The sequence below is a fragment of the Diplotaxodon limnothrissa genome, linkage group LG19 (assembly GCF_057381915.1).
Source record: "Diplotaxodon limnothrissa isolate DT_005_m linkage group LG19, D_limnothrissa_male_GT1.1, whole genome shotgun sequence".
Taxonomy (NCBI): Eukaryota; Metazoa; Chordata; class Actinopteri; order Cichliformes; family Cichlidae; genus Diplotaxodon; species Diplotaxodon limnothrissa.
The window spans coordinates 28047826-28186285 of record NC_140614.1 but is presented as its reverse complement, the minus strand read 5'-3'; the positions used below and the strand labels follow the sequence as shown (position 1 = coordinate 28186285).

Below are 138460 nucleotides of genomic sequence, written 5' to 3'. Positions count from 1 at the left end.
GTTTATGAGGCTGGAACACTTCAAGGTTGAAGAAATAAAAGTTTGTGGCTGCACAAAAAAAAAAGCATTTTCTGTCATGGGTTGTGAAGTGAAGGACCCAAATACAGAAATTAAGCCCAAAAATGTGTTTATTGGATTGTAAGTCAAGGCTAAGTCCACATTGGAAAAAAGCGCAGAACTCAAAATCCATGAGAACTTACACGGATAATATAACAAAGTCTTGGACTATCTGTTCAGTACACCTTGGGGAAACACCTCAGGGAATCAGACACAGTTGTAGGCAATTAAGACAAAGCAAGACACACACACAAAAAAAAAAAAAAACATACCGCCGATAATTACTAAGCACATCTCTGTTCAGAAAAGCGCAGTCTCAGGAACGGCAAAGATACTGCGCAAGACCCTCAAGCTCCCAGGCCTCCGGTAGGACCCGAGGTTGAAGGATACAGACCGCCCGCAGGGACGAGAGAGGGGATACAGTCCTAAAAACCTATAGATAGGCTACCTTAGCATTTTTGCAATATGCGCAGTTTTTATTTCGCATACTGCAATCGATGTACCCCAGAGAAGTCAACAGGTTAGGTTTATGTCCACTTTGAATTTGTGGAATAGTAAAAAGCTCACTACTAATGCCCAAAACAGGTCACAAATGTATGTGACCAAGTGGTCGGCGGGGTTATGAACAAAATAAATAAACTTGACAACGCCACCTAGGGGAATTACACCCCCAGGAAATATATTTAAGAAAAATAAATAAAAGGAATAAAAGAAGACCGCACAGATTCAAGGATGCACACTGAGGCAGGTTGGCTTCCAATATTAAAACAGTTTTATTTATAGAAATAAATAAAATATTATAAATAATATTTTATAAATAAAATATTAAAAGTCAAGATGTAGCGTCATTATTGACAGTGTCCTACAGTAAAAATAAACAATCGTGGAACTTGGACTTACCAGCAGCCGTGGAACCAAAAGAAAATCACACCAAAAGAATCACTGCAGACCACCCAGTGCTGTACAAAAGAAAGTGTGAAAACGACCCACCACCTGAGGTCCCAGGGCCACTGGCTCGTCCTCCTTCACTGAAATAAAACACAGAAAAGTATGTTAAAAGAATAAAAGGACACTGAGCGTCAGGCTCGCTACAAATCATAAAAAGACTAAAACACACTTTAATAACTTTAATAAAAGAAATCACACACACACACACACACACGGGAAAGGCTTATTCCCCACGGGTCAAACTACCACTCGTGCTGGTAATAATTATTCTCAGGCGTAGGCCGGTCTGGCTCCCCACCGGCTGAGACCGGCCACCCAGGCGATTTAGAGTCCCAGCACGACACTCGGGCAGAGAATCACTTCAGCCCGATCACAGAAGTGTGGGTACGAGCAACAGTCCAGGGTAAAATAGAACACCAGGCGAACCCAAAAAAAAGGTAAGCCTACTTAATAAAAACAAGATAAGACAAAACAAGACAAGACAGCAGACTCCACCAAGGAGGAGTTCACAACAGCAACTGAGAAGGCAGTCCACTCTTCCAATTTAGGTTGGACAATTTACCATGGAGAGGTGAGTACAGCAGTGAACCCTGAAACAGATAAGTGTAACCTTAAACTCTTATAGCTATGAATGCTAATAAAAGTAGTTCTAACAGCTTACCCCAGGACCGGAGGCACTATACTCTCATTGGTGGAGATACCACGAACACCTCTCTCCGCAATGGCAGAATTAAACAGACTGCTGCGCTACAACAGGCCGGAAAAGGATATTAACACCAATTCCAGTATTCGGAGGGAATCCAAGGTTAAGCGAGAGCATACCTGTAGCTGTCGTATAATCGGCTCTTGCTGATCAGTCCGTCGCAGTACGCCAGCATTTACTGCTGTATCGTACCAGAAGCTCGGGAGGAATTAATCCAACAAGACATCGGCTTAGCTTTATACAGGCTAGCGCCACCCTGCAATCAATGTGCAGGTGGGTTCCCAATTAACCCGATCACCTGATACAAGGAGCGAGTGCAGTGGAAAGAGAGCGAGGGTGGTAGAGCGAGCGAGAGAGAGAGAGAATGAGAGAAGAAAAACAACGGAAGGCGAGTAGCCCATCTGGCTACATCTACCCCCCTTTTTTTGTATTGGCGCCCCGACAATAACTCAAGGAACCTAACACCATGGCCTGAATATGGCAAGCTGAGCATTAGCAACTGACGCAGATTCAACAGGACGTGGCAAGTGATAAACATTTGAGTGATGACCAGCTGTTGAACGTGCTGTTCTCCGCAAATGTGGCCCACTCACCTCAGACTGTTCAACAGAGCCTGAGGAAGAACCTGGGGGAGCAGAGGTCGAGGGTGCTACAATCACACTGGGAGTAGACCTGAGCTCCACCGATGGAACTCTAGAGGCATCGGGAAGTGACACCACAGGTGCGACAGGGTGTGAGGGTACCTCAGGGACAAGGAGCCACAACTCGTCGTCACTCAGAGAGGTCTGCTCTGAGTCAGCGGGTACAGGTGGGGGTGGAACCGGTGGACCAGGTGTAGGTGGCCCTAGGCTGACCTGTGCCTTTAACATGTCACGATGGACATGTCGAACCTTCTCCAAGTCTCCCACGGGGGCAATGGTATAAACAGCCCCGTTCTCTTGGGGTGCCCTCAACACCTGATAGACCACAGAGCTCCAAAGGTCCTGGATCTTGTGCCGGCCCCGGGTGCTATGATCTCGAAGATACACCAGCTGACCGACCTTTAAAGGAACAGGGTGGACTCTCTGGTCATGCCGTTCCTTACGGCGGTCAGCGGCCAGCGACAACCGTGCCCGAGCTCCCTCAAAAGCCACCATTAACCTGGCTTGGTGCTCGGCCACCCAGTCCTGTACCTCTCCAGGCACTGGGTCCTGAACGCGGCCTAGAAGGAAATCAATAGGCAGCCTAGGATCCCTGCCAAACATCAAGAGAAACGGTGACTCTCCGGTGCCCTGATGTGGCGTGCTATTATAGCAAAAGAGCACATGCGGTAAGCATGCAGCCCAGTCGCGTTTCTGAGATGATGGCAGAGTCCGGAGGAGGTTATGGAGGGTTCGGTTAAACCGTTCGCACTGCCCATTACCCGCTGGGTGGTAAGGGGTTGTACGGGACTTGGCTACCCGATACAATTCGCATAACTGTTGCATCACCAAACTCTCAAAATTTCTACCCTGGTCAGAGTGGAGGCGGCTTGGAATGCCAAACTTAAAAAACCACTCTGTTAACAGGGCCTGGGCCACAGTAGAGGCCCGCTGGTCCCGGGTAGGGACTGCAACAGTGTATTTGCTAAAAACGTCAGTCATAACCAAGACGTTTTCAACTCCACTACGGGAAGGTTCCAACACCGTGAAGTCTATGGCCAGGATTTCATTTGGCCTAGACGCCAACAGGTGACCCATATAACTATGAGGCCCCAACCCTGAGTCCTTTGCGACCTGACAGCGTTCACAACGCTGAACCCATTGCTTGATGTCAGAGGACATCCCGGGCCAATAGCAACGCTGCCTGACCAGTTCAGTGGTGCGCTCAATACCTTGGTGCCCATGGTCCTGGTGCAGCTGCCTCAAGGTCTCAGGCTTCAGAGCCTCTGGGAGAACAAGTTGGAGGGCTTCCTCACCTCCACCTGGACGCAAAATACGGCGATAAAGGATGCCATCCTTCTCCACCAGACGATCCCACTGACGCAGCAGAACCATGACTGGTTTGGGGAGCTGATTCCTTTCCTCCGAAGAGGGCAGGGTGTGCCTCCTCCAGTGTACCAAGAAATCCTTGAGGAGGGGGTCAGCCTCCTGCAAAGCACGAATATCCTCCAGGGAGTGAGATGGAAAGGCCCCAATCTCCAACTGAGTAACGGAGGGCAAAACGGCTGGACACTGAGCCTGCCGAAGTGAAGTCGGGACACAAGTCCCAGGCAACACACCCTCGGCCAAGCTGGAGCTCGTCTCATACTGTCGAGAGAGAGCATCAGCATTCCTATTACTGCGGCCTGAGCGATACTTGATCTCAAAATCGAATGCCGCCAGCTGGGAGGCCCACCTCTGCTCGGTGGCACCCAGCTTAGCTGAAGAGAGGTAACTGAGTGGATTGTTATCGGTGTAAACCACACACTTCTGCCCCAGCAGGTACTCCCGGAACTTCTCGGCCATGGCCCACTTGAGTGCAAGAAACTCCAGCTTCATGGAGCTGTAATTGTCCATATTGCGCTCATGTGGCCGAAGACCTCGACTAGCATAAGCCACTGGCCTAACGACACCTTCTACATCTTGGGAGAGAACTGCACCTAAACCACTGTGGCTGGCGTCAATCTCCAAGATAAATGGGCGCGTAAAGTCAGCATATGCTAGCACAGGTGCAGACACAAGCTTTGCTTTCAGGGCCTCAAAGCTCTCCTCACACTGAGGGGTCCAAATAGCACTCAAACTCTGTCCCGAGCCCTTCTTTGTCTTTGTGCCAGCCGATTTAGCCACCACTTGATGCAGGGGAGCCGCCAATGCGGCAAACCCCTCCACAAAGCGCCGGTAATAGCTGGCGAAACCCAAAAAGGATCGCAACTCTGACACGGAACGAGGACACTGCCATTTGGCTACTGCGTCAACCTTGGCTGGATCGGTCGAGACACCCTCACAGGAGATTACATGGCCCAAGTAGTTAACCTTCTGCTGGAAAAAGGCACACTTTTCTAACTTAGCCTTGAGCCCCTGTTGCTGCAGCCTTGCCATCACCATCTCTAGCCGTTGCAGGTGCTGAGAGACAGACGAGGAGAACACAATGATGTCGTCTAGGTACAGCAGTAATGACTGGCACTGCTGATCCCCGAACATCCTCTGCATTAGGCGCTGAAAGGTACCAGGAGCATTGCACAGCCCGAATGGCATACGATTCCACTCGAACAGGCCAAACGGCGTGCAAAAAGCGGTCTTGGGCTTATCCTGCTCAGAAACTGGCACCTGGTTGTACCCGCTGGCCAGGTCGATGGTAGAAAACCAGCGTGCGCCAGCTAGGGCATCCAGACTTTCCTCGATGCGAGGTAAGGGGAAGGCGTCCTTCCTTGTTTTGCTATTCAGCAAACGATAGTCAACGCACAGCCGGAGGCTTCCATCCTTCTTGCGGACCAACACGATGGGAGAGGCATAAGGGCTGCTACTTTCCCTAATTACCTGGGCCTCCAGTAGCTGGTTGATATGAGCCCTGACAGCCTCATAATCAGAAGGAGGAATTCGCCTGTACCTCTGCCGGACAGGTGCGTCATCGAGTAGCGGTATGTCGTGCGAAATGAGGTTTGTGCAGCCCAAGTCTCCCTCATAAGTGGAGAAAACAGAGCGGTACTTCCGCAAAAGTAACCGTACCTCGTGTTGCTCTGACTCAGCGAGAGCAGACAGGTCAATCGTATCCACCATCTCTTGAGCAGGGCTGCTGGTTGTATGGGAGGAAACGGTAACGGGAAAAGAGTGTTCCTCGCTAACACCGGCAGGGAGGCTAACAACAGTAGCTTTGCTTATCACTCCCAAACGGGTCCGCGGGTGGAGAACAGCTTCCGCTGTCCCTACATTGGTGACTGGGATGTAGGCAACGCCCTTATCCACCTGAACCAAACATGGAGAGGCCAGCAACCCAACTGGCAACCCGGACTCAGAAGGTTCAAAAAGCACAGCCTGACCTGACAACTGCTGAGAACAAGTAGTGGCCACCAGCTGCATAACACCACCAGGTATCCGCACGGCCCACGGGCCCTGTACCTTAACGGTACCGACAGGGTCCTCTGGGGCTTGGGCTGCAGACTGGTGACACTGATGTAAGGCCTCCAAAACTGGTCTCGGTGCCTGTGACACGGAAGGAGAATTAAACAAGGAGCCACCGAAAGCCCCAAACAGTTCTTGATAACAGCGGCGGATTACGTTCATTCCTAAGATGCCAGGGACAGAGGGCGTAGCCCCAGGAGGGTCCTTCACTATAAGGATTCCACAAGAGGGCATTTCCTTGCCACACAGGAGTACACTGAGCTCCAAATAGCCAATGTAAGGGATGGAAAGCCCATTGGCAGCCCGAAGCTGTAGCCAATGACATGACTGAAGGCGTTCTTGTCCCCAAGGGGCAAAATGTGCCAAAAAGAAACTTTCTGTGATGGTGGAAACCATGGACCCAGTATCCACCAAACAAGGGACAGTTACCCCACTAATAAGCACATCCATCTTTGGACACGATGAAATTAGCCTGCCAATCCTATCTTTCTGTGAGCCAGTGAACTCCCCACCTGAACTGTGACTCTGCAGCACAGATGGCGTTAGTTTTCCGACTGGGTAGCGGGAAGATGATTGCCAACTGCGGCATAAGGAGGGCCTGAATCAGAACCTGCTCTAGGGCGGCGTGAAGCCCGCTCCCCAGTGCACTCCCTAGCAAAGTGTCCTGGCTGCTGACACCGGCGACAAATCACCGAGCCAGCCCGTGAAGGCCGAACACTTCTTCGGGGGTTCTGTAAAGAAGCCACTGTCTCAGTGAGCCGATTTAACTGCTCTTGTTGGCGCTTTAGGAGTTCCTTTAGCTCACGCCACTCGGACTCGGGTGTACCAACAGGAGCGAACCTAGGGCTAGTGTGCACTCCACACTGAAAACCATATGCCGATGGTTGAGAATAGCCACGGTCGCGAACACCGCCTGAAAACCCTTCTCTTTCCCATCTAATTGCTTCCCCGCGCACCTCTAACAAGGTGGCAGTGGGCACACGGCGAACGTATTGTTTAAGCTCTCTGCGGAGACCACTATCAACAACATGTTCTACAAATTGGTCTCGGAGCAGCACCTCTGCGTTACGCATACCATCAGGTGCACTTTGTTTTACTTGCTCCATCAGAGCCATTAGCGCTAAGGAAAACTCCTGCAAAGTCTCTTCCTCCCGTTGTCTCCTCGAAAAGAAAGCCTGCTGCAGAGTGACATAGGACTGCGCATTGCCATACAGTTCCTTTAAAATGGTCAATACCCGAGCAGGATCCCCTCGCTCTAAATTAGGGCGAAATTTGATCTCCTCCCTTGCTTCTCCCTCTAAATGGTCAAAAATAAAGAAAGCTTGATCAGCAACAGACAGGTGCCGGGCACGCATGCATGCTTGAACCTCTTCGACCCATTCAGCTATATTGATGCCTGTTCTACCATTGAACATGGGACATTTACGGTCCCTAGGCACCACCACCAGACGCTCTGTAACGGCGGCCTGGCTACCAACATTTGGTATGCAACCAGCTGGTACGAAAGAGGACGACGCGGCCCCGCCACCAGACTCGAGCACAGCGCCCCCATCCCGGCGCAATTGCTCATTATCTGCCCTTAACTGCGCTACCAAGTCTCTAAGTTGCTGCAATTCTTCCTCCATAATAAATTTTGACCCAAAAAAAAGAGAAAATTAAATCAGCAAGGTGCTAAAATCCTATTACTCTTCCTTCTACCTGGATACTGCTGTCTTGTCTATAATCACACTCTAAAACAAATAGAGCCTTCAAACAGGTGAACTAGACTCGTTGCAAAAAAATAAAACAATTTACAAAACCAAACATCTACCTCAAACGTGCATCCTGTCGACAACGCCAAGTATGTGACCAAGTGGTCGGCGGGGTTATGAACAAAATAAATAAACTTGACAACGCCACCTAGGGGAATTACACCCCCAGGAAATATATTTAAGAAAAATAAATAAAAGGAATAAAAGAAGACCGCACAGATTCAAGGATGCACACTGAGGCAGGTTGGCTTCCAATATTAAAACAGTTTTATTTATAGAAATAAATAAAATATTATAAATAATATTTTATAAATAAAATATTAAAAGTCAAGATGTAGCGTCATTATTGACAGTGTCCTACAGTAAAAATAAACAATCGTGGAACTTGGACTTACCAGCAGCCGTGGAACCAAAAGAAAATCACACCAAAAGAATCACTGCAGACCACCCAGTGCTGTACAAAAGAAAGTGTGAAAACGACCCACCACCTGAGGACGAGCCAGTGGCCCTGGGACCTCAGGTGGTGGGTCGTTTTCACACTTTCTTTTGTACAGCACTGGGTGGTCTGCAGTGATTCTTTTGGTGTGATTTTCTTTTGGTTCCACGGCTGCTGGTAAGTCCAAGTTCCACGATTGTTTATTTTTACTGTAGGACACTGTCAATAATGACGCTACATCTTGACTTTTAATATTTTATTTATAAAATATTATTTATAATATTTTATTTATTTCTATAAATAAAACTGTTTTAATATTGGAAGCCAACCTGCCTCAGTGTGCATCCTTGAATCTGTGCGGTCTTCTTTTATTCCTTTTATTTATTTTTCTTAAATATATTTCCTGGGGGTGTAATTCCCCTAGGTGGCGTTGTCAAGTTTATTTATTTTGTTCATAACCCCGCCGACCACTTGGTCACATGTAGTTTAAAGCATAATTCAAAAACTGTTGTTTCAAGAGCTACACACACAAAGAGCTCATTAATAAGTCAGACAAACAAAACTTTTTCTCTTGAATTTCTCCTTGAGCTATAAAATTTTTTTATTTTGGCATTAAAAAATGTGTAGATGTCTAAAGCCAGCACCACAGAGCTGTAACATCCACCCAAAAACCAGTCATGGGAGAACTGGAGACTATTGCCTATGACAAAAGTTTAAAGGTGGAGTACAACCAGAATAGGTCACAGATCCACAGGCCGAACTATAACAGCAACATAACATTTCTCTATAAAGATAAATATCTTAATGACTCCAAGCACTCTGATCAGTAGTAATTAATATGTAATTGATGTAGTGATAGTTTTTATGTTATTGTTGTGGTTTATATTTGTTAATATTTTTTTAGTAATACACATGCTCAGGCATATTCAAATAGACACAGGCACTAGGGATATTTCTCATGCTGCCATGTGTCTCTTTTAATCTCCCTTCTGAGGAACTCAGCAAAATTTCTGTTCCTTGCAGTTTTGTGAATCTCCTGTTCTAACACATCCCTAACCGACTGACTTGAGTAGATGCACAGTAGCATCAAAAGGGATCTTTGTACCTAAAAGTGTAACCGAAAGTCCCCTACGAACATCAATTAACAGCACACAGAAAGAGGAATGTAATTTTTTGGCCCCCCATCATTCTCACTCACAGGGGATCAGAAACACATTTCTGTGTTGGATGCTATTGATGGATGCTCAATCATCCAGGTAAGGAAATCCCAGAAAGTTGATTCTGGAGTCCGAGGAATGAGAAATAATATTTGATCTGATATTTCTTGCATGCTGGAGCTCATTTTCATGTTCTCATATATAAAATAAAGGAAAAACTTGAACTATTGAGTGGATCTAGTGGCTCTGTTATGCTGTGGTGGAAATTTTTGCTGTAATGGTTTGTATCCACTTGTCCCCACAGTGGAAAGGTTCCCTAGAAATGATTCCAAACTTGATTTGAGTGATCACTTCTATCCTGTTACAAAGCATTTCAATTCTAATCAGAGTAATCTTTTCCAGGATGTCAATATCCCCGTTCGAAAAAGCTAAATGATGTAAATAGTCTTAACCCAATGAATTGAAAATGTAAGATTGTGCTACGACCACTGTGTCCAATCAGCTTTACTTCATGTTATACAACACATTTTCCAGTCTGCTTGGTTAGTTCAAGATTTAATAGAAATTTGTTATCACTAAATATTGCAGTTACCTTGGTAACTAAGAATACATCGTATCTCTTCTACATCCTTATCAACAGTTGTTCTTTTGCCTCTCTTCACTACCACAGCAGATTTTAAATCAAACAACAATGTTATAGCAGACTTCTGAACAAGGGGTTTTTGTTTGTTAAATTTAGCATTAAATATATAGAAATGGCAGCCATTTTTATCCATCTTCTTCAATTTTTTTTTTAATTAACTGACAAGTTGTTTCATAGGCAAATCGATTCCCCTATTATTTCATGACAAACAAAGCAGACATAATAACTGTAGTTTATTCAAAGTGTTGAATTTGTACTTTATAGCTTACATGTGAGATAAAAAAAAAAAGAAGAAGAAAAAATGATTTACATAGAAGAAATGCACTGGCCAGTTTCACAACAACAAAGTCCTGAAAAACCATATGTCCTGAAAAACACAAGTGATGATGACAGTTATTTCAATGGTTGAGAAAAGCCGCTTCTTCTACATCATCAACATCTAACCAACTAAAGAGTATTCTCATGGCACGTAACTATGTATACTACAACTTTTGATCCTTGTCCTCATTTTGACAGTGGAATGAGATGATTGTGGACAAGGTAGTAGTTTGAGGCTTTCAAGTGAATCTGCAGAAATGTAACATAATACTTGAGTATAAAAAGCAGAAGACTGTGAAACAGATTAGTGAGAAAGATGAGTGTTTCTATCACTGACTGTTGTTTTCAGTGAACTTTCAGTTAAATCCCTTTAATATGCAGCACCCCTCCTCTGAACTGTCAGTTACTGTAAACATCTCATAACATCTCCACTTCCTTTGACATACTTATTCAGCTCGGCTTCATTACACGAACTCACTCATCAGTGATGATTTGAAGCAGTTATTTTAGACACTGCTGCAAATAGCCAAATATGGTGTTACGTAAGTAACCCAGAAAAAAGCATGAAAGGGTAAAAAATAAATAAATAAATGAATAAAAGCAGTCAAAGAGATGTAGTATTATTCTTTTTTTATGGTTAAAATTAACAGTTTCAATGAAAGGCCTTCTCAGATAGCAGCGCTAATGTGGCCATTATATTTTGATTTGATTGAAATTGGATTTGCCTTCCAGCTATGCAAAGCAACAGCATACAGTCAAATACTTTTTAGCATAATTACTTTATTATGAATGTTAGATTTATAACGCAGTTACATTTCATGCTACAACGACTGATCTGGCATATGGCAAAAAAAATAATCTCTTAACATTTCGGGCCACTGAACATCTTGTCTTCTACACTTAAGCCAAGGATTTATCACCAGCACAACCAAGGACACGAGGGATGGGTTCTTATGTAAACACACAACCAAAATCCAAAATACATTCATATTCATCCTTGACATTTTAGATGTTAGAGGTGGAGACATGGATCCCCCCTAACAACCATCAAACACCAGCTCATTAATTCATAGCTTCTTTTATCTAAATTAATTCTAATCCTTTCTTTAAAAAAAAATGTTTCTCTACTGAGAAACAGATGAAATCTTTTTAGGTTTATTTCTGTAATGCCTGTTTAAAAGTTCACAATAGGAAGTGAGTGAGTTTTACAGAGGAAGACATGCATTATTTTTAGAAGTGCTGAAAATGTACATGAAAATTGATGTCTGCCCGTGAAATAAGATGTATTGGAGTTAGTTTAACACAGCATAAGGTGAAAAGAGGAAGACAAAAATGCTCGACTGAACTATTTCACATCTTACATCTCAGTTTTTACAGAAAGCCACAGTGTTAAAATGAGTCAAAGTGCTGTGAAAAAAGTATTTCCTGCTTTCTTTTTTTTTCTTTGTATATTTCTCACGCTTACATGTTTCTGAACATCGGATACATTTTTACAAATCTGAATATTAGTCAAAGATAACCTAAATACAAAATGCAGTCTTTAAAACATAATATCGTGTATTAGGGTAAATGAATGGTCTTTGTCTAATGTCAACATTTCTTTGATGATCTTGTGAGTGTGAGGGGACAACGAGTTTTTAACAGCTCTATACATGCTCTAAAAAAAGGTATATACAGTATTGATGTAATGTTATAAGCTAACCAGATGCTTTCTTGTCAGTAATACAGAATCCAGTATGAATTTTTCATGTGAGATCATACTTGAAGAGATGGAATAAGTTCTAACTAGTGCCAAAGTATTAAATTAATGGCATAAAATAGGACTGATTTCTGCTAATAACACCCACTGTATGGACTGATAACATCTGACGCGGGTCTTAGTGATGACTGTTTGTGCAACCATTTTTGACTTAGTATTTTGGAGTTACATTTAGTGAGTCAAATGACTTTAAACTCTAGCAGTAAACAAGTACCCATAATGAGAGCACTTGATGCAAAATGAAAAACATCCTGTTTTACAGTTAAACATCCACACATGTGGATTTTTTTTATCACCGCAAACAAAACCATTGACTCGTTCAATGTAAAAGCAAAATCGTGGCTCAAAGAAAGGTAAATCAGAGACCACCGGAGCAGGTCTTTTGTTGTTCTCAGCTGCTGTTCTTAGACGTTTGCATCTATTCGTGTTAGTCCCCGTGGAACCGAGAGCGGTTAAGAAAAGGCAGCAACATTTAGTTTGATGACATCACTTTAATAAATTGTGTATTTCAGCATCGGCCCTTTTTACACACCTCAGAATTCTAAAAAGTCACGAAAACAGTTTTATGCACATTAGCCTTAAAAATGACCTTTGTCCACTAAACCGAAATGCCTAAGATAAATCTCTAATTAATTCCCCCCTTTTTGCTCACCCCTCAGTTACCTAGTAACAAAAATCCGGGGATTAAATGTAACCACCGTCGTCAGAATGGAAGGATGATAATGAAGTATGTTTTGAGTTTCCACTGGGTCACAGAGATCATTGATAAGGTTGGTAAGCTTCACTTAATCCAGGAAATTGCTAGGAAAATGTGTGGGCTATATAATGGGATGGATTAGACTAGAAGTTCTCACTACAAGTAAGTTCTGTACAGAGGCACAGTGAAGGGGACACTTTCTCTCAACATGGTAATACTCTGTCTCTATACTTATGCTTTAACTTTATAGTTCTTTATTTGCATTTACCACTTTCTCTGTATTTGTTTCTATATTTTTAGATAATTGCTACAACCGCCATGGGCTCACTGAAGTCACCTGGACTGTCCCTTCTGCTGTTGTCTTTTCTTCTTTACATAGCTGATTCCTATCCCAACATTGACTTATCAAACAGTAAGAATTGTTTATGATGTAAATACTATTTTAAGTTCATCCAGTGTTTTATAATTGGACTTGAAATTAAATGTAAATGATCTGAGTCTTATGAAAGTCACAATGTTCTGTTCTAAATTTCTTATCACAGAGATTGTGTTTTTAATCTCAGTGTTCAAATGCTGGCACAATATTGCAAACCGTGCAGTTTGGGTTTTTTAGCAATGGTTCCCTTTTCTAAACCACCCTCTCTAGTGGGCTGTGAAGAATGCACGTTGAGAAAGAACAATCTTTTCTCAAGGGAACGTCCGGTTTACCAGTGCATGGGCTGCTGCTTCTCCAGAGCGTACCCGACACCTCTCAGAGCCATGAAGACAATGAATATCCCAAAAAACATCACCTCAGAGGCGACGTGCTGCGTCGCAAGGCACAGCCACGAGGTAGAGGCACAAACACATGACAATGTCAGGCAGCTATTTAACTTTTCTATGAATTTGTGACTTTTTAGCCTAATTTATGTTGGTGTCAGTAAGATTTTAGCAAAACAAATCTTGGAGTTGGATGCTATCGAATAGTTAGGATGTGTATTACATGTAAGCACTTTTTCTGAGTGAATGATTGTGTTATTCATTTCTTTTTATTTTAGGGGATCTTATATAACTTTTAAAGGGTTATTATTATTATTATTATTATTGGAAAAAAATGCACATAAGCTTCTCATATGGTTTTTATTTCAGTTTAAAACACTACTACAGACTATAGAGCAAAATACCATGACAGAACGGTTTAGTGTTATGCCATTTTTGTGTTAATGTTCACCCTTTTCCCCCCTCCTTAATCATCTGTTCCTTTTGCAGATCCCGATAGCTGGCATTTCGGTGAGAAACCACACAGACTGCCATTGCAGCACCTGTTACTTTCATAAGATATGACAGATGGGGACTGGGGACCACTCTGCATCCTTCGGCTTGGCAAACATGTTGTGTTTCTTTTAATATGCACACGCTTTACTCTGTTTTAAAATGCATGTGTTTGTGTTTCCAGAATATATTTCACAGTAATTCTGTGGCTGTGATGTTTCTTTAACCTACTTTTTTTTTTTTTTTTTGCCTTATTTGTATTTGAAAAATTGTGGATTTGAAAAACGATTAAAATGTGCAACAAGAGCTTGGATTAAGGAATGAGTCTTATTTTTAAATCCATGCAGAATGATTTGTTACAAGGAGGTTTTCATGAGTGTTTCTTTGGAGAAAGGTGCATTCTTACACAAACTGCACCTCACTAAAAAGTGAGAACTGACTTTCTGGCTGAGACACTCTAATGTCAGTAAGGCGACAGAATAGAACATTTTCAGGAACTAACAGCCAAAATGTGCTTTAATGGCAAATAAATTATAGAAATATAGCTGAATTTTAAGTCAGCGTAGGAAAGATAGAAGTCATTAGAGTGATGATTTAACCACTTCAGTTTGATGACACTTGGATGAGCTCAGACACCTAATAAAGATCTCATTTTTAATACTAAACGTTCATTTAAAGAGAGCTATTAGGATGGGTGGTGATGTACCGTAACTTCGACTTTAACGTTTGTGTTAGGATGCCTGGGTCGTCGACCCAGGGTTTTTGAGTTTTTGATATTATTTATACTTCCTAGTTTTTGGTTTCTTTGAGTTCTGTCTTATGGCTTATGTCTCTGTCTTCTTTAGTTGCTCTGTCTCCCCTATCACCTGCATCCCCTTGTCTAGTTCGCGTCTATGTGTATCCTAAGTTCCTATATCCCCGTGTTCAGTCAGTGTTTGTGTCTGCCCTGTTCCCACGTCTCTGTTCCCTTTGTAGTGCCTGCATATGAGTCTGTGTCTTTGTTCAGTCTGTGTTATGTGTTTCCTGTTTTACTTTAACATCAGACATGGACTTTCAATGTGTCTGGTTTTGCTTCCTCTTGTCTCGTTAGGCCTGATTTGCCCCAGCTGTGTTTCCCTCCTGTTACCCATTCCCTGATTGCTCCCTCTGTGTATTTAAGCCCAGTGTTTCTCTGTGTCTGTGTCGCGATCTACTGTTTTCTTAGCTGTGTGTTCTGTCATTTCTCTAGTTTAAGTTTGTGTTGAGTTTTTTTAGTTTTGTTATATTTTGAGTATTAAATTAAAGCCTTTTTTGAGTTCACGTCTGTCTCCGGAGTCTGCACCTTGGGTCCTATTCCTGCCTGCACACAGCCACACCTAACAGTTTGTTGAGAGAAATGAAAAACCTTTAATGTGAAGGGTTTTCTAACATATCAACCTATCTGATATATTTTTTCAAATGTTTTATGGCATTATGATAAAACACAAACATAATGAAAACACTTCATTCTTTGCTTAGGGTAACATGTTACAGTTACATCAGTGGTTTTTGTATTTTTCTTTTCTGGCTTGCCCCTCATTCAAAGCCCCTCATCCCACACCCAACACCTTTTCACCAATAAAAAAAGAATTCATGCTGAATTTCCCAGAAATAAAGGTGTGTATCATCTGCTCAGTAGCATCAGAAATCTCATTCTTCTTTATTTATTATAAAAGAAAAAAAAACATACGCATCCACTTTAGCTTCTCTTCATCTTGCTCTCCTAGTTGGCTGAACTGGCTCCAGCTTGATAACCACTGAGTAACATGTTTCCTGCTGGTCCAGGTAACAAACTAGAGCACCGAGTCTGTTCGTTAATGTTAGAAAGGTTTATTCTGATGTGCTGCTCTGAGCACGGGTGCAGGTAGAAGAGTTCAATTTGAATTCAAATGCTCATTTGGTGTAACATGAATTGTAGATTTATGAAATATACCCTGGTATCCTTTTTTCCCTCGGGCTGCACAGATGTACCTCGAGTATTAATCTGATTTACCTCTAACATCTGGCCTGCTGGAGTGACTCTTAGCATGCGACACTGAATCAGGCCTTTTTCTGCAGCAGACCCAGGGGCACATTCTCAGGATTCATACCTGGAAGATACATAAGGTTTGCGTGGGGACACTGGGAGTAGACTAAAATCATTTTGCACACAGATTTGTGTTATTTTAGGAGATGGCTGGTTCACGCCTCGATGTCACAGCCTGCCTGCGGTATCTTTTTATGTCTTGTACCCTACTATGCAGTGTTGATGGTAACCCACATCAATCACTCTGAGGTTACCGCGTCAGCATATATGTGACCCACAGCTCGTGTGCACAGTGTGATTTTATGCGTAAGGTTGTGGATGCTTTGTTGACATCGGGGTTATGTTGAGCTTATAACAGTACACGCTCCCCTCCCCCTGCGTGCGCGTGCGTGTGCAAGTCTGTCAGCGTAACATCTGTGCGTACGCGGTCGTGATTGTTGTGAAGATGGCGGAGGGGGAGACAGAGAAGGAATATGATACACGGAAAGCTATCGAGGAGCTCCGAGAGCGGTTCCAAGCGTTGACCACAGCTTTGAAAGAAAGTTCTCAGCCCCCGTTGGAAGCCTCCTTGCATTTCTGCCAGGAGTTTTGCCAGGTTAGCTCGTTATCCTGCTGCTCATCCCGGGCTGCCTGCAGCCCCTCTGGTTTCTTGGCCGAGGATGCGCGTCTACGTTTGCTATAACAATGTAGCTAAGGGGTTAGCAGCCTAGCTAGCTCCCTGGCATTTCAAGATGGGGAAAAAACCTCCTCAGTGTTTTCCCCCAGGTTTACCAGTGATGTTCGTATGCGGCATGCACTTATTTGCAAAGTCTGACCATCCACGCGGCGAGAAGCCACGCCATCGCGTGCCCGCGCTGCATTAATTACACGTATTTTCCAGGCCAGATAGCTAATAGCAAATGAATGTTGCTAGCTGGTATGCAGGGTCCCCCTGTCTGTGCAGTGGTCATGCTGTGCAAAAACGGATAGCTGTGTTAGCGAGATTTTCCTGAGCGGTTGCATTCATGTGCACCGCTATTTATACTTGTTAAAGGTAATAAAAAAAACACAGTGTAAGCGCTGCAAGACTGCACCCATGCTTGTGGGGATTTTAGCTTGGTGTGTATTTAGGTTACTTTTTGTGAAGCTGTTTTTTTTTTTTTTTTTTTTGTACGGAAAGGGCAGTGATTTTCCCCCCAGTGTGCTAGCCCGGGCCTTTTGCACTAATTAATCCAGCTAACCACATCAGCGCATATGTTTATTACAACGCTTTTATCTATGCCAGCACGAGATGTTCAACTGATGTCATTGTAAAAGCAACCGATTAGCCTGCAGCTGGCTGAGCAGTGATTTGAAGGAGAAAGTGTTCTAGTGGTCACCGACTCCAGTATCCGTCTCATTAATTAGCCATGACCACATAGATGCACATTATGCGATTTCTCCATTTTCCTGCGACACAACGTAGATTATTTTCATGGCACCAAATTGGTGTGAGATTTTAAATTTGACCCAGTGCATCTCTAACCGGCTCTGAAGAATTCATTCAACTTAAAAGTTATGTGAGAGGGAAAAAAAGGGAGAGTCTGGGACTGAATGCACTTTTAGTCGGGGCAGGAATGTATTTAAAAGCGTGTAGCTGCAGGGATAATACACTCACTGAGCATGATAAGCGTTTTTATGCGAGCAGTGTGTTAAAGAAATAAAGTTTTATGGATTAAATTTAGGTTTTAGATTTGCTGAATTTGTATAAAAAAGGATAAAAAAAATACTTTTTTTTGCACACACTAGATTATTTTTAATGGCTTAGGATACTACTCCTTAACTTAAATGTGTAATAAGTATGTCATGGTATTAAACATAACATTTAATATTAATTATCCTGATGGCATGGCTTTTTGGCTTATTAAAGGTAGCTGTCTCTTAAATGTAAGCGATAATCAGAAATCTGTAGCTTAATTTACACTGATAGCAGCAAGTTTTACATCATTGAAAGCGGTTCCCGTAAAGAGGAATGAGCAAATTTTGTCTCAACGTTCTTACTGGGTTCCCAACATATTTCTTTACCAGTAAAGCCACATTTCTCTGGCTTTTTCATCTTTATTAGATAGTCTTTCAGTGAAGAGGAGTCACAAAAGCAGGAAGTTAAAAATTGTTACTGTGGTTATTATATCCATCACCCCGAGAGTTTCAGATTGACATAAAAATGTAGAAAAGCAGAAAATCTTGAAAGTCGAGAAGCCTAAAACAGATAATATTCCGCACAACTTTTTGACTATTTGTGCACAGAAGCTTGTAAGTTGTCATTCAGTGCCCTATTTTAACTGAAGTCTTTGTTTTCTTTTCTAAGGTCTTGGTGGAACATGCCAGTCGTTGGAAAACGGATGAAGATCCACTGCCCTTGCTGGAGGTTTACACCGTGGCCATCCTCTGCTTTGCTAAGGCTGCCTCCTGTCTCTCCTCCGAATGTGAAAATGTGCCACTCCTACTTGAAAAGTTGTCACTGTGAGTAGAAAATGAATTCAGTGTCAGTGCAAATGTGTGATAGATATTAATAACATAAACACAAGAGTGCATTAAGTCCAAAGATTAAAGTGGTGATGAGTAGTTCTAGTTCTACTGGTTTGTTTTAAGAGAGAATTTAATCCCTTTGGGCATTTGGAAAGAGGAATAATATGTGACAGTAAAAATAAACAAAACACACCCAAATCTCAGAGGAAACTTACATGAAAAGTTTTCAAATACTCTATAAACAGTCTACAGGAGCCACTTAGCTATTTGCAGGGTGTGCTCTTATGAAAACAAAGTCCTTGAGGCTGTAATGCAGAGTGGAAGTGGAGGGGATCTCTCAGGGAGCCACAGATTTGGGATGATTTACAGAGGAGGATGCAACGTGTACGCAAAATGAAGTCAGAGACAATAGTTATCAACACCAAGAATGTACATTAGTTCTTAGTCATAAGATGTATTTGAATAATCCAGAACACATCATTATGCCTCTGGAGTGAACAGACGTACCGATGTGTCGAAATCACGCTACCGATTTACGATGATCAAGCAGCAAGACAAAGCCTCCCTTTCAACTTGTGTCTAAAGTTTGGATTTCAAACTATACACCAGTTTTTAATCCTAACAGTACAGCTTTACAGGATTTTATTGACAGTCTGATGCATATAAGTCCCACACCATAAAAATAGATTGAAGCCAGCAAAATAACCATGCCTATGTCGTCTATGTTGTGAACACATCTTACTATGAGTAGCACAGAAGCTTTTTAGATATTCTATGATGTGGTAATGATACCATTAAAGTACGTAAAATAATAAATATAAAAGAAAAGATATTCTGAATCACATTTAGTGTTATATTTTCATCATCTCAATAGCTATTTGGGATATAGGCCTGCAATGGCTGTTGCAGGCAAGCAGCAAAGGGTTGAGGTTAGGACATATCGTGACTTAGACCTCGATTTTGCTCACAGCTAAACTCAACTGCACTGATGAATTTGCACAGGGATCAGGACATTCAGCAGTATACTATAAAGGCCTATTACCACCTTTATTGTAATTGTAAATGCTTTTTGACCACAAAGTGGGCGGCCACTAACTCACTTGACAGTGACCCGATTAGTCATGTTTCTCAAGTAATGATCAGTGCCTAATTATTGGTAATAGGCAGTTGTGGGATATGCATTTTACCTGTGTGGAAAGGTGCAGAAAAAGTATTCCATTCACAGGATGGTTGGATATACTGATGTTTTATCATGCATTCACTGAATCTGTCTTGGTCCTACCTTATTTTAGGTGAATTAGTATATAATTCACCCTAAAGTGATCTCCAACTACTCTCACAATAAGAGATAATACATTTTGGTTTCTCTAAACAACAATGATTTCACAATTACCCTTCCAACAAACCCAAAAGTGACTAGACACCAGTGTTTACAAGTGGCATCTCAAATAAGATGGGATAATACTGTATGACAGCAGGAAACATCTAGATAACTGAAATGTTAGCAAATAAAAACAAACACTGGTATCAGAATGGAAATATATCAAAATTGGACCATATATTATGCCCATAAAGGACATTACAAAAATGCAATTCACTACTGTCTCTAATAATGAAAGAAATAGTTTGAGTTGATGATATGGAGCTAAACAAAAAAATGAACTGCAGCAAATGTTTTAAAACTCAATATATACACCCGTGAGTCAAATGAGTTTATATAAATTGTACCGCAATTTAACTCTTTAAGACCTACCATAGAACCAAGTCCGCCAGAGCTTATCTTTACACGTTTACATGTTGTAGTGCCATTTTTGGGAGCATTTCAAGTTGCTATACATCAATACAACCATTATAGCCCAAATTGTAATAATATGTATGCATTAAGTGCATAGTAACTACATAAATTTCAAAAAAGTGCAATAAACTACAACAAAAATGTTTGGTTTTTTTTACATATATTTCTAGTTAGAGAAATTTCAGAGGTTTATCCCTCAAAACTGTAAATACAAAAAAGTTCCAGAAAATAGTTTCCAACAACAGGAAATTTATTTTGAGTGTCTTCATAGTTTTATTTTTGAGATACACCAATTTCTATATACTGCAGCAAAAATAAATATTATAATCCAAATTTGCAAAAACAAACCAGCATGTGCATCAAAAAAAACCTATTTCCAGCAGTGCAATTTGAGTTCTAAGCATCTCAGAAACTATTCAGAAAAGCATAAAGTCAAACATAACTTTTAAAAACACCAGTATAGGCTTATACAGCCCCGAAGGTAAAAAAAACAAAAAACAAAAAAACCCCTACATTTTCCATGAAAATGACGTCACTTACAGTTTCGGGCAAGTAATGGTGGACATGCGATAGTTCGTGCTGAGAGTCTATTCCAATGTAGGAAGTGTTTTGAACAGGTAATCGGATCGGCAAAGCGTGTTTCTGGAATATTATGTTTTTGATGCTGCAAGTGCTTTTTATGCAATTTTTGCAAAGCTATATGTGGAAGGAAACCATGACCTAGGGCAAGCTGGTGGCATAAGATGTAAGTACAACGCCTCCGGTTTGATATGCAAAAAAAATTATCGTGCTAGCTTACGTGGTTCCAGTTCTACAGGGATTTAAAAATAGTTACGCAAAACGGAGCGTGCCTGCTCCGACCAGTTTTAAAAGGTTAAGAGAGAGGAGAAATCAGCCAGATTAATTTGCATTCTGTCGCTGATTTTGTATCATGCATGATGCAGTAGGGAAGTAAAATAACAAAAATAACACCACGCGTGCACACGCAGATATATATATTCTAGATGTTAAGCAGAGCAATGCACTCTCTACCCATCTTATATGCTCTTTCCAGAGCTACTTCTCATCTGGTCACCGTCTTTGCACTCCAAGGTTTAAATACAACTACCACAGGAACTCCTTTGTTCCTTTAGTTGCAACATTTTGTTAATATGAACAACATGAGTGTATGAATGGTATTAATGTGTTTCTTTGGACAAGCAGCTGCGCAGTAAAATTAAAAATGTTCCTCAGCTTTATATTTGCAAAATGCCAAACTGACTTTACACTCACACTAGGGCTGGGCGATATGACCCAAAATTCATATCTCGATATTTTTTAGCTGGATGGCGATATAAGATATATATCTCGATATTTTTTTTAAAGCCATAAGTTGAGAACAAAAAGAGAGTTCTTAGTCACACTGTGTCCCAGATGTCACACGGGCACTTTTATTTACATACAGCGTAGATGTACATGAAGAAATTACTTAAAAATAAATTATCAGCATTTATTAAATAATCATGGTCCATAAATAAAAGAAAACAATGTTGTTTTTGTGCATAACAAAAAGCTCACAATTGTGCAGTCAAAATGTAAACTAATAGACGCTGAGCATAATAACAAAGAGACAGATTTCACAGCTGCACCACGTCTCTGAACAGGTGCCATTTGTGGTCCTTATACACACACAGTACGTATCACTCCGCGAGGCTCCTCCCCGGTAGCCGTAATCCTCTGACAATCCATCAAGCGGTGCAGCTCCGTAGCTTAGCAAAGTCATATTAGAACATTTTTGACAGATTGCTGAGCGCTGTGTTCCACATAAAATCGGTTCGCGGTCAGTAAGAACAACCAGAATTCATACATAAGGCGCACTGACGATTTTTGAGAAAATGAAAGGATTTTAGGCCGTGCAGCCCCTCCGGGCTGCATGTCGTTAGCGCGGTTAGCTCGCTAACACGTTGACGCCGTCCAGCCCCACGCACGGTAACTCGCTAACGGAGATTTTCCGCTTTCATCTTGTCATTGCCTGCAGGTGAAGCTATGAGGGAGGCGGAGTTGTGTTCAGTGAATGAGAGGCGAGGCAGAGTAACATTGCGTAGAGACAAAAGTGGACGAAAGAGAGGCAAACCTGCGGCTCCACAAGTATAATTATAACATAACATAGACTATATCGATATAAACGATATTGTCACATCTTATATCTCGTATGAAAATATATCGATATTTTTTAAAAACTCGATATATCGCCCAGCCCTAACTCACACCCTGCAAAAAGCTATTCTTGTATGGTTATCCCCATTTTATGGATTGTGTGCACATCCTTGACCTACATCTGGCTTTAACAAATTGCTGTGTTGGATTCACAGGAGCTGTGCAGAGCTGCTGCTCTTATTGCCCCAGCATGTCCCTGGTGCCTTATGGGAGGAGTTCCAGTCCTCCATGAAGGTCAGTATCTGCAGAGCTACTTGTAGATACTTTTCTTATCATTTTTTCTTATCATTTCAGTGATAAGCAATGAGAAGTTACTTAGTTATTAGAAAACATTTGGTTTAGTTTACTTAAAGGATATGTAAAATGATATGTGGTAAAATACTGCACTGAGGATTTATTATGTGTAAAGAATACATATATCACTTCAATAATTGACTATCGTAACATCGCCATAGCAAATATTTCAGGCATGAGTGAAATGAAAAATGAAATTTCAAAGCACGACTGACTGAAGTTTTAGCAATGTAATCATTACATAGTTGTGCGTCTTCTGTTACAGTTGGCACACGGCCTTTTGCAAGAAAGTGGGAGCACACAGCTCTGCCTGCTCTCAGTACTGGCACAGCAGGACGGCGTCTGGGCCAACACCACATTAAGCAGCATCCTGTCCAATCAAATTCCTCAAACTGAGCAAGGTTAGTCTTCTTTTTTTATACGTCTAGGCTTGCCAACGCACCGCACTGACTTTTACAGCTGTAATTCTAGGAAATAACTCTCGCTGTGTATAATAGTAAACTTTCTGACTGAATTCTCTCTCATGACCAGTTTCTCAACTTTCTTCTTTCTCCTCCTCAGTCCATGAATTTCTTGAGCTCGAAGGTCCCACGCTTCTCAACATGCGGATAAAACATCTTATCAAAGTGGACAGTATTAATAAAGCAGCTGTCCTTGCAAAGATGTGCTCAGAGTATCCGGGATATGAAGGAAAAGGGAACTTCAAACAGACCTATTTGCTTTGCATTTGTATGACAAAAAGTCAGGAACAGCTAATGGAAGAGGTATGAAAACATTATTTTAAACATTATTTTAAAATAAACTATTTTACTTGATTAAAAATAATATTTCAGCAGGGTTTGTGGCCACTTAAATGTTTTAGAGCCCTCGTAATATGGTATTGTTATTAAAACCACATTTGTTGTTAGATGCTTTTTTGAAACGGACAAACGGACTGTGCCTTTCTTAAACTGTACTGAAGTTGAATCAATCAAATTGACCCTTTGTTTGTTTAGAAGTTTCCTGATATCTGAAATTGACTGATACTGCAACTGGATTTCATTTGAACTGATTTTTTATTTGATCTGTTTTCTCTAATAGATTGCATCAATAGACTGTAAGGATGCCCTTGAAATGATCTGCAACCTGGAGTCTGAGGGAGATGAGAAAGGCGCTCTCTGCATGTGTACTTCCTTTCTCAAAAGACAGCTTCTCCAAGGAGATGTTTACTGTGCCTGGTAAGAGTTGCTATATGTTTCAGACATTTGCAAAGAACAAAAGAGTTGCACAGTCATGGAACAGCAGTAGGCTAAACATGCATGCTTTATATCGTAAGTGCAATTCTTTTTATCGTTAATCATTATTATAGATGCAGCTTATAGATTGGCCAAATGTGAATAAATGAAGGATGCTACAAAGTATAAATTCAACATATTGGTTCCATCAGTGCAGACACAGCCTAATTTGTGTAAAAGTTTACGCACTCTTTCAGTTCAAAACCTTGAACAGTTCCGTTTGTGAACTTTTTCAGGGAACTGACTTTGTTCTGGAGTAAACTGCTCATGCGATTAGAGTCGTCTGCTGATTCCTTTCTGAGCCGCAGCAAAGAGATGGCTCTTCTCTGTAGAAGTGTCTGTCACATTCTGTTTCTCATCAAAGTAATCCAAAACGAGGTAAGGAAAATAGTCTTATGCGTTTACCGTTAATGCAAGAACAGACATAGACATATAAGGCTTTAAAATAAAATCGTTGGCCTTTATGTCTTTCTATTTTCATAGGTTGGGGAGGTGGGGCTTCCAGTGTGCGTAGAAATGTGCATTCAAGCTCTGAAAATGACCTCCAGTGACCATAAAGATAGCAAGTCTACCATCTGCAAGACTATTTCCTGCCTCTTGCCAACTGATCTAGAAGTTAAGCGTGCATGCCAGCTCACAGAGTTCCTACTCCAGCCTACGGTTGACTCATATTATGCTGTGGAATCACTGTACAATGAACCTGACCAAAAACCTGAGGAGGACGGGAGTCTACCAGTGCCCAATTCTTTACGCTGCGAGTTACTGCTGGCCTTGAAGACACAGTGGCCTTTTGATCCGGAGTTCTGGGACTGGAAAACATTGAAACGCAACTGCTTGGCACTGATGGGCGAGGAGGCAGCTATTGTCTCTTCTATTGACACACTCAATGACACAGATGAACAAGAGGTGGAAAGTGCACTTGGCAAACTCCCTGAATACAAAGACCTGGAGGATTTCCTGCTAACCACTACAAATGAACTCAATGAAATCACAGATGAAAGAGAAAAAAATAGAGAGGCTAAAAAACTGCGGGAGCAGGGTTTTGTGTCTGCCCGATTCAGAAATTGGCGAGCTTACATGCAGTATTGTGTTTTGTGTGACAAGGAGTTCTTAGGTCACAGAATTGTTCGTCACGCTCAGAAGCATTTCAAAGACGGAATGTATCTTTGTCCAATATGCGCTGACAGTTTTGAAACTAGGGAGATTTTAGAACCACACGTAGCAACACATGTAAAGCAGTCTTGCAAAGAGAGATTAGCTGCAATGAAAGCTGCAAGAAAAGTAACCAAACCACCTCAGTCCCCTAAAAGTCCATCAAAAATTTCAAAAGTTGCTGCCAAGACAAACACTAGTCCTGTTAAAATTGAATCTCAAATTGGACAACAGCTGGGACCCTCTGTTAAGATAGAACAAACTACATCTGACACACAGATAAGCCAAGACTGTTTCTGCCCTGTGAAAAACTGCACTAAAGCTTTCAAGTTTTTCCGTAACCTCATGGCTCATGTCAGATCTCACAAGAACGACGAAGAGGCCATGAGGTTTTTAGAAATACAAAAGCAGAAAGTGGTTTGCCAGTACTGCAGGAGGCAGTTTGTTAATGTCAGACACCTCAATGATCACCTGCAGATGCACTGTGGCACCCGACCATATATATGCATACAGCTGAATTGCAAGGCCAGCTTTAATTCGAATTCGGAGCTCCTCATGCATAGAAAAATACACCCAGAATTTAAGGCCCAGTGCATGTTTCCTAACTGTGGCGAAGTTTTCAGCGAGGCCTACCTGCTGTATGATCATGAGGCTCAGCATTACCTTACCTACACCTGCCAAACGGACAACTGTGGAAAAATCTTCTACTCACAGTCTCAGTTCTTGTCCCACCAAGAGAATCACAACAATGATGCAGCGAACAGTTTTAACATCGCAAATCAGCTCCCCCCATCCGATGCAAAAGTGCAGCCACCACCACCACAAGAGAGCACCCCAACCCAACAAGACACATGTTCTGCTGCTGTATGCTTTGAAGGGATTAATACAGATATACATATGAAGGAAGCATCAGATGCCAGTGCATCACCATGCACATCGCCAGCCCCCGGTCCCCTGAAAGTGAAACACTCAGTCGAAAATATGCTGAATTCAATTGGACATCCTGAGATAAAAGAACCAGAGAAATGCTACACTCCACTGACCAATCCCACTCCAGCACCAGTTGATGCCACTCAACCACCACAAGCTCCACATGCCCACCAAAATGTGGCTGTGCAAGGTACTGTTCCTCCAGTGTATCCTGTCCCAAGTAATACAGATCCTTTGCCAGGTCAACAGGAAGTAACTGTCAGTGGGACTAATAATGTACCAGGCAATGAGTTTCAGAAAGCAACTCCACAAATAATTTCTCCTGCTCAAATCAAGACAGAAATTCCTTCTTCGCTTCAAGGATATCCTACTAGCACACCTGCAGCTACTGCTGGAAGTGAAGAGAACCTGCATTGCTGCCCATTTAATGATTGCACAAGGGCATACAGTACAAACAAAAGTTTGTCTAGGCATGTGAAGAAGCAACACCCTGAGATATTCGAAGATTGGAAATTGGCGAAAAAATATAACAAAGTGGCCAAAATTACTGCAAAAAAGACACCCAGTGGACCAGCGTCACAAAGTCAACCTCAGAACCCAGGTGCCAAGCCTCCAAACCAGCCAGGAATACTATGCAACAAACCTGGGATGCAGCAGATGGATTACCTAATGGGATGCTCAAGCTCTCCCGCCCAGTGTTACCCTGGATCGATGGAGCCTGTGCCTATCACTCCAATGATAAACCCCACGGTGTACTCATCCTGGGGAAGCCCAAACAATTCCAGCGGAATGATGCAGTCAGACATGTCTCAGTCTTGGTCTTCACCTCCTATGAATAACTGCTATCCAGATGCCTTTAACATGAACGAGTACCCACCCCGCAACTATCCTCACTGGCAGGCAGACCCCTATCAAGCCACATCGTCTCTCCCATCTGATAGAGATCACTCAGTAGCAGCTATGCACGCTCCCACTATGTCAAACGCTCCTTCAGATTCAAGTTTAATGTCTCAGTATGTGTCCAGTTCTCTGATGCTTGACAATGGAGGCCAAATGCATAACGGAGGACATCAGTATGGACTCATGCATCCTGAGGGTGCAGGAGACAATGTAGATGTGAGAAAAAGCAGTGCAAGTATGACAGGACAGCTGGATAATGGAAACAGTATCTCAACTATTGACAGCCTCCCTGACGGAAGCTACCACACACCATATGCTCAGAATGAAAACTCTTGTCTCACTCAATGCTCATCAGTTGATATTCCAATGAAATGTTTAACCCCAGAGGCTCCAGCGCCAATAAAATCTACAAGTGAAATAACTGAACCGGAGAGTATGGCACCTCACGGTTATGATCAGATAGACAACTCAGTGGATGGCATGCTCAGCCCACACAACGTGATTCACACTGATTTCCCTTACGATGAGGACTGTGCCAATGCCGACTGTGAGACAAACCCCTCAGATGAAAAGGCAAGTGACCCAGATGTGCAGAAAGGAAAACGCAGCAGGCTGAGCAAGCGTACCAAATGGCCCGCAATCATCAAGGATGGCAAGGTCATCTGCAGGAGATGTTTTAGAGAGTTTACAAGCACCAAATCTCTTGGTGGTCACCTGTCTAAACGCTCACAGTGCAGACCTTTAGATGAAATCGACCTGACAGCTGATCTCCCAACATCATTTCTTGATTTCCTCAATGATCCTCATGTCCCTGACACTAATGGAGCAATATATAACATGCCAAATGGTGACTTCTCACAGGAATCTTGTAGCTTGACCACTTTGACCTCGTCCGTGGTGTTGAAACAGGAGCCCCAGAATACAAATATCATGGACTATCCAAACTCCTTCTCAGTTTCCACTGAAATCCAGCAAGAGAAGGCAGTAGATTTGGCTAATCCAGCTCTTGATGTACCTTATCAGGAGGATCACCTGATGGAAATGTCACATGCCTTTCAAAGGTTGGATTTGATCGAGGCTGCTCAACAGAAGATGCGGAGTGCAATGTCCACAGAGCAAAGTGTTAGTCATTGTGATCCAGCCCCTGTTATTGAAAAGAACAAAACACTGAGTAAAAGTGACGACAAGCCCACTGAAAAGATACCTAAACCTTTCAAATGTGACCAGGAGGATTGTGAGTACTCGTTCATGACAAAGGAAGCATTATTCAAACACTTGAGTAAAATGCACGATTATACTAATGAGATGATAGATGAACTAAAAAGAACGCCATCCAAACTGTCACCATATCCTTGTCAGATCTGTCCAAAAACATTTACAAGAACGACAGGGTTGAGAATTCACTATGAAAAAGTCCATCGCTTGTCAAAGGCAGAAATGCAGAAGCTTAGAATTAGTGCTAGAAATAGACGTGCATTTAGACTTAACAAAGCTGATGCAGTTATTAAACGTCCAAACACCGATTTCAGTAGCGGCCAGATAGCAAAGTCTGCACCTGTAACTCCTGCTATAAAACAGGAACCACTTGATGTTGCAATTGCACCTCAACAAGACGCTGACAACAATCTAGACGTTCCTCAGGTCACTCCAGAAGACGTGTCAAAGCAAAGCGTGACCTCTGAGGTATTGACTGTTACACGACTACCATCACCTCAAAACTACTTGACTGACAGGCCATTTGAGGAAGTGGCACAACCTGCTCCTGAAAAAGCTCCAGAGGAACCTAAAGTGGCTGTTATTAACAACAGTCCAGAAATGACACTGAAATCCAGTTTGAAAGAGAAGCTCAGTCCCGTTGGCAAAGCAAAAATGCCACAAGGAAAATTAGCCGTGAGCCCGAGCAAAGTGAAACAGCTAAAGTCTCCGCCTTCATCTCCTTCATCGTCTCCAGAAAAACCCAGCAGCTCCAAAAGCACACCAACAAAGGAGGAGAAAAAGGAGAAACTTCAGAAGAGGTTAAGCCTCAAAATGTTTGACGCAGACAATGCCTACAGTCCGTACAGACCTTATCGCTGTGTTCATGAGGGATGCACTGCAGCATTCACCATCCAGCACAATTTGATACTCCATTACAAGGCCATGCATCAGGCATCCCTGCCCCCTAACAAAACTGAAGGTGAAACTGAAGCTGAAAAGACTAGTGTTAACACCGGACAGGAGAGCGATCAGACCATAGAAAAAGATAATGAAGTCAGGTGTCAAGTGAAAAATTGCTCAAGGGTGTTCATGGGAATCACACGGCTGGTGCAACATTACCTCTTACTACACAAGTTCACCCGTGACAAAGCCACCGCCATGATGGCCAGTATGAGCATAGGAACTTTTAACTGTGACCGGCCAGAGTGTGCTCTCCCCTTCAGCTCTGTGGAAAAGTACATTGAGCACATTAAGAATTACCACAAGGAAATTGCCATTTCTGAGAGCGGCTCGGTTGATCCAACTTACCGGTGCGAGTACGATGGATGTGACCGAGTGTACACTACAAAGTCAAACCTGCTCCGTCACCTCATCAAAAAGCACGACTATGTTTATGACCCCAAAATAAGTGATGGAAGAAGGACTAAATCGGTAGGGCTCTTCCCAGGGGTTAGCAATGGGAAAGAGAACGTAGAAAGTAAATTCAGAGTGAAAAAGAAAAACACTAAAAAGAAAGATGGAAAGTCCATTGAACACTGGACTAGTTTTGGAAAGCCTACACTAAAATCTCATGAAGAAGCATCTGCCATGTGCACCAAGAAGTCCTCGCTGCAGTACCCATGCATGATCATAGGTTGCGATGCAGTGGAGTCTGCTGAAAGAAATATATTTAAGCATTACACCACACATGGCCTCACAGAGAGATACATTGAAGATCAGAGGAGCCAGTTCATTTTCTGCAAAAAATACTCACGCGCCAGATGCAAAGATGCAAACAAAGCAGAGGGCACGTCAGCTTCATCTTCTGAGGACATGGAGCCAGAAGAAGTTGAAAAGCCCAGTGACCAGAAAATAGATGAATCGGTAGAAAAAATAGTCCAAGAGGACAGCAAGCTGTCCAACGACGATAGTGCAGAATCTCAAGCTTCCACTGGGACAGAAGGAGGAATTAAAAGAGGCCGTCCCAGAAAACCTGCACATCCCACACCAGCTTGTCCGGAGAGGATACAAACCCTTAGGAACCGCACAACTGTTAACAGTTCAAGAGAGAACTCAAATCCTGGTACCCCTGCAGCCCAAGAACAACGTGATGATGGGGTTATGTCAGCGTCTTTCAAGCCGTTAGGACTTGAGGACTCCTTTCTTAAGTTCTTGGAAACCTCAGAGTCGACCAACTCTTCCAAACGCAAATTAAATGATAAATCTAGTGCTGAACTGCCTTCCAAAAGACAACACACTAACAAACAGAAATCTGCAACCAAAAGTAAAGCAGCTGATGAATTGAAAGGTTGTGAGAGTCTTGTAGACTTCAGAAACCCCCTCAATCTCCAATCAGTGAGTAATGTTAAGATAGTCATGGATAAAACATTATCAGATGGCGCTGATCTTTTGCTAAAGCAGCTACAAGACATGCGGCCCATAGTCATAATAAAAAAATGGATTTATAGCGGATCATAACCCGATATTTTTTGTTTTCAGCTCAGTCTTACTCAGGATTTGAGAAGTTATGCTGCAGAATGGTTTGTTAATGCATCAAATTTCCAACTGTTAACAGTCATGGTCACACTTAATGAAAAAAAGGCCTATTTTGTACCTAATGAAATAACGTCTTGGATGATTTTAAGTATGTATGTTAGTTATAATAACCAGGTAATCTATAGGGCATAGATTTTAGAAACATGTTTGTATTTATGCTTAGTACTGAAGATGTTTTTTTTTTCTTTTGCTAAATGGAGACTTTTAAAGAAAACTGTTTTTATATATCCCTATGGGATTTCAAGTTCTGTTTGTATTTATTTCATCCTTTTACAACACTAGTAGACCTATCTGTAATATTTACATGTCTTCCACAAAGTGTTCAATAAAATGTTACTGGTTCTTTTTATAACATACTGACTGCACACTTTCTATTGTTCTAACTTATATAGTTTACAGTAGCTTCGTTTACGCGCAATCCCAGCTGTGAAATGATGCACATGATTTGGTTTTAAATGAGCTATGGAAACTTGGAATATGGTGGGACAAGGTTGTTGTTAGCAACTGAATAGATGTGGAAACTTCATATTTGTGGACGGAAAGCTTCCCAAAGGAGCCTGGAAAATGTACAGTTTTTAAAACTTTTTCCATGAAGGGAATGCCAGCAATCTAATGTCAGTTTAAAACACCTTAAATTGGGCATACTGACATGAAAAATACCAATAGTATAAATAAATCAGTGCATTAAAACACATTTACATATTAAACATATTATGGAAGCTTGTTTCTTTCTCTCAGTGTTTCCCCCATTCGGACTTCAAAATTCCAACTTGCTCAGAAACTCCAAATTTTGAAACGATACGATGAAAATTAACTTGGCCTGCTTTTTTTCTCCTTTTTTAATTGCAGAAATAAGCCTCCATAGTTCATGGAAAAGTACTTTTAACATCAACAAAAATATATATTGAGCTTATTTGTACAATTAAACATACTGTTCACTTTTTTTTGTGCATACATTTTTGGCTTGTTTTTACATATTTTAGCTTAAGGTTATGTAAAACTTTAATTTATTGCAACATATTTCCTCCACACAATACACAATGGGAATTAACTCGGCTAAAGAAAAACTATATATATATATATATATATATATATATATATATGAAGAAGTAGGTGTATATATGCACTGATTTGAGACTTTAATGCCTTTTATAGAGCTTTATGATGGTTATTGCGTCATTATTTTAAGAGTTGCCAGCTGTAACGCAAAATGGACCTGAAGGACTAACGGGACACCGGAGATGCTGTTGGGGAACGTTCAAGATCAGCAATGTTAGAAAGCGTTCACAGCAGTGATCTAACGGGAAAAAAAACTTTCGTTCCTTCTTTTAAATTATTTATCTGGTGTATTTTATGTTAGTTTAGAAAAATGGGTTGTGGTTGGATAACTTAAAACAACTTGACAAAAGTATGAACGCACTCACGCTTGAAGCTGTTTATCAGCTGAACACAACCTTTTCCGTATACGTCACTTTGGCGGGAAGTAGATACCCAGCAAGGCTACAGGCATCCGTCATTTTAAATGCACATAGAACCTCCAGCTCAGGGTACAGGCCGGGCTGTTCACTGCGGACCCGTGTAGCGAAAGATGGCTACTTCATCCGTGTCAAAGGTAAAGTCTTATATATGTTGCGCTTCATGCATATTTGATTAAAACTTATTAATTTACTGGCAGTCGTCATACAATGTGAAATGAGACTATTTGTCAACGTTTTTAGGGCTGCTTTGTTTTCAAGCCCAGCGCTAAGAAAAAGAAGAAGACGCTCAGTCTGGGTGAGATACGCGAGTGTTTATACAACATTTGTCTTCCCGAGCTGTCGGTGGATTTAGTGGTATTAAGTTGCTGATGTCATTTTTCGCCACAGAGAGTTACTTCGTTCAGGGCTGCGAGGATGCTGAGAGCAGTGAAACACGATTCAGGTTATGTCAGGAACTGTGGGACAAAATCAAAACAGACACAGAGGTGAGGACAGATGTTCAGCAGGAAGACCAGACAGTAGACTGTAGAAAATATGTGCTCATAGTTGATTGAACTGAGAAAACAGTTAATTGCCTCTAATTTGTAATGTATGCAAGCATATACATGCATACATTAAAAATATACCATACATGGCTTTATTGTTGTATATGCAAGCATGCTTTTATTGTGTTTTAAATTTGAATATATAGTGACAAAAACAGGAGATGCTTCAGGAGTACTGTATTAATGTGATTTTTTTTTTTAAGTCGTTAATTTAGCCATGTTAGTTTGATTTTTACTGAGCAGACCCCCTTTTTTTTTCTTCTACATAATACAATACAATAATACAAATACATTTTACATACATATGTACTTTTTGCTTCTTAGGTTTTACAAGATGAACTCAACAGGAAAATCTTGGACAGTTTGCTGGACTTTACGAGGAAATGCTCCTCCACACGTCAAAACAGCGACTGGGCATCACAGATGAGGGCCAGTGAAATCCCCACAGCAGCTCTAATGCTCGGTATGTTGGTTATAAGGCAGTAATATCTGATGTTTGAGTTAAAAAAAACATATGTGGCTCTCACAGCTATGTATAATCTAGTAGAAATAATCAATTTACATTACATACTGTCATCTCTACCTAATCTCAACTTCCTTTGATGTCCACTCTAGGTGTGAACATCCCAGATCACGACATGACCTTTCAGAGTCTGTCTGACATGCTAAAGCAGTCTGTCAGCCCTCACGTGGCCTCTGTGCAGGCCAAAGAGTGTGGAGGTAATGGGTTAAGACATCAGTCAGAAATCCTTTTGTGTTCCCCTCATAGGCTTTGCTTTAAATGGTATGTGTTTCGTTTATGATTTCAGCACTGAAGCATTTGATGAAGAAGGTGCTCGAGCGGTTGATGGATACAGTTGTGGTTGTGGATGATGAAGATGAGGAGGAGAATGTGGAGACGAGCCCTCGGGTCCACAGGAGCGTGCACTGCTCTCTCGGGATACTTTGTGATTGGTACGCTGCAAGAACAAAGGTGGGTGCACAAACCACTGTTGGCGTGCATACAGAGACTTGGATTGTAAGTGATATGTATCATATATGTTTTTATTTTGTTTTTGTGTTTTTCAGAAATCTGCCACTGGTACTCCAGGGAAAAAACGTAGCTCCCAAGTCAGAGATGAGCAGCAGCAGCCTCCTGTTGTAATCATTTTCAAAGATTTGGAGGCTTTTAACCCAAGAGTCCTTCAGGACTTCATCCTCATCTGCAGGTAAATGAAGACTCTTGAGTTGAATCGCTTTCTTATTTTTACGGCTGCACATAATACACAAATAATTGCTAATGCATTTTGGATTTGCAAGCTGGGCAAGTCTCTGCTAAACAAACTCTGCTCCACAGTCAGTACATTGACCGCCTTCCACTGACATTCATCTTTGGGATCGCTACATCACCCAGTACCATCCAGCACATGCTTCCCCACTCTGTGTCCTCCCTGCTCTGTATCGAGCTCTTCCAGTCGCTGTCATGCACGCAACACCTGGCTACAGTCATTGACAAGGTAAGTTCAACCTGACCAAAGAATAAAAAAAACATAAAAACACTGATCTGTGCAAGCCTCCAGATGGGAAAACCTTCCTGATATCTATGAGTCCATGTGTACATTTAGCTTTCCAATCTGAAGACTGTTGCATGCTTAAACATATCTAACATCTTCTTTTTGAAAGCGATTTCCTGAGTGTAAGTTACATTTTAAACCTCCTGACACCACCAGGTTGCAGACGAGCAGGCTCTGGTTAGAGGCATGTTTTCCAGGAATTAGATGGTACATTTATTATAAATTGTCCTACATTTATAACATTAGTTTCTGTTTTCCATTTCAGTGCCTCAAAAAGGATGCATTTGTTTTTGAGCGAGCCATAGCTGTCACACTAACCCTAACTGCAGATGATCAGTGGCCTGGAGGATGTAAAGAAATTAAATAAAAGTAGTTAAATGTTCTTTCTTTTATTATTTCAGTTGATCCTGACATCACACATTGCTTTTAAACTCAACGGGAAAGTGATGCAGGTCCTCATCGGCGTCTTCCTCTACCATGATTTCTCAGTGAGAAACTTCATTAAGGGACTGCAGGTATGGAGCATCCTCTAACAGTCTCCTCAAGTCTGTCATCCTCCTCTTTTCTGTGTAATTCAAATACAGAAATATGTGAGTTTAAAGTTTCTGTTTGGTCTTTGTGCAGCTGGCTCTGCTCGAGCACTTTCACTCTCAGCCTCTCAGTGTTCTGTGTTGCAAGAAAAAGAAGGCTCTGTTCAACGTCACACAGCTCAGCAAACCCAACTTGGACAGGATAAGACAGCTGCCGTCGTTCAAAAGGTACTCAAACTTGTTTCTTTCTCCAATCATCCCACCCGTGTGAGTCAAAAATGCAAATGCAGCACTTATTTAGCTGCAAAAAGTGATGGTAGGTGACTTGGCATGTTATTAATTTGTGTATTTGTGTTTACCTTTTTTCAAATGTGAAAGCAAGACTTTGAATTGTTTTAATGTGTGTGTTTCGCTAGATATGTAGAGAAGCAGGAAGCACAGGAACAGGTCAATCTGATGACCGATGACTCTCACTTAAAGGTACATTCTCATCATCTGAAATGCTGAACGCGCACGTTTTCAGATCCTGTAATGTCTGAGGTTTTTGAACAAGACCTGCTTGGTCGGTTTTTAGGAGGTGTGTCAACAACTGATAAAGGATCTCCACAAATACCACAAGAACTATTATCCCATCCTGAGGTGTCTCCACACTCTGACCTCATCGTTACCTCGATATCCTCTCGGAAAACAGGCAAGAGTTCACAGTTTTAATGCCTAAGCATCCCACTATTTCTGACCTCCTGTAGGTCTAAGCTATATCTTCTTTATTACCAAAGTACTGCTGTTTAATCTGCCATGACATAACAGTGGATTAATTTGCATTACAGATCAGGGAGCTCCATTTAATATGTCTGGCGAACAATGTATGGGAGAATGAGGACTACCAGTCAGCCATGAAGCTTGTAAAGTAAGCGTGATTTGCTGGCACATAGTAAAAAGTTGGTAACATGAACAGTCTGCTAAAAACTGACTTAAATTTTAGGCACACCTAGTATTTTAAGATGGATTATTTGTACTAATCGACAGTAAATAATTAAAAACACTACTTGAGCAGATGAGATTGGAATATTTCACCACCAGATGGCAGCATATTCATGGTTGATCAGAAGGTTATTGTGCCTCCTGGTGGCCAAATTACTATTCATAGACAACAAACGAATGCTGTGCCTTTGTTGGATGTCTTTTTTTTTGTTTTGTTTTTTTTCTCTTTGACCCTAAAATAACCACTTGAGGTGCTAACGTGTTTTCCTTTTAGGATGCTGGCAAAAGGCGAGTTGGTTTCTTTGCTACAGAAGTGTGTGGAGATACTGCAGCTCAGCAAGTCAAAGAAGATGAAGAATGCTCTCGTCCAGCTGGAGGAACTACTTGCCAGATTCAAGCAGCTGGACAGTAAGTTGAAGATATGATTTTGTGTGATCTCGATTCAAGAAGAGATCGCTAGCAGATGGTATAACAGAGAAGGCGGTGGAGTTTTAAACCAGACTGTTTAACATAATCTCGGCGATTGAGAGGAAGCCTCAGGAATGGAGGAGAAATGTACTGGTAGCAACTTTCAATAACAAGGGTGATGAGCAGAGGGATAAACTTGATGAGTCATTCCGTGAAGCTAGAGGAAAGAGTTTTTGAAACTAGGCTAGGGTTAGAGGTGATGATCAGCAGAGCAGCAGTGTGGCTGGATGCCAAGAAAGAGCACTACAGATGGAATTGAGTGTTGATGGAAAAGTATTGAGAAAAGGAGGTTCGTGAATGCAGTGAAGGCGGACAAGCAGAGGGCTGGTGTGACAGAGGAGGATGCTAGGCTCATGATCCACTGTGGTGACCCCATAAAAGGAGCAAGAAAATGAGTCCAGTCCCTTCTTTCCAAATGTACAAGTTTTTATCTTGTATTTCAGCTGCTACTGAAATGACTACAACTGTGGAAGCCTCTATCGCCTCTCCAATAAAAAATCTTCGGAAGAAAACAGATCTGTTCCAGCTGCAGAAGGTAACTGACCACTTAAATTGTAGTTTTTGTCTTTTGTTTCTCCAGAGGGGTTCTCCGCCTCTTTAAAACTGCTGTTTTGCTGTTGCTTAAACTCTATCGTTTTCACAGACGCTGCTGGAGATGAACGAGTCTCGGAGAGCCAAGCGACTGAGTCCATTTGAAAACCTCAGGAACGAAGCGCTCGAGTTTATCGACAATTTAGTAAAGTAAGACAAATGAGACTCTGGTTCCCCCAAATACAACTCGCATCACTGCAAACACTCTGCAGCTAATGATTTTATTCCACCCAGGAGCCATCTGTCCCCCCCAGAGTCACAGCCTCTTTATGAGGTCTGCTACTACAGTTCATCTGCCACAGTGAGACGCCACCTCAATGCCACACCTCGTACCTCCATTCAGGCTGCGCTCAGCAATCCTTACCACTATCTTCAGGTACACCTGCTTCAGCTTGTTACCTCCCTTATAAGCAGGAGGAAGTGAAAGTGAAGAAAGTTCTTCTTTTGGTGTACAACCACTAATGTGCAGCGACGTTCTAAAAACACGTGACAACTTCGACTTTCTTTTAGAACGACAGCCTGAAGAGCGAGGATGGGACGGTGTCCAACGCTGCTCCCGACATCTGTATCGCTTACAAGCTCCACTTGGAGTGCGGAAGGCTGATCAACCTCTACGACTGGCTGGAAGTGAGTTTATAAACTAAGACATTTAATAGTGAACTCATTACCTGTAATGGACCAAGGTTAAACTTCCACAGCTTCCCACTTTGCTTCATAAACTTTCTTTAGCTGGAAGCTTTTGTTTTTCTCAGTGTAAGAGAGGCTTTATTGATCCCGAGGGGCCCACGTGTCACATTATCAGTCTGAGGATTAATTATTGGCCCAGAATGACTCGGACGGTGACATGAATGAAAACATTTATTTTCAGGCGTACTCCACCGTGGTTTTGGCTGCTGAGGGTAACGATCCGGATTCTGAACATTTTGGGAAAGTGGATGAAGTCAAACAGTATCCTTCCAGGAAAAAAAAGTATTTCTCACAGATCATTTTGTGCTGCTGCTGTTTGTGTTTTGCTCAGTGAGTGAAAATGAGTAATGAGACAACAGTAAAGCAGCTACTCCTCAGTTATGTCTTTGTTTGAGTGTCATGATTGGATAAGACAGTTGAGGTAATTCTAGTTTTGTAAGCAACCCAAATACTTGGGGAGTTATAATGAAAGTTAAGAGCTGAAGAACACAAACACGACTGCTGAAATATGCCATTTACTTTTAACTTGAGTAAAGACTTTTTGTTCCTTAACTCGTCCTTTAGCGCTCGTTTCATCCGCGCTGTATCAGAGCTCGAATTTCTGGGCTTCATCAAGTCTACCAAGCAGAAGACCGACCATGTGGCTCGACTCACCTGGGGAGGCTGCTAACCACAATTGTGATGAGAAACATTTTTTTTTTAACATCTGTAGAAATTAATTTCAGATTTGTATTTTTCACTCTAATAAAAGACGTGCAAATTACACCTGCTTCTTTAAATAATAGACCGATGTCAGGTGCTGTAGGTCTTTTCTGCAATGACTGGTACACCTGGGCCAATATGCTGTTACACTGAAGCACAACTCAAACTAATTAAGACATTATAATATACTGAGGTTTCTCACACATTACTTGAAATTTGACCATGATGTCAGGCATGATACAACAGCTTGTTGCTAGGGAAAAATATGCATTGTCCATTTAGTTGGCAGTGGTTCATGGAGGCTGCTGACTCTCGCTGAGAGAAATGTCTTGTAAAGTTGTACCAAAAACCTCCAAGTGATTTTTTTTTTTCTTTTCAAACAGTTACGGTTGCCTGTGGAGGTTTTGTTTGTCTGCAAACACCTGCTAACGAGCAGCGGTAAAAAAAAAAAACTCACGGTGGAGAAGGCAGGCTAGCCCTGAAAATCATCCTTTATCTTCATGTTTAACTCTGATCTGGACCATTTTCATTCAAATGAAAATGATGTACTAAATAAAGTCTTGAAAGCAGCATTATAGTTTTACAGATAGGAATAGCATCCCTCAGCTCACTCTATGCAGTTCTATATAATCCAACTTACTACTGTAATCAAAGCAGTCACCCCTTACTGGACGTGAGAAAGATTGCAGGTTTAAGGCACTTCCATATTCCATCTTTCACTTACAGTTTGAGAGTAATTTAAGCACTAAATTGACAGCAGTCCCAATGCTGTTTATCACAGCACTCGATCACATAAGTTTACTTGTATTTATTAAGCTATTCCTGATATAGTTTGACGCATCAAACCAGTTTTCAACTCTTAAAAGATGTTTATTGTTTTTAATAAGTACATTGGTTTCAAAGTGATACCAGCAGAACAAAACTCAATAAATAAAACACTGGTGGTGGGAGGGGGTGGGAGCAAATTAGCCCACTTTATGCTCAGTTTAAAAAGCAGTGAACAAACAGCAAACATACTCTTTCTGTTTAAACTTGCGTTTCTTCCACATTCTTTCAGACCGACCTGCCAACCTTGTGTAAAACTCAATGCCTGCTTTATTGTATTTACATGTAACAAAACAGAAACAAGTGACAAAGCCTGGAATGCTGGGAATCAATACAAAAGTGAGATAACTGTAGATGCACGTACAGCTGGAGGAACGTAGGCCACTGGTAGAAATAGGGTCCATTTACATGAGGAAGCACCTAGTTGCTTACAACAGAGTGGTAACAACTGACAACAGCTTCATATAAACCTTTGCCCAAAGACGGATATATGGCACAGTAAGAAAAGTTTCCTTTAAACTAGCTAAACTTAATCTCTTACAATGATGAGTTTTTTTTCGCTTCTCTTCCTCGAGATATCACGTGATAGCTTGCAGCGTGGGAAGGCCGTCTTGCAAAAATTCTGTGCCACACTCAGGAAACATCTGGAGAGAAGGGAGGTGAAATATAAATAAAGTAACCAGAAGTGCCAGTTTAAATTTAAAATCGTAGAGTTCGAAGTGAAAGCCGAGGCTTTGTCCTTTACATCGAATGTGGAAATAAGGTGGGATTAAAAATAAAAAGGAACTCACAGCTTGCAGGTTGCTCCCCAAATCGTCGCATTAACTGATCATGTGTGAACTTCACAAAGGTGTCATATTGTTCTGAAATCAAAGTCAACCAGTTAAAACATTTTACTTCACAACTATTGTTTGCTAGTTGGGGAAAATATGTGGCTAACATTTGCTGGTTCAGTTTTTTTAAACACATTAGCATTGGGTACCAACCGGCCAACTTCGAAGTCATGGTCTCCTCGTATTCCTCCCGAACCTTCTCTTCCCTTTCTTTCAGCAGGCGTTCGCAGATCATTCCAACTTGTCTGAGGGTGAATAATGGCTGTTCTTTTCTAGATGGAGAGACGCCTCCAGAGGATGTTCCTGTATAAATAAATAACAATCAAACCTTAAAACCGCACTGTAGAATGGGCTTTATGATTATTTGAGCTTAACCTTGCGCCTTTGCCCACCTGCCATGCTGGAAGCATTCATAGTAGACGACTGGGGTGGGGATTCTGGCGAATAGCAGCACTCTGACTGTTGGTAGCCTCCATCTAGATGCTTTCTCTTTTGAATGCGTTTGTACTCCTGTTTGATGCTGTTGAGGATTTGTTCTAGTGGGGTAAACAGACAAGCAGGGCGTCCATTAGTAACAGCTGTCATGTTTTCACCTTTGGGGCGACCGTGGCTCAGGGGGTTGGGAAGCGGGCTCTCTGTCCTGGTCGTTGTGTCCTTGGGCAAGACACTTTACCCTACTTGCCTACTGGTGTTGGCCAGAGGGGCCGATGGCGCGATATGGCAGCCTCGCTTCTGTCAGTCTGCCCCAGGGCAGCTGTGGCTACAACCGTAGCTTGCCTCCACCAGTGTGTGAATGTGAGAGTGAATGAATAGTAGCATTGTAAAGCGCTTTGGGTGCCTTGAAAAGCGCTATATAAATCCAATCCATTATTTGACACAGAGTGACTCAACATGTTGTTGTTGCCCCCCTCCAGATAGTAAACAAGCAGGCCAACTTAGCCAGCATTACCTGCACTAAGTCTTGATGAAGACTCCCCGAATGGCGAAGGCTCCATGCTGAGATATTTCCTAGGGGATGAGGATGACGGGGACACGGGGATGCATCTTCGTCTTTTGGGGGATGTAGGACTCATGAGCGGATCGAAATCCATGGTCCTCTTCAAAGTGGCTCCACACGCCATGACTTCAGTTTGTTAAAAGGGAGAGATTGCACGTAAAAACACCGAAACAAGGCAATAACGAGGAGATGACATCAACTATTTTGGACAGCTGCTAACCGAGCCTAATTTTTTACACAACTAGCTAATTGTTAGGTTCAAATCAGTTTCCTTTGTCGATGGATAAAACTACGAGCATACTGCGCAGCTCCGGCTTTAAATGTCTGCTAGCGAACTAGCGTTAGCTACTCCTGCTAGCCAATAATAAAAATAAAAAAACAAAGCTAACGTTAGCTGTGGCTGCCGCTGGCGTGAGCGTGTGTCCTGGTTAACGTTTGTATAAAGCTGTTTTTATGTTACCTTCTGGGGAGGGGGGAAGTTGGCCTGCAGCACCGCGCTCACCAGCTCGTGTTGTTAAAGTTGTTTCTCAAAAGTTGAAGTGACGATCAGCCAGCTGCAGGCCAACTGTCTGCTGTTAGATAGGGGGGCTAGCTAGCACAACTTAGCTGCCTGTTTTTGATGCGATGTTGTCGCTGTCGGCTTCTCTGGTTAGTGACGTCACGTCTAAACCCCCCCCAACAATCTCAAAACGCGTTGAATTCTGGATTATGTAGTGAACCATGACGCGTAAACCAATGACAAAACATGACAGCGCATCAAAAGTCAAAAAGTATGGGTCATAAACCCCGTTTAATTTAATTGATAATTGGTTTAATTTTAGCTTTGAGGAATAAACTTCACATTTGACAGTTTGTTGTGATTCTTTTCTCTCCGCATCCTGTATTTCTACTCTTAATACACTCGTTTGTTTTAATATTGGAGTAAATATTGGAGTAACTGATGAAAACAATGCAGAGGCTCAGCTATTATAGCCTATTATGAAACCTGCAGCTGTTTTAGTGACAACGCTGAAGGCAAAATGTCAAACCATTACATACAGAGCCTCTGTGCTTTGCCCGAGGATGATGGACATTCCTTCTAACATCATATTACTAATTTCCGTGTGGAGTTTTTCATGTTCTCCTCGTGTCTGCGTGCGTTCTCACCGGCTTTCTCCCACAGTCCGAAGACTTACTGTTAGTGGGGTTAGGTTAGCTGGTGATTCTAAATTGGCCATCAGTGTGAATGTGAATACGAATGAGTCTCTCTGTGTCTGTCTGATTCTCTCTGTGTTAGCCCTGCGACAGACTGGTGATCTGTTCAGCATGCACCCTGTCTCTTGCCCGGAGGTAGGTGGGACAGGCTTCAGCCCCCCGCAAGCAGAAGAGAATGGATGGAACATTTTTTTTAGCTTAAAAAAGGAATAAAATACAGCAGGTATTATTACAAAGCAATAAAAGGCCCTTTTTTAAAAAATGGGATAAAAACATGAAGGATATTACAGGGGGGCATGAGTGCCTAAATGAATTAAAGAAATACATAATTAAATAATTAATTACATTTGTCATTAATAAATTAAAATGAGAAAGAATTAATAATCAAACATATAAATAATTAATTACACAAGTTCATTTCATTAAATTATTTAATCAATTATTTATTTGAAATTTCAATTAAAATCACATCTAAACGATTATTTAATGATCTTATTATTGAATTTTTTTCAATTCATTTTGGCCCTTGTGGCGCTCCGCATAAAGCTTTCTTCTTCAGCGTGTAGAGATGGCTTCACTCAGCTGATGTGTACAGCTCTAAGCATGCCTCTAAAGGCAACAGATATTAGTAATTCCATTCTTAAAATGCTGATACAGATATCTATAATTGGATTTCAGCATGTTGACTTGGGATTATCAGTAGTGGAAATGTCATTTCCCAATTCAGCTATCAACTAATGCATTTCACACTTCTCAGCAAATCATTTTGGGACATGTTTGCCTAATTAGCTAATTTTTAGATTACGTGATTACGTGTATATGTGTTGCTTAAATGATTGACAATGTCTGACTAATGTGCATTTGTTTTTTATTGCCATATGTAATTGCGACAGATACCATTATCCGATGATCTAAAAATCTGATATTCCATAGCTTATTTTTTTACTCTTTCAAACACACACAAAATCAGAATTACCAACCATGTGTTTGTGAGGTTCCAAACACTTGTTCCCAACAGGGAAGTTGCAGAGTACCATCTGGTGGACAAACTATGCAACGTCAGCACTTAAGAATTTGTTGGTTGCTGTTTCTCAACTTTTTAAAATTTACAAATTGCATCTGTAATATGGGATTGCCACTAGTGAGAATTTAACTGTTGATGTCAGCAAATTCTGATGAACTGAGCTGTAAATATCATTATTTACAACTGGAACTTGTCAGCATTGCATCACGAATGTGGCGACTTGGAATTAGAAAAAGTCTAAGTTGAACTGACATTTTTCTATCAGTATTTTTTGTTTGACTAGGTGTCAAACAGCAAAAGTTGAAAAAGTAGTAATTTAAGTTACTGACATCAATGGACATTTCAACTAGTGATAAATAAATACGAATGTTAAAAGGAAGAACAGTCAAAAAGCATCAAATATAGTTCAAATGTGAAGATAATTATCACCACATGAGGGCAGTGTTACACAAAAAGACACATAGGAGTTTATTCTTCTACTAACTCCTAAAAAGTACCAAGGGGTCACAAGGCGAAAGGTTAAAGAAAGGAAAGATGACACTTTCATGACTCTGAAATATTTACATTAATAGCTTTTGTCTTGTTTCTGAAAAAGTAAAATATCTTACTTTAAGGCCAATCACACTCAAAACTCACCTTTACTTGTAGAACATGTGACACTCCAATACCCCAGATAGTGACATACATTTTTGACTTTGAAAAGGAAAGAAAAAAAACCGTATTGTGCGTGTGTGCGCAGTAAGTTTAGGTACCGATAAGCTGATTTTCACCATTTTATTGAAAAAGATACCAGGCATGTTGACAAAGTTATGATAAAAATAGACAAATTTCACATTTTCGAGCACATTCTTCCATTTACACACAGGAATGAGACACAGTGGCACAAAGTATGCTTCACAGGAATATGACAGTGTAGATTTGTACAAAAGATGCTCTTTTTTTTGTAAGCCGGTGTGAAAAAAAGCAGCTAAGCAACACTCCCAAAACACCACAGGCTATAGTTTTGATCTGATCAAAAGGCCATTCATAGTTCAACACTTTGCTTTTCAAAATAAATAAATAAGGTACTGACAAACTTCACAATATCATGGACTTACAAAATCATCAATAGTCACTTGAAAATTATTAATGAAATGCTTTTACTTACAGCAATGTTCTGTTATTCCAAACTGCTATTTTGTATGAGGATGGACACATTTTCACCTTGCATGACTGCCACAATGTTGCCGTATAATGTAATGTGAAAATCTTCAAATGCAGTTTGTCTTTACTGCTAAATCTGTAAAAAAAAATCAGACAACAGCAAAGATAACAAAGCATAGCATTTGCTTTGTAACAATGGAGAGAAATGCCCTTTTTTCTTATACACCTATAATATTTATTGAATTATTCTTCATAAAATTGCCATTGTCAGTCAGACAACTCATTTTTCGCAAAAATGAGAACATAATGAAATAAGTACAGCCCTCATTAGACTAATCACACTCCACTCTACAGGGATCCAGTTTTATAACATTACAGATTAAAAAACAACAACAAAAACTTGCTTTCAGTTCTGTTTGTCAGTCATTTTGGCACATTTCACAGTCACAGAAGAGTGCACTAGGAGGATGGGGGCTATTCTACACTATCCTGACTTCACAGTTGTCTTGAGCAGATTGGACCGTCTTTTATTAGACCGGCTCTGCAGCAGAAGTGTCAGTCCCTCCAGAAACTGTAACCTGGGCTACTTTAATTCGAGTCTTTGCACAGTTTCCTCCATCTATCCCCGCCCTGCCTGCTGTGGCTCTCACGCTCTTGATGTTCCAGTCACTCTCAGCGCTGCTGTCCAGAGTCTGCGTTGCTCCCCGGCACATATGGCAAATGTTGAGGAAGGCCCTGCGCAGGTCCTTGCTCCTCATGGCGTAGATCACAGGGTTCACGGTGGAGTTGAGCAGGCAGAGCATGCTGCAAAAGGCAAAAATGGTCTTGATGAAGTCGTTCACCTTCCCAAAGAGGTCGTAAACCATGATGGCTAGGAGTGGACCCCAGCAGATGATGAGGGCCACCAGGATCAAGACCAGGGTTTTAGCCAGACGGAGGTCCATACGGGCTTGGTCAGGCCTTACCGTCTGCACTTTAGCCCCCTCTGCGGTGTAGACAATCACGCTTCTCTGAGAGGTGCGGCTTAGCATGCGGACTGCGTGGTGATGAGACTTCCAGAGGATGAACATATAGGCGTAGATGATGAATAAGAGCAAAATGCTCGTCATCCCAATCCAAAACATCAGGTACTTTTGGTCAATTAGAGGGAAAATGTCAGAGCAGACTGACCCGAGACGCTTGCAGTTCCAGCCCAGCAGCGGCAGCAGTGAGATGATGATGGAGATGGTCCACATCATGCTGAATGCAATGACAGCTTTAGTCTTTGTGATGATTCGCTTGTACGCCATAGGCCTGTGGATGGAGACGTAGCGGTCTATTGCAGTGAGAAACAAGCTGCCCACAGAGGCAGTGAAGGAGGCAATAACCCCAGCCAGCTTGAAGAGGAAAATATTAGGGCTGTCCTTTCGGTGGAGGACATGGAAGTCCAAGAAGCTGTAAACAAAGATGATGCTTCCTATTAGATCAGCCACAGCCAAGCTGCCAATGAAGTGGTATGAAGGGCGGGATCGAAGGGTCTGGGAGTGCAGGATCACGCACAGCACCACGAGGTTCTCCAGCACAGTAAATGTACCCAGAGTGAGTGCCAAGATGGCAACCGCGAGCTGCTGGCCGGGAGTGAGGATCATAAAACACTCCATATTGTCTGCTAAGTTCTCAGCGCACTGTGGCGCTCCTCCACTCTCCACAGCGGTAGCATTACCCAGCAGCAAGTCTGAGACATTGGTGGGAAAAATGGGAGAAAGGGCGCTGAAAATGACCTCCTTGCTTCCAGAGACAATCCCGGGAAAGGAGCTGCTGATGGGAGCAGAGTGAGTTTTCTCATAGTGGAATCCATTCTTGATCAGCCTCAAGTCTGCTGAGGGGTCGTCGTAGATGGCATCATTGGAGCCGAAATACTGGACACCTGTTGTTAAGGTGCTCACCGTGGTGCCTGCTATCCTGTGCAAAGCCAGCTTCATGGTTTTTGAGGCTGTAGAGATGCTCAGTGGAGAGGTATGTGAGGTATTAGGAGTGTAGAAGAGCACATCTATGAAGAAAAATGCAATTATTTATTAGAACACAAGAAAGTACCTCTTGTTACATCACATTAAAACATATTCAATACAGGAGATAGTGCCAGCTCTTATTTAAAGATTAATATAGTGGAAGATGAATTTGTTACTAGGAGTTATTCTGTGTATCGACCAGCTGACTCCACAACAGATGCATCCCAGACAATAGTGGGAAACTGAACAGTTGATGACAAACCTGTGCAGCCTCGGGGGAAATCACTGCATTAAGAATGTAGGACATAGAGGGATTTCTTATTAATTAAAGAAGGTCATTAAGCATTACGATATTTTGCAGCAATCACTGGACTAATTAGACATCAAGGGAGGGACACGATGAAGAGCGACTGTATCTGTCCGATGGATCATTTACATTGTAATGTCGGTAATGATGGTATTAATTATTAACAGTTTTTCAAAAGGCGAGAGCGCGATAGTAGTATGGAAGCTACCAGCAGCACTCACAAGAACAAATAAAGAAAAACAAAACTGCGAAAAACGCTTACCTTGATTTTCTCGCTACAAGTACCCAGCACGGATCCATTACGCGAAAAAAATAAATAAATAAAAAATCGAAATAAAAACAATTCAGTTACACTGGGAGTAAACCGGTCTGCTGTTTCTGCCTTCACTCCTGACCAACATTTAAAGTAACTGAAAACCCAAAAACTGGAAGCGAGAATAAAAATCTGTTGGTTGTTGTTCTTGCTTTGGTGGTTTAATAATCACGAGCTGACTCCTCGGATACTGCTAGTGTCAAACATACAGTAAAGCCAAGCAGGCAGCCGGTGGGGTGTGTGGGTTTGCCGGAGCAGGCGGTTATAAAGGCTGCGCTTTGTGCGCCTGCTAGTCACGTGATCTGAGGTGTTGGAGCGCAGTGGGAAGCGCATCATCCACGACCAGCATCATCCAATACCTTGGTTATTTACACAGCGATGGAACCCAGCTGTGTTACTGTTGAGTTATTTCATCACATAGCAAGGAATTTCAACTACACACCAAAAACAACTAAAAAAAATGCGCAGTTTTAGCTCTTTTATTGTCACTTTTTCATGTTTCAGATCAAATTTTAGTATTAGATAAAATATTACAAACAAAAAGACGCAGTTCTTAAATGATGATGTCATTTATTAAGAGAAAAGGGTTCGCCGAACCTAAAAAACTTTTTCTCATCTCTGGAGAAATTTTTGCCCACTGTTCTTTTAAGGATTGTTTTAAATCAGTCACATTGGAGGGATTTTGAGCATGAATGGCAAAATCAAAGTCCAGACTTGAGGAGGGCAGACTCTTTTTCTTTTCCATTCATTGATAGACTTGTTGGTTTGTTTTGGATCATTGTCCTGCTGCATAACCCCAAGTGTTCTTGAGTTTCGGGGCAGGACATGATGGGTGGATATTCTCCTTCAGGATTTTCTGGTAGAGAGCAGAATTCATTGCTCAGTCGATACAGCAAGTCGTCCAGGTCCCGACGCAGCAAAGCAGCCCGAAGCCATCACAAGCTGTTACCTTGTACCCCAGTGTAGAACAAACAGATACTTCATACCATCATTACTTTGGCTGTATTCACTTTGTTTTCTTCCTTGAACTTATTTCTTGTTATTCTGTGCCTTGACATGCAACACTGATTGTGATTCTTGTTTAAAAGCTGTAGGTTGTGTCAGTTTGTGAGTAGCATGTGTGGTTAAGCAGCAAACAGTTTGCCATTTTGGGGGATTAATAAAGTAACCTGAACCAGAATCTAAAATGTGAGATGGGCCTCTGTGTTCTTTTAGGTCAGCAGTGATTTTTCCTCATGGATGCCTCTTTAATCATGAGACAAGTGAGGACTGCAGTTCTTTAGATGTTGTTCTGGGTTCTTTTGTGACCCCCTGGATGAGCCATTCATGCGCTTTTGGAGTATTTTTGATAGACTGCTCCTGGGAAGGTTCACCGCTGCTTTCCCAGTATGTGTCCCAAAAGCTCATAAAATACATTTTTTGCAACCCTTTTCAGAGGATCTCTCGGCTGTTTCTTTAGATCATGACGCAATATGTTGCTTTCTGACGTCTCTTAGCCAAGCAAATGTGTCAAATACATCAAGAGAGAAGTCCGGAGGACATTCTAGGAAGTTCTCTTCTCCATGAGCATTTCCCCTCTCCTTTTCTTATGAAAAGGAAAGCTGTGAACACAACACTTCTTCTCATCTTACAATTGGAAATCAATTACAGTGTTGCATGTGATTTTAATGGTGTGTAAGTGAGGGCATTTATGGGATTTATGGCCTGCAGTAGAAGTATTTGTGGTTCTTTTTAAACTTTAATGCTTTTCTTTATGTACTTGTTGCTGATATGTGTGAAATGTAGTTTCACGACCCTCTCATTGTTGTGTTTTAGCTGAAGTTTTTATGCTGACGTTCACTTTCATGTGAACATTTTTTTCTTTGTGGTGGCTTGTGATTACAATCATCTCAAGCTAATTTAAAAAAATGGACCATGATGTGTATTTTTAGTGCAGTGTTCAAGCTACTAAATCTATTCTGAACACTATTCATTTATTTATTTACTGTAGACGGGAGTCACATTCACACCATTAGGAGTCCTTTTCCTGTCCTGCACAGCTGCGCAATTATTTCCACTATGCACTCCCAGTAGAGCCATCTCCCAAATTACATGTATCTTGTTGTGGAAAATACATGACATTTGGCGATTCAACATTATGGGAGAACAATAAAAGACACTGCGCGCGATGCCAGTGCCTCCAGATTTGGCAGAACAAAAGAGGCTGAGGAGTCATCCAAGTAATTGCTCAACGCTTGCTAAGCTGAGATTGATTCAGATTCTAGCAGCCGCTGATCACTCGCGGCGGGACAGTATATCCAAGACAGACAGTGTAAGCGAAACATCAACGAGTAATAAATGGCGTTTGTGGAATTCATCTGTAGTTGTGACTTCCATTCAGACTGCTTGTTCGTTCATGTTTGGAACAAAGTTTTAACGTGGCGTCAATCCACTCCCAAAGCAGTGGGCAGACACTTGCGACACACATCAATCATAATAATTATCATGGTTATTTCAGTCACCGAGGGCGGGATTTTAAAGACAGACTTGTCTGTGAAGACAAAAGGCCTCTTTATGACTCTATCATCAACTTGTAGAAGCTCATTTTTTTCTAAATCCTCTGCACTGGAAGGCTGCTGCCATTGTCACATCCATCTGGCTTCGTGGATGAACATTGCAAAGTGATTTAGAGCGATTGATTTTATAAGGAGTCCGCGTTAAAGCATCATAATGCACCCCCCCCCCTCAGCCAATATTGATCCTTCTCCAGTTACAGCCAATTGTCATCTGAGCAGTTGCCTACATTTTGGAGTCATTGTTTTCAGTCCACGCCGAGCAAAAGTCTCTCAAAACAGACGCAGAATAACATGCGAAGTAAGATTTGTTTCATTTATTGCACATCAAGAGACTCGTTCCCATTTTTGTGAAATCAGAGAGAGCAAGACGGATTTGGAGACTGAAAATATAGTGATTACACACACAGCATGTTAGCAGACGAGTCTCCAAAGCAGGCTGTCTGTCTCTGATGTGTTTGTTTCGATGGGAGCGTGCGAAGAGGCACGAGAAAGCAGGGAGGAAGGGCGGGGGAGCAGGAAAAGATGCATAAATAGAGACCCGCTCAGCACTAACGGTTCTTAACTGTTTCCTAATCTGCCACTTCTATACTCTGTTCCTCCCCAGCTGGAGACACTTCATGCCATAGTCGACGCAGCGCTGCAAAATAAATTGAATTTACATCAAATTAGTTCAACTGGCAGAAGAAGTAAAAAAAAAAATCCCAAATTTAATGTTTACTAAATCGACTCGAGGAGTTCTTTACTTGTTTTTCCAGCTCAGCGTCAGGCGCATCCTCATTATTCACTTCATCAAGCAATTACACGTAGCAACCTGACTTCATTAGGCAAATCAAAGGTGCTTGTTGATCAGTTTCCCAAAGACTTGTGATTGAACAGCCAGCTCCACACTCTGAAAGTAATATCAGAGAAATAAACAGGCAGGATCAAAGTCTGCGAGCTCACTCTCGCAGGGAACAACACAGCACAACAGAAAGTCTCCAAAAGTTGTGAGTTTATGCCTTCTGTGAGTCAGTTTCCTCTTCTTGGATAGAGACCAGGACACAAAAATAAGAGGACGTGTGATACATGTGTTTAATAAAGAATAAATACATAAAATTAGAGATATTATTTTCTTTCATTTATCTGAAGAAGTTTAAGTCAGTCACTGTTAACACTGCATCACATACCACTGCAGAGATGGGAGGGTTTTTTTGGTGCAGTGGAGAGGCAAGCAGCGTATGGTCAGTGGGTAGAATCTCCTTCATGCACCATTTAGTCATGTAAAGACCTTTTTTTTTCTAATCTCTGCAGAGCAGAGTGGTAATCAGAAGACTTAGCAGGTGGTTCAGTGAATGCTCACTTGCGCAAACACTATGCAAATGAATGCTACAGGCACAGATGAATTACACAGTCAGCAGTGCGAAGCTCCAACTCACAGCCCAGTCAAGCTCTTGGTGTTATCCTTCATGGATTTGAAAAACAACAGCGATACAAGATTGTCCTTCTTCTGCAACAAAAGAGGTTTTTGGAGCGAGACTCGCTCACCCAACAATCTTTTGAACTCTATAACAGAACCTAATCTGGAGCATCCTCATAGTGCAACTGGGTGATTCGCAGCCAGATAATCATTTATTTTCCATGGGCCCAGCTGCAGAGCTTCACCCAAAGACGAAAAACACCCCCACACAAATGGGCCTGACTGCCATGACACCAGCAGTCAGTTTACCTACAATCACACGACCCTTTTCTGTCAAGAAGAAGAGGAGTTGTGAAATTGGATTTTTATTTTTAACTCGTCACCAGTCCCCATTTCTGATCCAGATTTTTGAGTCATTTTGTGCAGGGAGAAAAAAAAAGATATTTAAAGCTCATTTTGTGGATGTGTGGGGGCTTCGAACACAAGTCACAAATACAAGTTAAGTTTAGGAAGCAGTTGCGTTTTTGTCACTGAGCAGATAAAGAGCAGCTTTAGAAATCATCATGCTTGTGGGATGGAGTCCAATTTTCACTTTATTTTTAGATCTAATTTATGGTTCCTTAAGCTGCTAAATAAAATAACATGTTTATGTTATTTTAAATTTATACCACGTTAACTACCTGAATTCTGTATAGCTGATTTAAGCACTTCGTGTATTGCCAATGCTGGAAAAATGCAATATTATGATAAGGCGTATAGACATAAACAATAAATTAGCACTAAGTGCAGCACTTCAGGGAATATATGTTGTCCTTAAAGGAATCGCACTGCGAGCTCGATTCCAGCTGTTCCATGAAAACATTTCTAACCCACCGCACTACTTATCTATTCTCATTCTGCTCACTCCATCTTGTTTATTCACCCATTACTGGCAAACGCATCCAGCGAGCAATTTCAGAGTGCTCTCACATCCCGGAAGAGCTCTTTCATCACACACAGACTTTGTGTAATGGCTTTTAGCGTCATCACAAAAGACAAGACAACAGCACAAGTGAATAAGCTGACATTAAAGAACAAGCAGTTTAAATTTGGTTCAGGATCTGTTTTTATTTGGTTCCTGGACAGCGCTGTGGGAGAGGCAGGACTTCTGGAACAAGTCCATATAAGAGATTATTTAACTTTTTTGAAATTCCACACTGCAGTCTTGACATCAAGGCTGGTTTACAGCACAAAGGGTTAAAATGTGGAATAAAACATGCTCGTGCATCTGCTTGAATATGTATGGAAAAATGGAAACCTTCAAGTCTAAACCACACCATCAATACAAATGCATTTGCAGTAAGCAGTAAAAAGTCATGTGACATCAGTTGTACATGAAGCATTAGTACTGACAGTTGGTGAAAAGTAATTTTCATGTGAAATCAAAACAAAATGTTCAACGAAAGGAGAATTCAAGCCTCAGCTTCACACTGACTTTCTATTACTTTGTTTCCATTTGTATCCTTGAACCTGAGTCTGGAAAGCAATTTGAGATTCTTACGTACAATCATTTGTGAGACAATAAATATATTTCACTCGAGCACAGTCCTATAGGCAGTATAGCAAGCCACAGGAGAGTTTGTGGCACTGCTGTGATGTTATTGAAGCTCAGAGTTTTTTTTTATTGTGACCTTAGTCACAGTTTGTCTGTATTCTTCAGTGGAGTGTTTCTTACTCTATAGATTAGACCAGGAGAGTGGGCTGACCAGTCAAGCACAATAATAACATGGTCAGCAAACCATTTGATAGCAATTCTGGCAATATGAGCTTGTCAGCAGATGGAAGAATGAAGTGCTCTAAAATCTCCTCTAGACGACTGTGTTGACTTTGGACTTGATAAAAACACAGTGGCTCAACTGCCACCAACACCCGCAGATGACATGGCACCCCAAATCATCACAGACTGAGGAAAATTCAGACTGGATTTCAAACACCTTGGATTTACTGCCTCTCCGCCCTTCCTCCAGAGTCCAGGACCCTGATTTTCAAATAAAATGCAAAACTTACTTTCATTTAAAAAGACTACGTTGGACCACTACTTCTTCTCCTTATCCTAGGTAAGATGCTCCTGATGATTTCTCAGGTTCAGGAGGGCTTGATAGTAAGAACGCAACAGCTGTAGCCTCAATGTCATGAAAACGTATGTCTGCGGCTGCTGATCCGCTGATACCAGACTTAAAGTGGACATGAAACACTACCTCACTACCCTGCTCTTAGAAACAGACATAGATTTAACACTCTCTGTGACGCTAAATATAAGAAATAAGCTCTTAAAGCTAAAGTTAGAACATGTTCAGCGCCATCTTGTGCCAGTACAGAATGTGATGTCACCAGGTTGGTTGGTTGGCTGATAAGGCTAACAGACTAGCAACACTGATAACTCACTGGAAAACAGGGGGACTAAAACTATACACAAGTCTAAGGGGGTCACTTTTGTACAGCCCCTGCCTGCAATAATGAGAAACCAAGGATATGCTGTCCACTTCCACTCTGTGTCTCTTAAGCAGTAAGTGGTTCTTCATTGTTTGGCTAGCTGCACTGAAATGAGAAAACCCACCTGTTAGCTGTGATGTTCAGGTTTGTTAAGCACTTTATAAATGATGACTGTGTGGACTTGAAAATGCAGTCATCCCCGGCTGGGTTGCTGTTTATTATAACTGTTTTATTTATTATAACACTAAAAGGAAATGTATTAAATCTGACAGATTATATTGACCAAATAATGCATGAGCAAAATGTAAGTGGAGGAGCACGTTATGAAAAACGATGGCGCATAAAGACAGATTTCATTGTAATCCTTGTCAGGTAGCTCATATCTCTCTCTCCTAAAGCAATCACAGCCATCTGGGCTGTAAAATAGATCGACCGCTACAGAGAATAAACAACCGTGCTGGCAGACAGCCACCAGCCAAACACAGATGATTCCTTCACATCACCCGAGCCCCCCCACCCATCCACCCCCGACTACTTTTATAACACTTCACAGCTTGTGGCCTAATTGACTTCAGGCTTACACGTATGTGGACCAAACTTTGAATCATCTGTGAGTTATCACACTGCGACAGCAGTGTATTATAGAGTCAGTAGCAGTACATGAAGGAAAGGAAATGATCACTGATGAGTTTTCCTATTTTAGCACCTTTTGGCTTTTTCATGTTTATAGTTCTGATAATGAATATTCAGCTCGGTTTGCTCTCCGTTTATACCTGTTTTTCCTCATTCATTGCCGCAGCTATTCATTTCTTATTAAATTCAGGAGTAATACCAGCCGAGGACCACAGGAAATTTGTTTTGTGTTTAGTCAAAGACAATTATCTGACAGAAAAGATTTTAAAAGCTGCACTGTACCTTTGTGAGATTTTCAGGTGCATCACCATGGAGACTCTGCTTCACCACAACCGCTCAAGGTCACCTGGCCTGCAGCAATGTTGTATTGTGTGTGTGTGTGTTTTTGTGCTGTCTGTGCAAGGGCGATTCTTTGGTATGAACGTTTGTATCTCTGCAGTGATGCAACCAGAGCGATTCATTTAAAAAAAAAAACTGCAGATAACCAAGTTTTGCTCCATTATTACTTGGGGACTTTAATCAGATCCAGATTTTGGGATTTGTTTTCAAGTGATTTGTTGTATTCCTTTTGTAATGCACTGTCACATGCTTACCAGTTAGCTACGTAAACCTTAGGATACACTCTCACACACTGAAACATGTCCCTAACCTGATGAAGACACAAATACATCTTTCTTTTGGTATTTAAGTATGAAAACTCAACCAAAGGAGAATTCAAAGAAGTCACATGTACAGGTAGAAATGCAAGCCGCAGTGCTGCAAGTCTGGCTGCCCATCGCTGCCTTTGTTACATGCTGAAGGTCAGGCTGTGGCTGCTGTGCAGGGGTTGGGATACACACAGCTTTAGCATCGCTATTGTTAAAGCTGTGTGTATTAGCACAAGGTCTGTGCAGATGCTTGCAAAGAGGAGATGTTAGCAGTGTAGTGCAATAATTCCTGTCCTGTCCTGGACACAGTTTGTGCTATATAAAGTAATGTTCATATCTCCACCCAACACTGATTTGCAGCATTACTAATGAAATTACCTTACATGCCTGGCTTTACATTTTTCTGTGAATTTTGACAAGCTCACACTTTTCATTGTATCACTCGTGTGTAATATGTTGTAGTATTTCAGTCAGCGGCTCATCTTTGGAGCTCGTGTGGCTTTAAACCATCTCCAGGAGATTCTGAAAGATACATAAAAGTGGCATATTCATGCTTGTCATTTCATGAGACACTATGGGTTCTTCAAAAGGTCTTTACCCAAGGTCACAGCGACTCGTTGCTTTAATAATTCACAAAAAAATGTTCAAATACTGCAAATTCTTTGTTTCTGTGAGTGTTATGCACTGAGAGCTGGAAAAAAAAGCAAATTAATTGCCCACATGCTGTGATTATTGCATTTATTGGCTTGGATGTGCAAACTCATCCCCAAGCTTTTATTTTTTGCCAATAATCTTAATATTAGACATAAATACGCACTGCTTACACCACACGTTCACCATGTAAAGCTTGCACACATATAACGATGATATGCCAGTGTTTTTTATTTGTATCTTATTTCTTTGGACTCAGCACGCCGATAAATCTGTCAATGTAGGTTTGAAGAAGGATAAATAATTTTCTAAAAATAAGCCCTGTGGCTTCTGGTGACAGATGCTGGAGTAAACAGTCCAATTAGCCGGGCTGGAGATTTAAGGAAGCTGACTGGTGTATCTGGGACTGAATATGAAATAACAGAGCCATGTTCATTATGACAAAGGAATAAATCAATGAGGGAGCAGAATATGGATCAGACTGTGGATGAACAGACACTAGTTAGTTGGATTTATTGTTTTCATGCTGGTTTTAACTGAATTTGTCGCATAAATATAATAAAAAACATGTAAAGCGTCGCCCATTTGCTTGCCCTTTCGTCATTTGAGCAATGTGTCTCATTGGAGAAACATCATATCAGTTTTGGCTCATTGGTTTAACCCATTTTTGGCTAAACGCAGGTTCGACCCTCATAAATCATTCTAAAAATACAGGTTCGTGGCTGAGGTCAAAGGTCATGACCAGCAGTGCTGGGAGATCATTGTTAAGTTCTGATTGATTGATGATGTGTCACGCAGCGGCACCTGTTTCCACAATGAAATCAACATATTATCTGCTCCGTTCCCTGATCATTTTCATTTCAGATACGCTGAGTACGAGGTGTCACCATTACCCCTGACTACACCACGAAAATCTCAGTTTGCTTTGCCAAGAGTGAGAGTGTTTGTTAATGTGTTAATGCGTAAGAGAGTCAGCGTGTGAAGGTCTCTGGCATCAGAGAAGGTGTCGAAATTATTTCTTTGATGTATGAGCTCTGGGAGCTTGAGGCAGACAGCCTGATATTACATTATCAAAGCCAGTTCTTGACCACAGCCATTAGAAAATGGAATTTATGTGAAATCGTACATGTGCTTTAAACATATTAGCAACGATTTGTTTTCCATTTCATCTTCTGAGCCATCTGCTTCTTTTATTTGCGTAAAATATCAAAGGCATGATCCTTTAATCTGTAAAATAGGCTTCATTTTCAGCTGGAGCCAATGGAAATAATTTTTTATTGTTTTTTTAAGGATACTGCCACTGAGGTATACATCTGCTTTCTGGTGCGTGGGGTTGGACTGAGATAGGACTGTGCAGTCAGCCACACGATCACAGCCGTGATCAAACAAGAATGATATATTTCTTTGTAATAAATAAATGTGTATGTGCTGAAACCACACACGCACGTGTAGCCGGTCTGGCCTTAAACTCTTATTGCCGTTAGTTCTCTGCGTTGTGTTGTGCGAATGACCAGAGGAGTCAGCTCTCACTTTGCCAGCTGGGTGGATTTATTCTCCCAGAACTGTTTAAAATAAAAACAAAACAGTACAGCAACTTCACTTTACTGGACTTCTGCATGAACACCTCTCCTCAGCGGGGCCTCTAGGCGACTGAGGTGCAACATTACAACAAATCCAATTACCAAATAATACTGCTAAAATGTATTTATATTCATATATAACAAACAAAAATGCACTGCATCGTGAACATATAGTGACAATTACCTCATCAACAAAATTATACTTTAGGGAGACTTCATTTACCAGTGGCAATTTTACATATTTACAGTAAGTTGAAACAGTGAACATGAATCACAAACAAACAGAAGATATAACCAGTTCACATGACACAAAAATAAAAGAGGGAGCTCACATACCTGTTTAAAATAAAAACAAAACAGTACAGCAACTTCACTTTACTGGACTTCTGCATGAACACCTTCAAGGGAGAGAGAAGGATAGCGGACCACATGAGAAGCCACGTGCATGCTCCTATGCTCTCATCTGAGACATGCTAACTAGCATGTTACAATAAAGTGCTGTACTCGACAGAGAAACAATAATTCACACTAAAATATCTAACAGAACTATGAGACAAAATGCACAAAGGGAACGAGCAGTGTTTGAATTACTTTTAGTTACTTTAACTGTGTTTATTTGCTCTGTAACTGAGAACACTAGCGTACGCTCACCTCTCCTCAGCGGGGCCTCTAGGCGACTGAGGAAAATAGCGCGCAGCTACAGGAAGTGACTTCATGGGAAGTCAAAGGTCACACAAACAAAATAAAAGCTCCCAAAATATAAATACAGAAAATAAACATATATAAATAAACACATATACATAACCAATACTGACAAAGCGAGATAACACTGCAGGATGGATCTTTGGTGAAATATAAATTATTTTTTAATACACCCGTTACATCCTCCCCTCCTAGATTTCACCAAAATCCAGAACAGTCAGGTGAACAATCTAATTGGAACACAGGGACAAATCTACAGAATTTATGGCTCCTGGGCACGGGTTTAAACCTCCGAGCTATAAGCTCTAGTATCAGCTGTATAAGCCACCTACCAGATAGGTTCAGAAAGAGCATGAGGGTGATCAGGCCTCAGCCTTTCTTAGATCAGTGTGATGCCATTTACACCACACACATTCCCAGCCATCCACACACATCAATACCTTAAAAACACACTATGTATTTAATTGTGCCATAATGATACTGTCCCCTAGAATCAAAATACAGAAAGATCTCTAGACACCTGGGTTTACTTAAAACAGCGTAAGAAGAGACTGAGACCTTCTGCTAACTGAATTTGCCAAACGCTTAAAGCCAAAAGGCTTTTGAACCATGGACTCAATGAGTCGATTAACTCTTTTACTAACTCGGCCGGCTCGCGTCATGACAACATTGTCCGGGCCTGCCCGTGGCTGTCCTTGTGGACCCACATCATGACATACATCCGTTGGAGGCATCTGCGTGTCGGCGACATGCACAGGGACTACTGATAGGGGCTTGGTGTGTGCATCACGATCTGTGTCTGATGGATGTGAGTGAGTGAGTGCAGTTTCTGAAAGTGTGTCTAACACAGACGGGAGGTCCAAGTCAGGTTCTGCTACCAAACTGTCCAAGTCTGTGTCTCTGTCTGGGTAGTCCTCTCCTACCAGGGAACACTGGGTTGAATCCCCTGCAACCACCTCTGGAGCTTGTTGACTTGTCTTGCCCAATCCCGAGAGTCCCTCACTCAGGATCTCCTGACTCTCATCATCATCTGAGTTGATCCAAGCACTGGTCCTGTCCTCTGCAGTCTCCTCATCCAAGAAATCTAACTGGTCTGACGCACATGACCCTCCCTCTGATCCAGTGTCACACAGTTCAGCGGTCACTACTGGCAGGAAGCTGATATTTAAAACCAGGTTGCGATGTACCACCTTTATGTTGCCTCTGTCATCTTCCAACTTGTATGTGTGAGTCTGCAGATTTCTGTCTCTGACTGTGTACACTGTTGCATCCCACTTGTCAGCAAGTTTCTTCTTTCCTCTTTCACCCTTATTGGCAATGAGTACTCTGTCTCCTATGTTCAGATACGTGCCCTTTACTTTTCTGTTATATCCTTTTGCCTGTTTGTCTTGTTCCTTGATGGCATGAGTCTGGGCAATCTTAGCTGCCTCATGAAGATGTGACATGAGTGTTTTCACATAATTTTTTTGATCCACAACTACAGGATCACAGAGCACCTGTTTAAACATCACATCAACGGGGAGCCTCGGGATGCGGCCAAACATGAGCTGAAATGGGGCAAAACCTGTGGTCTCATGTACAGTTGCATTATATGCAAATGTCAGACTCTGTATTTGTTGAGGCCACTTGTTCTTTTCTCTGAGGGGCAAGGACCTAAGCATGTTGCCAAGTGTCCTATTGAACCTCTCAGTCCCTCCATTGCCCATGGGATGGTATGCCGTAGTATGGGATTTGGAGACCCCTGAAAACTTGAGCAGTTCTGCCAAGAGCTCACTTTCAAAATTTGCCCCCTGATCGGAGTGAATCCGCTCAGGAAACCCATACACACAGAAAACATGGTCCCATAGTTTCTTAGCCACCTGCTTTGCAGTCTGGTTTGTGCAAGGGAAGGCATGGGCTAGCTTAGTGAAATGATCTGTAAGGACAAGAACATCTACTGAGCGTTGCTTACTATCCTCCGCACTCCAAAAATCCAAACACACCAGCTCCATAGGGGCGGAGGTTCTGATGCTCTCAAGTGGGGCTCGAGCAGAGGGTTCTGGTGTTTTGGCCAGGATGCATCTTTGACAGCATTTGACATACTCTTTTATATCAGACTCCATCTTCGGCCAAAAGAACCGTTGTCTTGCCAGATATAAAGTCTTCGCTTGCCCCTGATGTCCTGCAATATCATGGACACCATTCAGTGCCTTTGCTCTGAGACTGTCAGGCAAAACAAACTGATGTCTCCTTTGTTTACTCAGGGGGTCCTTTGTGATCCGATAGAGGACTCCATTTTGGACCCTAAGCCTTTCCCACTGTTTAAATAACACCATGGCTTTCACATCAAATCCTGCCCTTTCACACCTGGAAGGTCGCCTTCTCCTTGTGACAAATGGTAAGATCTTTGAAATACTGGGATCAAGTTCCTGGCTATGCTGGAGTTCCTCTAGTGTGGACACAGGAAATGACTCCTGTCCTGGCCACACTAGGTCCTGAACAGACTGGAACAGTTCCACAGCCCTTGTTTCAGCAGCCAGATCCCACTCACTGTGAAAATCCAGGATTGCCTTAACATCCATAGCATCACACCCAGGCTGAGACGAGGGCGTCTGCAGTCCTGTGGTGTGGAAAGGTGGTGTGTCCACGTGTTGACCTTGGACCTTCAGCCGGAATGCATTTTGTATTCCCTCAGAACTGACACTCTCAGATTCAGCAAGGAGGTGACTGTACTGCTCTGTGATCAGCCTATGGTTGACTGTTGTTGCAAAGGGGTCTCTGCTGAGAGCATCAGCTACGACATTCTTGGTACTAGGTATGTGCTTCAGATCAAATGTGTAAGGAGCAAGCTTGGACACCCAACGCTGCTCACAAGCATCAAGCCTTGGTTTTGTCATGATGTAGGTGAGAGGGTTGTTATCTGTCCACACTGTAAACGGATGACCTCTTAGCCAGTGACTGAACTTCTCACACACACTCCATTTCAATGCCAAAAACTCTAGCCTGTGGGCTGGGTACTTTTTCTGTGAATTGCTCAGGGTCTTACTTGCAAAAGCAATTGGACGAGCTTTCTGCTGTCCAGCTGGTATTTGTGACAATACAGCACCGAGCCCATCTAATGAAGCATCAATGGACAATATCAAAGGCAAAGAAAAGTCTGGATGTGTAAGGACTACACAATTCAACAGCTTCTCTTTCAGATTAGACAGAGCTGCGTCACATTCATCTGTCCAGTCAGAGGGCTTCAGTTTTCTGTATACACCAGCATTGGTGCCTGTTTTAACTCTCCCTCTCCTCTTCTGTCCAGCAGTGAGGGCAAACAAAGGCTTGGCCATAGTGGAGCAGCTAGGGATGAAATGCTGATAGTAGAATATCATCCCCAGGAATGACTTAATCCTCTTAACTGACGGGGTGCAGCCATCATCCTCCATCAATTCAGCCTTTGTCATCTTTGCTATGACCTCAACCTTTGCTGGGTCCACAGCCACTCCATTGCCATCTATAATGTGGCCTAAAAACTTGACTGATGACCTCATTAAGTGGCATTTCTTAGGACTTAGTTTGAGGTTATGGATGCGCAAGCGCTGAAACACAGTCTCTAGCCGCTCCAAGGCCTCCTCTTCTGTCCGAGCAAATACAAGCAGATCGTCGAGATAGCACAGCAGACTACTGAAGTTCAGATCCCCAAAAATACTGAGCATCATTCGCATGAATGAGGCAGGGCTGTTACAGAGTCCTTGGGGCATTCTGTTGTACTCGAACAATCCCATTGGGGTTGTAAATGCTGTGTATTTCTTGTCTTCCTCTGCCATAGGGATGTTATAAAATCCCGAGGTCAGATCCATGGTGCTGAAGTAGGTATTTCCACCCAATGCAGCAAGGCAGTCAGACTGGTGTGGCAGTGGGTGTGCATCTTTGAGGGTCCTTGCATTCAGCCATCTGAAATCAGTGCAGATTCTCAAACTACCATCCTTTTTCCACACTAACACCAGTGGAGAGGCATACTCGCTCACGGACCTTCTGATGATTTCCTGTTCTTCCATTTCAGACAAAACTTGTCGCAGCTTTTGATAATGTGCTGGAGGGACTCGGCGGTAAGGAAGGCGGAATGGCCTCTCATCAGTGAGCCTGATGCGGTGTACAAAGCCTTCGGCCTTGCCACAGTCATGTGCATGCTTGGAGAAAATGTCATTGTACTTCTCAAGCATTTTAACCAGTTTCTCCTTCCCCCCTTGACCAACATGGCACAGGTCAATATCAATTTCGCTGAGCCCAACCTGTTTTAGTCTCTGTTTAAGATCAGTGAGGTGGGCATCATCCTTCTCTTCCTCCTGCACAGATTTCTGGGGTCGACAGGTGCCCTGGAAAACTTCAAAATCCTCAACAGCAACACAAGGGGACACGTCAGCCAACTTACTGTTTCTTTTCAGGGTGACTGGTTTATCCAACAGGTTAGTGACCTTCATGGGAACCCACCTATCACCCCACAATGGCGTTATGATGCGGCCAACCATGATGTTACGTGGCATGGACTTTGATGAAGTGGCTTCAACAATCACTGTGCTCCCTGGTGACATAGAAACATTACTCGGCAGCTTGCCCCAGACTAGATGCTCTTGTCTTGCTAACAAGGTGACTGACTGCTGAAGCTTGACTGTGCCGATCTTGTCTGGGAGTTCTTCACCTCTCCATCGGGATGAATTAGCCATGAGGTCAAGAAACTGCTCACACTCTGGGGGACAACCGCCACCTGACACGAGGCGCCAATAGTCATTGGTTATTTTCAACTGGTGCATGAGAAACCGGATGACATTTGTGCCAATGATTATATCATCACGTTGACCTGGCACTACAAGGATGGGAACAATACAGGTCTCTCCATACAGTTTCATTTCAACTTCATACATGCACTTGGGCTTGGTAAGTGTGCCACCACAGCCTACTAGCACTATTTCTTGAGGCAGGGGAGTGGGTTCTGGCAGTGTATTCTCACTCAGCATACTCTGTTCTGCTTGCTCACTGAGTGTGCACGCCATGGAACCAGAGTCAAGCATACCCTGCATGTGGTGTCTGTTATTAATGCTGACGGGAGTGTAAAACAGTTTGTCAAACGGGCCAACTCTCTGTGTGTTTTGTACTACCACCTTAACACCATCTGGTGCGGCTGCACATGCTTTAATGTAATGCTTTTCAACATCATCACTGCCAAGGGTTTCAACATCTGTGCCCACACATCCCCTCACCAAATGCGGGCCAGCTAGTTTAAAGGCTGGGTGTCATTAGGTTGGGAGGCAGGGCGCCTTTGAATCGGTGAGCGACGAGGGCAGTTTCTCTTAATATGGTTTGGCTCAAAGCATGCAAGGCATAGGTGTTTCTGCCTACAATGCACAAGGGTAGAATGTTCAGGGGACTGGCATACTCTACAACATCTGGGTCGGGCCTGACCTGGAGGAAGCTGCTTGTCTGCAACCTGGTTATTCTGCGATAAAGCATGGTCAAAAAGGCTGATTAGTAATTTCAGGCAACTGTCATTACAAGGGGACTTTACTGTCTCATTTGATCCCGCCTGCACCTGTGTTTCTCCCGGGTGCATTGATGTCGCTAGACCATCAGCTGCAGGGGTCTGGATGTTAGCTTTAACTGGTGTGAGACACTTAGACCTGGGGAGCATACGCTCTTTCATCTCAAGCTGGTACCGATTCACCTGCTCCTGAATCTCACTGGCTGTCCACTTATCTGGTGCCTTGAACTTGAAAACAGCAGCAAGGGTGGGATCAGGGCAGTACTTCACAAACATCATGGCTGCCTCCTGGCAGGGATCCTCCATGTGCCGTCCGAGTCTCTTCAGGCTTTCCTCTGCTGCATCAACCGCCTTATTCAGTCTGACCCAATATTCTACAGGAGTTTCTCCTGGCACTGGAACTGTGCTGTAGAAATCGGCCATAGGCATACACGAATATGTCATGTCACTGAAATGTTGCCTCAGTATGTCATATATAACATTTGGATTCTCACAAGGTTTTAACGATGGGGTGCTTCTCAGAGTTATTCTTACAATGTCCTTAGCTTTGCCCATCAACTTGAACATTATTTCTTGGTACTGTTCCTGAAGGGGTATTGCTCGCTTCTTGACATACATTCTCATCAGCTCCTCCCACTCACAGATTGTATGTTTATCCGACCCATCTCCTCTGAAGACTGGAGGCTCTCTCACATCTGACTGCAGGACTAGCTTTGCCCCAGTCAGGTTAAGGTAAGTGGGCTCGCTGGGTGGCTGGCTTACACTGCTCTGAGCTTGTGCGGCCCCGTCATCCCTTTCCCCACATTCCTTTTTCAACTGATCCCTAATGGTCTGCCCCACCTGTTGAGCTATATGTGTTATCAGGTCATTTAATGCTGGGTCTGCTGTAGCTGAAGGGTCTGAGAATGAGTTACCTTTACCACTACTGGAAGATGTGCAACCAAGTATGCGAGTGGAACAGAAAGCTGGGGAGCCTGCACTACAAACAGGTGTACTAGGCAACCCCTCAATTACCCTCCCTCTTCCCATGGCAAAGCTGAACCCGTCACTTGAAACTTTTTCATCATCCATTGTTATAACATATGTACAATGCAAACAGCAGAATTAAATTTACCTTGTAAACAACAGTCCAAAAAAAAGGTGCAAGTGTTTCCTCGAACGCTTGGGATTTGTGTTCAGAGCTTACATTAAATTGTCCATTACAGCAACCTCTGGTGACCAAACTGATGTTGATCGCGTCTCCACGAACCACGATGAGCAAGTCTGAAGTGGTGTGGATCCGGGTCACGGCACCACTGTAGCCGGTCTGGCCTTAAACTCTTATTGCCGTTAGTTCTCTGCGTTGTGTTGTGCGAATGACCAGAGGAGTCAGCTCTCACTTTGCCAGCTGGGTGGATTTATTCTCCCAGAACTGTTTAAAATAAAAACAAAACAGTACAGCAACTTCACTTTACTGGACTTCTGCATGAACACCTCTCCTCAGCGGGGCCTCTAGGCGACTGAGGTGCAACATTACAACAAATCCAATTACCAAATAATACTGCTAAAATGTATTTATATTCATATATAACAAACAAAAATGCACTGCATCGTGAACATATAGTGACAATTACCTCATCAACAAAATTATACTTTAGGGAGACTTCATTTACCAGTGGCAATTTTACATATTTACAGTAAGTTGAAACAGTGAACATGAATCACAAACAAACAGAAGATATAACCAGTTCACATGACACAAAAATAAAAGAGGGAGCTCACATACCTGTTTAAAATAAAAACAAAACAGTACAGCAACTTCACTTTACTGGACTTCTGCATGAACACCTTCAAGGGAGAGAGAAGGATAGCGGACCACATGAGAAGCCACGTGCATGCTCCTATGCTCTCATCTGAGACATGCTAACTAGCATGTTACAATAAAGTGCTGTACTCGACAGAGAAACAATAATTCACACTAAAATATCTAACAGAACTATGAGACAAAATGCACAAAGGGAACGAGCAGTGTTTGAATTACTTTTAGTTACTTTAACTGTGTTTATTTGCTCTGTAACTGAGAACACTAGCGTACGCTCACCTCTCCTCAGCGGGGCCTCTAGGCGACTGAGGAAAATAGCGCGCAGCTACAGGAAGTGACTTCATGGGAAGTCAAAGGTCACACAAACAAAATAAAAGCTCCCAAAATATAAATACAGAAAATAAACATATATAAATAAACACATATACATAACCAATACTGACAAAGCGAGATAACACTGCAGGATGGATCTTTGGTGAAATATAAATTATTTTTTAATACACGCGTTACACACGCACACAGATACAACCCAATCAGGCACAGTGTTGAAAAAAGATAAATATGCGGGAGTATGGGCTGGATGAAAGGCAGAATTTGAAAGCTTCACATTTTTCTTTTTCTTGTCTCTTTTATTTTTTTAATTATTTTACCTTGAGGTTGAAGAAATAAAGGAGGACTGCAGGCTGTAACAAATGAGGCTAGACTGTTGCATCATCTAGCCATTCATTTTTTTAACTGCTTATCTAACTTGGCAGCTGACATAAATACAGGGTGCACTCTGGACAGGTTGCATGTCCATCACAGGGCTAACACAGAGAGACAGACAGTCACACACTCTCACAGTGACACCTACAGCCTATTTTGAATCACCAATTAACCTAACAAGCATGTCTTTGCACTGTGGGAGGAAACTACACCACCTGGAGGAAACACATGCAGGGCGAGGGAGAAGATGTGAGGCAACGGTGCTTATCACTGCATCATTAAGATCAAAAGAATTACTCTCCTCCTTTGTGAGGTTGAGGTTAATGTAAAGCAAATAGCACATGTAATAATTAAAAAAGAAATGTTGATTCAGTGGAAGGTGTTTGATAAATGGGAATCTTCTTATTCTACACTTACCATTCACTTTGTTAAGAATGCCTGAATTCTTCACAGATTCATCAACCTGCTCATGTTCCTGTTTTTAGGATGAGTGGCACTCTGTGTGGTCTTCTGCTGCTGTGGCCAATCTGTTTTCAAGGTTCTTAGTACTAGGCATTCAGAGATGCTCTTCTGCATATCTTGGTCGCGATCAACAGCTTCTGAAATACTCAGACCCATACCATTTAAATCAGCTTTCTTCCTCATTCTGATTGAGTTTCTGCCATGTACCTGGCTGATTAGATTTTTTTTTTGCATTAACAAGCAGCTGGAAAGGATATACCAAATAAAGTGTGTATGTGGTATGTCCTTTGTGGTAAAAATGGAAACATTTTCCCTGATGACTGCACTAGAATAGAAGTTTTATAACCAAAATTATGACTCAAAGTTACATTTTGAAGCCTCAACTATATTTGCCGAGGACCTGGGGGAGTAGTCAGCTAATGCTAGTCCTAGCGAGCTAGCTCATTTAGCAATGCACATCTATATTTTAACATTCACTAGCAAAAACCCAAACCTACAACAACATGTACTAGAAAATTTAAGACCCAACTGCTTAGGGGGAGATTACTAGGTTGTGGATGCAGATACAGGATGAGTATAAGGTTTATCTCTGATTTAAAGCTGAGGCTTTTTAACATGAGCTCCTATAGCAGCGGTCCCCAACCTTTTTTGCAACATGGACCGCTTTATGTCCGACAATATTTTCACAGACCTACCTTTGATAATTACAACAAAAGGAAAACAGTACTGGCACAAAAAAAAAAGAAGATGTATTCATAACAAACGGGAAAAGACAAGGGGAAACTGAGTTAATGATAAAAACGATTAAAAAAACCCCAATAAAAAACCTGAAAACCACAAATTTCACACCCAAGTCTCAACTCAAACGACTCACAGTCCGTGGCCCGGGGGCTGGGGGCCGCTGGCCTATAGTGACTGGTTTTATTTTGAAGCCAGCCTTGGATAACCACTGAATAAATTCAGTACATTTTTTCAGCAAGTGGCCTGTTGATCTGTATGCAACCTGTCTGCATTAGACAACCATTTGGAAGGAAACTCAATACTGTCTAGATTACATTTTAATGTTGTTGATAACATAATGGATTTGACAATGTGCATACAATTCTTGTGGGAAATGTAAGCCTAACCAAAAATGTTTAGAGATGCAAGCAACAGCAAACCACCTTTGTTTAAGGAGAAATCTGACATGTAAGTTTGAGAAATTAGTCAAATATCTTGTTTGATTTTCTTTGAACGCTACACATCATGTTCACATGATGTCAAATTCACATGAATCATGTTGTCTAATTCACATGACTCAAACATGATTCATGTGAACATGAGCTGTTGAAAACACTACCAAATGTAACAGTGCATCTTTGCAATACATAGAATGAAATGCACTTCGATTGCAAATAGAAAACGATTATTTTTAAACAAAAAATGATGATGGTTTATATACCAATTTTTTACACACACACACGCAAACACATGCATCATATAAAAAGGTGTATATTTATTTATTGCCAATGTTACACACTTTCATCCTTACCAGAGTAAAAATACTCACTGTAATAACAACAAAGTAGCTATAAATGCAGATGGAAAGGAGGTAAATTTTAAATACTGTTTTGTGAAAAAGAGATGGCCACACATCTGTTGGTGAAAAACAGACACAAAGCAGAAACATTTTGGCCCATTTTGTATACTGGCGTTTCTTCCACTTCTTCTCTTTGCACCGAGCTATTATTTAGCTTTTTTTTTTCCAGAGGGCTAATCAATGATTACCCAAAAGGCAGGAAACATGTTTTACAATTGGCTCCACAACTGCTGCTTCCCATTTGAATAAGGCTGTAAACAACGTCCTGTGGTGTATAATCATCTCTTCACATCCTGTAGGATGATTGTCTGGCTCTTTAGACTCAAATGATTGAGTGAGCCTCTGGGAAACTGTAAACTTGTAGTTATTTAGTTATTTGATTCCTCTTTATTATTTATCTCTTATTAATTGACTGAATTAAACATATCTAACAACCTATACTTACACAATCATGCTGTCCCAGTAGCTACAGGATTTTAAATCATTATATTTTGTTAACCTTTTGTATTCTTCCGGCAGGCATTTAAGCTGACATCCATCAGTCTAATAAACATGTTTGACTCATATCATCTAAATAGTCTGAATAACAAGCTCCTAGAAATAATTATTCAATTAATTTCTCAGCTGAAAAACCATGACACACTAGGGTGTGTATAATCTCCCCCAAACATGATAATATCTCTCATTAACTCACTTCAGCTATGTTATTTATGCATGCAGAGATTTCATATTTCACTTTCAAAATAAGAAGCCTGTAGGCAACACTGTAGAAGCAGGGAAGGTTACACTGTGTTATGAGTTCAGCTAAAACCTTTGCTGGGTGAAATGTGCCAAATTTTTCAGCCTTTATTAGCATTAGATGAAAGTCTGCTGCTACAATGGGTTCATTCTCATCAATCCCGACCTTTACATTGTCATTATTAAGACGATCACCGTGATGAGCTAATTTGGAGCTGTAGTTTGACATTTTGGGAAATACCCAGATTGGCTTTCTTGTCAAGAGCTACATGAAGAGACTGCCTCTCTGCTTAATTTACCAGACTTAGAGAGACAAAGAGGGCTATCAGTTAGCCAGCATGTCTCAAAGTGTTAGGCTAGGCTAGCTAGCCTCATAAATTATCCCTGAGGATTTCCTGACATCATTAACACTCTGCAAGTGTCAGAGGAATTTATTACAAAGGCGGTTTCATGTCCCGCAACACAGCAACAATTACAAAAAAACATACCACCGTATCTTTTATAGTACAATAAATCCAGCTGTGTCAGCTGGGGTTTCTTTTTTGAAGTCTTAAGTGTTATTTATGCACAACAGATCACACGCCTCTGAAAGGAATATTAAGCATCTTCATTAATCGCGAGTAGCTATGAATCTGGGAGAACCGTGGCAATCACATTAGTTCATAAACACTGAAGACAAGAAAGACGCCTACAAGTTCCCGTGGGAGAGCTCCCAATTAACACGCGAGCTTTCTCCCCGACGTGTCGGCTGGTTCAAGTATGTGAAGCGATGGAAAGACGGGGAAAGAGAGAGAGAGTGTACTCAAATGTATCCAAGAAGGATGTGCATTATTTTCTAATAGGGAAATTAATGCAGCAAGGACACTGAATGGAGGCTTTTCTTTAGAATAACAATAACTTTGTTGGGCACCGTAGACTGTAACAGTACTGCAAAAGTCTTCAGTCAGCTTCCATTTTAATATTTTACTTCTAAGGAGCCAGGCTTAATTAAGTAATTATTTAAAAAAAATAGTCATGAGCAAACTTTTTCTTGGGACATTGGCTGCTTTTTCACTAATTTATGTGCTGTGTATAAATTGAAATACAGTATATAAGGCACAAAGTTTATACAATTCTAAAGAGTTTGAAAGCCAGTATTTCATATGACCATCTTTATTCTTCAATACAGCCTGGACTCTCTTAGGCAAGCTTTGTTGGGATTTCTTATAGTCTTCAGGAATAGTTCTCCAGGCTTCTTGAAGGACATTTGAAGCTCTACTTTGGATTTTTGCTGCTTTTTCTTTTGTTCCCTTTTAAGATGTTCACATGCTGCTTCAGTAATGTGGAGGTCTGTCCACTGTGCAATTTTCTATCCAGGTATCGATGAAGACATGCACGGTCCCCAGATGACTCAGCGATCATCTCTTTTGTGCCACCAGTGAAATCTCTCATCAACAACTCAGTGAGTGTCAGCATAACTAGAATGCTAAACGCAATAGTTGTACCTACCAATCAAATATCAACATTGTAGCAATGCTGGACCTACATGCGGGTTTGTTATAGTGTGGCTAATGTATGCTGAAGACATCCAGAAGCAGGTTTTTCATACTGAACATGAGTAAATCTAATTAGTGGTAGCTTGTGAGTGTTAAAGCAACGAGCCAGAAGTGGAGGAGGTGATACATCACTATCTGTTACTCTGTCACAACTGCAAATGCACGCAATTACTGCAACATTATTTTAGATTAGAGTATTCTATTCAAGTCTATTCAAAAGCTAAAAATCTTTATTTTACTAGTAATGCTGATTATTTGGTATGCAACATCGACTGATGTGTTTGATAAGGAAAAAAGAGGGGCTGATCAAAGTGTTTAGTCTTGTTTGTCTAGTGAAAAGCAGCCCATTGTCTTTTCTTCATTTGCCTGTATCTCGTCAACAGCAGCTCTGCTTCTGTTTTGCTTCACAAAGACTGTCAAACCTAACTATAGGCAGATCCAGTCTGATGCAGCAGTTTCCCTCCAGCCTCCTTGAAATGTTCAGGAGGCTGGCATTTCTTTTGTGTTATCTCAGGCGGGGGTTTTTCTCCTTTTATTATAACAGAGGAAAACTGATCCCAGCTTGATCTCTCTGTTGTCCCCGCAGACATTTAGACTTCCTTAGCATGTCTGTGGTCTATATTTTATTTAAGCAGCGAAGGCTCCTCTAAAGGGGAAGAGGTGTTTGTTCCCTCCTTGGAGCAGAAAACTGAAATTAATCCTGCCCCTCAGGAGCTTACTTACTGAATTAGGAGGACTGCAAATTAAGCTTGCTGTGTACCGAGGAGAGTATCAGTCTTTCAAATGTAATAGACATGGGCTGCATGAAACTCTGCGACGTGGTCTATTTTATACAGTTTTTTTATTCACTGAAGAAACCCTGTTTATTAAACAATCAGATTAAATATGAGAATTAAAGAACTGGTTCATTACTGTTCCAAAGCATTTCTACGATCACACACAAGATTATTTGCTGTTGCTAGAAAAGATCCCCCAGCACAACAACTGAGTAAGATTTTGCACTTGAGCTCCACTTGTCACTCACCTTGGTGATTGTGGCTCCTCAGTGGTTTGAGGGACTACTTGTACTCCCACTGTTCAACACTCTGCTCACAATGGGTGACGTTATTGGAGCAGACAACAGCCTTTTCAGCGCTGTCAAACAAAGAAAGGGCACCGCTACTGTGGGGTTGCCTCTGAAGCAGCGAGGGCAGCTGCGTGGACTTCTGGGGAAAAGCAGACTACAAAATAAAACTGCACCCCAAGACAAAGACAAGCAACAGATAAAAGACTTGCTCACATAGCAGTGTAGCTTTCCTTTGCTTGCAGTTGTTTGCAATATATATACACTGCTCCAGGTAGATAAATTTTCCAGTCTTTCTGAAGATTTGCACATCAAAAACTGCTTATAATAATTAGTCTGTTGCCTACAAACAAATTATTTGTCTGCTGAAATTTGAGATGTCAGAAATGTGGAACTCTACTGATTAGTTTTCCCAGCACGTTATATGTTAAAGCGTTTATCGACTAGAAATGAGCTGAGACGGTAAATAACTGTGTAATTTCAATCAGTGATCCAGAATAACAGAGCAAACATTCATTTATATGAAAATGTGGATTACGCCTTTGAAGAAGTCGCTGTTTAATAGAATTTACACGCATGGATCCAAAACGGAGTGAAAAATAGTCATAGTTAATTGTTTTTGTTGCTTTGCATGCCTTGGAGACCAGGATGAAGTTGTCGCTCAGTCGTAAACTATCAAGCATCATAACAAAAACACGAACAAATGTTCGCACAGTGTAATCCCACCCCCACTCCACCTTCTGAAGATCCAGGACGACTCGACAAGCCGAGGTGCTAATGTATTCCAGTTTGAAGCACGCACAGGCACATTGTGTGCGCTGATGTGACATTAATGACGGAAACAGAACTGTCGAGTTGCACCCACACACGCATTTCTGAGGCCCTCTGGGATATTTTGTAACTACCGAGTGTCTTGCTGTGGTGAGTAAAGTGCTGCAGGCTGGATTTCCAAGGGACCCCTCAAAGGGCTCATTTTGTTTAGAAAGTGATGCTGACAGGGCAGAGCGAGCACGACTGACATATTGTCAGTTTCCTTCAGTCAGATGGAACCTCATGTTTATAATCAGACGCATCAACAGCTTGTGAGGATTTGTGCTTGGAAAACTGGAGGGACAAAATGAAGTTAATGGGTTTATATGTCAATTTTAAAAAAAAGAGAAAATAACGTCAGTTTTAAAAATATTCAAAATGCCACAGTAAATAGGTTTTGAAACAGAAAAGTCATTTTAAAACTAAAAAAACGTTAAAGACATTAAAGTGACACAAATATGCAGATACATAAAAAGCAAAAGGAATACAAATAAAATCAGTCAAAGATTGGGGCGGGCAGCTAGCAGGGCAACAAAGGGATGGTAACCAGAAGGTAAAAGCCTCATAATACATTCAAAAGCAAGTCTACAGGAGTTAGCTTTTTAAAAGTGATTTAGAGGATGTCACTGACTCTGCAAGCCCGAACGACTCAGGCGGGTCATTTCAAAGCTGAGGGGCCCTGGTGGCAAAAGCACGGTCACCTTTCTATTTAAATCTCAACTTTGAAACAGCCAAAAGGGCCCCACTTTAAAGGCTGCGAGCAGACTCACATGGGGACAATAGTTCTGTTATGTAGCTTAGGGCCAGACCCAGGCGAGCTTTAAAAGAGATTAAAATCTTCAATTCTAAAACGTTCAGGACGCCAGTGGAAAGAAACTTGCACATGGGTGAGGTAATGATGTCTGCTAAAAGCACAAAGAAGACAAGCTGCTGAGGTTTTGTTTTAGACATGGTACTGATTTACTGTTGGCAAAACCGGGTATCTTTTTTTTGTTAATATGTAATGTAAATAATGATCTATTGATTAACTTTACATATTTTGGTCTGCTGTTAGTTCATTAGTTAAAATACTAGCATCTAAAAATGAGACATTTTGAAGAAAATGCTACTTTGTATCAAACAGAGCCAGGCCAGAGCTCACTCGGATATTGATTTGTGTTTATCAATGTTCAGATCAATCTGGGGAGAGTGCACATTTATTCCAGTCTGAAGAGACCATGGATTTAAAATGACGGGCAAACACAGGGAGCAACAGAATTTCTGACCTTTTTAGTCGCAAGTTTATTGCTCATCAGTAGGATCCCATTAAAATATGAAGCACCTTCACTGTAGGAACTTCATGAACCTGAAATAATCTAAGAAGGTGCTATCAAGTGAAACATTTTTCCTTTATTATGACTTTTTATACTGGCAGATATGAGTTTTCTAATGAAGGCACTGCCATATTAATGTGTGCCGCACTCATGCAGTGGACTATAAAAACAAAGACCCACCCAAGTATTGTTTATTTCATGTCTCGTTTCAGAGGCATGCTGTCATCAGGAGCACATCCATTCAATTGTAGCTGTAGCCAGCCTTCCTTTGGGGCATCCCACTGTTGCGATGCCTGCATGGATATATCATAACTCATGCATCGCTTCAGTTTTGGTAGCTCAACCTGAAACATGCTTGAAATTTGATTCAAGCAACACATCCTCTGTTCATCTGAGGCCAGATTATGTCATCTACAGCCTGCGCTCCTTTGTTTGAACTGATGAGGATCATCGGTGGTATAAGTCCAAAAGCAAATCTTAACCAAATGTTTAATTCCTGGATGCACAGGGCAAGATTTGAGGCCAAACACATGTGTAATCATGTGAAATCAAACACATGCTCGTAGGGCAAATCCCTAAATAAGACAGCGGACTGACACATGGGTCCGTCCCTCACTTAACTGATGCACAATGGAGAGTGTCAGCATCACTGGCGGGGCGTAAAGTAAGCTGACAGACAGGTCACATCAGGAGGCAGTCGTGGTGTCAGCTCGCTGAGTGCTGTTCAACATGTCTCCTCCTGTGACTGACAACTGCCCCCAATTAACCTCCAACTCAAATACAGACAGAAACCACATATATGTACACCTGCTCTCCTTCTCATTCACTCGCTGCCTCACACATATCCATACACACACCGACGTAGCGCGCAGTCTCTAGGCGTGTGTCAGCTGTGGAGCTTCGTCTTTATTCATACGGCACTAATTGACCTTGTTTTCAGGGGCAGATACGCAGCTCATCCTCTGCAAACAAAAGCAGTGTTTTCTTGCTGCACAGTCATCTAAATTACTGCAGGGCAATAAATGAACAAACAAATAAATCGACCCCCTGAGGCTCATCCGTGTTTGCTTTTTCGATAAATGTTCAGTTCACTAAATTATTCAAGTTAACCCACGAAGAGCAGAACATTGATTTATTTTATTTTTTACTTTCACTAAGCGGAAGCAAAAGGAGTCTCCTACCAAACGTCGCTCTGGGTCCCTCTAGTGTGGCAACAGAGTGAGTAGAAAAGCCTGTGGAGTGTCTTCTCTCATCTAATCAGTTCAAACCGAACTGAGACCTCGTAACTGATTGGTATCGCTGAGTAATCGCAATTTCCATTACAAGCAAAAAAGGCAGTTTGGTTTATTGACATTATATTGTGAGAATTTTTTAACATTGTGGAATTACAGTTCACTTGTATCACGTAAAATATGAATATTCTGAATAATTTTAGATCTCCACCGATAATTTTGATTGATAAAAGCTATTAAGAGGAACATCCTTGGCACTAAATGGGAATTTATGCTCATATTAGACTCATTACAATTATATAGAGCATTTTTAAAATTCTGGTTCACTATTTTTTCACTATATTATATCTACACCTGTAAAGGTGCTTTGAAGATGAGTGGAACAAATTCAGAAATTCATCATGACATAAAAGTAGTCATCAGTACTTTTCAAACCAAGTATATCACTGTGACATTTTGAGTCATTTTGAAGCCTCAGCATTAACGTCTTAATGCTGACATAAAAAAAATAAATGGCCTGTATTTGTATAGCGCTTTACTAGTCCCCTAAGGACCCCAAAGCGCTTTACACATCCAGTCATCCACACACACATTCACACACGTCTTTTTTTGTTGGAGCCAGATGTTGTGTTTACATACACTGCTAAGATGGTGAAGGGTTGCTTACAAGGGGGACTGAATATGAACATATACTCAGTTACCAGTAGGGGGCTCTGTGACTAAGGATGATGGAAGGAGAGAAGAAGTGAAGTGTATGGTGAGATGTAAAATGGCGAACTACTGCTGAATATATACGTTCCATTACAAACCAAGCCGTCTCCGTTCTGTCGAAACACCACACCAGAGTGAACCATAATTGCACAAGAGGGCATTGCAAGTAATGTGCTAACACTAGCAAGTTTTGGTAGCAAAGTCCACCCATAAACTGTATATTGGTGTTTCCAGCCTCTTGGGGCCCTAGGCAAAATTCACAGGATTCCCCTCCAGCCACTATCACCACCAACAACATTCCTATTAAAGGAGAAGTAAAACACCACTCTTGTTGTCCTTGGGTGTTTTTTTTTTTTTTTAAAGAACAGAATCATGGACACCACTGGGGACAGGATTAAGTGGATTAAGTGGGGTCAGCTCTAGTCTGTTCATGCTGGGCCTGCCCACTGCAAATTTTGCACAATGACACTGGTGTAGTTTAAATTTTGTTTTAAAACTGTGTTGCAGACTGGACGGTCTGTTAAAGTATTTTAAAGGATAGATGCTCCAAAGTCATCAGCATCACAAACACAGCGAGAGGTCAGGTTTTGTGAGTCGGGTGAAAGCTCTGTCTGCCTGTTTCAGCATGTGTCAGTCAATATAGCTATGACACTAGCTAACACTGTAATTAAGTTTAAATTGATAAAAAAAAAGAGACTATTATGTTCTTTTTCTTGCTGTAGAGTTGGGCGTTTTAACATAGGAGTTAATGGGACCACGTGGCCATTTGAGGGACTGCAGTTTCAAGCACTTAACCTGTTTGCGTTCATTTATTTAGGACATGTGAAGCCACAGCGGACGGCGCGTCCCTCTGGGTGATCCAATCTACCACCAGCCGAGAGCAAATTCATTTTAAATGTAGGCTACACGGCCTTTGATCCCACAAAGCGGATGGATAGACGAGTTGATGGACACAGATCCGACTGCTAAGGGGACAATCTCCACGCTATATACACATATTCAGAATGTGGCTTCCCCCTCCCTGGACAATGTAAGACGGAAATGGGAGGAAGAATTGGGGCTGGACATTTCAGAGGTTGACTGGGGGGGGGGGGCTGTAGATCTAGTACACTCTGCTTCTATATGTGTGAGACACGGATTGATACAGTTCAAGGTGTTGCACAGACTGCATTTGTCAAGGGAGAAACTGGCAAGAATGTACCAGGGGGCCGATCCGACCTGCCCCAGATGTAAACAGGTACCAGCCAACTTATGCCACATGTTCTGGTCTTGTTCCAGGCTGAAAGACTTTTGGGCTAACATCTTTAGAACATTCTCATTCATTTCTAATAAGGATATGGAACCAATGCCTCTGACAGCCATCTTTGGTGTGGCACCGAGGGAAACTCAACTAACAGCCTCTCAGAGGAAGGCAATAGCATTCGCCTCATTGCTGGCTAGGAGATTGATTCTACTTAACTGGATAAAGGCAACACCGCCATCCCATAAACGCTGGGTGGAGGAGGTGATGGCACACCTCAAATTAGAACATCTCAGATTTACTATACAGGGCAACACCAAGAAATTCTTTAAGGTCTGGCAGCCTTTCATTTCCTATTTTGAAGATGAGTTTCCTTCCACTCCATAACTGGCAACTCCCCCCCCCCCTTTTTTTTTTCCCCCTTTTCTTTTCTTCCTCTGTCTGGGTATAGTTTTGTCTTACACTGTGCGGTAGGACTTGAGTTCGAGCTTTTCTGTATGAATGATATGCTTTCTGAAAACTCAATAAAAACACTTTGATTATTATTACACGGCCTTTGATCAGCCAGCAGAGGGAAGCACATCAATGCTTCACTGGGATACATTTCCTGTGTTTTTAGGAGTCCAGCTCTAACGCCTGCATGCTGTCGGGCGATATGGAGAAACGACAGCAGATGAAGGACGACCTGCAGCGGTGCATAGACGCACACAAAGGCGAGCTGCACAGTCTGAGTAGAGACATTTGGAGCAATCCTGAAGTCGCCGGTAACGAGAAACATGCGCACGACCGGCTTGTCCGCTTCTTTTCTCAGGACCAGACATGGACGGTCCAAAGTCACTACAAACTTCCGACCGCGTTCAGGGCCAGCTGGGGTCCAGTTGGTGGAGGGGTGGGAGACCCAGTGTTGAACGTGGGGTTCCTGTGCGAGTATGACGCCCTCCCAGGTATCGGCCACGCGTGCGGGCACAACCTGATAGCAGAGGTGGGCGCTGCGGCCGCTGTGGGGCTGAAGGCTGCTTTAGAGAACCAGACCGAGCTCCCGGTGCCTGTGAAGGTAACTGTCGCCGGGTTTAACGGACTTAAACAAGTCACACCATGAAAACCGAGTGCGACACACTGTGAAGCTGAAAAAAATCCCAAGCACTCCTTTAAATCCCCAGCTCTGTTTGCTGTGACTCAACAAGTGCAACAAATGTAATATGATGTGAATAATTAGTCTCATTTTTTATTTTTTCAATAATAGGAAATAAACTTCTATCTTTAGAATATGTTATGATTAAATGTCTTAAAGTGGTCTCGTGTAGGGGGGTGGATTTGTTACTCCAGTCTTTATTTAAAAGCGTTTCTGTTTTGATGAAAACTCACATCTACTAAAAAAGAAACTAACATTCCAGTGAGCAGACCTGACATTAAAATATTATTTTACTCTTTATTATAGATAACTGTTCTGGGAACTCCTGCCGAGGAGGCGTTAGGAGGAAAGATTGAGCTAATCAATGCCGGGGCCTTTGCTGATATTGATCTTGTCTTCATGGCTCATCCAGCTCAGCAGGATGCTTCGTTTCACCCTTGCATCATAATCGAAGAGTGAGTTCTTCTTCACTGCTTCATTTCAAATTCTTTTACTTCTCTCTTAATCTCTCACAACGAACACCTAACCTTCACATTTCTTCGGGAACTCTTAACCGACCGTGCTGATGTTACACAGGATGTTAGTGAAGTACTATGGGAAGGCGTCTCATGCAGCTGCATACCCTTGGGAGGGAGTGAATGCCCTGGATGCGGCCGTCCTGGCCTATAACAACATCTCTGTACTCAGACAGCAGCTCAAACCAGACTGGAGGATTCATGGTGAGGAAAAGCTGTGGTAGGGTCACTTAAAGCTTCAGACTTTAGTGTCGACCTTGGAGAAAACGAGCATCTCATCTTTGATCCATCCTAGGAGGAGACACAAATCCCGGAAGGAAAATAAAACCCTCCTCTTTTCAGTGCCGTCAGGTGCCTCCTTATCCTTTACTTCCTCATAGTTTATTAGTTCATCTAGCCGATAGCTAGCTCATCATTATCTGTCTGTCCATTCACATTCACAGGAACTGGTATGCCTCCTTCAGTAGGGGTCAGAACTTTCATACAATGATCACCTGATAGGTCTTCAACTAAATTTTGTTTGTTGTTTGTTTGTCGTTTTAAAGGTGTTTTTCCATTTTCATACGATAACCTCCATGCACACTGCTTATAATTTCACCAAGTTCTCCTAGAATCATTAATATGGTTTATACTATCACATGCTGATGTGTTCACATGCATTATATTGACTATATGCATATTATATCATGCATAGTACTAAGTTACATATACTTTACAGCTGCAGGAGGTTCTCTGCTGTAGAAACACATGCCATGAAGCTCCCAGCATACAGTTTTTGTACTGATCTTAATGCCAGAAGAGGTTTGCACCCTGCTGTGTAGCTCTATGTGGTCTAACACTTCATGGCTCAGCTGCTGTGGTTTCTGCACGTTTCCACTTTGCAATAATACTTCTTAAATTTGATTGTGACATATCTAAGAGGGAAAAAACTTCACAGACTGACTTGGTGCATCCTGTTACAGCACAATACCCAAATTCAGTGGGGTCTTTGGAACAAACCATTCTAAAACAATTGTTGGTCTTTGACGTGCCAGTGGATTTTAATACTCATTAGTTTGTGCAGTGCAGTCCCCCAAAGACAAGGCAACTTATGATTTTCTTTCTGTATCACACACTTCACAGTATCCTGTGAAGTGTGATTGATCATGAGCCGGGTGAGCTGCTGAATTATTGACGTTCTGATTTTGTCTTTGCTACAGGCATCATCAAACACGGAGGAGAGAAGCCCAACATTATCCCGGCATACACTGAATTAGAGTTTTATTTGCGCGTCCCGTTGCTCAAAGACCTATGTGACCTGAAGGCTAAAGCTGAAGCTTGCTTCAGGGCAGCTGCCGGAGCAACCGGTTGCCAAGTATGTTTATGTAAAAGCGTCTTCAGTTTGCTTTCCTGTATGTTGGAGACATGTAGAAGCAGTCTATGTTGATACAGCAGTGCTAGAGAGTACTGCTGTTATATAACAATCCCCCTTTTTACCACATCTCTATAATTACTGTCCAAGTGCTGAACTTGTGTTACATAATTCATGATTATCTTCAGGCTCCTTTTCTCCTTCGTCTGCATGTGCTTCAGGCAGTTTACATTACTATGCATGCATGGCCTTATGTGCTGTTAAACATGACAGGCCAAATGTGCTATGGTCTTACATTTACTTGCATTTAGGTGGAGATCACCTTCCCAACCCCTACCTACTATAACATTCTACCTAATGCCACACTGGCAAGCATGTATGAAAGCAATGGAAAAGCTTTGGGAATTCACTTTCCAGAGCAGACAGCCAGCTTCTGCGGTAAGCATAAATGACAATATTATAAATCACTTCTGTCCCTGCTCTGTGCAAAAGAACTGTATATGACAAAATGTCTAACAGCAGAACTGTGATTTAGTGTTTTTTCAGCATTGTTGTTCACTGAATCGACACTGAACCACTATCACAGTGAATTCTAATCACCTGGCAGGTTCTACAGACTTTGGCAACGTGTCATTCATAGTCCCTGGTATTCATCCGTTTTTCTACATCTGCACTGATGCATTAAATCATACGGAGGAATACACCGAAGCAGCAGGTATTTTGGCACGTGGCTTTTGTGAACTGATGTTTTATAATTAAACCGAATCAGACTGTGATAAGGGAAATTTAGCCATCATCTCTTTCATGTTTACTCTGTGCTTTATATTTCTTACTCTGCCAGGAGCTGAAAAGGCCCAGTTGTACACCCTGAGGACAGCCAAGGCCCTGTCTATGACAGCTGTGGATGTAGTGTGCTGTCCTGATCTGCTTAAGAAAGTGAGAGACGACTTTAGACTGGCCAAACTGAAACAGAAGTGACTGGAAGGCAGTGATTGTCATGGTCCTGGGTCCTTTTGACCCAGCGTTTTGTGTTTTCTATTAGTGTGATTGTTGGTTCTGTTCTTCCTCTGTTTAGTGTTTACTCTGTCCTGCCCGTGTGTTCCTGTATTAAGTCCGCGTTTCTTAGTCTGTGTCCTTGCATGTGTAAGTTCCTGTTTTATTGTGAAGGTCTGCGTCTTATGTGAGTATTTTCAGTTCGCCTCCCTAGTCTCGTCACGTTAATCACTCCCAGCTGTGTCCCTCACCTGTGTGTAATCTCCCTGTGTTCTCTGAGTGTTTTTAAGTCGTGTCTTCTGTCTTAGTCGTTGCTGGTTCGTCTGTGTTGTTCCCCTCCATGTTCTCGTGTATTCTCCCTGCATCTCTGTTTCTCGACTCAAGGTTTCAGGTTTGTTTTTGCGTAGCTTTTCCCAGTTTAGTTCATTCTTAGGTTTTGGTTTTCTTCCTCCTTGTCCCTGTTTGTTTCACCCTTTTGTTAATAAAGCTCGCTCACAACTTAAGCAGTCTGCATCTTGGGTCCGTTTTATATTCTCACACGGCCTGCCTCGGCACCCCGTGACAGTGATAGAACTCCCTCGTGACACTGAAATTAGAAATACATCTAGGAGAAATTATAAGGTTTAAATAACAACAAGTAGGCACTTTATATTTTTTTGCTAAAGATCCTTGAGCGTAAGAGAAAAACCCCACAACAATCAGATGGTCCCCTATGTCCAGGCACTTGGTGACAGTGAGAAGGAGAAACTCCGTTTTAACAGGAAGAAACCTCCAGAAGACTCAATATCAGGGAGGAGCAGAATCAAAACTGGGAGAGAGAAAAGAGACCAAACTGAAAGCAAACGATAGAAAGAAAAAAGAAATGTAATCGCATGCTGTAGTGCATCATTGGAACTCCTCCAGCAGCTTCGGTTCCACAGAAGAGAGGCCTGAAAGCTGAAGACTCTGCCTCCCATTCTACATTTAAAACTCTATGAACCACAAGTCTCTGGTAGGACAATATGGTACTATGACTTCTTTAAGATATGAAGGACTTTGCATGTGAGGAGAGGGATTTTAAATTCAATCGTGAGTTTAACAGGGAACACATGAAGGCATCTAATATCTTTCTAGTCTGTGGTAATGGACAACATGAATTTACTGATGATGAGTTTGGCATACACTCACAGTTTTACACCACAAACCTCTAAATAAATCAACCCTAAATGTATTACTCTATCCACGGGTAGCCCTATTGTACTTGATTGCATGATCATACTACCTCTCTCTCAGTCATTGAGATTTCTAGGCGTACTTTCATCAGCTACACAGCTTGATAAAAAATCTTGGCTCTTAAGAGTGGGCCCAGATGTGGTGGAAAATCAGGTTATGGACATCTTTTTGATGCTTTATCCTTTTCTGCCAGCTTTGATGTGGTGATGCCTTTGTTCGCATTTTCTTTCACTAGATTAGAAGATGGTGCACAAAGTTTAAATTGACACCTTCGGGATGTTGCTTGGATCAAAAAAAACAACAAAAACATGCTTCAGCATATCCCACTCTCTCACTTTTCTGTGAGGAAAGCCTTAATGTAATTGTATATGTATATATCCTTTTACACACATGTGAGTGGTTAATGGCATTACATAATACGCAGTGTATATGATTTGTTTTAAATGCTCATCAGCACTCAGACATGTGCCAGAGCGAGAAGAAAGACCTTGGAGCTGTGAGCAACCCAGTGACTAATAACAGTAAAGACTTATCCTCCAGGACTGTTTAAATATACTGTGTAAGTGAGCAGAAAAATGTGATTAAAATAAAGGGATCAACTGTGTTCAAATGATCCAAAGTGTTATGTTTTAGGTTTTAAGCAGCTCTCTGTTTCTACGATGTTCAGCACTCAAGCTCCGATTTTCAGAAACCAAAACATTTATTAAACATCTTCCCATACATGACAGTTTTAAATACCTGTAATATTTTTTTAAAATATCTTTTGCCTAACAAAGTATAAAGTTGTTTTTAAGCTGAAAAAGACGTTAAAACTAGCAACTAACAGGTCACAGCGAACCTCAAAGCCTCACAACACCAAACAGAGGAGATGAGCTTCAGTTGTATTTAAAAAATAAAAAGAAGAAACATTAAAAAATAAAAAGAGTTAATATCATAGTCGGTGCATGGGACTTCTAAACATACATTTTTACATTTGTTGTTTTAATAGACTGCATTACTTTGCGTTTTTTACTCAACGTTGTCAAGTCACACAAACGGAGCGCAGTAGCTTGACATCAAAATAACTGCATTGATACAAATTTCACAAGAAAATTGAAGCTAAACTGAATCATATTAACATGCTGCAAAGAAAACGTGGAACTTCAAGAATAAGCTCTGAATTTGCCTTTTTTTAAAAATAAAAACATTTACTTTCATTCAGATGTTTATTTGCTTTCGTGCAGAGTTGGGAGAGTGTGGTGATATCACTTTCATGTCTGCAGTAAATATGAAGGTCTAGCCAGGAGACGGCTGAGCTGAGCACACAAGACTGGGGAAAAGGGGGAAGCAGCTGGGCGAAATTTGCCAACTACCACCTCAAAGGCTGACTAATTAACAAGATGTAATCTGTTTTTTTAATCTTTATAGAAATTGACATTCTGTTGGGAATTTAATTGCCAGACTCTTTCTTGCCTCTGAGCGTTAGCTAGGCAGTCATACCGTTAGAAAAATAGTAGGACTTCTGAGTATTAGCTAAGCATTTATACCGGTAGAGAAATAGTAGCACTAATCCCCCTATAAAACCAGGCTTTTATGGTTGTTTCTGTATGGATTCAGTCAAAATATATAACTTGCTGTAGTTATTATAGAAATGCTGGACGGAAACAAGTACCTTGGCTGTTTAACCTGGTTAGGGTTTTTATGCTAAGCTAACTGGCTATTACTGGATTTAGCCATATATTTAATTACAAGTATGAGAGTGGTATCAAGTTTCTCGCCGCTATATAACAAACAAACATATTTCTCAACATGTTAAATTAAACCTTTAAATATTTTTAGTCTCTTATTGATTGTCAGGTGTAGCTCATAAGAAGAGGAAAAAGGATCCGTCTATTTGCTGGCAATGCTAGCCAATGTCAGTATGTTTTCAGTTCACACTTTCGGTGTTGAAAGTGTGCTTGGAGTCACTGCATCTAGAACTAGAAGTAGTTAGCCTGAAGAGTGACATTAGTCCATGTACGTGCATCTCTGCGTCCTCAGGCGACAACAGCATTCAGACATCTTTCTGTCACCAGAACTATAGATACAGCAGAAACCAGAGAACTGATGAAGTGACTATCGATGACTGTCCTGTTAGTTGGTCGCTCATATTTCTTTTTTAATCATCGGTGTTAAGTGGCTGGGTCAAGAAGGCAATGGTCACCAATCTGTTAGTGGTCCCCATGCATCTCATGCGCAGTTTCTCTGTCCCAAACACTTCAAGTGCAGCATCATCTTTCCTGAGCTGAGCTCCTGCTGTCCCAGCATGCACAAAACAGCATTTCATGCATCATAGGTTACAAGTAGATGGACCAGTAGATGATGTTAAAAAGGATGTAGGCTCCAGGAAAGACGACCCTTGAGTACTTGTCTATGGCATGGGTGTCTATCCAGATGTTCACGTAGCCTCTAGATGCCTTCACCTGGCCTGTGATCTGTGGGTCGTTCAGTGCCACTTGGGCCAAAATTCGTTCCTGGCGGCCCCCGTTTTCTGGCAACCCATAATTTCCTGTGATGTTGACATCTGTGGACCCATATCCAGTGACCTGGGGGTCGATCATCATTTCATCAGGGTTGCCAATGCCGCATGTACATGGAAGCTAGCGAAAAACACACGAAGAGTTATGAATTACAGTAGACTTTCTATCATTATAAATAAGTGAATTCCTCCTATATGTATGATTGTCTGTACACTCATGGCCTTTAAATAACTTTGGTAGGAAACATTTATGGAAGGATGTTTGTGCTGGAAATCTTCCTCGGGGTACGTGGGCAATTTGGCTCCATATGCTGCAGCAGTTGGCAGATGAAGAATACCAATATAGTTAAAGAGCTGTAGTCCCAGAAATAATTTCCCATAGCCTTGAGAGCAGCTTAAAGTAAGCCAGTTAAGAAAATATATCTGTTTATTGGAAATGCATATAAATTATTAAATCATGTTTTCATCAGTTTATAATTATTTTAATATGGAAAATATTTCAGTATAAAATTCAGGTCAGCCTAATCAGAGTCGACTTAGACGAAACTATTATTACGTCTCGTAAATGTTTCCATCCTTGGTTTTATTAACTGTATTATTTGCAATAACCATGTACCAATAACAAGATTCAAATTAAGAAAAGTAGAGCATTTTCACAGATTTGTAGTACAATTAAAATTGAGATATATTAGGTATATAAACATATACACAAAGTGCATCTGTTGAAGGTTGTTACTTGTGCGGCTCTGTAACATTTCCAGCTGCTACTTTTGACACTAATCACTAGTCTGCAGTGCACGTTCAATGTCCATCAGTGTGTCAAAACAGAAACCCTTCATCTTGAATTTCAATTAGCATCTTGTGGAAGAGGAGGAAGTCTCAAGGAGCACTTTCTCCAGCAATGTCAATTGAAAAGTTGCGCACACTTATCTTTGGGCTTGAACATTATAGACTCTTCCTCTGAAAACAGCTGCTTGGTCTCTCAGACCCAGCTGTCATCGATATGATCCTCTAAGTGAAAGTCTGTTCATTTTGACACTGATGTTGTTCACATTTCGTGCCAGTTTAAGGTTCGTGGTGAAATTGCAAACTTGTGTCTGTATAATTTGTCAGAACAGACTTTTGCGAGTGATCTAAAAACAACTATGCTGGAAACAGCTTTGCTCTTTAAGGTATGATTGGCCAAATGTAAATAATTTTTTTGTATGAGCAGAGCATTTTGATCACTTCTTGTAAGCAATGACATATTAGATTCCCTTATTTATGGTCATGATGATAATGTTTTGAAATGCTCAGTTAATAAAGTAATTCCAGTACAATGCGAGGTAATATACAAACCTGAGATTTACGACATGGCCAAAAGCTTCAAATGAAAATTTTAGAACTACAAAGGGAAAAAATGTACTGTACCAAAAATATGACGTACTGTGGAAATTCGAAAATTAGAAATTAGAATGAATATCAAACAGGTAAGCAGTTACAGCGCCTAACCTGTCATAAAACAAGAAAACACATATTTTAGAATTCTGTAAAAAACTTGTTTAAAACTAAAAATTGTATTATTATTTATCAGTTAAGTAACAAATGTTTTATTCCCAAATCTGAGCCAGCACACAAGACTTTAATCAAGTATAATATTTTTTAAAACTAATAGTTCTGTTCAGGAAATGCAAGCAAAATAAGTAATTTGAGATTCTAATTAAAAAAATAATAGTGTGCTTTATTACTCTAAATTTGAAAATGAATGGATGACTAAAATAATTATATTTTAGCATTAACCACTAAATACATAAAAAAAATAAACCTTACATCGGGCAGTGGACAAACAAATTTAAGTACTGTTTTAGGTTGTAGCTTTCACAGCTTATCCAAAAAAAGAAAAGAAAAATCAGATATTTGCATCCTTACACTACTTCTAAAACTAAAAAAATGTGTCAGAATAAAACATGCTGCTGCATAAGTCATTACATAGATGTGGTGAAGATAAAGTATCTGTGTAAAATTTGTCAGTGTGAGCCATTAAAAAAAAAATCAAAAATTAAGTCTGTTCTTAACCAGAGGCAAAGTCAGAGGAGGAAAAAAAACATGAAAGGAACACTTACTCTCTCCCTCAGCTTCCTCTCTTTCCTCTCCTGTACGGTGGAGAGGTAGTTCACCGCTGCGTACTCTATCACCGAAAGGAAGACAAAGACAAAACTGACCCAGAGGTAAATGTCCACAGCTTTGATGTAGGAGACCCGAGGCATCGAAGCATTGACCCCGGTGATGATGGTGGACATGGTCAGCACGGTGGTGATGCCTGAAGGGAATCGAACAAAGTTTAGTCACAGCTGTGTTGCTATTTAGTCTCCCACAGACTAAATAGCTCAGAAATGGCTACATTTGGGGTGTAATAAATCAGAATCTTTATGTTCACTATAGACTTTGGTGAGATTCCACTAATAGCTTCCACCTACTCACTGTGAAAGCTGATGGGAAACTGGGGGTCTGGACCCCCTGAAAGGATTTGAGATGATTAGTGATGAGGGTAAGGAAAAAATGCACTAAATGTCTTCCCTAAAATTTTTCCACTAGTAAGATTATTAGACAATTATTGCATAATACTGTGAAATGTACGATGATTCATGCTTTTCCTAGGCTGAATTCTAATAACCCAGCTCGTGTCAGTCTTTTCTGCTAGCACCACTTGGCTTAAATTGGGGGTTTTGAATCAAACGACTGTCGGATGGATTGCCAAGTCAGCGCTAAACTCCCTGTATAACTTCACTATCAGCTAAAGATTCAGAGTCTTTAGTTTCTTAATAAATTCTTCTTGTGTTGGTAGCTGGTTAGCTAGCCTTACCATGCTAACACGCATAGTGATAATGATACGCAGTGTTTAGCCTAGTGTTTTCTAGCATAGCTGATAACTCTTTGCTTCAAGAATGAAATGGAAATTTTACTTATGTGGTACATTTGCCACTCTCACTGTGCTTTAGATAGAAAGAAGTACCCACATATAGTTTAGAACCTAGCATGCAGATGTAGATGATGGAGCGAGATGGAGGCAGATGACCTGCTGTGGCAAGCCCTAATGGGAACAGCTGAAAGAAGAGGAATGATCCTAACATGCATGGCTTTGGATTGTGGGAAGAAACTGGAAAGCACCAGTAGAAAACCCACTAGGAGACGGGGAGCATGGGGAACACGCGAGCTTCACAAGCCCCAGCCAAGAGGTTCAAACAAAGACGCTTCTTCTATTATTTAACAGTGCCAACCACAGCATATACAGTACTATGCAAAAGTTTGGCTCATTGATTATTTTGCTAGGAAAATGAGAAATAGATACAGTAATTCATTGAAATATGCAAACATACATGGGAACATGGCTGCAGACACTTATTGTTCTACCTCTTTCCTGATCTCTGTACACTGACAAAGATTTGATCCAAAAAAATGTAAATTTAGATTCATCACCACATAAGACCTGTTGCCACTGATTTTTAGTCCACTTTTAATCCACTTTAGTCCGTTGTGTAATTTGCTATACCTCAGCATTTTCTCATTGTTTACCTTCCTTAAGAATTTTTGACAGAAACTCTTCCACTGAGATTATTTCTCATTAAGCTTTAGCAATAGTTCACGTGTCACATCTTTGCAGGATATTTCTTCTGTATTTCCATATTTCTTTCCCATATTTCTTTTCTGTTGACTTTCAGATAGTGTTCATCTGCTGTAGATTAGTGGTGTGCGGATTGATACTGAAATATCGATTCTTCCGATACCAGCAATTTATGTTCTAGAATCGATTCTCATATTATAATATCGATATTTTAGTACTCTGGGGTAAATTTGTAGTTTTTCTATTCAAATGAACGCAGTGGAAAGAAACTATACAATTCGGATCGTCTAATTTGGAAGGAACTACTTCCTCTTACGCCTTTTATAGTCATATGCGAAATACGGCTGTATAAATGTGTCGCAGCCCCTGGCGTGCACACTCACAACAATGGCTGAGCGCAAACAGAGTCCTGTGTGGACACGTTGTTGTGGCAACACCACTGACCTCGTCAAACACCTCGGAGTAAATCACATCACAGAATATGATAAGCTTATGTTGAGGCGAACTGAAGAGGAGGACAGGGACAGGTGCTGCTAGGGCGAGACAGACATCTCTCGCAGAGTCCTTTAGTGCTGCAGGCAGGCAACATGTTCAAATGGCGCACAACGTCAGTTTTTTTTATTTCTATATGATTATTCTGCATTATTAAGCAATAAAAACAAGTTGTCTGATGTCCTCTAATCATTATGAAGCAATATGGTTATGTTATTATTACAATTACATAATACAATTATATATTGTATTATGAAATGCAATGAAACATTAAGTTTTTGTACAGAGTATCGGTATCGGATCAGTATCGCTGATACCACCCTGAATTTTACTTGGTATCGGATCGGAAAGGAAATCAGTGGTATCGCACATCACTACTGTAGATAGCTTTTTCGGCCTTTCACGTCTTCTTTTCTGTCCTCACATTTTTTAAGGACACACTGCACATAATGCCAAGGTCAGCCAAGTTTCCACCAGTTAGCTCTTTGGGAAAGACTTGGTTGGTGCAAAAGATACTATTCAATGCATGTCAAGCTGTCTTATCTTATGGAGATTTTTCAAAGGCTCGGTTAAATAAATGGGAACAAATGTGTTTTTGCTGCTAGTAACAACGTGCCTGAAGATATAAAACTGGTCATTGTAAAGCAGCTCAACAAACAACAAAACATTCCTCTGAAAATGTTCAAACACAAGGAATTTAAAAAAAATGTCCCAAGTGCTCAAGAGAGTTACGAGAAAGTCTGACTCGTTTGAAGCAAAAAATAAAGAAAGGAAAGGTGGCTCAAGTCTTTTGCACAGCACTATAAACATGAAAAAAAAAACCCAAAACAACCCCACATATTGATTTACTTCATCGTTCATTTTTGAGCTTTATCTCACTCGGTGGTAATATGGCAAGAAATGAAGATAATTTCATTGGATTTCTGGAATGATCTAAATTACTGTATTAATATATAATCTAGTGTGTTCATTTGTATTTTGCAGTTTATTAGGTGCTGTTCATTGTTCTTTATTTTATGTCAGTTTAAATAATCAGTTTCATAAATGTGGGATAGATCTCAGTATTTTTCATGTCTAATTAAAATAAAAGTAAGGTAAAATAATAGTTGATTTAAGTAGCACGGCGTACCTAGCGGTACCCTGGCGGGGACAGCCCTTCGGTCAATCCAGAACGACACCCAGGAGAGCATAACCATGAGAGTAGCAGGGAAGTAAGTCTGCAGCAGGAAGAAGAATATGTGGCGCCGCAGGGTGAAGTGGATGTACAAACGATTGTACCAGCCTAGGAAAAAGAAATATCACCATTATTCACACATTGTCATACGCTGGCTGGCATATATACCATATCAGCACTTTAAGCAGAGGTTCTCAGCTATTCTGGCAAAGAATGATAGGACACCAAATCCCTTTTATGCTTCAGGTTGCTCTGAAAAGTGACATATGATAATCAAAAGGCTGCCAGGCTCTCAGTGTGGCTTTCTAGCAGCATACAAGTAGTTGGCAGGAGTCTGATTCATTTTGTTTCGCAGTAAGGATAAAATATTAGTGTAGTCGTTTTGGTTTATAATTCAACGGACACCGTTTTCTTGTATGGAAGATTTGATCCTTTAGCTGAAAAAGACTTACAAAGGGAAATTAGAATTATTGAAGTTTTAATTCAATTGTGATTTAGTTTTGCATGCATTACGCGCGCGTTTGTCGCATTTACATAATCGGTTGGATTTCGGTGTCTGACTTAGAAGTAGGCGGGTTGTGGATTACGGTACCTGTGCTGCTGTAGAAAGCCAGCTTGGTGGTGGTGTGAAATTTCTGGATGAGGAACTGGGACAGAGATATTCTGTCGTCTGTGTTCAGGGATTCGTTTCCTTTCTTCCAGTAAAGCATCAGGTCGTCATCTGTGTACGCATCTGCAGAGGAAATGTGAACAAGCCAAATCAGGACAGATAACGTAGGTCCGAAGAAAAAAACAGAAGAAACACGACAAAGGTGCCGAATCCAAAGCCCCAGTAGCTTCTCGTAGATGCTGAGAGTTTCAATTACAATCCTAGGACTTTCCCAGACTTAGGACTGGTGAAGTTATGGGAAAAGAATTAGAAAATGAAGAGAAAAGATTCCCAGAGAAAATAAGAGGTGTGTCTGACAAACATGTTTGGCCAGATTCTGTTCAATTCACTCACAGCTCTCAATCTCCAGCGAGCAGGTTTGGGTGTCCAGGGGAAAGCGGCTGAGATCCATGTTGCACATAGCAGTGACTGTGACTCTGCAGGGAAAACAGGCAGGACACATCAGAGGAGCAGGAATGTCAGCTTCAAAAATCTCCTTATGCAGGTTTCTAAAGTTCAAACTCAGGCTGGTTCTTTTGTGCATCATAATGAGACTCTGACTTGACGTGTCCCTTTTATATAGCCGTTTTTGAAAGAGCATTATTAAAGATGGTTTTTTTTCCAGGTCCCTTCTTATACAGCAGGGGTGTCAAACTCAAATACACAAATACAAAGTTGCGGGCTAACGTTAATATTTATTGAAATATATTTATTCCTCCAGATATAAGAATGAATCTTTTCTTATGGACTCAAACACGTTTTGCTGGAAAGCTGAATATGGAACAAGCAAAGCTTAATACTAAACAATATATATATTACCTGTATAACACCAGTAGGCCAGCTCTAATAGTAATTTGGTATGGCTTCGCAGGCCAAATGTAATTAGGCTGCGGGCCAAATTTGGACACCTATGTTATACAGTCTCCCACTGGAGGGTTGTTTGAGTTCTATCCACTCTCACACTTGTTTTCTCCAATTTTAATCAAGTGTCCTTATGCCACAGCGTCACTGGAACACAAACGGGTTTAGAAATGACTTTCCTGATTGAATAGAGGTTAAAAAATGACTTGACTTCTCCCCTCCACTCTGCCACGCTAATTAGAATAATCAAATGCTGTTCCACGAAATGCTGATGGACCTGCTGTGATGTTCCACACAGGAAATCAAAGGCGACCTTTTTAGAGATTTTTGTATGGTTGTGTGTTTTAAGGTTGTTTTGTTTCTCTCTTTTTGGAATGAAACCTTTTTATATTGTGGTGGTTTTCATAATTTTCATTAAGCCTTCCTTTCACTGTGCCTATTAAATATAAAGTGCTTGCGAAAAGCACTTTCAGGGTTAAAAGCTCTCAGAGTGAGCGAGTCTTTCTTTGCCATGTTAAGACACGCAGTGCGGTTTACCTGAGACTGTAGAGCACATTGCCGTCAGGATAAACCCTCAGCATGACGTTGTCGGTGGTGGTGTCGTGGATGAAAGAGCGCTTAGAGTGAACAAAGAACATGTCAGGAACCCAAATTTTCTTCACCAGGCGACTGTCGAAGGTCATGCTCTGGTTGTTGGTGCTTGGAAAGGAAAGCCGCTCGTCCTTCCAGTAATGACGCAGGTACAGCGTCATGGTAAAGTCCTGCAAGGGAGAAAGAAACGAGAGTGTTATAAAGTATTCGGATCTTCACTTTATTATAAACTATATGTCGTGCTTTGCAAAAAAAAGTCTAGCATTCGCATTCAATCTTGTGTCCCCTGGGAAAAGGTAAGTTATGATGCTGTTTGACTGATAATAATGACGATCAGTGTGTTGGTCACTACTTTATGGACAGTTTACGTGGTTTAGTCCAATGTTTCCCAACATAAAGGTCACAAAATAAATCCATGGACTCTTGAGTTAAAATGAAAAAGTGAGTATTCATTTAATTTGTGCCTACTTTTATCATCTCACCTGCCTTCATCAAACTCAGTAAAACTTCCTTAAACGGAGTTAAGAAATGGCAAGTTCTAATACTGCAGTAATTAAGGTGTAATTAAGGCTTATGTTCATATGTTTGAGTAGAAAACAATTCTAAAGAAGAGGAGAGAATTGTAGAGGGTTTAGATATGAGAATGGCACAATGTAATGGTATGCTTTTAATGTTATTCTAAAGGAACAGCAATATTCACACTCATGAGGTTGATGAGGTGTTGCTAGTGTTCCTCATCGCCATCTATGACAAAAGAGAAGTGCTAAAGCTGCTCAAACACTGGCTCAGAAGTTGTGATGAGAGTCATTAACGCTCACGTCACCCAGGAAATACTCAGCCGTGGCATAGACTGCTATTCTTTTTTAAACTCCTGACGAGACTAGCGTGTGAAAAATAGGACGTGTTAACAAGATTAAAAGTTTTAAATAACAGCACTGCAATATTTCTCCTTGAAATTATGCTGCCAAGAAACAGAAAGCAGCAAAAATAATAATAATAATGGATTGCATTTATATAGCGCTTTTTGAGACCCTCCAAGCGCTTTACAATTCCACTATTCAGTCACTCTCACATTCACACACTGGTGGAGGCGAGCTACAGTTGTAGCCACAGCTGCCCTGGGGCAGACTGACAGAAGCGAGGCTGCCATATCGCGCCATCGACCCCTCTGGCCAACACCAGTAGGCGGTAGGTGAAGTGTCTTGCCCAAGGACACAACAACCAAGACAGACAGAGCTGGGGAACGAACCGGCAGCCTTTCAGTTACAAGATGAGCTTCCCAACCCCCTGAACCATGGCCATGAATAAAAATAAGTCTGCTCTTATGGAAGACGAACAGTAGTTGTTTTCCTCTGCAAAGACAGGGGCCAAAGTGCACCTACCTTAAAACTGCACTCGGTATAACAGCTGACCACTGCATTGTGCAGCATCACACTTACCATGTCCACCTCTGAGATGGTATCCAGACTTTCAACCTGAACATCTACACCAACAGGAATTGGAGGACCTGAAGGAAAATGGGATCATATAAGAAATGCATTAGTGCTGACATTATTTTTCAGCAAGCAAAAAGTAAAGATGACTTACTACAAGCAAAAAGTCCTAAAGAAAAATGAATGCACTAATCGAAATAGGCAAAGACATGGTTTGTTTTTTCTGCCTGCTTATGGATGTGACAGCACCCACCACCATTTTTTTTTATTGCAGAAACGCAGCTTCTGACAGGAACCGTGATCTCACACACACAGAGCAGCCGCTCATGACATGATGGTTACAGTTTGGCTCCGATTTCTTCTTTTGACCTATTTCAGCCTTTGTACTCTGCATCACCACGATCATCCTCCACCAGCGCACAGATACAATCAGGTCATAATAACGGCTCAAAGCGGATCCGGCGGTGAGTAAAATACAGCGCTAGCTTTCCCTTCTAGATGTACCTGCTGGTTAAACTCGGACACCGCCAAAAAGGATTCAGCGAGGGGTCATCTGGTGTTGTTTTCAGCAGCAGCAGATTGTTGTGTGATTAAAAGCGGTCTGACAAAAAAAACAGCACGTGGCTTCCTTCTTCTTTTTTAAATTTATTTACTTTTTTGGTTAAATAGGGCACTCTCATATTATCTCGACAGACAGATGCATAAAGAGAGCTAAAAAATACATAAAAACATTACTACTTAGTGTATTTTCTGAAACAAAAGCCTGTGTGCCTTTATTTCAACATAATCCTAAAGAAAGCTGACATCAAATCCCTCTAACACGCAGGGAAGCGAAAGGAAATGTGTTAACACTCTGGTGTTGTGAAGCACTGAACTGGAAAAGGAAACTCTCGCACAACTTGAAAGGAGGTTGTCAGTCAAGAGCTTAACGCTCACAAGGAAGCCGCACAGATCGTATTCAGCTGCACTTGATCCACAAGGATGCTAATGTTATCTCTTTTTCTTTCCTAATTAATTAAGAGCTTCTGACCTCCAAACGCTGGCCTCATGGTGAAATCGTGATCGTCTATTCTCAGGAGCTGCTCGGATTTTGTCATCAGAGATTTTGTCATGTCTGGGCTTCGCTTGTAAATTGGGCTGGAAAAAATAATAAATGCACAATAAACATGTTGTTACACAGATTTGAATGCTGAATATAACCCAGAAAAGACTTGTACAACTTACCTTCCAGTTTTGTGACCTCCTCCGCCATCCATCCAGGCGTCTCTTCGCAACCTGTTCCATTAAAATAGATATGCAAATGAGACCACCTTACAACGCAGCAGAGCTTTAATCAAAGATATTGTGATGCTTTCTTTTGTTTTACCTTAGAAATTCAACCTTTTCCTTTTTTTGTTGGTTGTAAATTCACATATTTATTTGAATACACTGAGGAATGCTTCGTGGCGTTTCTGTAGGTTACTTTCGAATACTATTTTTTATTCAGAGTCTGGGATGATCAAAGGCCAAATACAGCAGAAACTGTGTTTGAATATTGAATACCAAGAGGCAGACAAGCAGAAAAGCACCCTGGGTATATTTTTCTAGATTTGCTTTTTAATCGTGTGGAGATTTTTTAAGGTTTGTCTGTTGTAAATAACTGCTTTTAAATATGGGTGACAAAGAAAAGCAAAACATTTCGCCTTGGTGTCTGTAAAAATGAATTTCGGCTCACTTTTTTTTTTTACAGATTAAAAAAAAATAATGAGCCAATAATGAAAACCATCTGTCCCTGCACCCCACCCCCAGCCTAAATCTATGCTGCTCTCACGTGTTGTTTTGAACATTCTCCATTCCTAAGGAGATGTAGTACATCCGGTTACGTCAGGCACATTTCATCCACAAATCACATGAGGGCAAATAATGCCCATCACATCCAATTTAGAGCAATCCAGCTCTTTTCTGGTGTCACTTTTCAAGAGGGCTGCCTCTGTATAAATGTCTTTCAGGCAGCATATTCAGTCCGCACAAACACACACACACAGCGAGAGAATGATAAACTCCAAAAAAGCATAAAATGGATTAATAGAGTAGAGCATGCTGTGACAGACAGAGAGCCAAATCCCTGTGACAACTACAGACGTGCATTAAGGAAATACCACAGAGGAAGAGAGAGAGAGATGGAGGAGAAACACAAAGCAGAGAGAGCACAAGAGCAAAATGAAACAGTGAGAAGAGGGTTTCCATCGCTGCTGGCTCCAGCGCTTTCATGGGCAACGGGTGCTGGGCCCTCCTCGTGTGCGTCTATCCAGCAGCTGGTTCCTAATCCTCTTGGCAGAAATGCCTCTCCAATCCTTTCTCTGCTCTATGGCCCCACATTGTTTGCTTTTTCAAATGTTTTTCTTTTTATGTTTTCTGCCGCCGCGGGCTCGTGTACGCACGTCACTGCAGAGTCTGCATGAGGGTTAATGGGCCATATTTGCGTGGCGGTTGATCTGGACACATTTATGTATGCCGGTCCACGAGGGCAGAAAGCAGAACGAAACATTAAAGTAAAGAAGAGGGCGTTCAAAGTTTATAGAACGATTCGTTCATTTACATTTGAAAAAAGCTTCACAACAACTACTGAACATTTGCTGCTAACGTCACAGAAATGAACCGCTTTACTCTTGGCTAATAGGCTAATTTGCTAACAGTTATGCACGTATAAGCTGAATTTCTAGAATATTAAAACATTTTTAAAAAAGCCCAACCAGTCAGCTTTAACCAAGCATGTAGCAACTAAATTTTGTCTTTGTGCGGCAAGGAGTGATTCTTTTTTCTCATTAAATTTTTTTCTTTCCAAGGAATCATCAGAGCGACCATTAAAATTTATCCTTTAAACCTCATGAAGGTTTTTCCTCAGATCTTTTCTTGACTCAGCTGTCCTACACAAATCCTCTCCCCAACCCGCAGCTCATCCTCCTCAAGGCGGCGAGTGAAGAAAGTAAAACAGTTAACACTCCCCCACAGCCCACGCCAGCAGCGCACAGACGCTTCTGCGATTTCACACTCAAGAGAAGAGGAGTGGAGTGATGAGAAACACAGGGAGAAAGGGTTTGATTTCTAAATACGCATATGTGATCCCCCTCCCTGCACCCCCCCCCCCCCCCCCTTCCCATGCTAGAAGAGAAATGAGAGATTTACATTTGATTTGTATTCACAGGCTGTGCATGTCAGAGCAGAGAGAGGACTGATGCGAGAGGACTTTTAACAAGTTCGGGAAGAAAACAACAAACAGCGAAACACAGATGTGATAAAGAAGACGACACTGGCATTTAAAGATTATGCAGCGGCTTTGAGCCAGTTGTGCTTCCTGTCTTTTTCCAGATTTTCCACAGACGATTACGATTGTGCTCCTCTTGTGCTTAATGATCTTCTTAATCATCTCGGGGCTCAGAGGATCACTTTAAATGACTGGAATTTCATCGTGGCTTGTTTACATCTAAAGAGGCAGCAGACACTGCCTCCAATAGCATCACACACGCTCGCTTACTATCCTTTAAACCTAAGGACTACTAGGTGTATCAAAGACCAGCAGATACATCACGTCAAGCTTGTTTATTTCACTCAGTTTTAATGGAGAGCCGATTGCTGTTTGGCATCAGCTCTGATCTATAAATATCACCAGTTATAGCATGAAAAATTGATACTGTATCTAAAGGCTGGGGGATTATGGTTTGATAGGCTTTGTTGAAAATATTAAGTGGATGCAAATCATTCAACGCTGATAGCGTACAGTTTTGCACTTTGCCGCTTGGTTAAATCTTATCTTTACCAGAGATTAAAGCAAATACAGTTTCTCAGCTGGGGCAGCTCTAGGCTAAAGTTGAATTATTTGCATATATTCTACAAGAAAAGCATTTATTTGTAAAAGCTACACTGGAACAGGCCAATCTCCACTGGTTATTTATGGGGAAAAGTGCATTTATTTGCAAAAATGTCAGGGTTGTGCGCTGATCAGAGTCTTGCTTTCATTGGGTTTTAACACCATCTGAAAGTGTGCAAATAATCTTGTAGTAGAGCTGATAGAATGACTTAATCAACCGATATCATAATTTCAATAATTATTAATATTCTAGCCATTATTTACAAAAGGTCTTTAACATATTCAGCTTCAAAATGTGTTACGAAATCTCACGAAATAGCAAACTGAGTATTTTTTCTGCTACTGAGTGGGCTGTTGGCATATTTCACCAAAGAAGCCACTTGAAGATATAATCACACTCTGCTCATTTGAAACACTTTTGCCGGAAATTTAAACTGTTGCTTTTCAAATACATGACGAACATATTTCAGAATTTTGATACAATCTCTTTTTTTTTGTGCTTTCATTTGAAATTAATGAGTGAAAAAAAAATGGTAACATTTTGTCAAAGTGTATGATACTTTGTTTATTTCCTACCAACGTGATTCAGTCCAGTTCAAGTGTATCTGAAGTGTAATAAACACCTGTACCTCTATATTTGCATACTGATAAAAACATGAAATACTCTCAGTGGAGCTAAACCAACATGTGAATTAATCAGGTACTTCACTGACAGGTTTATAATCTCCAAGTATATTGCCAAAATTAATTAATTTTTTTTTCCAGGTCATTCTTTCATTTCTTCATTTTGGTCATTTCTTTAATTGTTACTTAGAGCCTTACTTTGTCTGTAAAATATCTTTAAAATTATATTCTTTTTGATAACATTAAGATATTCTGCTTTCTAAATACCTGACATCGGATTGGAAACTACATTCAAAGATTAAAAGATCAACCTCCTGTGGCTCAATTTTGATTTTAGTGTTTATGTTTTGTAGTGTTAAGGTCACTTTTCTTCAGCTATGCTACACAGTCAAACTGCAAAAAACAAAAAAAAAATCCCTGCCGTTTAAATCACTGATGTCAGAGCCTGTTTGATCAATACTGTGCAGAAATGAAGCGACTTTATTGACTCCCACATCTAGTTCAGTCCTAAAAAAAAGGTGGTAGTGGGGTGGAGAGTGGGGGGTAAAAGTCTAATCCAATAGGTGCATTGACAAGGCAGCAATTAGCCTAAATAATCACCTGAAAATGAAATTGACTACAACTGTTGCCGGTAGGGAAAAACGGTCATTAACTGATCTGCAGCATTTGCGGGGCAAGAGAACACAGCATTCACCAACAATACATAAATAGATGTGGGGATTTAGGTCTCCCACTCTATCCTCTCTCCAATCTGCTGTCTGAAAAAAAAAACTATTTTCAAAGGGGGGAGGGAGCGGCACAGGTGACACAGGAAACAGTGGACAACACTGTGTGCACCTAAAACAAAAGAAAAATGAACTAGAATAAAATGAAGTTCTTAATGAAAAACTAGAAACTTCTGCAGATCGGTTTCTGTGCACATCTTCCAATAAATGATTCAGTTGAATCCTGCTGAGGCAATGCAATCAGTTTTTTAAAAAGCCCTATATATTCAACACCTTGTTGCTGTTACCTGCTTTGTTTGTAGGTTTCCAGCTTGTGACCTCTCGACTGAACCATCTTCCCAGCTGCGCCCGCCAGCCAAACACAGAAGAGCACAAACGCCGCATCCACCTGCATGGTTCACATTCCCCAGAGGACGGACCTCTCCTGTCAATCAGAATCCACTCCCCTCCTGGGTTCGGAGCACTCTGCCTTCCTGATACATTCCCTTCTCCAGCGCCTGAGCCGATAAGAAGGAGAAAAACAGCAAGAGAAGCAGCGGCGGCGACAGCAGCACACTGGGCTATTCTACGGCCTGAGTAGAAAACATCCTACGGTGCTTAATCTGCACAGTGGGAAAAGCAATTTTGACTAAACCCATAAATCCTTGAGCGTCAGATGGTACAGATTTGATCCCTCCAGCGGCGGATGTGCCTGCCTCTCTGTGCTCTGCTGCTCTCAGATACCCTGCACTCTGATGTGCTCTACTCCACTTTGCACCGCCCAGAAACACCAATTCTCACAGTGATGCAGTGTGCTCATTTGTAAGGTCAAGCTTCAGAGATACAGAGGCATAGAAGCTGAGAATGAAGAAGCTCTGAGGCTTACCAGCTCCTTCTGGTGCTGGAGTCTGATTTTGACACTTTTCCAAAAATGCATTTCTGCTTGATGCTTTTTGCAGGATTTTATGAGGTTTCATGACGGGTGAGTGATTATCTTCCATCCTGCTGTGGTGATATATATATATATATATATATATATATATATATATATATATATATATATATATATATATATATTTTTTTTTTTTTTTTTTTTTTTTTCAAGAGACACAGATATGGGAATATTTTTGGATTTCCCCAAAAAATAATTACACAGGTAGATGTGTTGCCAGATCCAGCAGTAACGATGCCAACAGAGTTCCTCAACAAGGAAACTTTAAATCCACATCCTTCAGGTTATATATAATACTAAATATATTATATCAGTAAAGCTAATTATATTTTTATTATTTACCATGTTTACAATCAGTGATTTGGTCCTATGTATTTTCTTAATGATAATAAATATAAACACTACACGTATCTGGTAATGACAGCATACAACATTAAGTCTAAGCATCAATCGTCTTCAAAAAAAATGAAGCCAGCTGGAAGTTCAGTGCTTGTGTTTATTCAGTTTAGCAACACACGTGCGGCTGCCTCGCTATTTATCTGTCAAAACGTGCTGTCCGAGTGAGCCAGTCAAAAAAAGGCCTCACCGCTGACGTCAACATCCGCCCGGACATGTGTCCCCTTTTCTTTTTTTCCCCCCTTTTGGCACTCTGAACAGTTGGATTATAAGATCACGAATTTGGGTTAGCTCCATCTACGTCAATCTAAAAATTGGTGTAAGTAATGTTAAGCATGGTTTGTTTGAGATTTACAGATTTGTATTTATTCATTTTTTTACAGTAGTAGTGCTGACCGAGCAAATGCATCAGCTACCTGCTGCAAAAACTGACACAGACAATCAACACCCAGGCATACAACACTAAAAACCAATAAAATCCATCCTTCTAGTTAAGCTTGAATCAAATTACAGCTTAAAAGCACAATCAGAATTTTGATTTCTTTTTAAATCGCTGTTATTATATTCTGCGAGGTTTTTAAAGAGTGAGTTCACACCAAATTTTGGAAAGATGAAAAAACATCGCTGCTCGTCAGCGGAGAAAATCCGATTATTGGGCTAATTGCTGTGACTCTTTGGTTCATATTTGTGTTTTAACAGAGCCATGTTAGAAGCTGAATAATAAAGTCTGCCAGCGCTGGAGAAATTGTTCTTTAGTCCCGGAAGACACACTTAAGACTTTCTGTCAAAGTTTTTCTTAGTGGTTCTGAAGTTTTAGCACAGCATGGCAATGCATTAAAGATGCATCTTTCAGTTCATTATCAAAGCTCTGATTTTTCCATAAAATTCAATTACAAGGCTCAGTGGGACGGTTTCTGTGTATATCACTTCTACATCTTTACTACTTCTTTTCAGTTATTATCCAACATGTATAGCAGTACAAATATATCTGTGATTACAGACCTGATAACCCAATAATAGGCATGACATAGTGATTAGTTAATGAGTGATGTCTAACCCTAACCCTATCTGCAAATATGATGACATTTATAAAAAGCTGCATATCTGCCGTATAGAATCATTTTTGCACTTTGAAACATGGTGCCATAAAGAGCTAAGGCCATTAAAATGTTTCTTATGTGTCAAAAAGATGTTTTTTTTTAGCACAAGGGAAGGGGGAGTAAAAACAAAACACACAAACATACACACACACACACACACACACACACACACACACACACAACCCTCTGCAGTTCAAATTCAGATCAAATCCAGGAGTGGGTGATGCAATCATCTACATGCTGCTGAAAGCTTACTCCCATCCAGATAGTAACTGCATTGTGAGGATTGCCAATTTTTGATTTCTCAGGTGCATTTAATATGATTTAAGCTGCTGCTAGTGATAGAGTAAATACATAAAACATAAGCAGACATGTCCATCATCTCATCGATTACTGATTACCTGACAGACAGGCTGCGGTATGTGAGACTGAGCAGTATAGGAGCTACACAGGGGCCTGCGGCGTCTCCATTGCTACTCACGTTGTGCACCTCAAACTTTTAGCACAACTCCAGGTCATGCCATCTACAGAAATACTCTGACAATTCAGCAGTGGTTGGAAATATTAGTGATGGGCAGGAGGAGGAGTACAGAGCACTAAAAATAGTGATCGACGTCAGTATGAAGAGGACGGCTACACGACTCGTGTCTATCCTGGGACAGAATGTTGATGTTGTGGGGGAGTACAAGAACCCGGGCATCTACATTGACAACAACAACAAAAAAGGGTAGGATGAGAAGGCTCTGTTTCCTAAGGAAGCTGAGATTCTTTGATGTGTACAGCAAGATGATGGATCCTGAACCATACACACTGCCAGACAGGAGTGGCGCACATTCTCCAAACAACAATAAGAATGCATCATCATTTCAACTTCCGTAACAAAATCACTAATGTGTCTTCCGCATTCTCAATAAAGCAATTATTTATAATAATTTGTTTTTGTTGCATTAATATAGCATCCATGAGTGTCAGTCCCTGTTAAAACTGATATTGAAAGACTGGAATATGTTAATCTGTAGTATGACATCTATTTTGCGTCATGAGGGGCTGACATATTTTTAAACTGTTATTTATTTATTGTGGAAATCGTCTTCGTTCCCATGGCACAAACAGAGTAATAACACCAAAAGCAAAACTATCAAACTAAAAATATCAGTGAAATATGGGTCAAATTGCTATTTTAAAGCCCCTTGTTGCACAGACTTTCACAATAAGTGATTTTCTTCCAAACTGGCACAGGGGATTACAGGGTATCTTACCTGTTCTACCCCTCTACTCGACCCACATACAAGAGGTCGCCGTGCACCGGTCACACACAGCATTAAGCTCCTGTGCTGGCTGCAACATCTGTGCCTTAATGTAGCCAGAAGCTCTTAAAACACTCCCACGTGTTTACGCTGTGCCTATGAGTGCTGGGTTTGAGCCCTTTTTCTTTTTTCCCTGCGCTGCAGCTCCGTCACACTCTAGCCTTAGCCAATGAATAATCGTCGTTTCAATTTTTGCTCAATTTTGCCCTGAATTTAGTCTGTCAGACTGACAGCGTGCCCGTTTTCTCACACTTTATGCAAAATGTCAAGTCATGTGTCCTCTGTTAAAATCTTAAAGGTGATCTGGACTGCATTTCCCACCTGTTAACGCCTTCCTTTAGAGTACGATGGGCTGGATTTGTGCCTGAGAGGCAACGATGAGGGTTAAATCATGCTAATATTGTAGCTTAGTCATTGGTTGACGCAGTCCTGGCGCGGTATTGTAAAGTTTACTGAGAGCTCAAAGCTAAAACAGCTACTTGGATACTGAAGTCTTGAATATGTTTCTATGATATCAACCACGATCGGTTGCATAAAGGTTAGCTTAAACACTGCTACACAGTCACAGACGTGCTCCGGTGAAAATGAACTAAAGGTTTGTTTTGGTCGGTTTCGAGTTGAAGCTAAGCTAAAGGGAGGCGCGCTGGGTTGTCGTTTACTACCAGCTGGAAAAAAGTGCTAGCACTGAGAGCTGAATCGAGATGAGTGTTTCACGGGAAATTAAACGTAAGTACCGCTTTCAGTTTACGTTTTTTGGGCACGTTTAACGGCTATTGTTATGTGACTATTAAAATTAAGTAACTGTTACATCTCGATTGTTTGCAGAGCTGCAGAAAGCAAAGAGCAAAGCCCAGAGCAGCAACAACTTAAAGGAGGAAGCCAACATCTGTAATCAGCTAGGAGAGCTGCTGTCCAGGAGCGGTGTGTATAGTCTGCCCAATATCAGCACTGTGTTATTTTAGCACTGCGAGTACTGCAGTTATGGATTGTTTTTGATTCTCCGCTCTTCCTGTCACAGCGTCACCATGTCTTATAGATCACCAACACTCTCGAATAATCTTGATTTTTCTAATAATTTTTGTCCCTTTACTTTATAACTGTGCAGGTGATCCTAAAACAATCTTTCAAAAGTGGATAAAAGTGCCATTACTTGCATATTTACTCCCACCTGGAGCCACTTGAATTTCAGTATTTTCCAGTTTGACCATGGCTGCTTCTTAGTACACAGCTGTGTCACTGTAGAGTTTAATCACGGGATACATTTCAGAGGCTTTACATTCATATGCTTTCTTATGCTTTTGTCTTCAAGTGAGTCAAATTTCATCTGGTGCCGATCAAGGTTATTAACTAAAAGCCAAAACTAGATGTGAAAAGCATTTAAATTAACTAAGATAAAACTAGAATGTAGAAAAAAGTTAATGATTTTTGTGAACTTGGAAAACTAAAACAATAAACGATAAATAGTGGACGCTTTGGCATTTATTTGGTAAAATTTTTTTATCACAGCTTGCCTGATGAAGCTTTGAAGTACATGTTTATTAAGATTCTGGATGTCAACAACACAGTGAGCCAACTGCTTTTAAAAAGTTCTACTTTCATTATGATACCAGTATGGATCCTGCCTCTGACATGTGCCCGCCATACAATAATAATTAAATCTAAAATTAGCCCTGAAACTAATAAAAACTAAACTGAAATGAGCAAACTGCAAGGTTATGTGCTGCACTACAATTCATCTGATGACTTTGATTAACGTAAACAGTTTGAGCAAAGGATGCAATGATATTCAGTCTAGTAATTCATTTATTCTTTATATGCTTTTTCATACCAACAACATTTTGTTTGCAGTGTAATTTTTTTTCTTTTGCCTTCCTCATGCAAAGTGTAACATTTACCTTTCTGCTTCATGTGTGTCTCAGGTGATTATCAGGCTGCCATTAGGGAGCACCAGCAGGAGTTGGCTCTCTCTGAAGTGTTAATTGATGTGATTGGACGAGCTGTGGCCAATCGTAAGATAGGAGAGTGCTTTGCAGAGTTGGGCAACATTGAGGCAGCTTTAAAAGTAAGTAAACTGACGCTTTATCAAAGTGATAAACTTCTAATTCAAGTGGTGTTTAGGACCTGCATAAGTGGATGTGTGTCTCTTCTTCAGCACCAGCGTCTTCACCTGGACCTGGCTCGATCTGTCAGAGATCATGCTGAAGAGCAAAGGGCGCTGGCCACTATCGGTCGGACCTACCTCTTCCGTTATGAAACGGACCAATCGAGGAAGAGCTTGGAGGAAGCAGAGGAGGCCTTCAGGAAGAGCTTGGGCATTGTGGATGACCGGCTGGAAGGTGTGTACTGTTTGTATCGTCCCAGTGGTTTTTAATGGGCGATTTCTTTGTTTCGTTATTCCTAATCCTCTACCTGGCTGCAGGGACTGTGCCACAGCGAGAGATCAATGAGATGAAGGCGCGTCTCTTCCTCAATCTGGGTCTGGTCTGTGATCATCTGGGCGAGCACAAACGCTGCAGCGAGTTCATCCGGCGAAGTGTATTTATTGCCGAGTAAGAACATCCTAAACTTTGCTCCACGTCTAAGCATGTCGATCTTTTTCATCGACAGCTTTTAATCGGCTTATTTTGTATAACTGTCAACTGAGATATCGCCGTTATTCCCCTGTAAAGGAAGAGCCAGCTGCTGGAGGATCTCTACCGTGCAAACTTTAACCTGGGCAACATCTACTTCCGTAACGGTCAACGCTCTAATTCGGTCCGCTGCTTAGAGCAGGCCAAAGAGTGCGCCCGGAAGATTAAAGACAAATTTAGTGAGAGCGAGTGCTTTCACTGCATCGGCAAGGTACGAGCTCCACCATATCCTCTTATTTTCTCCTGTTGCGATCATGCAGGTTTTGAAGTGCATGTGTGTCTTTAATTCTTAACATGCGATGCTAACAGGTGCAGCTGTCTCTGGGTGACTTTGTAGCAGCGCGACGATCTCTGAAGAAAGCGGTCTTGCTGGGTTCCCAGCAGCCGCTGGACAGACAGACGGTGAAGATAGCTTTCAAATATGGTGAGTGAACGGTTAGATATGTTTTTTTGTTTTGTTTTTTTACTTGCTTGTAGCTGCATGGATGGTACAGTGTATTTCTTTCCTATCACGTAGCTGACCGAGGCTGTAAATTAGAGGAAGAGCTGGGGGAAGATCAGGGCAAAAAACCCAGCTCCCATCAGGCTGTCGAGTTGGCAGAGCAGCTTGGGGATCTCTGCTGTAAAGTTGGCTGCTACAGCAAAGCTCTGGAAGCTTATCAAGCTCAGGTGAGAAGCATCAAAAGAGTCACATGGCTAATTCTCACATTTTTTTCACTTTTTTTTTTTATTTAATAGTTGCAACGTAGAGTCTAAATGTGACTTGTCTAAAGCGGTGTTGGTTTTGTTGTGTAGCTAAAGGGTGCTGAGGCGTTGGGAAAGCCTGCCAGGGAGCTGGCTGTCATCCACGTGTCCCTGGCTGCCACCTACGCAGACCTGAAACAACACAGCAAGTCAGTGGAGCACTACAGAAAGGAGCTGGCGTTACGACAGGGCAGCTCTACAGAGGTGATCTGCAAATTCACCCGTCTGCCCTGTGGTAGACATGAATGTGTGACTTATTACTTATATTTGTGCGCGTCAGGAGTGTAGCACGTGGCTAAACATCGCAGCAGCTCAGGAGGAGAGCGGCTGTGCTTTGGAGGATGTGGAGAGGAGCTACAATACAGCTTTACGCTGTGCTCAGGAGTCTGGACAGGCCAGACTGCAGGTGAGAGATAAATTAGTCAGCTGTGTTGAAAACTAAGCAGAAATTTAAGATGTCTTGTAAAGGCGCGGTGATGAATATCATGCACGACCAAAACGCACATTGACTTCCACAGAAGCGCGTGTTGAGGCTCTGGCTGGCGTCCCAGAGACGAAGCGGCTCATCGGATGCTGACAACACCGAGGCGAGGCTGCAGGAGCTGTGTGCTTCGGAGGGCTGGAATCCAGATGGGAGTGATGGTGAGGAGGAAGAGGAGGAGGAAATGGAGAACAGCGAACCGCTGGATGACAGTGATGTCATCCTCTCAGACTCAGGTAAAATGTGCGCGGGTAACTCTATCCGGAAAGCACTGACATCTCTATACAGAGGGATGCTTTGATTCACGTTACTTTTCATGTGGTTTGTAGACGATGATCTGGAGGGTTATGACAAGATGGTGTCAGGGAGGAGGAAAACAGGACGGGTGAGCGATGTGCGAGTTGTCATTTCTTCTTTGTAGACTGCGGTTTAGATCTTCATTCTTGGCCTTTTTTGTGTCTGTCTTTCTGCTTTAGTGGAACAAGCGGAACGAGAAGGGAGAGACGTCTCTTCACAGAGCATGCATAGATGGGAATCTGAAGCAGGTCCAGTACCTGGTAGAACAGGTATAAAGAAGATGATTCATTATTTTAATCCAATAAGTTTTTAACTCTTGGAATCAGGAGGGAAAACATAAAGTTGAGCACCATCAACATATAAACTGATTCACTCGTTGATGGTTGGTCACTATAATAAACAGTTCAGGCTTGAGGCTTTCTGCTTAACTCAACAGAACAAGTGCAGCAACAAACTTCTTGGACTTGAACTTCTTGTCTGAGTTTTTTAAATATTTACCACCTTAAAAAAAACAACAACCCTGCATCATGCAGTTTGATGAGAACATCGATTGGCTCAAATATAAATGATTTATTAGGAGTGTTCATGAAGATTGTATGGAGGAAAAAAAATGTACAGACAGAATCTGTAACGTCGAAGAGCCTGATGAAAGCTTTTGTTTCTTTGCATATCAGGGTCACCCAGTGAACCCCAGGGACTACTGTGGCTGGACTCCCCTCCATGAAGCCTGCAACCATGGTCACTATGGTAAGTTCTGTCAGAGTCTCTGGAAAACTGCACCCGCTCCCTCGCTCATCTTTCTCTGCTCTTCGTGCAGATATCGTGGCTCTGCTCTTGGAGCACGGCGCTAACGTTAACGACCCCGGTGGCCCTTTATGCGAGGGTGTGACTCCTCTCCACGACGCCGTCGCATGTGGCAATTTAGAAGTCACAAGGCTCTTGGTGGAACGAGGGGCCTGTGTCACACTGCGCAACTCCAAGGTTTGTGTGTTTGGCTGTGTTCAACCTGAAAGTCCATTTCAGCAGGATTTTCTTTGCTGGCAGAAGGTGGCGGTAAAATATCTTCTTTATTTTAAAAAAACAAACATGTCTTCCACACTTTAATGGATGACTTTCCTAACAGTGTTACAAACTTACGGGTCACACTGACCACATTGACAAGATTTACATACAGTTAGTGTGCACAGTCTTCATAGGTTCAAAAGTTATTGGACAAACATCATTTTAAATATAAAGACTGTTTTTAATACTTGGATGAGGAAAAATCTATTTAAAAAGTGGTTGTAATTGTAGGGTGATTAAAATCAGAGTAATGTGTTCGTTTTTCCTGGTTCTCGCTGCTGAGGCTGATTATAAAAATATTTTTAAAGTTATGAATCTCTCTGATAAAAGTTTTACTTTCTGTTACTGAGGAATGATTGAAAATTTGTGCACTCACCCTCTGGTTAGGAATGAAATCCTGGACCATGCTTTCTGTTGGCAATATTGAATTCACCCCCACCTCCTTTGGAGAAAGTCCAGTCTGCTGAACTTGTGCGCCTTAATCTCACATTTTTATCTCCACCAGGGTGAAACTGCTTTGGACACCTTGCGTCAGTGGCAGAGGACCTACAGCAGGGAGCTGGATCATGAGACCAGGCAGAAGTGTATTGCTACAGAGAGACTTCTGAGGAAGGCGCTAGCAGGAGGAGGTGAAGCTCTTGCATCATTGCACTGCGTTAGCCTCGGTCTGCCTTTTTATACCTGCTTTCAAACGCTCGTGTTTCTCACTTATCTCTGCCGACCACAGTGCCTGCAGCTCCGGCCCCGGCCAAGCCTTTTGATGCCCTGCAGGACAGCCAGCTGTTTGATGCGGAGAGTTCTGAGCCACTCTCGTCCACTGGAGGGGGCTCTTTCTCCCGCCAAGACTGGCCGCGAAGCAGGAGCTCGGAGGTGAAAGCGTCAGGCGCCAGCCGCAAACAGCGGCAGACCAATGGCTCAACACAGCGGAACAGAGCCAGGGGAACAGAAGCTGCTGTACTGTATGGGGTAATGTCTGATGATGCTTTCAGTGTGGACAGACAGAATACATCATGTCTTTTCACAAGTGTAGTAGATTCATCTATATTGTACAAGCAGAATTCTTCAGATCTTTGATGTGTAATATATATTTTTTTAGATTAATAGCAGCAGCTCAGATGACAGCGAGCCTGACACCCCGGTTAGTCCTCTCCGTCCTGTCCGTCCTAGACAAGGTTTCCCAGCAGCTCAGAGTCAGAAAGAACCTCCTGCGAACAAAGAAGCTGCCTCAGTTCCCACCTCAGGACAGGAAGGCATCAGGCAGGCCCCTACGCCGTCTGTGTTTGCCCGAGAAGAGTACCACAGTGCCATCAGAGGCTTGGGCAGCGCCAAAACACTTCTCCAGGGTCTCTCGCAGCCTCAGCTCTCCAGCACACCTGCCGTTTCTTCCAGCACCAAATCAGCTCTTGTTCCCGAGGACGAGTATCTGGCTGATGACTGGTTGGAAGACGATTTGGTGGAGATCCAGCCGAAGAAAAAGCGGAGGCTTCGGATGGAGCAGAATGGGCCAAGAGTAGAGGAAACTGCTTCGTCTTCTGCAGCTCGAAGTCAAAACAAGCATTTAAACTTGGACACAACCTGCAGAGGTAATTAGTCTGGATTTGTTTGGTTTTTCTTTTTCTTGGTTTTGCCAGTTTTGTAGCTTGTTGTGCCCTTTTTCTTTCAGGATCTGCAGTTTCCTCCCTCTCCAGTAGAGGCCTCTCTCAGAGAAAGAACAGCTTGGGGAAGCCTCACCAGGTCAAAATGACTCAGATACCAGGTGTGGCCAGACTGGGGAGAAGAGAAGTCAACCGGTCACACAGTCCCACTGTTACAGAAGATGACGATTCGAGATCAGACACACCGCCCCCACCTCTCCTTATCCATGCTCAGGTCAGAAGTGGAATGCTCTTTTGCTGTTTGTTAGTTACGGATGGAGTAACACTAAGGAAATACACACAACACAGTGATTGTGAATAAGTCACTCCAAGTGTGAAAAGGTGATAGTCAGAGTGAGACTACACATGAATTATTCAGGAAATGCACACTCAGTGAGAGAATAACTATAATTCAGTGTCACTAGGGGATCTAAGTTAAAGATGATGTGTCTTCATTTCTGATTCATTTGAACAGTGATGAATGTGGACGTAAATGAGTGTGAGCTGATCAAAACTGGGGAGCTGTTTTTACATATTTCTGCAGCCTGGATGCCGTGGGCTTTGTCAGGAGTAAAAGATGACATCGCTCATTTCGGATCTTATATATAGTTATACCTTGGTGTTTTGTAGCATCAGCTGACAAACTTTTACTTTCCTGATGTTTAGACTTTCTGATTCCTCCACAGACTCTGCTTTGTCTTTCTACTAAGAGTTGACGACATTAAATACAGATGTTTTAACAGTGCTTGAATGTTTTATTTTGTTTACTCTAGCCTCCAACTCAAACTTTGGCTGCTCCTATGCCCACGTCACTTCCTCCACCAATCAGAATGAGGGTCCGGGTTCAGGAAGACGTCTTCCTGATCCCAGTTCCACAAAGGTCGGTGAAAAGTTTTAAGTTTGAGCAGTATATAAAAATAAATCCCAATCTGATTGGTATAGTATTTTTTTGTTGTTGTTGTTGTTGTTGTTGTTAATTTCTGTTTAATCACCTCCCATTGCTCTGCATCCCAGTGAGGCCAACTCCTGCTCTGTGTCGTGGCTGTGTGAGCAGGCAGCTCAGCGTTATTACCAGAAATGTGGTCTCCTGCCTCGTCTCTCTCTGCAGAAAGAAGGCGCTCTGCTCTCCCCGCAGGACCAGCTACTGGCCGTCCTGCACACAAATGAAGAGGTGAGGTGACACTGAGGAGAGCCAGAAGTGACCATACTTGGACCACAGACAATTTAAAAGATGCTGAAGACTACCATGATTGGTTTATGAAGTCTGATCACGAGTCTTTAAGGCAAATGTTGTCACCGTTGCTATCTTGGATTTAAAAAATAAAACAAAACACAGTGACAAGAGGACTGCTATGACTGTGAAACAGCTTGCATGTCAGCCAGTGAGCATACTCCTTTTCTTAGACACAGTATGACCCAAATTCATAAAATAGACTTTCTCATAGACACAGAGGTCTTTTTGAAATCACTGATAGAAGGAATGCAGGTTCTAGGTCCTTCCACAATGACTTTGTTTTTCTTACCCAGATGAGGCATGCAGGTTTTAGACTGTATGATTCTGGTAAGAAGGTGAAGGGCTGACTATGTTAACAAGCTGCCTGAGAAACAACAATCTGAGAAACTGTAAAGATTAGAACCATTTCTATTACCAGACTGGATGCTGACTTGCTTTAGGAGCCAGCTTCCAGGAGACACTGAAGGAATCACAGTTTTTGGGATTGAATCCTTGGCTTCACTTTCCCGCACCAGTGCAGGATAACTGATGGGTTTGTGTTGCAGGTTCTGGCTGAAGTTTGCTCGTGGGATCTCCCTCCTCTCCCTGAGCGATACAAGAAGGCCTGTCAAAGTCTGTCAGTGGGTGAGCAACACAGAGGAAATGCGTTATAAAACGCACACATGTGCATTTTTGTATTCTGTTATGAAGTACCGTCTCTTTCTACCTGTAGATGAGAACAAGCGTGTCTCCCGGCTATGTGAGGTTCAGGACCGGGGTTTCTCCGTGTCAGTGTGCGGACTCGGTTTGGCCGCCTCTTCCCTCAGCCCGCTCCTCCGTGCCCTAAAACTTCAGGCCAGCCTCACTGAGCTGCGAATTTCTGGAAACCGTATGTCTGACGACCTTCTCCCTGAGCTGATTGCCACAACGCTCACCATGCCTCGTCTGCAGCTGCTGGACATTTCTGCCAACTGCATTACAGGGGACGGCCTGGAGAAGGCTGTAAATGCTTTAAAGGGACAGAGTGCACCTGCATTCCCGGTAAGGGCCTCAGCTAGCCAATACTGGCAGCTCCAGGTTTACCATCTAACCTGTATTTAACTACCTCTGTTCTTAATAACTACCTTAGATCTTAATAACAAGCTAACGTGATTCGTATCAATGATATCTGTCAGAGAGAATTGGCTCTCGTGATCATTTGCTTTTTCTGCTCGTTTCCTCTCAAAGTGCCTGGAGGAGCTGGACCTCAGTATGAACCCACTGGGGGACGGCGTGTCTGAGTCTCTGTCCTGTCTGCTGTCCTGCTGCCCTGTGCTAGCCAAGCTGTCTCTGCAGGCCTGTGGCCTCACTGCTCGTTTCCTTCAGCAGCATCGACTGCTGCTAGCCAGCGCGCTCACAGGTGACTCTCTAACAAGCAGCTGACTGAAGCCTTAAGCTTCACTGAACTCCCACCCATAAGCAAAACTGCAACTAACTTTACATCTTCTGAACGTTCAGGCACAGGCCATTTGAAAGCAGTGTGCCTGTCCCACAATCCCCTGGGCTCCACCGGCTTTGAGCTGGTGTTAAAGACTCTGCCCCTCCACTGCCTCACACACGTGGACCTGTCAGCTGTCTGCAGAGGGCCTGCTGATTACCCGGCACTGGAACACCTCGCCAAAGTCCTTTCACAGGTGTGCACGCAAAAATCATGCAATGTCATTTATTGTCGAAAGATATAACTGTGCAATCAGGTTAAGATTTTTGTGTTTTTGCAGGACGAGTGCTCTCTGACCCACCTCAGCCTGGCTGCAAATGGGCTGACAGACAGCAGCGTAGCTACCTTGGCGAGGTTTGTGTGTACGGGTGTCATTTCTACGGCTCAGTTATTACTCATGTTATTAGGGCTTTGCCTTTGTTTAAATTGTCACTCTTTACTGGCCTGTTGGACTTTTTATTATTATTTCACAGGTGCCTCTCGTCGTGTCCCACACTGGTGAGTCTGAATCTGTCAGGAAATCCGTCTGTTACATCAGCGGGACTTCACAACATCCTGGCGTCTGTCAGAGAGGCCCGTCGACCACTGACACTTCTAAACCTCGAAGGTATGCATATGTGTGAACTTGGAGATACTCCATGGACATGGAGTTTCACACTAATTCACAATTTGGATTTCTTTGATGTTTTTTATCACCTGTGCAAAGTTGTACTTGGCAACAGTTTGTTTCTTGCTATCAGTCTGTTTCCTTTTGACACATTTCTAAGTTTGAACATTTAGTATGTATGCACAGAGGTGTTACATGATGAGTACACACACAGACATTACAATATAGACGTGTGGTTTGAAGATTAAAAAAAAAAAAAAAAAAAAGATTAGTTGTGAATTAATTTTCCATTTTATGGAGCAGAAAACATTGCTGGATGCTAGCTAATAGGCTACATTTGGATGTCAAATATTTATAGGGGGGAAAATGGAAATTATGGATATGAAATAAAATGTTTCTTTGTTGCTTAACCTGCAGGTTGTCAGGTCTCTGGCCCCTGGGAGAGTCAAGACCTGGACAGTTTGTCAGAGCTGGTCCAGGATATCCGTCTTTGCTCTCAGGCCCTCAACAAGCTGGACCGACAGACCTTGAAGCAGCGATGGGACAGGACTCAGTCACACGGACACTTTCTCGACCGAAACTCCAAGTGCCTCCTCTCTGCCACCTCCACTTGAGGGTGGCAGGTGTGTTCATAATAAATAATTAATAATGAATTATTAATTTCATAATAATTCATAATAAAAGTGGTAATTTTTATAAACATTTTGGTTAATGAGGCTACACCAAAAAGAAACAAGATAAAAACAAAATAAAGTGACATGGTGTCCACCAACAGTCTGTTGATAGCTTGTGTTTTATGCATTTTTGTCTGCCTTATTTATACATGTAAAGCTCTGTATCTGTATAAAGAGTTTGTGTTAGTGTGTGAGAGGTTGATTTAAAAAAAAAAAACCCAAACACAATTAAAGTAACTGACGATGCTATACGTTGACATCGTTCTTTCACTGTAAGACTCAGCAGGCTATGGTGAATAATCACAGCGATTTTCAGGTCTCTGAAGAAATCTATCTAGAACATCCATACACATTCACACTCCGATCAATGCATAGGAGGTTAGTATCTTGCCCTTAATTTGGCATGCAGACTAGAGCAGCCTGGGATCGAACCACCGATCTTCTGGTTAGCGGTTAGATTTGGCCTTTATGGAACACCCAGTCAAATAAAAAGGTAAAAAAAAAACATGTTTGATGAAATAAAATGGATTTCTTTAAACTGTTTCAAGTCAGCAAAACAGCAGGATGTGAGATTCTTGAGTGCACTTTTCATACAGTGAAGCACTCCTGTATTATTTGTGATCCAAAAATAATACAGGGCCCAATCTGTCAGGATCGGCAACAGGACTTCAGCCAGCATTATTACAAACGGAGGAGTTCCACAAGGTTGCGTCCTCAGTTCCATCCTCTAGACATCCTCTAGACTCTACACCCACGACTGTGTCCTGTGTTTGTGGACGACACTGCAGTGATCGGTCGCATCACTGGAGGGGATGAAGCGACTAACAGGAGAGAGGTGGCCAGTCTGGTGTCATGGTGTGAGGACAACAACCTCACCTTCAACACTGACAAGACAAAGGAGATGATAGTGGACACGAGGAACAAGAGGAGGCCTCACCAACCGCTATTTATCCGGGGCCTTGAAGTGGAGAGGGTGAGCAGTTTTAGGTACCTGGGCGTCTACATCTCTGAGGACCTCACCTGGACACTGAACACCACACAGCTGGTCAAGAAGGCTCAGCAGTGGCTGTATTTCCTGAGGAGGCTGAGGAAATTTGGTATGTCGGCCAAGATCCTCAGCAAGTTCTACAGCTGCATTGTGGAGAGCACACTGACCAGCTGCATCACTACATGGTACGGCAGCACTACTGCTATGGACCGCAAACGCTTGCACAGAGTGATAAGAGTATTCATTTATTTATTTGTGCTATTTGTATTTTAGCCCTGCGACAGACTGGCGACCTGTCCAGGGTGTACCCTGCCTCTCGCCCTATGACAGCTGGGATAGGCTCCAGCACCCCCCGCGACCCTGAAAAGGAGAAGCGGAAGCGAATGGATGGATGGATGGATGGATGGATATTTGTATTTTATCTGTTCTATTTCTATTGTATATATTAATCGGCATCTGTGGGTGGACAGCAAAGAAAGAATATAATTGCACAGAGAAATGCTTTTTTTTCTTTGGACACATGACAATAAACACTTAGAATCTTGAATCCTGAATCTTTGAAACTCTATAACAGCTCCATGTCAGATAATAAAGTCTCTGCAAATAACAAAAATCAGGTACATGTACCTTTTTCCACACAGCAGCTAAAGCTTTGTGCAGGCCGTAGGGTCGTAGAACCTGCAGACCCTCGCAGGTGTTGTACATCTGCCGACAAACTAAAATAAAGGCTCCACATAATGAATGGGGCATATCAGATTCACACAATGATGGCAATTCCTTGTCGAGCAGCCTCTGGGTTAACTGTACGATGATATGAGCAGCAAAGGTTCTGCAGACAAGGGTGAAAAAAGACAAAGATGTTTATTATAGATCCACAGCATGAGATTTTTAGATTGTAAGTATAGCAATCTCAATTTGTGGCTTTAAATGCCTACACTGGAGGTTTTTAATAAGACCTGAAACTAGCAACTAATAAGACGAATAAAGTCATTGTTTAAAGTGTTTGCTGAGGCAATGGAACAACTCAGCAGTGTACACATCTGACTTACAGCTATTCACAAACCAGCAGCACCCTCATGTTCTGCTCTCGGTGCAGAATAAGCAGGATTTGCTATGCAAATTTAACTCTGTACTAAAATCTTCCAGCTAAGTTAGGAAAATGTAATTTATTCATTACTATCAAGAAAGACAAAACGACGCTGCGAATTTAATCACAACATCTCACCTCTCACTGTGGGCTGCGACGAGATTCTTCTCAAATAAGAAGAGCGCTAATCCTCTGTCTGTGTTTGCAATACGAGCCAGAATATCTGCAATGAGACTCAGGGTTGCTGCAGGAGACTTTAACTCAGCCTGCAAAGCACAGAAAATAAACACACAAAATTACCAAGTGCTTCAGGAAAATTGGCACCTGCACAGATACTCAACACTGAAATAACACTTTTATCTTTCACAATAATGGAACTGAAGAAAAAACTACTACATTTCATAACCAAAGCCTCTGTAATTCCATTTTCTGGAAGGCTGAACGATGACAAGTCCTTACGCAGAGGACAGTTATGTTACTCTTAAGATGAGGAGTCTACATTTGAAAATTGTATGTTTTGATGAATTTTCTAAAAATTATTGCACTAAAAATGTAAAAGGAAAGTAGTTTACATGCCGTTTAAGCACCGGCACCGTTTCAAAAGTACCGGTTTGGTACTGGTATTGGATAAAACCTAAACGATACCCATCCCTATTTAGCAAACATGTGCTGGGCCTGACTGTTGTGTGTGTGATGTGATCAGTATGCTGCTGATTTGCATAAGCAAAAATGATGTAAATAGAAAACGCTGCTCCTAATGAATAAAAAACAGGAAATACAAGAAACTATGTGGTCTCTGAGTAGTATACTTAACAGCCACGGTGTGACTGATCCTGCACAGGTCCTTCATCCCGACAGCAGTCAGGCTGTACCACACCCAGACAGGAGAAGTACTGTTTAAAAATGCATGTACATTGTTATTGCGCTTTATGCACATATAAAAAAAGTAAAATCTAGGTGTATTTTACTGTATATAGTAACCATGTGTGCATAGTACAGTATTTTTGCTACTTTTTTTTTCTATTTTTGTTTTTTTCTATTATGTATCTTATTTACCTTTTCTTCCTGTCCCTTGTGCTGCTGTAACAAGGAAATTTCTCCAGTGTGGGATTAAATAAAGTCTATATCTCTGTAAAAACACGGCAGCAGACAGCACACAGTGATGAGGTCTGTTACTTTTCTTGAAACTCATAGCTTTATTTCACCCCTCCTGTACTCCTCGTGCTCCTTCATCAATTTCATCATCTTCTGGTGGTGCAAATCCCTCCTGGAAAAGATAAGATCAGTGTTCACTCAGATGTCTCTGTACCTCACTGAGGTGGTTTATTGCTTTACTGACAGGCTGATTTCTAATTTTGTGGTAATCTAACCAGATTTAGGTAAAGGCTGCAAAATGCTGTGATGGATTACAGAAAGGAGTAAAACGCAGCCATATTGAAGAATAATCATGAGATACGTACAGCAGGTTCTCAGTAACAGCTGGAATATGGGATTTTCCTCGTAATATTACAAACACACTTTAAATAAATGTATAATTCATTCTTGACTCTTTCTGACATGGGTCTTGTACCATGGAAAGGACAACCATCACCCACCTCCACTCCCTCGCTGGTCTCCACTCATAATGCACCTAACAAAGAGTACCAGAGTACTCTTGAGTTTGTCCCAGCACCTCACCCCTCCTGCCTCACACTTGCTAACTTTGGGGAGTGCTTGAAAAGCACTCACAGAGAACACAGAAGGTCTGTGATTTTATGCATCTTGTGGTTTAATTAGAGCCATTTTTGGAAGCAGTGACAAGCTGTCCTCTCTTTTGCTCTTGTGTCTTACTATTATTATGTCATAGAAGCAGCTGTAGTTTCAGATGTGTCAAAGGTCTATGCTCAGCCACTGTTAGCATCGTACCACATGCCTGAATCCAAAAGAACCGTGTCACAGTGATCAAACAAGGTAAACAAACTGGACTTTGCTCATGGCTACGATCAGCCTAAAATGTTTAAAATTCCACAATCAGGAATTCAAGGAATTATAATTGGCTCATTACCTGAAAACATGTGCATGACTGCAAGGAGTGTGGAGCATGTAACTCTGAACGCAGGCAGGTGAACATTTGGCTATTCAAATGTTCACCAACCTGCAGATGACATAAATATGTGATGCCTTCGGTAAAGTCAGGGGATAAGGAATTAATCTGAATACTGTGGGAAATAAATGTTCTAACAACCAATAAACATATCGTCTGATTTCTTGTAATATCTCAAGATATTTTATGAAAGCCTGAGACCAGTCCACCCCCCCCCCCCCCCCCCCCACACACACCCCCAAATTACTGGTCTGTGCTGTAATTGCTGAATGTAAGTAAACACTTTGGCCTGTATTTACCTCTGTAGCATACAGGATGTCCATGACTTTACTTTTGCTCAAAACTGGGTTGTTTTCGTTCTCCTGGCAGATGAGTTCAATGTCTCTCAGCTTCCCAAAGTAGAAGTCCTTCTCCTTCTCCAGCTCGTCTATGGTCACCTTCAAATCGAGCAACTATGACCAGAAACAACCGTGGAAAAAAAACGATGAGGGAGGCAGCTGAAACAACAATGTTGTTCAACAATAAAAACAAAGAAACAGAAGACACAAAAGAGAAGAAATGATATCATAACATGCTCACAAAGCTGCAGCGTTTTAAGGAAAAAAGCTACATATAAATTTTGTGTACTAATGTCCACAGTCAACTAACAGGATGTGAAGATTTCTTGAGCTGGTCGCATCAGACCTTTTCAATGTTTTCAGCCTGACTTGTGTGACTCAGAAAAACATTCCAAAGTTAAATTGTTGTAACACTCTTACATTTTTCCCACCGACACAGTCCTGGTACAGAAACAAGGAACCAGCTCCAAGACTGGTTCCACTGCCACCTTTTTGTGCTGCCAAAAAGGTGGCAGCACAAACTTTCTATGTCCAAAGTTGAAACTATTGACGTGTGTAGCTATGAGAGGGAAACTGCAGAGTGACTTAAGAGATTTCCAACCAAAAGTACTCCTGGGTCTGTTAATGACTCTGTGTCACAGAGCAGATCAGCAGAACTGTGGCCTGGTTCTTAAAGAGTAGTAATCAGAATCCAGCACCAGTACTCACACTGAAAAAAGAAATCTGGGAAGCTTCCAAACCACTACCAACTTCATTAATGCTGAAGGGTTTGAGTAATTATGCAGTTTTGATGTGAGAGCTGGACAGGACCTCCGTTACAGGGTTTTCTTGAAAAGTTATCAGGGCAGCGGTACCTGCTGGTTGAGCTCTATGAGCGCAGTGATTCCTCCATTACGTGTCACAAGAGGGTTCCTGCGGATTGATGCTATCTGCCTCTGTGGGGTGGGGACATTCTTTGGTGCTGTCGGAGATGTTCTCATGGGGCCTATATGAAAGAAGCACATGTTTACATATCTATACATCTATTTAGTTTGTCAGCCCCTAAGTATGTCTGAGTATTTAGAGCAAAATCCTTCTTGATGTAAGTTTACTAATCAGGAGCTATTTATCTTGTTTGCTAATTTTGGTAAAAAGTACAATAAGATCCTTTTAATTCCCCAGAAAGTTACATTTTTACAAAACATCACATCTCTTAATGGCTCAATCCAGAGTGGTGTTTGTTCAGTAAATCTCATGAGAGCATTGAACACATACCATGCTAATTCACAATATTGACTGAGTAAATCAAAGAAAAGGAAACAGTAAACTTTTTTATTATAGCGTGTAGACACCACAAACTGCCATGAAACTATATTCTGCATGCATCAGTGAAACAGCATGACTGGTTAATGTGTTTCCTGTTTCACCTGGTAATTGGTTCTTTGTGGGCAGGGCTGGGACATAATCCTCCCATTTGTATTCAGGATACTTTAAAGGCCACATGATGTTCCACTTTGAGGTATATTACTGTCAGTTAGCACGTCTCTGTTTTTAATGCTGTGACTCACTACAAAATACCAAAACTCAGAGAACACGGGCTGCGCAGCTCTGATGTTTAACAGCTTTGAATCAGAACTCAAGTCCATACACTCATCTGCCACTTCATTAGGTATACCAGTTCAACTGCTCATTAAGTTCCAGAAGAATAAAACTCAGGTAATCACTGGACCAGTTTGAAACCCTTTATTGCCAGTTTATAGACATGAATAGGAAGAGAGGGGGAAAACCCCCATTATTCATAGCTTGACTGAGGGAACACTCAGAAACTGATTGTCACAACTAGGGTTGCCAACCGTCCAGTATTTAGAAACAAAAGTACACGTCCCGTATTGAGCTAATAAGGGACGCACTTTGTCCCGTAATACAGTGAGAATCAAAAGTAGTCTATAAATGTTTATGGAATTAACGCTTTGTTTGAAAACATAATTCCCAGCCCCTCTCCTGCTTTGTGACCAATGAGCTGACAGCACACTTATGACAATTCGAGTATGACAATTCAGATTACCGCTCATCTCATTGGTCGAGGAAAGGTCGCTTGCGGAGAAAATACCAGAAGACAACAGATGACCACAACAAGAAGCATGGCCAACAGGGAAACAAACGCCAACACTGCGGTGCAAGTCTCGGACGACAGTACACCTAAAGCTGGGCAGGCACTGCGATTTTTTCTGTCATGTGCTCTGGACTGTGCTGATGTGTGAAAGGAGGACGTGGAAAACAGCTTATTATAAGTCTTTTAATCCACTCTTACTAATTAAGCAAGAGTCAGAAGTGAAGAAAACACCATAGAGCCTTGTTATGGCAGAGGTTTCTTCCTGTTAAAAGTGAGTTTTTCCTTCCCAAAGTGCTTGCTCATGTGATTGTTGGATCTACCTTACAATATAAAGCACCTTAAGGTGACTGTTGTTGTGATTTGGTGCTGTATAAGTAAAATTGAATTGAACTATGGAGGCATAATTCTACAAAATCCACCATGAAATAACATTATATGGTGTTTATTCACTCCTTTGTTTATTCACCCAATAAACAGAGGTTAAGGCATTTTCTTTTTTAGTTGCTTGTCTGTTGTGGCTTTGGTGACTTAAATGCAAGGGGGTGGGAGATGTGCGTCCATGATGATGATGATGGTTCTCCATTCTTTGTTTCTGTCTTACAGACAGTGATTCATAAGCATTTATGATTAGCGTCAATACTCCCAGTACTACTGCTTTGATAAGTGTTCATGACACAGATGTTACCACTAACCTTTCAAATGTTCTGAAAAATGCACAGTGTTTGTGAAATAATTGAAGTCCTTCTTTGTGCACCTGACAGATTTGTACGTGAGCTAATGCATTGATCCCCTCACCTCATTTGCTGAATCTTCGATCAGGAGCCTTCAGCTGCTGAGGGATGCTGGCATCAGGAAGAGAGAACCATGCAGCAGTGTAATATACAGGAAGAGCTGATTGGATCACACCAAGTGCAGCTCTGTCACAGGCGGTAGAATTAAGTATTTTTTCTTAAATTTTCTTTGACTTATGAGTTGCCTGTTTGCTTAGTGTTGTGTTGAGTATTATTTATTTGATGTAACTTTCAAATCAAACTGATTTAATCTTTGATTTTCATCAAATGACCATTTGACCTTGACCTTCATGGTTAGAGCCCAAGGTCAAAGTTGATCTTGAAAATGTTTTTTTTTTTCAAGAAACCACATTGATAATGTATCATATGAAAGGGCGTGGAGAGACTTCTTAATTTTTTTTAATATGATACCTTATTACATCACAATAACGCCGTAATGCTTCACAAAATCACCCACTGAGTGAATATATCTGAAAATCTTAAGTTTTTATAGTTTATAGAAGCCAAAGATTTCAGCCAATTCAGCTCCAATCACATGGATAAAGAAAAGAAAATAGTAATAATCCTTTGAGGTCACAGATCAAAGGTCAGTTGCTATAAAAGCAGGCTGATACCAGCATGTTCTAATAAATACATCGTACAACATCAAAGTTTTAGTATAGCCCTTGGCCCTCAGGGGGGCGTTGTCGTCTCAGAGTGCTCTTGTTCTTTGTGTGTTAGGTCACCTTTTTTTTGTTTAGCAGTTAGCTTGCAGTTATGCAAAGTTGCTTATTTGGCTTGAGTTTAGTTATGTTCATTTGCCCTCTTTTGCCCTGTATTGTGAGCTCATTTTGTATATTTTTGTGTGTTTTAGGATAAATAAACCCCTCTTCTCTCAAAGTCCTCACTTTGTCCTCATATCTAACCAGCTCGATCCACAGAGTTTTTGTAAAACTGGCCCCCAGACTTGTGCTTCAGATCTGTGGCCTCGGCAGTGTCTAAAAAACAGCTTAAAGCTCATCTCCTTAGACTTGCATTTGGTTAGTGTGGTTTTTTTTTTTTTAGGGGAGGGGTGCTTTTGAAAAGTGCTCATTTTAATTACTTACATGAGTACTTCTTTGATTTTCTTTGGCAAATTTATGACTCTAAAATGTGAGGCATAAATGCCAAATATTATGCTTCGTGAAACCCTCCACCCACTCATGCAGCCAGTCCAATGTATTTTAAAACCTTACCCTTACTCCACATAGAAAAAGCTGCTTTAATGTTGTTGCTTTTAATATTTCACTCTGAGAACAGGAAAAAGCGTGGTTTGAGTCATTAAACAATTCTAAGAAGTGTCACCACAAGAACCACAAGACCCTTACATGTATGAGTTGACTTGAAAAAGCTGGGGGTGCTTCTGCTTTGTAGTCGCAATGCTGACATTCATATCCCTGATCAGAGCATCTACTTTGAAATTGAGGTTTTATTAAGGTTTGGTGAAATGCAACAGTAAAACAGAGTGAGCTTAATCATTTCAGCTGTTTATTTGTGTTAGCTGTGCACAGATACAGACAGAAGAATTAAAAAAAAAACATTGCATTGCAAAGGAAATAAAGGTAAGTTAATGCAGATTGGAAACAAAGCTGAAGTCAAAAGTAATGATTACTTGAGCTAAGTCTTCTCAGTCATTACTGCGATTTTTTTTTCAATGTTTATTCATACATCTAAAGTTAGTCATGCTCATTAACGTCAATAAGTGGAGCTCCATTCTCTGCATAAAAGAGCAGCTCCAACTCCTTTGACCTAAAGAGAGAAAAAAATAATTGTGGTGTAAAATCAGGGTTGCAGTATCATCGGTGTCATTGTAGTATTAAGGCATGTTTGCATGCTGAATTTGGTCTCAGTCTCAAACTTAACATCTAAAGTTAAAGTCGCTGCAAAGTGAATCATTTGACAAATGAAAGCATTTCGATGAACCCCTGGGAACTTACTTGCATGCTCCCATGTTGACACAGATGGTCCTCACATCATCAGTTGTTGTGAGTTCCTCAATTAATTCTCCAAGGTGGACCTTCACAAATTTGCGGCAGAGTGATTTTAAGAGTCCAATACCATCGCAGACAGAGAGCAACTTTGACTTCAGGCTCTGTGAAAGAGAAACTTGTATTACTGCTCTGACTGAATAATGCCGTTAATTGTTGCTGGTACTCTATGAGACATTTTACCTCTGCAGTGGCGTTTGGTCCTGCAAGTTTCTTCACCTTGTTTAAAATCCACTTGCAAGCCCAGCACTTTCCTGGAAGCTGCAAATATAAGACACACCCATGCATGTTAGGTGTATTGGTGACTCTAATCAATAAGCTGTAGATGTGCGAGCGAATGGTCGTGTGTGTCTATGTGCCATCCCTGTGAGTGGCTACCCGATCACAGCGTACCCTCTTAATCTTACCCAGTATTAGCTGGGATAGTCTCCAGCCCCAGTGCAAAACTTGTTTGATAAGTCATTCAGGGAATTTATCCTACTTAGAGACATGTTTCAGTATATTCCGTGGATACACTGGTATACTCATTTCTTTGGCAAGCTCGTTAAATACCATGCAATGTTATGGTTTTGTTGGACTTAGTGTGTGGTTAACCTCAAAATATCAGCATAGTTGGGGTTTCAGAAGTCAGATATGTCCCCACATTGTGTTACAAATGAACAAAATTCATTTGTTTTTCTCATTTCTAATCCAATGATTGTTGTTGGCATAGAAATTAATTTGACATGAAAAAGCTTTTCACAAAGACTGCAAAGTGTGACTCCTGATATCTAAAGGTGGACTGATAAAGTGTAACCTAAGTTCTTTAATATTAACACTAACCCCACTTGCCCCCATCGAAATTCCCACGTCCACGTCCTCTTCATCATCGATGCTGACCTCTACAGTCCGTCCATGGACAGCATGGACTGCGATTCAAACAAACAGAAATACTTAATCACACTTTAAATCATAAAGAGAAGATTTGGCAGTTTCATACGGATTCTCATGCAAACCAATTTTTTCGTTACACACCTGAAAATGTTGCCACGAGGCACAGAAAGAGGAGGGAAGACGTTTCCATCGCAGCCACTGAGAGATAATGCTAGTATCTGTAGTTATGGCTGCTTTTAAACAGTTAAAGGTGCATGGGCTCTACACACACCTCATTGCAAGGCGTAAAATTCAAACCACATGTGAGAACACATTTTGCGTGGTTTGGGTGCCACGCTGTGAGAAAGTCACGCACCACCTCGCCCACCCACTAAAGAACAATTAGTGTGTTGTCCACATTTAGAACACAGTGATCCTTTTATGGCTTAAGGCTGTCACAGTGTCCCTGCCTCATTGTTAACACCCCTGAAAATCAATGACTGTATCATGCTATAAATTTATGTGTAAATCTTATTCTAAACCTTTAATATGCAGTTTATTGATCCACAAATATGTATTTCAGTTTTGTGGTCATATATAAACAAAAACCAACACTGATTTTGGACAGAGGTAATTGTAACTGTGCAGGCCTATTTTCTCAACCTGCCTATAAGTTAATAACTTCCTGGAAGGCAATGTGCGACCTTATAAGGGTCCAGTGAGGCGACTCAGTTTTGAAAATAGACTTTCACATTTCTGTCAGAGATCAGAGGTGAGAGAGAACTCTTAAAGTCAGAAGCTCAAAGAATTGCAGCATTTGCAGTACACAGGTTTACTAGCTGCTAATTCAAGCTCACTAGCTGCTTACTGATAGTAATAAGAGTAAAATCTGCACACCTCATTGCTTCTGTGCAACAGAGGTTTTGGAGAAGACAAGGCAACTTCCCAATGGAACCTGTGTGGATTAATTATATGTCAGACGTGAAATTATTATGTAGTTTTATTTGTTGCAAGTAAACAGGACACATTATGAGTAAAATAAGACTTTCTAATTCTAATCAATAGAGTCAATTGCTTTGTTAATAGCTTAGTAGTTACAGAAGACGGTCATGCTTTATGGTGATGACTAATTAGGCAATATGTTTCCAGTATGCACACTCAAAAGCAACTATTTTAATTTTCATCTAGTCTATAGTTGACAGAATATGAGTCTCATAATACGTATATGTATAAGAAAACCAATGACATCACAGTAAAAATATGTTTTTTTATTGGGAGGGAAAAAGCAAGAAAACATGAACACAGGCTTGTGTTATTAACACAAACAGTTGAAGCATCACAAGTTCTTCAGAACTTTATAAAAAGGTGGCCTTGCAGAGTTTCAGATTAGTGCAGATGGTCTTGGCAGACTTGCCGTTGGTCAAGGCGTCAATCAACTTGTTTTTTACTGTTTTCAAGATCTTTCTGCAGGCCGACTTTAGGAAATTGAATTTCAGTTTATTACAGGCACCATCCAACAGCCTCCTGATTTTGTCCTTCAAGTAAAAATATGTGAAAACAGTAAACAAGCAGCTTCAGTATAGGTTTCTTAAAGGTTAAATTAAAATAGCTTTAAATTATGTGTCCAACACTGAGACTATGGACGAAAAAAGTATGACAAAAACAGCAAATGCACAGCATTAATAAAACTCGATAATAATGTCTCTGCTGGCTTGTGGCATATATGTACAAAGCTACAGATGTGTGAAAAAATATTTGCCCCCTTCCCTTTTCTAGATTTTTGCATATTTGTCACACTTACATGTTTCAGATCATCAAAGTTTTACATTAGACAACGAGAACCCGAGTAAATACAAAATGCAGTTTTTAAATGATGATTTCATTAATTTAGGGGAAACAGCTGTCCAAACCTACCAGGTCCTGTGTGAAAAAATGATTTCCACTCTTGTTAAGTTATGATTTAATTGATTAACCACATTTTTGGAAAGCTGACTTCAATTTCATTAACCCCGCCCAGGCCTCATTACTGCCAGAAATCCTTACAGTAAGCTAAGAAAAAGTGTCAAAAGCAACACATCATGCAACGATGTAAAAGAATCAGCTCATTGACCTCTTTCAGTCTGAAAAGGGTTTCTAAGGCTTTGGGATTCCAATGAACTACAGGGAAAACCATTATCCACAAATGGAGAAAACCTGGAACAGCGGTGAACCTTCCCAGCCTACCAAAATTCCTCCAAAAGCACAGTACTGACTCCTCCAGGAGGTCACTAAGGAGCCCAGAAAACTTCAAAGGAAGTGTCGGCCTCACTTACCGTAGTTAAGGTCAGAGTTCATTATTCAATAATAAGAAAGACACAGGGCAAAACTGAGACCCATGCGCGAGTTCCAAGGTGAAAATCACTGCTGAGCAAAAAGATTACAAAAGCTCACCTCACATATTCCAAAAAACATCTTTATGATCAGTGGGCCCACTGACAAGATAAAAGCGGAACTTTTGAGAAGTCAGAGTCCCATTAAATCTGGCATGAAACTAACACACTATTTCATAAAAAGGCCATCATGGTCAAATACGGTGGCGGTGATATGACGGTCTGGGGCTGTGTTGCTGTTACAGGACCTGGACAGCTTATTGTAACTAATAGACCGATAAAGTCTTCTCTCTACCAAAAAAAACCCGAAGGCGAATGTTTTAGTTCATGCCCCAAAGCTCAAGTGCACATGGTTTATGTGGCAGGATGGTCATTCAAAATTCAACAACAAGTTCACCTCTGAATGACTCAAAAAACAAAACAAAAAAACACCCCAAAAAGCAAAATGAAGGTTTTGAAGTGGTCTAGTCAAAGTCTAAACCCATCAAATGCTTTAGCAGGACCTTAAAGAGGACATGAAATGCTAACACATAAAGGCTAATTTACACCACTATGCCCTGTTTTGAAAAACGGACATAGATACAACTGTCTGTGAAGCAGCTAATAGACTTACATTTGTTTATGTTAGCTAACTAGTGACAGAATCCATAACTATAGGAGGAAAAGAGACAATAAAACTTAAAAAAATCAGTTTAAGGGGATCACATTTGTGCTGCCCCTGACTGCACTGTATATAACTTCCTATTATCTAAAAATCCCCTCCCAAATGTCAAACCCCAGAGGGCTATTTCTGTGTCAGTGTCACATTTATGTGCTGAAGAAGACTTTTCTACACATTTAAATAATTTCCTATACCCTACCACTTCAATCCAATAACAGCTTGATATGCTGGTATTTTATTGGCAGCACTGTCAGGTTCTTTATGTGGAATTTCTGAAAAATTACAAGAAATTCTGAGAGGTTATTACAGCAGTACTGTTCACCATATATTACAGTCATTACCTTTGATTTATCACTTCCAATCTGCTTCTGCACTCTGGACACAATAGTCATGCAAGTACGGCAGGAGCCTGGAAAAACTTCATCCCACAGAATCTGAGATAAAAGTTTTGGTAAAAAGTTTTCAATTTGCACAAAATAACAAAATAAGCTTCTCTACAAGGGAAACTTTGTCAAATTTTAGCTTTCTCACCTCCTCTTTGTTGTGGTCACCTTTCTTTTTTTCATGCTGTGGAAAATGCTCCTCCTTAGTTTGGTCCTTCAGAGTCTTCAACGACGCAACAAAAGCTAAGAAATAAAGCATGCTTTAGAAAAGTAGTTCAGTTATCTTAAAGGTGGAGTAAATATTGCTACTTTTTTACTTGTGGAGAGCAGGAGAAGGCCGATGGTGATGGCAGGACTCATGGTTTTCCACGCTGTCAGATTTGTGCTGTTTTCTGGGCCTTTTATACTTCTCTGCGGCTTATTCAGTTTACTTCTCAAAAAAAAAATCAGCACTTATTTTACCACATAGTGACCCTTAAACAGCATTTTTAAAATTTGCAGAATAAAGTGTTTTTTAAACAGCATTAACTGTCAGTTGAAATACAACCCCAACTCTAACAAGGTTGGGATTCTGTGAAAAAAGGAAATCAAAAGAGAATTCATTGATTTGCACATCTAGTAAATAAAATAATTTGCATTGTAAAACATAAAAAACATACCAAATGTTTAAACTGATACATTGTAACCTTTCGAGTAAAATATTGGTTCATGTTGAATTTGATTTCAGCCACATATCTTAAACAAGTTAGGACAGGGGCAAAAAAAAAGCTGGAAAAGTAAGCGGTTCTCAAAGGAAACAGCTGGAAGAACATTTTGCAAATGATTAAACCAGCTGGCTTTATTTAGTATAAAAAAGCGTGTCACGGAGAGGCAAAGGTTTTACAAGTAAAGATGGGCCAAGGTTCACTGATCTGCAAAAAAACCCTGCGAAGTGTGGAATAATTTACAAACAATATTCTTGAGGTTGTCTTGAAAGCTTCCTGAAAACCTTCAGTTGATTCAAAATCCTGCAGTGAGAATACTGACAGGGACTAGAAAGAGAGAGGCATATCATCACTGATCAGGCACAATTATATGAGCACTGACAAAAAAGAAGTTTAGAATTATTTTACGGGGAAAGTGTTTTTTTTTGTCCTCAGAGTTGATGTTAGGAGCATAAAAAAATATAAGAGCAAGCGTAAGGATTTAAGCAAGTATGACAAGGGTCAAATTGTGATACTGGCTGTAGCTCAGGTGGTAGAGCAGGTCACCTGGACAAGATACTAACTGCATGTTTATTTCTGATTTATCCATAGTAGTATGAATGTGTGTGAATGTTAGTCATAGGAGGCCCTAAAGTGGCTCAAATTCCCAAAAAGGTCAGTGCTTGCTGTAGTTATGGATGAGGGTCGCCTGGTCTACTGAATCTTTTCATTTACATCACATGGATGGCTGGGTGTATGTGCGTAGCTTCCCTGGGGAACATGAGCACCAGGATCTACTTTTGTGTGCTGTGGTTATTTATGCTCCCCTGGTTTGACTTGCACCTTATCGTGGGTGCGCATGAAGAGGTGAAAAACATGCACAAATTTGATAGCTCTTCTTACATTTCTTGTCTTGGCAGCCCATTCTCCCACTGGTAAGCTGCAGCTTTGAGCTAATGTTAAAAGCATATAAGTGCATGGTCTAGCAGCTCCTTTATTTTATGTTTTTAATCAATGCAAAATGTAAAATGCAATGTAAAAATAAAGGAAAAATAGCTTCTTAATGATGTGAACCGCATCTCTGTCTGATAACTTGTTCTTAGTGACTGGTATATTTTTGAAGTAAATATTGCAAGGGCAGTGTTATCAGATTTTACTTCAGATCTACATTTTAAAGATCTTACCGGCCCTCTCCACCACCACTATGCTTTTTGTGGCTCTCACACCACAAGTTTTCACATTTTGACCACGTGTATATTTTGAGGTTCCGTCAATATTCGTATCTGTATGTGTTTTTGTGTGAGAATATGTGCAAAATGGTGCAATGTGAAAGAATTGTGCAGGCACCTTTTCTCATTTTACCTGTAAGTTAGTAACGTCCTGACATTATAATGGCAATCTCAATCCCCACACTACAGGGCTGTTGGGCCTCTCACACCGCATGCCACTTTTGATATTTCGCCAAATGTATGGTTTGAGTCTTCCATTGTGTATTTCAATTTTGAAGATATATTTGCTAGTGAGCTTTCTATAGTTTTAACAGCTGAAAAGGAAACGCAGACCAACACCTTCTTGCTTCGAACGCTTACGTGTTGTACATTCTCGCTTTCAAGAGCACAGTCAGCAACATTGTAAAAAGAAAAAAAATGCTGCTGACAGTTGCTGACATGTGTCATAGAGTATAGAGAGTATGTGTGAAAGTTCACAATCTGACAGAATTGCAAAATTGAAAAACAACTTAAAAATGGACATACCTGCATGAAATCCTATCATGTTCTTCTAAAACTGCAAAGAGAATATGGGAATGTGTGGCAAACACCGAAAACGCAAGGTTAATGACTCTTTAGCTTTTACACACTGCTGAGCAGGTAGTGCAGAGCCTGTACAAACAGTGAGGGGGAAATTAAGCAGTCAAGTTGTGGGCCGGCAGGTGCTGTGCATGAAAATATCAGTAAAGACATGAGGTTGGTCAGGTGGGAATAAACTAAGGCTGCTTAAGGTCATCCCCTCTTGTAGGTGCTGTTATGAATCTATTTCAGCTGAAATAGAACAAGATACACCCCAGTTAGGTCACCAGTCTGTCACACATAAGCGGATGAAAATGGATTGATAAAAATATCCAAAAGGACATTCAAGATGATTCACTAAAATAAAAGTATTACCAAATGAACAGTGGTTCATTTCCAACGTCCTATTGGAGAACACATCCGTGAAAGAGTCAGTTTCACACATGCCGCCACAAAGGCACCACTTACAACTGGGGAAATTTCCTGCAGGTTTTTAAAGCCAAGTTGTTCTGAGTGGCAGATAGCTTTGAACAAATTTCATGCATGCAATGGTGAGGCTCTTCTTGAAACAAAGGAAGTGCAGAAAACAGTTTTCTTAAAGTAGATATGAAACACTGCATTTTTAAGGGCTAATTTACTCAATGGACACCTACTATAAAACACTCATAGATTTACTGTGAAGCTTTGATTTCAAGATTTGAGATTCAAAGTGTTTATTGTCATGTGTACAGAAGAAATAGCATTTCTCTGTGCAATGAAATTATTCCTTTGCTGTCCATACACAAATGCCAAGTTAGGTAAGGGTTAAAGGAACAAGATAAATAAGGATAAAAATAAGGATAAAAATTAATGAAAGATAAGTAAATAAGTACAAAAATAAGTAAGTGAAGACAAGTGAGGTATGCAGATGTACAAAGGAGCTTAATGTGCAAAATGAACTTAGTGTGCAAAGTGTCCTGATGTGCAAATTGCAGCTGAGGTAGGTCAGCCGTTCAGGAGTCTGATAGCAGTGGGGAAGAAGGAGTTGTTGAGTTGTGAATTTCTGGATTGGAACAGTGCGTGTTGAGCGTGTGTGGGGTCTTTGAGGATGGAGGCAGCTCTCCTCTGGACTCTGTGATGGTATGCTCTGCAGAGAGGGCAGCGGACTCCTGGTGATCTTCTCCGCAGTCATCACTCTCTGCAGGCGTTTGCGGTCCGTAGCAGTAGTGCTGCCGTTCCATGCAGTGATGCAGCTGGTCAATGTGCTCTCCACAGTGCAGCTGTAGAAGCTGCTGAGGATCTTGGTCGACATACCAAATTTCCTCAGCCTCCTCAGGAAATGCAGCCGCTGCTGAGCCTTCTTGACCAGCTGTTTGGTGTCCAGGTGAGGTCCTCACTGAGACCCACCACAGTCGTGTCATCGGTTGCTGCACAGTTATGAGTCAGCAGAGTGAACAGCAGTGGGTTGAGCACACAGCCCTGAGGGGCTCCAGTGCTCAGTGTGGTGTGTGGTGTATACTCTGTCGCAGGGCTAAAACAGAGACTGGCAACTCATCCATACATGTGTAACCAGTATGAGGCTTTTATTGCGTTACCCTTACCCCAGATAGAAAAGGGGTGTTTTTGTTCATTTACTTTTAATATTCCCCACTGAAAACAGAAAATAGAGGTCTGACTTTCTTTACACCATTAAAAATTCTAAGAAGTGCCACCAGAAGAATCACTAAAAATGTATGTGCATGACTTGACTCAGCAAAAGCTGTGGTGCTCCTGCTTCATAGTGACAGTTCGAACATTCATATCTTTGACAACAATGGCTGCTCTGAACTTGAAGTTTCATTTAGATTTGGCAAACACAAAAAAACAGAGTCAGTGAAATGATTTAATCTGTTTATTTTTTAAGCTCTGCATAGATAGAAGAATGGAAAATGCAGCCATTGTAAAGGAAATAAAGGTAAGCTGTTTTGAAGGATAAAAGTGATGATACTTTAAAGTGTGGGAGCTAGCTCTTGTCAATTATTTTTGGAATAAAGTTTGATGGGTTTTTTTTCATGCATGTAAGGTCATTGAAACTCCTTAATTTCAGTGTCTGGACCTCCCTCCTTTGGATAAAAGAACAGGTCCACTTCCCTTGGCCTAAAGAGGGAAAATTGGAAAAACAGAAACACATACGTTTAAATATAATGAGTTATGATAAAAACTATATTTCATTGTTTTATTGTAATCATCATTAAAGTATCAAGGGTGTGAACCCTGATTTAAACCATATGGTTTCAGGTCAGTAAGACAAAATAGTGGGAACTTAAAGTCGCTACAAAGTGACTAATCCCAATAATCTGAAAAATGAAAGCATTTAGATGAACCACTGCGAACTTACTTGCATGCTCCCATGTTGACACAGATGGTCGTGAGTTCCTCGATCAATTCTTCCAGGTGCACCTTCACAAATTTGCGGCACAAAGATTTTAAGAGTCCAATTTCATCGCAGATAGAGAGCAACTTTGACTTCAGGCTCTGTGAAAGTAAAACTTGCATTACTGTTCTGACTGAATGATGCCGTTAACTGCTGCAGGTACTCTATCAGACATTTTACCTCTGCAGTGGCGTTTGGTCCTGCAAGTTTCTTCACCTTGTTTAAAATCCACTTGCAAGCCCAGCACTTTCCTGGAAGCTGCAAATATAAGACACACCCATGCATGTTAGGTTTATTGGTGACGTTAATTTTAGTAGTACTTTTTCCAGGTTGGAATCATTAAACAACATATATCTTTCAATTTCGGCACCATGGTGAAAAAGGCATGGATGTGAGAGTGAATGTTTCTGTGTTTCTGTCTCTGTGGCATTCACGTGATGATGATGATGATGATTGGCTGTCTGACCACAGTGTACCCTGCATCTCTGTGATGGACCAAGCAATGAAGAAAACTTAGGCACAGATTAAAGTCCAAAAAAATGATTTTTTTATTTAACCCAAAAAACATAATTGGTTAACTCATGCAAAAAGACTCAAAATCTTGGGCACATAAAAGAGGTCAAAATAACAAAACTCTACTCAAAGTTGACACCACAACTGATAACTCAAACAAACTGACCAAGACAAAGGGGAAACTTAAATAGTGGCTGATCAGCCCACAAAAACAGGAGAAGGGGTAAAACACACAAAACCTAACTAAACCAAACATAATGAACTCCAATTCCCCCCCATGGTCCTGAGTTATGGCGTGAACCAATTTGTAGTCTTCCTTTAAAGCTCGCTCCGCCCCTTTTCTGCCTCTTGGCTCCTTAATCAAGGGACTGGAACAGCTGGAACTAAGGTAACTCAGAAAACAAAAAATTAATCATACATAACAGTGTAAACTAAAATGTGCGCACTTATTTTAGAATGCAGTGTTATGTGGATATGTGGATTAACTCTAAACCAAAACCAGTTATTTATTGTCCTGTAAATTAATTCCTATATTTAAAGAAAGAAATGTGAATGCAAGGTTACTTATAAGCCTCTACACTAACATGGTGATATTACCACTGTGTGGCTGTAAGTGCAGCCATCACAATCTCCATCCCAAGTGCAAAAGTAGTTTGATAAGTCACTGAGACAATGGACCCTACTTGCTGATACTATTATTAATATATTTATTCTTTGTTTCTCTTTCTCTTTTACTAAGTTCACTTTTAAATTCACTGTATTCACTTGTGCCAGGGATCTTTTTTTTTTACTTAGGTAAACTCTGAATACTTCTACCATTACTGATCATAAGTCGTATTTTTTGTTTAGTCATGTGAGGATGAACATCACATGTGCATTGGGGACTGCAGTCTCAGATAAACTGCACACCACAGGACCCACCCTTTATCTGGTAGATTAAGATAGCTTAATAATCTGGAGTGAAAGATCAACGAAAAGTTCCTCACATGGTGAACTCCCTCACTTGTAGTCATTTCTTCTGACCTGGCTGATGCTGCCTCCCCCTCTCTCATCTCTGTCCTCATTTTTCTGAACATTTGCCTCTGATCATCTGCAGAGTGTTGCAGGGCACGAAGCATCTCTTCTTTCCACTTGCCACTCTGATGAAGCTGCTGCTGATGGGATATACAGTGCATCTTTTTCTAAATGATTATAAAACTGATCATTAATGACAGGGAATGTGGGTGTTTTTTAAGGAATAAATACGTTTTTGTCAACAGGAAAATTAGCATAATGTATTTGCATTCCTGCTCTGAAGATTCCCAAACAGCTTTCCTTGGGACTGAAAGGCTGGAGAGTGAGTGGGTCATAGTATCATTTTGTGTTTGGTGGTTAAATCTCTACAGGGGTTGCTTACTTTAATTCTCCTCGTAGTCCTAACATGCCCTGGACAGCATTGTGGGAAGTGCAGCCTCTGATGATGCAGGATAACGCACCATGTCATGAATCTCAAACTGGTTTATTAAACATGACAATGAGTTCATTGTATTGGAAGTCACAGTCATCAGATCTCAATCACACAGATAGATATGCTGCTAACATATCTGCAGCAGTCACCCCCAATATGGACCAAAATCTCTGAGAAATGTTTCCAGCACCTTGTTGAATCTCTGTCACAAAGTGTGAAGACAGTTCTGAAAGCAAGTGTGCTCCAACCTTTTACTACAGCACTATAACTAACTTCAATGAGCTGAACTGAACAGCGAGTTCTTTACTTGTTCTTACACACTGATCATTTATTAACCTGATGTTTGTTTTTTTTAAAGCTAGTTAGCTCTAAGCAAAGTAAAATGATGCTACTGTTGATGATGAGCACAGTGTGGGAATCTTTAGTTTGAGCTACACAAAACTTATCTACGATCGAGACTTTGCATAGAATGTGGGTTCTGTTTTTTTTCTCTGGTTAGACACTTGACCCATGATCGGTTATTTATTTTTAGTTTTTTCATGCAAAGTTATTTGCTGGCGAAATGTTCAAGAACGACACAGACAGCTCACTAAGTCATCATTTTCACTGACACATGCCACACCAAGAAGAAATAATGGTCTTTGGCTGAGGATATTAGCAGCACACACCAGCATCCTGTTATGGTGAAGCCTGATGGGCTGAATGAATTAATGAATGCTTTTCCTCTTAATATTTAAATGATCATTACATGGATTTCTTTACAGGATTAAAGGTTTCAACAAAGTCCCCCCTGAAGAATTGTTTAAAATTTATGTGCATGACTTTATTGAAGTGCTGCTGCTTCATAGCGACAGTGCTGGCATTCATATCTCTGATCAGAGTGGCTACTCTGAAGTTTGGTTTGGAAAACAACAACAATAACAACAACAAAACAGAGTCAATGTGATGATTTCAGCGGTTTATTTGTGATACCAGTGCATAGATACAGATAAAGAAATTGAACGTATGGCATTGCAAAGGAAATAAAGGTAAATTGATGCCGTTTGAAAAGAAAGCAGAAGAAGAAACTAATTAGTTAATTATTGGCAAATGCGACTGGGATGACTTGTTGATTGTTTTTTCCAAAGCCGTTGTGGATTGTATTCGTGCAGATGAAGTCAGTGAAACTCCTTAACGTCAATGCGTGGAGCTCCCTTCTCTGGATAAAAAAACAGGTCCACCTCCTTTGGGCTAAAGAGAGCAAATCAAAACAAACAGAAACATTAAAAACATATAATGAGCTATTACAGATAATATTAGGGTATGTTTGCATGTTGAAGCTAGCCTATGTATTTAGCATTTATCAAGTTAAAGTTGTAACAAAGTGAAGTAAACACTGCTGAGACATTTCTGAAAATGAACTGTAACCCACTTTAATATAATCTAATGTGAATTGTATTTTGCACTCATAAATAACATTGCTGTTGTTATTTTGCACGCTTCTATTTGGTGTATTGTCCCTTTATCAAATTTACCAGAGACAGCCACTCGCTGGTGGAAGTAGAGGGGGGGTGAGAACGCACGAACGTACGAGCCTGTGAGTGAAGAGAGACTACCGAGCACGTTGGGAACAGATGCCTTTTTAAAATTTTTATTTTAATGTGATTGTGTCCAGCTTCGGTCCTTGTGGATAACATCTACTGTGAGTCTGAATGAGGATTTGGCCAAGTTGTGCCGCGTGGAGACCCTAGCGTTGAAAACCCGACGCTGTTAACCTGAGACTGTTGGATCAACTCACGTCCCAGAGATAAGGAAATGATTCACACTTCTGGTAGCACTTCACTTTAATCTCTGTTCCGCAAGGACTCAAGCCAACATTTGATTTTACACATGTGATCCCCAAATAGCGCGCATAAGAGTGGTCAGTTTTCCGGGTTATTTATAAAAGCTGTGCTATTTTTTTTTTTTTCATCCAGACGCCTTCAAATTTAAGAGCAAAATACCTTAACCTCCCCTTTCCGGCGTGAAATATCAGCGCAAAGATTAGTAGATTTCATGTCGCAAACGTTATTAAATCTGTTTGTGCACTTAATTTAAATATTCTCCTCCCAAAACTATCTGAAATGCATATGCAACACGGTCAGCTGCAAAAGTCTTTTTCTCTAAGAAGTTCACACCTGTTGGAGGCAATCTTGTCACTGCGCTCTCTTTGAAAGTATCGACAGTAACGCTTTCATTGTAATTGTATTGGTAACCCACTGAAGTGCTACTGAACGTTCCCAACCAGTCATTCTGCAAGTGTAGCAGACAGAAGAAATCTAGATTAACCGCAAAGGAGCTGATGATGGTTAGCATGTGTTACAGGCATGGCCCTTTAAGGATGAAGCCTGATGGGAAATGTATTCGGGATGTGTGTAGCGGGACTGCCTGGTGTGTGTGTGTGTAGAGAGAGAGCGGAGAAGGGGAAAAAAGTAACGGTTAGCTACAGAAGAGACGAAAAGAAAATAAATAAAAGGAATATAATAACTCCCTCGACAGCCAGAGTTGTGTCGGCGATGCTCGCTGTGAGTAAACTGTTTCAGCCCACTGTACGCGGTGTTCGTGCCTTGGAGAAGAAATAAAGTTCGGTGAAGCAGTTTCCTACGCCTCCTTCGATCTTTTTGCTAGCGGAGTTGACCTGTATAGTAAGCTGTTGCCGGCTACGCGTCAGTTACGGAACCTTCAAGTAACTGCCAGAGGTTTCCGCGGATCTGGCGCGGTAACACATGACAGAAAAACCTGAACTGGACACGGAGAGATATTTATTTATTCTGGGACTTAGATGCATAGATTATTTTGCATGGATATTTATGTGTCTTCTATTTCCCATAAACAAGCCAGCACTTCAAAATTCACGCTGGTCTGTTTTTTTTAGGGCTCCTACTTATAAACTGCTACTTTGGTCCCATAGCTATCTCTAAAATTCTGCAATGCTGCAGAAACCATTCAGATCAACCCTGATTTAAACTATGTGGTTTCAGATCAACAAGACAAAATAGTGGGAACTTACTTGCATGCTCCCGTGTTGACACAGATGGTCCTCACATCATCAGTTGTCGTGAGTTCCTCGATCAATTCTTCCAGGTGCACCTTCACAAATTTGCGGCACAAAGGTTTTAAGAGTCCAATTTCATCGCAGATAGAGAGCAACTTTGACTTCAGGCTCTGTGAAAGTAAAACTTGCATTACTGTTCTGACTGAATGATGCCGTTAACTGCTGCAGGTACTCTATCAGACATTTTACCTCTGCAGTGGCGTTTGGTCCTGCAAATTTCTTCATCTTGTTTAAAATCCACTTGCAAGCCCAGCACTTTCCTGGAAGCTGCAAATATAAGACACACCCATGCATGTTAGGGTTATTGGTGGCTCTAAATAAGACGTTAATTATAGTAGTACTTTTTCCAGGTTGGAATCATTAAACAACATATATCTTTCAATTTCGGCACCATGGTGAAAAAAAAATCAGTTCAAAGGAATCCTTAAAAAAAAAAAAAAAATTCCCGGATATTCATGCCGAAGATGAGTGTATCCAAACCTCTGACCACAACTGTATCTGTATATTTGTGATATACTGTATGTGTACTGCTGTTTATTAATAATAATGATGTATAAAAATATAAAATACGTTTTTAATAAAGGCATGGATGTGAGAGTGAATGTTTCTCTGTGTCTCTGTGGCATTCACATGATGATGATGATTGGCTGTCTGACCAGTGTACCCTGCATCTCCATCCCAAGTGCAAAAGTAGTTTGATAAGTCACTGAGACAATGGACCCTACTTGGTGAAACTATTATTAATATATTTATTCTTTGTTTCTCTTTCTCTTTTACTAAGTTCACTTTTAAATTCACTGTATTCACTTGTGCCAGGAATCTTTTTTTTTTTACTTAGGTAAACTCTGAATACTTCTACCATTACTGATCATAAGTCTTATTTTTTGTTTAGTCAGGTTGACTTAGAAATTAAGTTGAAATGAAAAAGTTCAGATTTTTCACTGAGACCGCGAAGTGCCACCCCTGATATTCAAAGTGCAAGCTCAGTTCTTTAAAGCGGTAACATTAACCACTTGCCCCCATCGAAACTTCGATGTCCACGTCCTCTTCATCATCGATGCTGACCTCTAAGGTCCGTCCATGGACAGCACGGACTGCGATTCAAACAAGTAGAAATGCCAAATTACAATTTAAGTCATAAAGACACATCGGTGATTTTGCAGTTTCATATCCACTCTCATGCAAACAAGTGTTAAGGTACACACCTGAAAATGCTGCCACAAGGCACAGAAGGAGGAGTGAAGATGTTTCCATCGCAGCCAGTGAGAGATGATGCCTGAGTATCTGTGGTTATAGATGCTTTTATATAGGAAAAGGTGCATGGGTTGCACACGTACATTTCTGAAATTCAAACCCAGTTACCACAGAGCAGAAAATATACACATCACCGCAACAACCTACATATTTGGATTTGTCTTTTTTAGTCAGTCAGTGCACTCCCTTATTAACATAAAAGGCAATGGCATCTTGGGGCAATATTTTATCTCTTATTTGAATATTAATGTTTATATGACCATCTTTATCGAGTTTATTTAGTTAAGTTTTGCAAAATCTAATAACAGCTAGTGTGTTGTCCACATTTAGAGCAGGGCGATGCTTTTATGCACAATGTTCTCACATCACTTTAGAGGTTTTTGTGACTGGTTAACAGTAGAATTTCAGAGAAAACTGATTATAAATTTACTATAATATAATATATAGATGTGGTATTGTTAGTGCTTTTTGACTTGTATTTCACAGTGTTTCTGACTTATTGGTAAAGCCCCTGCCATGTAGCCACTGATTAATGGTATATATTATATATATGTAATTTTACCCATAACTGATCCATGAATGTGGGTTTAGATATTTGCCAGTTTTGCAGTCATATAAAATAAATAAATAAATCCAACACTGATGTGTACAGGGGTAATCATAACTGTGTGCATACATATTCTCATCTTGCCTCTAAACGAATAACTTCCTCCAACGTAATGTTTGACGTTATAAAGGTATTTGTGTCCGGTGTGGTGACTCAAAGCTGCCCAAGTGGACTTTCGAAATTTCTGTCAGTGATCAAAGGTGAGAAAGAACAAGGGTTCATTAGCAGCTTGTTGATAGGAAGAAAGGAAGTGTATGAAAAAAGTATGCATACCTCAATTTTCTTAGCAAGAAGAAGAGGAGTCAACTTCCAGATGGAACCTGTGTGGGTTAATGACCTTTATTCAAAGTTATGTCCAAGCATACGCATAGGAAAATTAATGACATCGCAGAAATAAAAACTAATTTTGCAATGATAAATAGAAAGTAACTATACTGTCCGGTTGCTGATGGATGCAAAGGGCTGATTTAGTGTCATTATCTCAGATGTTTCTGTCTGTTTGGACTGGCTGTTAGATTGAGTTGATAAAGAATGTATCTTGCACACCCACAGAGACTGCTGCGGCTGCTGCACCTGCAAACATTCGTTTGTCTGTGGTAGGTTGCATAAGATTCACTCCCTGTGAATCAAGTTCCAGCTTCAGTTTTAAAATGTAATGTGCAAACACAATATGTACACATAGCTCACCACTGACTACCTAAAATGAACAACTGCTGCATGTTGCTTACACAGCATGCA

The 138460-nt window shown here is 41.2% G+C and overlaps 11 protein-coding genes across 14 annotated transcripts; 5 read left to right on the top strand and 6 right to left on the bottom strand.

Moving 5' to 3' along the window:
- The first annotated feature begins 12546 nt into the window (after nt 1-12546).
- On the top strand, nt 12547-13850 carry cga (glycoprotein hormones, alpha polypeptide). 2 transcript variants are annotated; one of them, XM_085343579.1, is made up of 4 exons: nt 12547-12600; nt 12828-12939; nt 13174-13358; nt 13776-13850. In XM_085343579.1, exons 1-4 carry the CDS (start codon nt 12547-12549, stop codon nt 13848-13850), a joined length of 426 nt encoding a protein of 141 aa, XP_085199705.1. The 2 variants fall into 2 exon arrangements, with proteins under 2 accessions (XP_085199705.1, XP_085199706.1); XM_085343580.1 differs by lacking the exon at nt 12547-12600 and adding an exon at nt 12718-12738.
- Nucleotides 13851-16261: 2411 nt separating this feature from the next.
- znf292a (zinc finger protein 292a) lies at nt 16262-30599 on the top strand. Its single transcript, XM_085343013.1, has 8 exons — nt 16262-16417; nt 18149-18303; nt 22456-22534; nt 22860-22995; nt 23156-23358; nt 23675-23811; nt 24105-24246; nt 24352-30599. Exons 1-8 carry the CDS (start codon nt 16268-16270, stop codon nt 30502-30504), a joined length of 7155 nt encoding a protein of 2384 aa, XP_085199139.1. The 5' UTR covers nt 16262-16267; the 3' UTR covers nt 30505-30599.
- A 1537-nt stretch (nt 30600-32136) lies between these two features.
- On the top strand, nt 32137-38099 carry orc3 (origin recognition complex, subunit 3). The gene is made up of 20 exons (XM_085342777.1): nt 32137-32194; nt 32301-32355; nt 32448-32545; nt 32930-33068; nt 33221-33325; nt 33415-33578; nt 33674-33813; nt 33942-34101; nt 34560-34673; nt 34783-34916; nt 35105-35168; nt 35263-35379; nt 35516-35595; nt 35944-36077; nt 36581-36672; nt 36781-36878; nt 36963-37104; nt 37239-37355; nt 37597-37676; nt 37980-38099. The coding sequence occupies exons 1-20, from the start codon at nt 32171-32173 to the stop codon at nt 38083-38085; spliced, it is 2163 nt and encodes a 720-aa protein (XP_085198903.1). The 5' UTR covers nt 32137-32170; the 3' UTR covers nt 38086-38099.
- Nucleotides 38100-38976: 877 nt separating this feature from the next.
- Nucleotides 38977-41406, bottom strand: LOC146612417 (akirin-2-like). Its single transcript, XM_085343719.1, has 6 exons — nt 41233-41406; nt 40725-40898; nt 40168-40311; nt 39929-40078; nt 39734-39805; nt 38977-39586 (listed from the first exon to the last, which is right to left on the bottom strand). The coding sequence occupies exons 2-6, from the start codon at nt 40894-40896 to the stop codon at nt 39576-39578; spliced, it is 549 nt and encodes a 182-aa protein (XP_085199845.1). The 5' UTR covers nt 40897-40898; nt 41233-41406; the 3' UTR covers nt 38977-39575.
- Nucleotides 41407-44663: 3257 nt separating this feature from the next.
- LOC146612416 (cannabinoid receptor type 1B-like) lies at nt 44664-46100 on the bottom strand. Its single transcript, XM_085343149.1, has one exon. The coding sequence runs from the start codon at nt 46092-46094 to the stop codon at nt 44664-44666; it is 1431 nt and encodes a 476-aa protein (XP_085199275.1). The 5' UTR covers nt 46095-46100.
- A 30606-nt stretch (nt 46101-76706) lies between these two features.
- Nucleotides 76707-80381, top strand: LOC146612415 (peptidase M20 domain-containing protein 2-like). Its single transcript, XM_085343204.1, has 7 exons — nt 76707-77120; nt 77505-77653; nt 77775-77917; nt 78913-79067; nt 79376-79502; nt 79672-79779; nt 79906-80381. The coding sequence occupies exons 1-7, from the start codon at nt 76707-76709 to the stop codon at nt 80040-80042; spliced, it is 1233 nt and encodes a 410-aa protein (XP_085199330.1). The 3' UTR covers nt 80043-80381.
- A 3203-nt stretch (nt 80382-83584) lies between these two features.
- LOC146612414 (gamma-aminobutyric acid receptor subunit rho-1-like) lies at nt 83585-98166 on the bottom strand. Its single transcript, XM_085379210.1, has 10 exons — nt 98051-98166; nt 93792-93842; nt 93598-93704; nt 92574-92641; nt 91081-91304; nt 90037-90119; nt 89626-89766; nt 88989-89141; nt 85869-86065; nt 83585-83887 (listed from the first exon to the last, which is right to left on the bottom strand). The coding sequence occupies exons 1-10, from the start codon at nt 98155-98157 to the stop codon at nt 83585-83587; spliced, it is 1434 nt and encodes a 477-aa protein (XP_085235336.1). The 5' UTR covers nt 98158-98166.
- A 4032-nt stretch (nt 98167-102198) lies between these two features.
- On the top strand, nt 102199-112256 carry tonsl (tonsoku-like, DNA repair protein). Its single transcript, XM_085342997.1, has 28 exons — nt 102199-102223; nt 102323-102418; nt 103417-103559; nt 103650-103833; nt 103917-104046; nt 104167-104338; nt 104437-104551; nt 104645-104796; nt 104923-105075; nt 105152-105277; nt 105390-105588; nt 105682-105737; nt 105829-105918; nt 106324-106396; nt 106467-106630; nt 107217-107340; nt 107439-107677; nt 107808-108294; nt 108375-108580; nt 109119-109225; nt 109360-109516; nt 110125-110203; nt 110292-110599; nt 110786-110957; nt 111056-111231; nt 111316-111389; nt 111509-111642; nt 112060-112256. Exons 1-28 carry the CDS (start codon nt 102199-102201, stop codon nt 112254-112256), a joined length of 4338 nt encoding a protein of 1445 aa, XP_085199123.1.
- A 9133-nt stretch (nt 112257-121389) lies between these two features.
- LOC146612412 (antimicrobial peptide NK-lysin-like) lies at nt 121390-122779 on the bottom strand. Of its 2 annotated transcripts, none has more exons than XM_085342736.1 (5): nt 122716-122779; nt 122524-122609; nt 121885-121962; nt 121651-121805; nt 121390-121462 (listed from the first exon to the last, which is right to left on the bottom strand). In XM_085342736.1, exons 1-5 carry the CDS (start codon nt 122762-122764, stop codon nt 121390-121392), a joined length of 441 nt encoding a protein of 146 aa, XP_085198862.1. In that variant the 5' UTR covers nt 122765-122779. The 2 variants fall into 2 exon arrangements, with proteins under 2 accessions (XP_085198862.1, XP_085198861.1); XM_085342735.1 differs by having other exon boundaries at nt 122533-122609; nt 122716-122764.
- A 1129-nt stretch (nt 122780-123908) lies between these two features.
- Nucleotides 123909-126329, bottom strand: gnly (granulysin). The gene is made up of 4 exons (XM_085343726.1): nt 126284-126329; nt 126115-126209; nt 125925-126017; nt 123909-124088 (listed from the first exon to the last, which is right to left on the bottom strand). Exons 1-4 carry the CDS (start codon nt 126324-126326, stop codon nt 123909-123911), a joined length of 411 nt encoding a protein of 136 aa, XP_085199852.1. The 5' UTR covers nt 126327-126329.
- A 7616-nt stretch (nt 126330-133945) lies between these two features.
- LOC146612410 (antimicrobial peptide NK-lysin-like) lies at nt 133946-137139 on the bottom strand. Of its 2 annotated transcripts, XM_085342802.1 has the most exons (6): nt 137067-137139; nt 136872-136955; nt 136823-136824; nt 136051-136128; nt 135817-135971; nt 133946-134018 (listed from the first exon to the last, which is right to left on the bottom strand). In XM_085342802.1, exons 1-6 carry the CDS (start codon nt 137113-137115, stop codon nt 133946-133948), a joined length of 441 nt encoding a protein of 146 aa, XP_085198928.1. In that variant the 5' UTR covers nt 137116-137139. The 2 variants fall into 2 exon arrangements, with proteins under 2 accessions (XP_085198928.1, XP_085198927.1); XM_085342801.1 differs by lacking the exon at nt 136823-136824 and having other exon boundaries at nt 136879-136955; nt 137067-137115.
- Between the last annotated feature and the right edge of the window lie 1321 nt (nt 137140-138460).

What these genes read in the sequence shown, in the direction of transcription:
- cga (XM_085343579.1), top strand. Translation starts at nt 12,547, where the DNA reads ATGATAATGAAGTATGTTTTGAGTTTCCACTGGGTCACAGAGATCATT. An exon ending in TCACAGAGATCATTGATAAG is followed by an intron (nt 12,601 to 12,827) that starts GTTGGTAAGCTT and finishes CTATATTTTTAG; the next exon opens with ATAATTGCTACAACCGCCAT. An exon ending in CAACATTGACTTATCAAACA is followed by an intron (nt 12,940 to 13,173) that starts GTAAGAATTGTT and finishes CACCCTCTCTAG; the next exon opens with TGGGCTGTGAAGAATGCACG.
- znf292a (XM_085343013.1), top strand. Translation starts at nt 16,268, where the DNA reads ATGGCGGAGGGGGAGACAGAGAAGGAATATGATACACGGAAAGCTATC. An exon ending in AATTCCTCAAACTGAGCAAG is followed by an intron (nt 22,996 to 23,155) that starts GTTAGTCTTCTT and finishes TCTCCTCCTCAG; the next exon opens with TCCATGAATTTCTTGAGCTC. An exon ending in TCAAAGTAATCCAAAACGAG is followed by an intron (nt 24,247 to 24,351) that starts GTAAGGAAAATA and finishes CTATTTTCATAG; the next exon opens with GTTGGGGAGGTGGGGCTTCC.
- orc3 (XM_085342777.1), top strand. Translation starts at nt 32,171, where the DNA reads ATGGCTACTTCATCCGTGTCAAAG. An exon ending in TGGCTACAGTCATTGACAAG is followed by an intron (nt 34,102 to 34,559) that starts GTAAGTTCAACC and finishes TTATTATTTCAG; the next exon opens with TTGATCCTGACATCACACAT. An exon ending in TCAGCCATGAAGCTTGTAAA is followed by an intron (nt 35,596 to 35,943) that starts GTAAGCGTGATT and finishes TTTTCCTTTTAG; the next exon opens with GATGCTGGCAAAAGGCGAGT.
- LOC146612417 (XM_085343719.1), bottom strand. Translation starts at nt 40,896, where the DNA reads ATGGCGTGTGGAGCCACTTTGAAGAGGACCATGGATTTCGATCCGCTC. An exon ending in TTCATCAAGACTTAGTGCAG is followed by an intron (nt 40,312 to 40,724) that starts GTAATGCTGGCT and finishes TTACCCCACTAG; the next exon opens with AACAAATCCTCAACAGCATC. An exon ending in CATGACTTCGAAGTTGGCCG is followed by an intron (nt 39,806 to 39,928) that starts GTTGGTACCCAA and finishes CTTTGATTTCAG; the next exon opens with AACAATATGACACCTTTGTG.
- LOC146612416 (XM_085343149.1), bottom strand. Translation starts at nt 46,094, where the DNA reads ATGAAGCTGGCTTTGCACAGGATAGCAGGCACCACGGTGAGCACCTTA.
- LOC146612415 (XM_085343204.1), top strand. Translation starts at nt 76,707, where the DNA reads ATGCTGTCGGGCGATATGGAGAAACGACAGCAGATGAAGGACGACCTG. An exon ending in ACCAGACTGGAGGATTCATG is followed by an intron (nt 77,918 to 78,912) that starts GTGAGGAAAAGC and finishes TCTTTGCTACAG; the next exon opens with GCATCATCAAACACGGAGGA. An exon ending in GGAATACACCGAAGCAGCAG is followed by an intron (nt 79,780 to 79,905) that starts GTATTTTGGCAC and finishes TTACTCTGCCAG; the next exon opens with GAGCTGAAAAGGCCCAGTTG.
- LOC146612414 (XM_085379210.1), bottom strand. Translation starts at nt 98,157, where the DNA reads ATGCAGGTGGATGCGGCGTTTGTGCTCTTCTGTGTTTGGCTGGCGGGC. An exon ending in AATGTGCTCTACAGTCTCAG is followed by an intron (nt 90,120 to 91,080) that starts GTAAACCGCACT and finishes TTTTCCCTGCAG; the next exon opens with AGTCACAGTCACTGCTATGT. An exon ending in AGAGGAAGCTGAGGGAGAGA is followed by an intron (nt 83,888 to 85,868) that starts GTAAGTGTTCCT and finishes GTTTTTCGCTAG; the next exon opens with CTTCCATGTACATGCGGCAT.
- tonsl (XM_085342997.1), top strand. Translation starts at nt 102,199, where the DNA reads ATGAGTGTTTCACGGGAAATTAAAC. An exon ending in CTGGACAGGCCAGACTGCAG is followed by an intron (nt 105,278 to 105,389) that starts GTGAGAGATAAA and finishes TGACTTCCACAG; the next exon opens with AAGCGCGTGTTGAGGCTCTG. An exon ending in CTGTCAAAGTCTGTCAGTGG is followed by an intron (nt 110,204 to 110,291) that starts GTGAGCAACACA and finishes TTCTACCTGTAG; the next exon opens with ATGAGAACAAGCGTGTCTCC.
- LOC146612412 (XM_085342736.1), bottom strand. Translation starts at nt 122,764, where the DNA reads ATGGAAACGTCTTCCCTCCTCTTTCTGTGCCTCGTGGCAACATTTTCA. An exon ending in TTTCGATGGGGGCAAGTGGG is followed by an intron (nt 121,963 to 122,523) that starts GTTAGTGTTAAT and finishes TTATATTTGCAG; the next exon opens with CTTCCAGGAAAGTGCTGGGC. An exon ending in GTCAACATGGGAGCATGCAA is followed by an intron (nt 121,463 to 121,650) that starts GTAAGTTCCCAG and finishes TTCTCTCTTTAG; the next exon opens with GTCAAAGGAGTTGGAGCTGC.
- gnly (XM_085343726.1), bottom strand. Translation starts at nt 126,326, where the DNA reads ATGAGTCCTGCCATCACCATCGGCCTTCTCCTGCTCTCCACAA. An exon ending in GTGACCACAACAAAGAGGAG is followed by an intron (nt 126,018 to 126,114) that starts GTGAGAAAGCTA and finishes CTTTTATCTCAG; the next exon opens with ATTCTGTGGGATGAAGTTTT. An exon ending in TTGGAAGTGATAAATCAAAG is followed by an intron (nt 124,089 to 125,924) that starts GTAATGACTGTA and finishes TTTTACTTGAAG; the next exon opens with GACAAAATCAGGAGGCTGTT.
- LOC146612410 (XM_085342802.1), bottom strand. Translation starts at nt 137,115, where the DNA reads ATGGAAACATCTTCACTCCTCCTTCTGTGCCTTGTGGCAGCATTTTCA. An exon ending in CCTTGTGGCAGCATTTTCAG is followed by an intron (nt 136,956 to 137,066) that starts GTGTGTACCTTA and finishes TTTGAATCGCAG; the next exon opens with TCCGTGCTGTCCATGGACGG. An exon ending in GACCAAACGCCACTGCAGAG is followed by an intron (nt 135,972 to 136,050) that starts GTAAAATGTCTG and finishes TTACTTTCACAG; the next exon opens with AGCCTGAAGTCAAAGTTGCT.